Source organism: Toxotes jaculatrix, chromosome 7 (assembly GCF_017976425.1).
Source record: "Toxotes jaculatrix isolate fToxJac2 chromosome 7, fToxJac2.pri, whole genome shotgun sequence".
Lineage (NCBI taxonomy): Eukaryota > Metazoa > Chordata > Actinopteri > Toxotidae > Toxotes > Toxotes jaculatrix.
The window spans coordinates 10,364,232-10,508,410 of NC_054400.1; the positions used below are offsets into that span (position 1 = coordinate 10,364,232).

Here is a 144,179-nt window from a genome sequence, read left to right on the forward strand (position 1 = left end):
CACATTTCTGTAACACTCTTTAGTGACTAACTTTAGAAAGATATTACACACACACACACACACACACACACACACACACACACACACACACACACACACACACACACACACACACACACACACACACACACACACACACACACACACACACACACACACACACACACACACACACACACACACACACACACACACACACACAGCGACATTCAAGTTTGAATACCCATGGTACCCATACACCTACTTGAAAGGTGTGTGGTATGGCCACATAATGATCACACATGCTTGGAGCCCCAGGTTTTAATTACAGGCTTCCACAGGCAGACAAGAACCGCCACTTCTAATCAGAATCAATACACAGAGACAAATAGGCACTCATCCACACACTGTCACTGATACTTTACTGCCACAAAAGCCTGCCCACAATCAGAATGACAGGTAACTGCCAAAGCATGGGAAAGGAAGGACGTATTTAAAGTATTCTTAAAACAAGAACTTTACACAGGTATAATGATGTTAGACAAAAAAAAAATAATAAAAAATGTAACTTGTCATTGTTTTGTGATCAGGAACTCATGCAAATGGGCTGTTTTAGCTCACACAAAGCCTCCTATAGATTTTGGTGACAATGAGAAATATCTGATGTTTTGTTGCCTGACGTGTGTCTGAAGTCTCAGTGAGATTAACTTAGATGACGCTACTCATGAAGCACAGTTTGAGGAGACATGAGGAAATGGCTGCAGAAGTCAGAGGGCAAGACACAACAGGCATGTGGGAAAAAAACTGCACATCTGCATCGATTAACACGGACGGACAAACAGACTCCAAATAAGTAGCACTGAGAACATTAAACACTGTCAAGGGCAAACTATGGATGAAGTTCAGTCTGTAGAGTTATCAACAAATAAAATTTGGGTCCAAGTCAACTGCACTGACTCAACAGGACAGTCATATTAATACACTGTATTTTCCCTCAGATTAAAGCAAGCTACTTTTCATTTAAATTAAATGTTTTAATTTAAATGCTAATGTTTTAGCAAAACACATGCAAACTTATTATTTAACTTTGCTTTCCATTTGTAGAAAATATTTCACAATCCTAAGATCAAGTTGGGAAATGCAGTGACAATTACATCAAGTTTTAGAAAAAGGAACATGCTGCTGTGTAATTATAATCTTTGGAGGGGGAAACTAATCCAATGAAGAATGCAAGTTATAGATTGGAACTAATCCTCCCATTTTCCTCTGTCATCCATTCTATGGGATAATTAACACAAAGCCTCGTCGATAGTCTACCTGTGGCTCGTATCGGTCTCCTAAGGACTACACAGGTAGAGGTAGAATGGAAGAATAAAGATGAATGGCTGAGTCCCTTGGATTAATAGTGCTGGTGAGGAAGAAAAGGCAGGGCGGGAAGTGGAGCTGGGTGTAGAATCCTTAATCGTCTCTTTGCACTCTAGAAGCCACTCAAGTGACCAGTCACCAGAAGTACATTTATTCTTGAGCACTTCAGACAAATGGGTCGATGCTGGGCACTGTTGCCTTTGTTTTCTTGTCCCTTGGCAAGAAAAAGCAGTTTGCAGGGAAACTTATGGGAGAAGTTGTCAGTCTGTGGAAAAGTTTACTAGATTTATTCGCTTTGGAGAAACTGTGGTTACTGAGCAGAACAGCTGGTACAACAGCTACAGATGTAACCATTAAAAAAACTCTCCCACTTGTTTATCACTGCAACATTTGCTGACTGCTGCAACATTTACAGAATTCACTGAGAGAAATGAGGTGCAGGGAGAAAGCAATATTGGGTTTTTGATTTAACAGAAGCCATAATAAATGCTTGATAATGGCTGCTCCTAGTATTAGTAAAGGGAAACTCCACCAGGAAAGTACCATGATGTTGTCAGATGGTATTATTTCTAAAAGACAGACATAATACAACTTTATAAAGTGAATGTGGCACACAGTGTAATGGTGCTATAGGAGAAATTCAACCAGGAAGCTCCCCTCACCCAGTACTTGTCATATGCACATAATGTTCTCTTTTCTTCAGTTACTAGCCACACTAGTACCATGGCTTCAAAAAGTGTTGGTTGGTCCGCACACCACTGTGGTCCTGAGTGAAATATCTCAGCAACTCTTAGATGAATTGCCATGAATGGTCCCAAGAAAATGTATACTAATAACTTTGATGTTCCTCTGAATTCTCCGCTAGCGCTGCCATGAGATTTATAGTATAAAATGCAAGGTTTTGACAGGTATTGAATGAACCGCTAAGAAATATAGTAATGTACAGGCATTAACGTCCCCCACAAAATAAACTGTTATCTCTTATCTCTTTAACTGTTTTTGTAGCACCAGCATTAAGATCAAAACTTTAATTTGTCTTATAACCAATTATGTGCAAACAAATGAAATTCCTGCTAAACATCTGCATGTTAGCAATGCTGACATTTCCTTGTTTCCCCATTACCAGGCAATTCATTACCCTCTGTCTCTCTAGTTACTCCTGTGCCTTGTGTTTTCTTTCAATTAGTGCAATTACTTCTCTGTGGCTTCTCCCTGTTACATAAACAACCATTTTCCTCCTCTGAGGCCACTCCCAAATTGATCATAGCATGTAGATCAAATGTAGAGCATGCACACCCAACAGTATATACTTACCATGTTACTGATGAGAGGCGCCATTTCTACTTACCTACCAATCAACATTTAGGTCCTCAATGCTGAATTGTCCGGGGTCAAGTCAGTTGAGGTTTGTGTCCGTGCCACAGTGGTCGGATCTGCCTGAAATAAAACACACTCTAAATATCTGGACAGCAAATAACATACTTTCAGAAACAATATCAAGGACTCAGTTGGGATTGGTGATTTCATTTACACTTATCTTTAAATCAAATTAGTAATGGAAATACACAGGCTAATATTATGCCTGATTACTGCATTTTATTGAAGGCTTTGGAAAAAGCAACAAGGATTATTTCCCATCAAAACATAAACAAACTTATAACCCAAAAACATCCCTCTACTGCATGTTGTGTTCAAAACTTTTTAATTGCTGTCATTAATAGAGTACGAGTACAGAAATCTTCTACTGTTAAACTAGTTAAGAAATTAACATAATAGTAAGAAAGATCTTCTTGAGTCTCAATGATAGGTAAGGCTGAAATCATAAGGCTGTAATTCTGACTGCTACTCAACTCTATCACAGTGTCAAAGGAACTAGTGTCAGGATTATCTCCTTCTCAGGGAGATTGACCAACCTAATGAACCACATTAATCCATAAGCTTCAGAAGAACCGATTATAAAGGCAGGGTGTAGGCTCATTTTCTTTACCCCCACTTTAAACCCACAGTAAAAATAGAACGTAAAGTAAACCCAAAGTAAATAACATCTTTTACTTTTCTCTATATGAGTTTCAAATCAAAACAAATATATTTTTTTAGAACATATTCAGCTTCTGCATGAATCAGATGCTCATGCCACTTCATTCACCTATTAAAGTGCCAATTTGAAGTAATTTCTTACTTTGTAAAAGAAGTTTCCAAAACTTCCAAATAATCAATTGTTCTGAGAAAACCTAAGAGGAAAAGTGGTTCTTCTGTCAAATCAAGTCTATCAAAGCTTCATCTCCAAGTCATCAAAAATCTGTAAAATCAGAAAAGATGGCAGGGCAGCAGGACAGCTACACACAACGTTCTCTAAAAGTGACATATTTTGACTCATAAAGTCACAGTGGCTCACAATGTGACTTTTTAACAGCCACTAAAGTCAGAATTCATTAAATGAAACACTGAAGACACAACCTAAGAGCATGTTTTGTTTACAGTCAGTTTTTCTGTTGTACAAGATAGCACTGAGACATGATAAATGGCAACAATTCAAGATGAGGGTCTTAATGCTGCACTGCTCCAAGGCCTTCGACAACTGTGTTTAAGTACAATGATGTGTGAAGATGTACCATTGAAGAAAAGATGAAAAAAATGTGAAACAGTTTTTGGTTATTAAAGTGCTCCGACACACCATCAATTAGCAGCAGTATGTATATACATATAAATGTGGTTCAGCACTCTTACAAATCAACCATTTAAAAATCACCCATTTTACAGTCAGGAAACATTCCCTCTAACCCAACTCAAAATGAAAGAAAAACACTTTCGAGTTCTCTCAGTAGTTACTTCAACTTGACCTCTGGTTATGACAAAACTATTTTTTTTTTTTTTTTTTTTTTTTAAATGGAAGAGAAATTAACACGATGTAAAAACAAACTAAAAAGTAACATATTGTCATGCAGAATATCATCAATACTTTACATACATACAAAATTACATTTCTGTTTTTTTTCTCTCTCTCTTTTAAGAATAGATTCTGTAAACACTGTTTTAGGTCCTTCGGGTTTGTTTCATCCACATTTAGATTCGATTTCACTTTATTGTCATTGTGCAGAGTACAGGTACAAAGCCAATGAAACGTAGTCTGCTACAATCTGTTTCTCCATAGAAAATAGTCTGAGACTCCTGCACTGGCACCTGCAGATGATTTTTGCTATATACTCCTCAACTCCCCCAACATTTATACTATTCCTCCAAAGTTCTACCCATTCCACCTTAAAACCACAGAAAGAGAAGAAACTAGAAGAAATGAGTGGAAGCTCTAGAGTGGTGATGTTTTACGTGGGTGTTTTAAAAATGTCACGGTACTTTGACATTTTTAAGCACTCACATAAACCCCATCTTGATAAAAAGAGTTGTAAAGGAATCCAGATAATAGAGAAAGGGACAAAGGGTGTTAGCTGAGGACAGTTGACAAGGCTAGGTCTGAATATAGATAAGGCATAGCACAGGTAGAGGCTGGGAAGGTCTGGATTAGGATTCCTCACGTTGGGCAGATTGTTAGCCTTTCCAGTACATTTTCAAAAATGGGGGGAGAGGGTAGAATTAGGCAAAGATGTTTGTGTAAGGTAGTAAAGGATTGTAGAAATGATTCAGAGGCCTTGGAGGAACTCCTGGAGCTGCCTGACCAGCTCTGTATCCACAGTCTCCATCAGGACCCCGAAGCCCTGGTCCCCCATCAGGGCCTGCTGCGCCTTCAGCTTCTCATAGACAAACTGCTGGAGAGAAACGCTGTGCACCGGATCCTCCAGGGCCAACTGTAGTGGGACAAAGAAAATGGAGAGTGGGAAAAATGACAGGATGTTGCCTGAGGAAGTGTCTCAAAGTCAGCTCTGGGGGCGAAAAGCCATGGGTTGCAATTTTCTGACAGAAAATGAGATGCACATATACTCTGGTGCACCGTTACACAGAATTCAGAGTTTTCAACTCATCATCAAAAATCATTCGTGGTATTGCACACTGAATTCCAAGTGAAATAAACTTTTTTTCAACAGTCTAAATAAAACACATCTCACTGAAATTCTGCAAATCCTATGCAGGCATCATTTCTCTTTCAGTCTCCTCCCCTGAGTAAATAGACGGCGGTTGAATTTTTGGCAGAAAATAAAAAATGCATTCTTCTTGGAAATGTCTGCACTGTTGTAGCAAATCTGGATTTGGGGATTTCCTTTTTTCTCATTCTTCCTAATAGAATTGCTCAAGCTCACTCAAGGTGGAACATTTTGCAGAGGGATTCAAGTGTGGTTTGGGCTTTCACGTTATTGTTCTGTGGACATTCCAGCTTTGATTTTGTATGTGGCAAAAACTCGGATGTGTTCTCTCACTCTCTTCACAATACTTCACAGGCTGGATACTACACTCAGCTTTTACCAAAACCTAGCACTTTTCATTACAACTGAAAAGTTCTTTTTGCTGCTCTCAGTCTTTCACACCTTTTTCTTGTAAACTCTGGCCTTGAGTCAACAAGACTTTTTTCAAAGAGAGATTCCCCTCAGGCGAATCTAACCATCCAGGCTAGCTCTGCACTGCACTGACTGTTGTCACTCAGAGCTGACGTGAGGATGAGCCGATACTTACAAAACTCTAATTTTTGGGTGGATTACTCTTTCTATTCACGGTCAATTAATGACTTTCTTTTGAAGAGAGTCTACATGTTACTCAACATATTTGGTCACTGTGTCGGTATGGAAGCACTTATAGTGCATCTGTGTACTTCATGGCCTATGAATGTGCAAAGCCCGTAGATCTTTATGATTGTTTGATTTCTACCTTTAATCTGGAGCAAAACCTACACATTGCATTTCCATTATGAAGGGTTCTTGGCGTTGCACAGTACAAACAGCAGATACAGAGATAAACCCCAGCCCTATACACGAAGTATATGACAGGAACAAACAGATAAAGCCATGTCCACACAGAGGGACTCTAAAGCTGAGCAACAATAAAGACATTTATGTATTTATTTATTTATTTTACCAGTAACAGCCGCAGCCCTGAGTTCATTTTAAAAACGAAACTTAATTATATAACTACTATAACAGGACTGCTTGGAGAAAAGGTAAAATCCACAAATTATTCTTAATTCTTTCAGTTCCTTCCGAGAGTGGCAAATGTCCAAGTCTGATGTATGCATCTAACACAAAACCTGCGCTAGAGACAATGCTTCAACATACACAGCTGTTGCCATTCTTTTTATACAGAAGACAGCGCTGGAAAAGCAATCCTAGACAACAGAGTAAAGAAGCAAGACAAAGTTGGACGGCTGACCAGAACCGACACACTACTGTGGGCAAGCACAATGTCATTTATTTTGTGCGGAGTGAAACAAGAGCAGAGGCAACCACAAGAGCATGGAAAAGTTTGCAAGCCTGCACACAATATTTGCAAATAAATTACAGAGTTAGTATTGCAAACACTATTCCACAATCAAAACTTACCTATATAAAAGTTCTGGCCAACTTTTTTTTTGTTTTTTGAAATATTACATTCTATATTGTGTAAATACACTCGGATTTGTCAGTGTGTGTATTTGTGAACCTGTGTACCTGTAGCTTGATTCTTGCTCTCTCAGATTTACTTTGATTTCCCCACAGATTAATTATTGTTATTATGTGATGTTGCTTGACCCTCCTCCCCCAACCCTTTGAAAGAAGGTCAGCATAGTTGAACAACAGAAACACAAAAAAAAAAATAAAGGAAAGAAAGGGGGAAAAAAAAGCAAAAAAAAACAAAACAAAAAAAAAACAACTTTGGGTCCTTTGAGAAGCCGAATATTGTAATAACAACTCTTGGTCTCTTGCCAATCACTGGAAAGAATACTTGTCATGCTAATTAGTTCTTTGTCATTACAGTGCAATCAAACTAGAGAAGAGTGGCTGTTGGAGAGTGGCTTAATGGAAAAGCTGTCATCTAACCTGCATAATTACCTACAGCACAAGAACCTGCTGGAGTTGTGTGTGTGTCTGTGTAAGACGTTATCCTCTTTTTCCTTGTGTGTATGTGCGCCTGTGGAACCATAGCAAAAGAAACTCTATTGTGTGTGAGCTTGGAGCCAAATATCAAGGCCTTTGCAAACATTTTTAATGATTATGATCCTCTTAAATATCTAATCTAACCGGGGAAACCATTAATGACAATAAGTCTGCATAGATCCCAATAAATATCAGATCTTACAGATAAAATGTGCAATGCTTCAGCAACAATGCATCCAATTAAAGGGTACTGTGCATATCATATATACTGAATGGCCTTCTACGCAATGCCAGAGAAACAAAGTATTAAAACTAAGATATAAAAAAAGTTTGTGCATGAAAGAGCACCTCTGAGAACGTTTGAAGAAGTACTGTAAATTGAAAAGGATAATGCAGCAGATGAAAACAGTCAAATTGAGAGAAAAAGCAGAATGTAAACAGGGTGTTATGAGTAGACATGAGCTTAAAGGCGAGATAAAGAACAGTATGCCGAGGACACCTGCTGTGCTGAGACTCTGCACCCAAATCAGAACAGATACAAATCAATCTGAGTGAAGTTACCAGTAAAAACAATAAGCATGATTCACTGTCATCCCCGGGGAAGAACGGAGATGACAAGAAGAGGAGAAAAAACAAAGGAGGCACGAGGCGAGTAGAGGTGAGGATGTGATTACGAGGGAGAGAAGAAACATGAGTAGGAGAGTTAGGGAAGTGGCAACAAGGATACGCAAAGATAACGAGAGAAAGGAGTATTGTCGTGCAAGAAAAGAGGTTACCAGGAACTTGTATGATGACGTTGTAGCAGAGAACACCATAAAGAAAGCGAGTGATGCAACGGAGATGATGTGGGACGTGGAGAGAGTGAGCAATCGCAGCTGTACCTCATTGTTCAAGACAGAGAGGAGGAGGAGGAGGAAAGAGAGGAGTGGGCAACATAAGAGGAGGCAGAGAGAAATGAAGAGAGACAGGTGAAATGACAGTGCCTGTGAAAGCCCTCATCTCTAAAGTAATCCCCAGACTACTGCTGCCCTTTTCCAAAGCAAACAAAGTAAAGAGTCCCATGTCATTATTGTAAAAACATCAGTGCGGTATAAATTGGCCAGCGCCAGAATTTTCAAACATCTCCCACTACAGCACACACATTTAGTACACACGCACACGTGTGCGAGCAACAAACAAACAGTATGTTTACTGCCCAAAGCTCTGAGTGACAGGCCCACACAAAGGCGAACACAGGGGAATTCAAAACCAGCTACATGTCACTACTGCAGCATTAGGAAATCTGGGATTAACCAGCAGCTACAATTTCACTAGTAATCAATTTACAGAATTAACACAAATAGGTCTCTATTAAGAATCTATTACCTCTCAAACCTTCTCTTTTTTTTTTTAATTTCCACTCCTCTCTCCTCCTCTCTTCATTTCTCTCACAATCATTCTTTCCCCACAACAGACTGCTCCATTCAGTGGAAAAGAATGTTTGCACTCTAGCGGAGGACATTAAAGGAAACTAAGTCAGACAAGCGATTGCTAACTGGAGTTTATGATGCAACAACCTGTTCTTTTCTAGCTCTTATCTAATATCCCGCGGTGCATCATGTCTAATTCTAAACACACAAATACAGTAGAGCGAGCATGAGTTTGTGTGTGTGTGTGTGTGTATGAAAGCACATACACTGGCACCAGCGTGATGTAATGAGCTGCGGGGCTGTATGATGTATTTAAGTGTAAACCAAGAACAGTATTGTGTAAGGGGATGCGGACAGCGTGTGGTTCAGTGGATAACACTGCAGGCAGATGTTAATTTTATCAGCTAATTTATGACACATCATTCACAGGCCTCGCCAGCCAGTCGCCTTCGGCATCACTGACTAGACTCGCAAGCTGCTCTCAAGTGGTCAAATCTGACTCAAAGGATCATGTTGTCTACAACAAGTGATTCTTCATACTCGATTTAATCGTACCCTGCTGATGTAAAGGACAATAAATCCCAAGTGCTGTTTAAAAATGCAAAGGATTTTTCAATGAAACAGCAGTATAATCTGTTTAAAGGTTTACTTTTATGAATTGTATGTTACCATCCAAAAGGTGAATGTATTATGTGTAAAACATTTTTTATTATTATTATTTTTTATGATCTAAATATTAATGTTTAAATGAGTGATCAAAGAGAAAGTTAGAGACAACAGAAGGTTGTCTTCTTAACTTTACTGCCATACAGACCCAACTGAGTGGGCAGATATATAGACACAGTTGGTTACTAAACCTGTTAAAACTTCTTTAAGTCCCCTTCTGCTCTCTGTTCACAACAGAATCATTCCCATTTACGTATTTCTTCTGTTTCTGTTGTCAGACAATGGAACGAGGAAGAAGTGGTCCAGTGACATAACTGCGGTTTAAATGTCATCCCCAAGCTGCTGTGCCATGCTGGTAGCTAAATCAATCATTATTTTATAATCACAGCATAATCGGTCAAGCTACTGACTGCTCATCAAATCTATATTTGATGAGTTGACTGTGCCATTGTCTGACAAAGGCAACATGGATAGAGGCTGATGACAACAGATACGCAATTCATCGGCATTTAAAGTGTTGCCTACATCATATTTAATATTTCCACAACTTGTGGCACTGTTAACATATTAGAACCAGTCAATTTGGATGTAATTTGACCGGTTCTAATAATGTTTCAAAGAGCCACATCAGAGGTGTCCAGGAATTCAGTTTATGTCTTGTAAATGGTGGACTTGTCTCTCTCACAAACAAATCGATTAATCAATAGCCTAAATGACTGACACTGTGACCTATAAAACTTGCCGTTGTCACACATGGATACCCTGGTTACCATGGTGTCTGCGCAGCCATTTCTCCAGTATTACTTCACACAGAGCAGATACTGGGTCATGCTGGGCTTTTCTCCAGCTCTTCTCCTGAGGCATGAGGTGGATCTTATTATTTAACTGTCTCAGACAGTTGCTGTAAGGTTAATGTGGTGCATAGCACAGTTTTCACACCTACAACTGCACCAGCTTTACCTCATGCTGAATAAATATTTGTCTGGGATGGCTTTTTCTAGGCTGAATGGCAGGTAAGTGCAAGAATAATTTCACACATTTTTCTTTAGTTGTTTAGTTTTAGTTTTCATAATAAAATTTCAATTACACTGAATGTTGTTCATTACTATTTCAGTTTATTTGAGGATACAGTGCCATGCCATTGCTACTGATAAATGTTTTACATTCATGAACTCTTAGAGACCCAGCCCACCTTGCTAATTTGACCGTGGCTCAGGTTGAGGGTGGGAAGAGCTTCTGTTACATCTTGATGCTTAGGAATAAAAGCCAATTGAAGTAATTTTCTAATGCCCAAGTACACTTTCCACACGCATCTGTGCTTGTGTATGAAAATGTGTAGAATATCATAACTGATATCAGAACGGTGGAAGCTGAGTCAAGAGCAGCTTGACAAGCCCACATGTATGTAGCTAGCTACAGCTAGTCACCATTCAAAGATCCCAGGGATTATCCACAATGCACATGTGCAAACCCCATGCTTTGTCAAAGAGACAAGGCCACGCCCACCTACAGTGCATGAGAGAAATGATAGATGCAACGGCTGGTAGTTAACCTGGCTTCCAGAGACAACAGACTACTGTGGGATGAACTGAAAGAACAAAAGCAATCTGCATGAGGATAAGGAGCACAGCCAACCTGATGGTGCACAAATCAAATATTGCTGTCAATGCAAAAATACAGGGATAGTAAAGATGAGACCAGTGCAGGCTTGGGGAAAAAGAGATGGAGTGATGATGAGAGGAAAGGATAGAGGGAGAGTGACATGCCCCCTGCTGCGGCTCACCGATAAAGAAGCAATGGTCTTCATGCCTCAGAGTGAGTAGAAGATAAATGAGGGGCAGGATGAGAGAGGGAGACAGATGAGACATGAAGAAAGTGGAAGAGATTTGGCAGTTGCCAAGTGAGCAGATGAAGAGGGGGGAAAATGCAGCAAAGATAGAATAGAATAGAATAGAAAAGTAGGCGAGATATGCTGAGAAGAAAAAAAACTATGACAATGATGATGATTATGATGATGATGTGCACCCACGGCAGTAAAAGTCTGTCCGCTTTTACCCGATGCAAAATGCCCATTAAAATAAACACAGAGTGGTTTACTCTGTGGAACAGGTTTTTCCATCTGTACTGACATTGCCAGGATTGTTTTGAGGTAACCAAACATTTTTGGTGCTCGCAGTTTTTCTGTGACAAGTGTTGTTATGCAAACAACTGATGTGAGGCATCACAATTTCACAACTCCATGCCAGTAGTGTGCAATTCACCCTCTACTCAAAATTTACTTGCAAGCTAAGCATGTCCCTTTGTCTGTGAAATAAGCCTCTTGGTGCTAGCTGGCTTACGTACAGCCTGGGTACATACTGAAAGTGTTTTGTAATAAGATTGTAGGATTCCCGAGGAGTCACATGACGCGGTGAATAAAATGGCTACCTAACCAAATCTTGCATTGTGGTATCTTCTATTGTTATCCCACAGCTACATCAGGAGTCAATATCAAAACAGACTTAATAATTTGCGCTTTGTCTGCTTTCCTGAGAACTGTGAAGCAGGGGACCCAATCGTATTCCATGAAAGGGCTCTACCCAAAATACTAGACATAACTATATTGTCAAGGAGATGGTTTATTGAATGTGGCCACAAAATTGGTGTCCTGATCATGGATGATAGCTGGAACGGATGGACTTTGATTGCAAGATTCATGCTATCAGAGGACAGAAATCATATCCTACGCACATCCCAAGAGGAACGAAATGTCTGATGCACTCAAGGGGTACTCTAGCTGAACAAGATGCCAGCAATCCAAGGAAAGCCAAGGATTTCATTTGAAATGAACTATCCCACGTTACTGAAGATGCCAGTTGACTTTTGCCCAGTTTCTGTTTTTGCTTTTTTATTTCCATGGACATATATGTGAAGGTCTCATTCTCATTCCGTACAGCTTATTCTGTCAGAGAACTCCATTGAACTCCAAAAACGATCAAAAACACGTAATTGAGCCTCACTGCTGCACAGTGTGGCATGCTCCTTTGTCACCATGAGCACAGGCACTGCTGGGAATTTTCAGAGCTGAAAATAATCCTCAACAAATGCACTATTTAACCCTGTTTGGGTTACAATTCAGTAGGAATGAATGGGCTTGGAGGCGAGTGCCAGAGAAAGAGAAAGTGCTGAGAAAGTTGGGAAATACTGAGAGGACAGACTAACGCATTGTTGGTTTTGCTCTATTCATGAGATTTGGTGACAATAAAAGTGTAGGATATTGCCAGCCTTATCCTTTAAATACTCTCTAAAGCCATCAAAACTTCAGTATTTGAGGCAGAGGAGAGGAGAACTTTAGAGGCATAACTGTCTGTGATTATAAATGTCGAAGAATAAAGGATACAAGGGATTGTTTGTATGCGTGTTCGCCAGTATTTATGGAAGAATATGTGAGACTGTAGCTAATTGATATTATGCATGAGAGTGAAAGTCTGTATGCGTGTATGTGTTGGCAGAGCTGCACTGGCCTGGTGGGAATGGGCCTACTGAGTATCTGAGTCTGACATTAATCCTATTTCCTCAGGCTTCTCCTACTCCAACTCCTGCAGATATCAGCTATCTACTGCTGTCCCCACACACTGCTGGCTTGATTGAAGGACACCTACATACTTGTACATAGAGACATATATCTATATCTATTTGTTGAAAAAATAAATGTAAGAATGTATATACAGCCCCGTGTGAGAGCTCACTTACTCTTATATTCCTTGTATTTTAGATGCAAAGAAGAGATCACACAAAGATTCATTAGGGCTGTATGCAAGGATATATGGTCATTTGGCAACGTTTTGGGAGAAGGTTTACGGTATAATGACAGAACTGGAGCCACTGTTAGGTGTTAGGAACTGTTAGGTGGGAGTGACATTAGTAATGTGACTTGTTTATTCACAAGTTAGTAACTCAGGCTTTCAGTTGTAGTCTCCAAGGCCTAACTGAGATAACCATAATGACATAAATAGGCTCATTTCTTCAGACAAGAAGAAGCCACAGAAAACTTTGCATAGCTGCTTTCACAGGCTATGTAGTACTCCCCTTGACTAGTAAACTGAAATAGGTGGTGTCTCCCTTTATAATTAAGCTAAATGACAATAAGCACCATTAACCTCATGACTGCATTACAGCGCTTCTAAATTACCCCAGTTATAACTTAGATTAACATTTATTAGTCCATGATCATTTAAATTATTGCAATTTAAACTACTCTGGCTGCACAAACACATTTTCAGAAAATTTAATTGTTTGTGGAATGGGTTTTTTTCTAGTGGGAGAGAGTGAGATGTGTGTTTTTAGCTATACAGTGAGGTGCTGATGTAAACACCCTGACCAACACAGTGAGGATGTCTAATGGTCTCTAACAAGCTCAATGGCTTAGCGCATCAGGAAATGAGGAAGAACTTTAAATGTGATGCTGGTAATTAACAATTTCTGGGGCCTTATCCCAACACTAAGTACACACTTAACACCCCCTCAGAATGGGAGACAAGAACTGCAAGATTGCCACTGATCCGTGATATACACCATCAGACAGCAACAAGGATGGTGGTCAAGAAACCAAATAATAAAAAAAAAAAGTCGTGATTGCTGTTTTTTTTCCCCACTTCCTTGCAAGTACACTTTCTGATGTACCAAATCATAATTTTTATACTTGTGAAGTTGTATGTAAAAAAAAATAAGACAAAAATACAACCCTTTAAAAGGCAGAAGGATATGTCAGTGACAACACCTATAATTTGTGATTGGCTATACTGAGACACAGGAGAGGCAATCACACAGTTGGAGGCTACAGAACAAAGCTTTACCCTGACAAAATGAAGCAGAGAAAAAAAAATCACCCATGTTTGTCAAAGCACCCAATCTTCCCAACCATGCTCTTTAACAGATGATAGCAGTAATACGAATCAAAGAGCAGGGATTTAACAACGTTTTCTTTGTTGTGGTATTTCAGTATCGACAGCAAACTTTTCAAAAACACTGAAAATGCTGGTGTGGATGAGAAGCATTTCAATGTATAAACAACATTTTGAAATGTTTTCACATTAGTGTGGGCATGGTCCAAATGACAAGGGGGTCCAAAGCTGCACTGACCACATAGAAAATAAACCAAAACAGTGAGAGAACAGTGAGCTGAGAGATAAGGCCATGAACATTTGTTAGTTATAAGATTCAGGAGCAAAAACTGATCAACTGTACAGAAGATAGACAACATTAAATACTCATCAAGAAAGACAAAAGTGAAATTAAAAAAAAGCATAGGACAAGAGAGGTTGGTCATAGCAAAACAAGGACAAGAACAAACACAGACAAACACACCTCCCTCTTCTCTGAGGTTTCATTAGTTCATGGTCTCTTGACTAAGAGGGAGGATTACAACTTGATTGCAGTCATTTCCTCACCAAATGAGGTGGCACAAATTGTAATACCATAATTAGTATTATACCAGAGGGCGTAAATGTTAGAGCCCTCTAGCAGTCTGTCATAAGGATGCATACATACTAAGAGTAGGAGCGCGTGCATGCATGTACATGAACACTGAGTATTGGTGTTGAGATGGACAGCAATGAGGGAGGCTACTAATCCTCACTCTAAGATAAAAAGGAAAGTGCATTTTGATACAAAGTCAAGTGAATATTTGTTGTCCTTTGGCTGTGGAAATGGTTTTTATGCAGTCAATAAACATGTTCCCTGACTGACATTAGTGAACAAGCAGTGACTGCTCAGGCTTGCTGTCCAAACTTCAGAACCTCTCCTTTCTGCTACACAACAAAACACAGAACTATGAATTTTTAATCAAGATGACATGGTCAACTAAAGTAAACCTTGTTTGACTCAATTTGCAGTGCCTAGAGCATATGTGCTATGTGCTTGTTGTTTGTGTTCACATCTTTCCATTAACAATTCCATTTTAAATGCATATGTGCAGCAGTGTATATCCATTAGATGTATGCCAACATATAGTCAATGTGTAGAGTCCTCAGCTCCACGATCTTTGAAACTTCTTACCTTTAAGAAGGTCTTACCTTCTTAAAGGTCTTCTAGTTTTGTTGGCTTCAAATCAAATCAAATCAAATCAAATTCCATTAAAATAAGTTTTGAGGATAAGGGTTAAGGAACCTATAGGGTGATCATGACTGTCTGTAATGAATAAAGGCTCTAAATCATTTTATGCCAATTTAAAACAACTTTTTTTGATGCAAACATCCACAGTACTCTAGTACTCTACTATTTGGCTGAGTGACTTGCTGTGACTCTTGCAACTGCGGCCTTGAGCGACAAGACGGGTCAAACAGTGATATGCAACATTCTGTCTGAAATCTGCTGTGCCATCTGGCCATCTGGCAGGCACTGAAGGACCAATTTCTGCTTTTGTAAGATGGGACTCAGGAGTGGAAGAATACAGTTAGTGATTTTTGGAGTTTGGAATATCTAGTCACAATGAGGGGATGCAGAGAAAAAAGACAGCAAGAGTATCATAACTATGAAGGAATAATTTCAATTCTGTGTATGTATATAAGTGTAATAATGTAATTTGTGATACACCGTGACAACCATCTGTGTGCTAAATTGATTACTAGACTAAATCGCTTCAATTTATTACCTAACCTAGGTAATAAATCGCTTCAATTTATTACCTAGGTTATTTTGAGATTTGCAAACATAGAGCATCTCTTAGCTTTGGTTAAGCTAAGCTAAATTTAATGCATGTGTCATTAATCTACTTCAACTAAGACCGAGACAAGTGCAAAGTGGTAGCTGTAGGTGCAGGGACATTGTGGGCATCACCAAGTGCACCTGCTATTTGGTTCATAAAGGTGCGGCAGCACAAAGTGGGAAGAAAAAGGGCTAACAAGGCAAAATATAAAATAGCTGTTGTGCTGATTAATAAATTCACTCTTAGGCAGTCACATCGCTGATTTCTTTGCTCTGAAACAGCTGCTCCAATCACACTGACGCATGACGACAACTGCTCAACACATGGAAAGAGGCTTTCCCAGAACATCACACTGTTGTCTGGATGGTGCAGAATGGAACTATCAGAACATATAGCAACTAAAAAATTAAAGATGTTGATGAAACCATTTATATGACCCCATCAATCAAATGCTATTTCAGTTTTATTTCTAATCTATCCTATGTCATAAACACTCACGTCATACCATAATGTGACATAGCAGCATTTTCACCGCAATGGATTTCAAGGAGAAAAACATGAAATGCTACTTTTGGCTAAAAAGAAAGTTGGGAGGAAGGCAATGACACACAGGATTGATGAGCTGTTGAAATCCAACATCTCCCACTTAACAACAGAGCACTGAGTCATAACATAACTGGTTTCCTTTGCATGTGATTTAATAAAGGTAAACACTGCCACTGGTGGTGCCCAGTTGTACAGCTTTCAGAATACAGAATCTGCAACTGAATAACTTGAATAACTGAGTAACATTCTTTTTGAAGACTAAATTATGCAGTGCCTTTCATTTCATTAATCAGTATCAAAATAAGAATGTGCCATGACATGTGGTGCATATAAAGTTCAACCAAATCATGAACAATCAAGAGGCTGCTTTGTTGTTTTATTAAATGAACACTTAATACCATTTGAAAATACTGAAAATCTAAGCTTTACAGGTATCATCAGTGAATAAAGTACCCCTCAAACAGATCTCTCTAGAAATGTTCTTCATAAAGGCTCATGACTCTATGGAAAAGCGTAAGAACCACAGAGTCTTTAAGGTTCATGACTGGGGGATACTGATTTGCTTTGATTTGGCTATTGAGACAATAGGTGCTGTCTGTTCCCCTCACTTTAGTTGCATGTGGAAAGCTTCCTTGTCTCCCGTTCCAATGCGCAGGTGTACCATTCATATACTGCAGCACACAAAAAGCTATCTGTGCCTATTCATGATTTATGACTTTAAGTATTGAACATAAGAGAAGAGCCATAAATGATCAATTATGAATGAAGTCAAGATGACGATATCTCGAGGGACTGAATGCTCATGGCAAAAAGAATGAATCAATTTTCACTAAAAGGTGACGTTGACTTCCAATCTTAAAGGCACCTTGTGGAGTTTGTGACCACCAGTAGCGCTGTGGAGCAGTGTTTTAATGTGTGGTTCCCCTATTTGTTTCTGCCAGTTTCACACTATTCTAATGTTGGTGGCACTCAATGTGTTTGTTAGACATAAATGATACAGTGCACATAATATGTTATTTAACATAACTTTCTTGCATAACTTCTCTGCAAGTCTCAAGCAATGGGTTGGAATCTTGAAAATTGGTCGCAACTTGTTTTCCTGACAGCAACACCAGCAGGGTTTGCTTTCTCTGATTTGAATCAGTAGTTGCATTTTGAAAATTCTTAAAGTTTTTATAAACCTTAACAGTGACAAAATAAATAAGAATACATATTTAAGGGAGATTTTTAGATCAATTCAGTTTTGTTATTGTTTAAACAAATAGAGACAGGTTCATTATTGCAGATCAAGAAACAACATTAGTATTCAAGTGGTGCTGTCAGACCACTTCCCTTCCTTTGACAATACCACTCAGATATCTTCTTTCTTATTCTGCCTGCTCATTTCTCAGGAGACAATCTTGTATTTGTCAGGTATATATATAGATGAAATGGCTTAGTCATTACTTGACAGTGCACAGAGAAACTCTCTCTGCAACAAACTATCTTTTGGTACAACTGTTCTTTAAGAGGTAATACAATTCCATGAGCCAGTCCTAGTAAAATGTGAACAAGTGGTGCATAGCCTAAGCTGTGGGCTTTTTTAGGTCCCTTACAGGTCAGAGATATCTTGCACTGATGACTCCACGATACTGGTGAACAAACACTTTGTTTTTGTCTGTGCCAGACAAAGAATATGTGCAAGATATACGCACCTCTTGCCAAATCCTGATGCAGACTGAGAAATACCCTGAACAAATTAATGTGCCTGTTTTTATGAATGAGAATTAGAAGAGAAAACATTTACAAAAAAAACCCATCAGCCTGAGGATGTTGTTGCTTTGTGACATGTTATCTTTAAAGCTGAACTTTAAATTCTGGTACCCTGCAAAATATTCAATAAGAATTTGCTATATTGGGCTGGACACCTCATACTCTGCAAGCTCTCTGGTTTAACGGCATCTGTTGTGCAGCTGCCAGCCTTACACTTGCTGCTCATTATTAAGAAAATGATATTAATGGACCAGTTAACTCCCCAGCTTCACCCATAATGGGAGAATGATTTTGAAAACAGCATCATCAAGAGTAGGCATGTGTGGAATCCCTCATCAGACAATACTGTTGAACTGCCAGCAATATGCCGGTGGCTGATGTACAGCAGATTAACATTTGCTCTCAGTCAGTCGAGGTTAATGCCAATAAGTCAGTCATTTTGTCACTTGTCTGACAAACCCTGAATTTGAGTGAACAGGATGAAGGGTGAGAAAAAGTAGACAGCAGTGTGAATCACACTAATTTTTCAGCTCCCCAAGCTAACAATCAAAATCACAGAGATTAGTTGTAATGAGCCACATGCAGAATGAATAAGTGCCACACTGGTAATTAAGATGTATTAGGATCAATTTAACAACTGTGAATTGTCAGACCAAAGATCGATTATTCTCATTACTTGAATCAAACTAATTAACTCCCAATAAATCCGAAGAGCTGACAGGTGACAGTACTAAATGCACGTTTCACATTACCATCTGATCTGCACAGCTGCAACATTCACATAAAGACTGGTGAAGACATAAGTGGACACAATGTCTGTGGTGCATGCGCTATGTTTCATTATCTGACTGCTCTCTAAAACAGAAGGCACCAAGAAGCAGCTTAATCAGTTATGGCATTTATTTTGGCTGTTCAGACCTGTGCTAAACTTGACGATGGGCCAGACTATGCATGAGGTCACCATTCTGCTTGACATTGGGTGACTCCAGTGCTGACTGGTGTAATCAGCCAAAATCATTAAAATCATCTGTGTGGGTTTACCACGGGTGTGGTAGGTGGTGTATACATAGGTGTATTTGGTAAAATAGCATAGCTTACTGAGACACTTGTGAAAAAGCTCGATATCACTGTGAAACAGCTGAAAACACTGCAACAAAATTGTCATCTTAATAACTGACACACAGGCTAGAAGAACTTCAAAGTAATATGCTCTGTCTCTGATTAACCCTGCTAGCACGCTTTCCCTCCGTACTTAATTTTTGGTTAATTGCAACATATGTGCAATCATGCCACACTCTAAGAGCCTACAACTCGCAGTACTCCAAGGGACAAATGGCTGTAAAACTGAGAAGTGCGACAGAGATGGAAACCAATTATGATATCTCTGTATGCCTTAGGCAGCACAAAGGAGAATCTTTATATCTTGTGCTGCAAAATAACACTGTCAGACAGGTCTGTTATTCAACACAACCAAATTATGCTGACATTGATGGTCTGCTTGAGACTAGGAGCAATAATAAAGAAAGAACGGCAAGTCTTCATTACTTATGCTTTGTGTGGCCCAGAGTGAATTGATAACACACTGAAACTCATTTCCTATGAATATATACCTCTAAAGGACCTCTGGAGTCAGTCAGATTGTTCATTAAAATGAAATAATGAAAAATGGTTGAATGGCAAAAACTATGTCATGATTAATCTGTAATTCATCAAGCTTCAGAAACATTTTTGGTTCACTCTGAGCAATGACAGCTACCGGCTAATAATGTAATACATATCATTTTCTATCATTCCTTTATTAAACATCAAAGCATGTACATTTAATGGGATTGCCATTTAAGAGAACTAAATCAGGCTTATTACTAATCTACACAAAACAATGAAAACGAAAGGACAATTTCATGACTAATTAATAAGTGCTGGAAAAATGTTTTTCATTTACTCTGAGCAATAACAGCTGTGGGGCAACAATGTAATAGGTATAATTCTTTATCTTCCTCTTCTCAAAAGTGCACATTTAATGGGATGCCCTTTCCAAGCCATTCCATCAGAAAAAGTTTTACCGGAGAAGGTCTCCTAATTGGAATTTTTACTTAAGTCCCATTTGGATTACAGGGCCAAGTGGCTGACAAAATATTTGTCATGCTCCATACTCTGCTTAGATTTTATCAATTCTGGTTCTGATTCTTGTCAAAACCTAGTTCAAATTCGTGTTAATACTGTAAGAAAAGAAAGTAAATTGCATTAAAAGCATATTTTTGCATATATTCTGCACATTTAGGCTTCAGTAAACAGTTATTCATATCATAACTCATTATGCATTTTGCTTTTCTTTATCATAAAAAAAAGGCAAAATAAAGAAAAATGTTAAGCTGTATATTTTCTGTCCTGCGTTTGAGTTTGACACCCTAACATCAATCACAGAAAACAGAAAGAGCTCTAAAGCATCTTGAGATTTCTCTTAGCAACAATCATTTGACTCTCTATTACCTACACACACACACTCACTCTCCTTTTTATTATTCTATTACTGTTTAATGAGTTTATAGTCCGAGCTGCTGTCAACTTCTCCTGTTGTGAGAATCACCCTATCTATATAGTTTTCTTTTCTTAAATTCAAAATTAGCATGATCGCCTTTAGTTCTGAAGACAACTGCTCTAACTGTGAGCCTGACGACCATTGTGTTATCATATGTACTCACTATTACCAATACCAATCGCAGACAGACAGACAGACAGACAGACAGACACACTGAAAGCTGACTCATTAGCCTAATAGCCTGGAACAAAAAGCTCATCAGTTACACATCCTGAGCAAATGCTATAAATGACTAAATCAAGCACTGTGTTCAAATAAATCAAAACTATATTAAACAATAAACAGAGTACACAAAACAGGACTTGGGAGGGTGTCTTCACCTGGGTTGCCTCAAAAAAGCTGTGACATAATTAATCATGAGAAGTAATGAGGGATCGTCAAGACGTGGCACGATAGAGTGAGAGCTTAACTTCTTAGGGAAAAGAAGTTCATATCTGGTCTTGTCATTAGGCCAGTGGAACGGAAAAGAGGAAATAATGGAAACAGAAAGGGATTACAATAAAATAAAGAAAGGAGACCTCTTGGTCTCCTCAATACATTTGGAACATTTGTGGATTTTCTCATGCAAATAAAATAATAATTTTCCCTTCTTTTCATTATTTTCTCTTCTTCCAGGTCAGCCAACTTTCCTTTAAACGTTCTTGTGCACCTTTATATCTGCGCTTTTCTGACTCCTGTGTAATTGTCTTGTTACAGTTGGCCTAAATATTTTTGACATGACAGCACCAGGGTGAGTACCATCAAGACTTTTCAAGATGGGATAAGATACAGCATCCCCATTCTTCAATCAGTACGATCGAGCGAGTAAGGTCACGGCAAAAGGTGATGAAGACTCTCTGTAGTCTGCACATGTGAGTGACAGTGATGTGCATAGTTTGGCACCTTGCAGTGTTCTGAAGAGATGTATTTACTTCTAGTCGTGTAAGAGAAGAGAAGCATTCATTGATTCTGTTAGTCAGTACTGAAGTCCATTTTGTGGAAGTGTCACTGAACATATCCACAATAGACTGGCCTAGTTTTCTGTTAGTTTTAAAGTTTTCTGTTAGTTTTAAAGTTAAAGTAGCTATGGGTCACAATAACACTGAACGGATAACTCTTTAACTGTGCATGCCACTGCATTAACACAGTCCTTTTCTTAATAACTGCTACTGATGTGCCCTTGAGAAAGTGACTTGATCCCTACACACTGAATCATATATAGTACAAGGGTTGTTTATTAGTGTCGTCTGTATGGATGGAAATTCAGCCTAGTGGTATCACTGACACTTTTATGGCCACCACAGTGCAGTGGAGGTAAATGGAATTCGTTTGTGGTGCTCAAAGGATTAAAGAATGATGGTAAAAACTCTCAGCAGCAAAGTGTCTTTCTAGAAACATCGTCCTGGTCACACAGGATAATCCACATATCTACAAAAGTCTAAGCAGAGTGGAACATTGTATTTGGAATGACATGATGCTTATGAGTTTTGAAAAATGTAATTTTTCAGTGCTTTGTGCACTACAAACAAAATTCCAGTTTCCTGCATCATGACAAGTAGTTTTGAAGGCCAATATCTCAATACAAGTTCAAAAAGCACAACCTAAAACTATCTGCATGGCTTCTGAACATACTAATACAGCTGTGAGGGACACTACTGGATGTTTGTCACAGATAATTGCTTGTTTCAAATCTCCCCATTCAATCAGCTCAGGCCTGACTTCTATCTTACACAAAAACATAAACCACAATGCAGTACAATAGTTTGTATTTTGGCCCATGATTCAATACATGGTATCACATCTGGCCTCTATCACTATTCAATGATAAGGTTTAGCAACCCGCCCCTTCATTATACGCCAGTTTCTCCTACACAATTGTGTTTAATAGGGCACCTTTGTCTATTTTTTTTCAGTTTTTTGTTGGAGTCTAATCAGTCATTGGCGACTACTCACACAAATGCAGCACAATAACCCGCATGTGTGTTGTGCATGTACATTAGTGTGTAGTAAAAGGAAAAAAGAATACGCTCAAGTGGGTGTGTGCCACCACAGCACAACAGACAGAGCCCACGTCATTAGTACTCAGTGTAGAAAGGCTTTGATGTTGCCTATCCCTCTTCTTGTTTGATGGTGCTGACCTTGTAGATGAAGCACAAGAATCAAATGATGCATTATGTACCGAGGCCCAAACACAGCATCAGTTAGCCTAGTCTAGTTGCCTGGAACACTCAGATCAAAGTGAGGGACTCTTACAAATCCCAGACAAGATAGAGTGAAACAGTCGACAGCTTCCAAAACTCAAAACACCCCCCCCCCCCCCCTCTCTCTCTCTTCACAAGCAGAAAAACAAGGCAAGTCACATTTAGGGACAAATCAGAAGACGGCAGCAGTGGTGAGGCAGCCTCTCCTCCCACAGGGATTATAAATCTTAGAGGTGCAGCCATGAAAGCAACTTCTGAATGAAATGATAGATGGAGAGGAACAGTGAGGTGTGCAGGACATCTTAAAGAGAACCAAACTAAAATATTTACAGTTGGCCATTTAGAATGTTGCATTTTCCTTCATTCTGGGTTTATCAAATATCAAACTCAACAGTATATGTATCTGTGATTTGCATTTATGTCTCAAATTAAAAAGAAAAAAAAATCATGAAGTTCAACATAAGTTTTTAGAACAATAACTGAATGTTTCATAGGTCAATTCAATTTTATTTATATAGCGCCTTCCACAATCAAAATTGTCTCAAAGCACTTTACAGAGACCCAGAGCCTGACCCCAGAGCAAGCACTTAAGGTGACAGTGGCAAGGAAAAACTCCCTTTTAACAGGAAGAAACCTTGAGCAGAACCTGGCTCAGATGGGGGACCCTCCTGCCGATGGCCGGGCTGGGTGAAAGGAGGAAAAGGCGGAAGATAGGACAGCTACGAATGGAGGAGAGGGGAAGAAGGACATGCAGCATAATACAGACAATGGACAATGTTAGAGGGTCAGCATTTAAAAAGAATACGCCTGTCCAGAGCTGCAGCACACACAAACTATGGAGATAATAAATACAAAACCAATATCATTAAGAGTGTCTGACTGACTTACATTTACAATAATGAAGCTGCACTGATAAACATGTAACTAAAATATTCTATGTATTTTCCAAACACTTAACCATTTCCTAAGTGACAAGTCTATGTAATCAGTGTAGCCAATATTATGTCAAAAATTAGTATCATTACTTCCATGGACACAATCAACAGTGGTGCATGGTAACAAATGCTCACACATAGACAAACACACATCAGTCTTGAAAAGTGCTAGAAGACACACTGATCCCAGAAGAATTCAACAGGCTTTCAAAGTTAGCACTTAGCAGACATTTCCTCCTTTTCCCATTCTTTCTATTTTCTTCCATTGACTGCACCAGCAACAATAGCTAAATGACCTTGTCACAAAAGGATGTTTTGCCTTATACATCTTATTTTATAAGAACTTTGATAATATCTTTTAGTTGATTTAGAGGTTTCGCTTGGATTCCAAATGATCTCAGGGACATCTCATATCGCACAGTGAAGCCTTTTAAGAGTCAAAGACTCATTAAAATGTATGAGGAGCTTATTGGGTACTATGTACAAATGCCAGAAGAATGACATAACAGAGTCCTCCAGACATTTTTACAGACATGTGTGGATTATTAGACATCCACATTATCAAATACACACATACTTTGAGCATTTTGTTTGGTCATGTACACATATTTTAACATGATAACAGATTCTGGTATGATGTTAATACATCCGGTTATAAAAAAAATAATCATTTTGTGTGTAAAAACAGTTTTTTCTGTTCAGAATTAGCTTGTATCTGTCTGCTTGGATTGGAAATTTTAGTTCAACCAAAGTCTGTGGCCCCCTCAATAACTGTGACGAAATAGGCAAGACTCTAGGGTCATATGTCAGTATAAAAAGCAGAACACTGGCTGACCAAAGCCAGTGTTTGTGCCTCTCAAACAAAGTTGCTGGTAGATATAGCAGGTGCCTTACATGAAGGAGATTTATTCCTCTTCAGTGGTAGTAAATAAAGATATTAGGCTGCTGATACGTGTGCTATATTCAGACCTTAACAAGACATTTAGGGCTGACAAACAGTAACACCAACTGCGAGAAACAGCATGGCTATAGCTATTTATTGACAATCCCCCAAGGACACACACACCGGGAGAGCCGCTAGCCGGGTTACAACAGAGGTACCCACACAACTACTCTCTCAAAGTGCCAAACTGTGCTTCTAGTGACTGTCATAAGCTCCACCAGACTGCCTGTCTTTCCAGCAGAGACACAGAGAGTCTGATGGCTGGTTAGCTCTGACTACCAGCTGTACGTCGCTGTCCATGTGTTTCCACAACTCCATCATCACATACTGGCAACAAGGGCACACCTCCTACAGTCCATCGCTCCCTCACTTCTCTGCTGCATTTTTTAAAATTTTTTTTAAATAAGGTATGATGGAGGGGTCTCGCAGAATTTGAGGATGTTGCTACCCTCTAAGTACAGAGCTGTCAACAGTTTCATTTAGCTTTAACTTTGTGATATATGACTCACTGATAATTTGTCACCACTACCAGAATGCCAACTTACTAACAAATACAGTGAATGTCAGTTTTGACCCCCAGGCCACTTATTGTTTTAATTAAATTATGTCTAGTGTGACATTTCCATACTTAAACGTGACCTAACTGGTCCCATTTTGTAAAGATAAATGAACTGCACTTTGAAACTGAGTTCTAAGTAAATTACAAGAACTGGGGAATCAATTTTGTTAAAACAGCACATTTATAGAATGAATTAATCAAAATTAAAAGGGGAATACCATGTTTTAGGGGTAAAGACGTAGACCACAAACCACAATGTTCCTGGTTCAAATACAGTTGGGGCCCATCTCTCTCTCTCTCACTTATTTCCCCTCAGCTCAACTATCACTAAATACTAAATCCACTTAGTTTCTAACAGTCAACAAAAGCAACTTCTTTTTCTTGAAAGTCTACTTTGATTTCTGGATACAAAGCACATACATATGCAGTATACTTTGTTCACAGATGTGAATGTTTGAAGTCATAGCCTTTCAAAGCTTTGTCATGGATGTGTGGACATCCAACCATGTTTCAGTTTGTTACAGAGTTGTGAGCCATAGTACAGTCACTGTCCTGTTAAAAGCAAAGTATCTGTCACAGTGTCTTGTGAGGGTCGAACAAGGTAAAATGCCAATGAGGGAAAAGGTCCCAGGGGTCAAGCTGGATTTACAAGGCAAACAAAAATCGCACATACTGCATAACAACACCACGATAAAAGAGATTTTATAGGAACTGTAAATCAGAGACAGAGTGGTGAGGAAAACACTGGAGTGACCTGTGACTAAGGTAAATTCTCCTTTTTCCCCGTATTCACTCATCTTTTATGCAGGAATGCAGGTGCCCCAAAGGAAGCAGCAAATCTATTTCAACGAGACAAAACAGCACAATCATACAAATATCACCCGCAGGCAGAGAGACTGATTAGACTGCTTGATGAGCGGAGGCGCACAAGTAGAAAGTGAGGAAGTATGATAAGGGGAGATGAAGGGAAAAAAAGGCAGGAGGGGAAACACCAGAAAGCAAGGGAAAGGTGGCAAGGATGAATATGTTATTATACTGGAAGTTGTGTGTACATGTATAGAGTTCAGTTTTATTTTGTGTGTGAGACTGCAATTTTAGCAGATTTTTTTTTTCTGTACATAACAATCGCTTTCGATAAGGATCCACTAATTTTGGTGCCCAAGATCTGTATTAAACTGGCAATTTCACAGTCAAACAACAGACTTGTCAGTGCTCTGGGGTGCAAAAACTATGTACTGGCAATTCTTTTTCTAAACAACCTTAAACAGTAATGCAATTTCTTGTTACCTATTGGCCAAAATACAAACCATTATGGATGGATCTGCAATAAGCTAATATAGGCTCACATATCAGATATGTAATGGTCTTGTCAGACTAAATATTACATTTGTTCTCTCTCCCTAAAAGTACCTTTAATGTTCATGGAATTACAACCAGTAAGTAAGTAAGTACTGCACAGTGTAGTTTATTATTCACATGCTCTTCATATAAAGGGAAAACCCAAATACCATAAGTCTCTGTGGGGGAACTGTGACTATGCACAAACCTGACTGGAAGAGGAGGAGGAGAGAGCACAGTCTCAGTCAGGGACTTTGGTTCTAAGACCTGTGCGGTGTACAGAGGTGAGTCCAACTGTATCTATTTGGTATTGCTTCACCTCCTTCACTACCTCAAGTTCCGTCATCCCCAGAGACGTGACATTTCACGTATCAAGTGCCAGTTTTCATAGCTGGGCCTCCTGATTTTACCTGCTGCCTGACTGGCAATGCACCAGATCCCTACACCTAACTCTGCAGATGGTGGACATACATGGCAGCTTCTGATGAAAGCTGGCTACACCAAGCTGAGTGCCACTAAGTGCAAGTGCTCCTAAAACATAATTAAGCAACGTGGATGTGATTGCTTTAAATTTATTCATCACATACGATGCATTGCCAGTCCACTGTCTGAATAAATTAATCAAAGTGAGGCACTGATGCATAAACAAGACAGTTCGAGGTTACTATTTATTATGAAAAGTCTCTCACTAGCTCTTTCAGACTGGCACAAACATACACATTTCCATGCACATGAATGCTTTTACACAAATTTTCACCCTCCTGCCAAGGACAGAAACCAAAGAAAGCCAAACTGGAGTCAATAAATGTCACGGGTCTCCTTATTCTTCTTCCTCAAACTCAAAACCGTCTCACGTGGGCACACCTGTCACTTGTTCACATGAATTCATGCACGTCCCCAAGCACACACACCCACACGCATTAAGACGCCAAGAGAGGTGCGACATTAAGTCTCCACTTCTCTATTCCCTGGAGCAAAAAGTCAGGGCCTGGGCTTAGGTGATAAGTACAGTGGGATACCACCCAGCAAATACACACATGCTCACACAAAGGAAAAAGAAGAAAAAAAAAAAGTCATACCAAGTCACACTAGGAAATAAATACTACTGCTTTCTTCTGTCAAATCCCAAGGACATCTAATTTGTACATAAATTTAATTTTGCTCAGGCTTTCATGCGGAGTAGACCACACGCACAGAGAGATGCCAGAATCATAATTAAACAATATTTTTACAGTGTGAGTGTTACAATTTCTGAGTTTCCACAGTGTGTCATTGAGTTCAAAGGAATGCATCCTCATACAGAACGCACGCACGCACATACATACATACATGCATGCATCACTGTACTGTTTAATTGGTATACATTCTCCACCTAGAGGCCATTTATGGGTACTCGACAACATCCATGCTTACTTAAAGTGATTCGCAGCATGCTACTATGACACATGGGCTGAACTTACATGGCTTTCTGCCTGAAAAAGTGCAGCAGCTATTGAAGCGGACTGAGAGGTGGCTCTGAATTGGCACTCGGCTAATGAGTGTATGAAGTGACCACCTTTCTCTGTGATAAAGAAATACATTTTCTCTGAGCTCTAAATTTTGTGGCTTTAATCTTGCATGATAAACAATGGTGCAAAACGGATATCAAAAGGGGATAAAGGCAGAATTTTTTATCATCAGACAACATGGAGAAAGACACTTCAGTAAAATGAACAGAAGACATTATATTATTGAAACCATTTGTCAAAAATCTGAAATGAGAGCAGCACAAGATGATAAAAATATTTTAGTGACCGGAAAAATAGAACTGTACTGTGCGTACAGTAGTTCTTGTCTGACTTACCAGTTTCTTCCTCTTGTCCTGCTCAGTTGGTGGCTCCTCATCATCACTTAGCTTGGGCTCCTCAAAATGGCTCATCAGCATGCAGCTGCAAACACAATAATATTCAACTCAATATTAATAAGCACACATAATCCTGCACAGTAGGAGACAATTTCAGAACAGGCAGCATGCACAGACAAAGGCACACAAGCCCTCTGGCACTTCTGTACACAGCTCTGGCTGCTATTCATATTGGTTCATCTGCATGCTGAGAGAATTACAAGAGACACCTTTGTGCTCAGTCCAAAGTCTGTGCATGGTCTTTTATTTCCTTTGTTCTTGTTACTAAAGACTTGATTGTCACGTTTTCTTACTTTGATATGCAGCATTTGATAACTCGTGATTACAAATCCTAACGCAATGCAAGCAATGCAACAATTTTTTATTTTTTTTAATGAACGAGGCCCCACATTTATGAATGGCAGCAGAGTTGCCATGAGATGGTTGGGGTGTATGGTGGGCGTACAAAGCACGCAACTGTCACACCAGAAACAGGATTTTCCATCCAGAGTCCTGTCAGTGGTTAGTTTTAGGCATCAAAAGTCCTTTGCTTAAGGTGATGGAAAAATTTTTGTTAAATGTAAATAAACACGTGTTTGAAATCATAGCGGCCTTGTACAATTCAGTACAATACAAATCTCATTTGAACTTTTAATTAGTAGAAGTATCAGTAGTCAAGTGGAAAGGGACTGAATGTCTTCAGAAACACTAAAGTCCCATGCTGCATTGCCAAATGGCATCTTATTTTACTGAATTTATACATGGCAGTGATGAATTTTATTCTTATTTCACACCATGCAAGAACAATTCCGAACCACTTATGACGGCAGAGGAACAAAAGGAAAGTCAGTTTTAATTTTAAACTTTACTTATATTCTCAGTACAGACAGGAAGATTAGAATACCCACTGCTACCTGTCTCAGTTGATTGCATTTACAAACAGCGGAAAAAAAACTCTGAGGAAACAAATATCCACAAATGTTTTTGTCAATTTTGAAGCAAAACAGGGATTCGAAACAATTCAACACATCACTGGCAAATAAAAAAACACTTATGCTAACCTTTCTTCACAACTTTGCAGTTCAGTTCACACTGTCACATTTTAGGAAGGTGCAGAGCATTCTTGACAGCAGGGAGAAGAGGTGATTGCACGCAGGTTAACATCTACTAAAAAATAAGTACCATTCGAGCCAGAGGGGAGAGTGATGGGGAAGAGCAGATTCAAAGTCAAAGGGGGACTGTGTTAGTGTCTCTGTAGTGAGCTGGTGTTTTCTGGGCCATTTCACAGGCCATTATTTTTCTAGAGAAATGCATCCTGTCCCACGCCACTGCTCTGCCTCTTTCAGCACATGATCCAAGAGTGACTACTTTTATGTCATTATTTTTAAATTCCTTCTTAAGAGTTTTTGATAAATTCCAGCTTCAGCAGCGCATCTACAACTGAACTGCTTCAAGTACTTTCAAAACAAATATTTCAGCTGTCTTTATTCATCATGCACGAGCTTTGTCAAAATTACACACCTCATTCACAGAAGGATTGGAAGGTTTGGATTGTAATCATTTAGAAGATTTTATGCATTTGTTTTTCTTTCTCTCATGCATACTTACTCTTTGAACGTGCCTGTTTCGGGATCCTCTGTCATCACATCATGCAGTGCCTCGACGCAGATGTTGATGATGCCACAGAACTTGTCCTGGATCACACTGACAACACACAGATGACACAGATTCATTACACATGAGATCATGAATTCACCAGCTGTGTGTCTGTGTGCGTTTGAATGAGACAGTGATATAGAGATAGGTGGGGATTTGTCCAAAGACAAAAATGACGAAAAGACAAAAGCAACAGACCAGGATTAAATTCTTACAGTGAAAGTGATAAAAATGACTGTCAGAAAAAAAACACATGGCCATCCAGAGAAGAGGGTATCTGTGCCATCTATCAACTCATATCACCTCATCCATGTCCAGATGCTCTGTTTTTAAGCATCTCTCCCTTACCATTTCACCTTTGGCGTTTGGAATAAATATTTCTTCTCTTTTCCTTATGTGCACACTTGGTAGGAACATTTTACTACTGCAAAGTTCGGAAAGAGAGAGAGGGTAATCAAAAGAGCGCAAACAATGATGTGGGTAACCGTGCATTGAAAACATTCCTCTGCTTTTATGATCCTACAAAAACATGCTGCCATTGCACGGATCGTTCAATTATGATGAGGGTGATTTTCCCACTGTAAAGGCAGTTTTATTGTCTCAAAGAAAATATTCAAGTGTTAAAAATAAAAATCACTGAGGCTTATTGTTTTTAAACACAGTCTCTAATTTCTTTTCCCTGTTGCCACTATGGTGATTTTTTTTCCAGAGACAGAGTATTGTAGAACCTTGGCATGCCTCCTAAACCTCAGATCTTTAAAATATGCTGGTTCAAAACACCCACCACCCAAGCTCTGAGACAAGCAGGAGTCATTGATGAATTATTTGAGTCATTCTTTAAGCACTGGAAAGGATGCGGGTTTTCCCATGTCAATAGGAATAAAAAGCAGGGAGGTAAAAGAATACAGAGACACAGAAAGTGTGTATGTGTGTGTGTATGGGCACTGATGCATCAAAGGTTCTGTCAGTTCAAGTACTTGGCTAGGTAGACTTCAGGCCATGCTGCATTAAGTTCACTGAGCATGAAGTCTGACACAAAAAATGGGAAATCAGTGCATGACAGACACATACCCAGCCAGTAAACATAGACATGCCTCTTCTTTCTTATGTGTGGGAGTCTTTTCCATGTATACCACCCAAGTATATTCTCATATTGCAGATATTGCCATCAAGACTGAAATAATGTGAAAGCTGAGCTACAGCAATAGGGGATCCATCTAGCCAGCATATGGATTTGCAACACAATCCTATTTTCTACACTGGTGTGTGAGAAGATTTGTGTTTCTCCAACCAGCTCCAAATTTACAGGTGCACATACACACTCGCACTTACAAGTATATATGAATACCAGCATATAAGACATAGAAGACAGGTAAAAAAAATAAAATAATAATAATAATAATAATAATAATAATGAATATATATATATATATATATATATATACATATACATATACATATACATATATACACACATATATATATATATATTTTTTTTTTAAGGCTAATAAATTAATTAGAATATTATAATACTACTACCTCGCTACTGATGTTCTAGGAGCGTAAAATACATCACTGAACACCTCTGCCCCTAATTTCCTAATAATAGTTTCAAATCGACAGCCGGAGCAACAACTGGATGCAGGCGTCATATTAAAGATCCCTTATCACACGTTAAAACATGTCTGTCAATTCTAATTCTGTTCAGCCTAGCACCTCTCCAGTGATTATTTTCTAATGGCTGATGGTGCTTCGTGCCTGCCATTCAAATCAGTCAAAGTGGAAACCTGATCTGAAAGCTGATGTGCAAAAACAAACTAGACGCAGCTGCAGAGTCCTCATCAGAATCAAGTGTCTCAGTATCGTCCTCACTCCACAAACAAAAGGAGGCTGTAGGGAGGCACGGGACAGTAACCACAGAAGGCTGCACCCAAAATGAAATTTTCAGTATGAATTTCTGGCCTCCAGCATGTTAATTCAAAACAGAGTGCCGAATGTTTTTCAGAACATATTTTTTTCATCATAATGCATTCAGATTTTCTTTTTGTGTTCCGTGGCAATTACAGTTTAACACTCTACGGCAAAATCTTTCCTCCTTATAGAAGCAGTGGCACATTGCTTTAATAGTTCCCCTTGACACTTCTTTCTCGTGGTTATTTTTTTCTTAAAGAAGCTTGTTGCAAATGGGTTTCAAATAAGCTTCACTGATTACATTTGATGCCGGTGAGTGTCACTGATTCTAGATCATTAGGTTAGACTCTGAACAGTTAAAGCGCTTTGGCGATGTAAGTGGCGAGCGCATGACTCCAGGGCTGAAGGTGGCGGAGAAGTTCTTCAATTTTGCTACATCTGCTGCATTAGTAAATTGCAGCCACGGGGTATTCAATTCATATCAAAGCTACTAACTAAATGGGGGGATATTCTAATGACAGTACTGACCAATGACCCTTACAGACAAAAGAAAAGATTAAGAATGCAAAAAATAGAGAAAGGTTTGAATTAGTAGTGATAATTGATTTACAACTGCATGCAAAAATAGAAATGCCCACGTGTGTGTGTGTGTGTGTGTGCATGTACAAGTTACAGCCAGGTGTACTCCAACTCCAATGTTTATTATTAATTATTATTAATTAATTATTATTAATTAATTATGACTCATGTTTAAGGTCTCCTAGTGCTACAAAAAAAATCAACAATTCAACAAAGCAGATTAATTGTTTTAATCAAATGTAATAACTAATCAAAAGTACTGGCAGTCTATGCAGGAGGAATATTTGATTCCTCACATGATGTACCAACTTTGAGATAAAACTGTTATAAGTATGATTAGACAAAATGCGCTCACAGTTGATCCAGGCAATAAAAATGAGCATATTGATTTATTAAGGTCCTTGTTCTTGTTGAGTATTGGCTTTTCTTAACAGAGGCTTTGCAATCAAAAAGCAAACAGTAATGATGAACCAGTACTGCAAAAAAAAACAAACAAACAAAAAAAAAGCTTAAAAAAAAGGCTGAACAAGAGGTGCTGATGACTAAAGCAGTCTTCTGTGAAAATGACCTCATGGCAATGCATGTTAAATACAAAATGACACATTCCAGTGCCCTTAGACTGCACAAAAGTTAGTGCTACTTGGATTCAGTCTTTCCAAAGTTTAGGTTACAGAAGGACAAGCAGGACACTGATGCATTCAAGGAATGGAACTAATCCCAAATAGTAAGAAAAGTAGTGGACAGAATCAATAAAAACAAGTTCTGAAAGCAGAAAAAAGTAATATCTGTCATAGGCTTAAAGCAGTTTAAACTTGATGAACAACAATGCAGCTGTATGAAGACGGAAAGTAAGCTACTGAACATTGATAATGGTGTTCTAATGTAATTATATTCCAACTAATGTCCACAGTTCTTGGACAATCTATCTACTATTCAAATGAAGCAGACAACTTCATGGTTTATAAAAGAAAGCTGATTTCTCCCATGTGATACTCTTGACTGGTCTCTCCAGCAAACCAGCACTGAGTAATAAGAAATGCCTTACTGAATACTTCCCTGTTGTATGCATCACAAGCCCAGCAGCAGTTTCACAGCAGTCTAGTGGTGCCTTTTCCCTTTGTGCCTCGAAGCAAATTCCAAGTGGTGTGTTCTACAGTGCAACTGTATAAACTGAGTGCATAAAACAGGAGACATTTTCTCTTCTAGACATCAAGATTAAAGAGAAAAAGATATTTAATGTTGTTACTAGATATTTAAGAGCATTACTGTTGCCACTAGTATTCAAATTTTGTTCCATTTCTAAATATTGAATATGAATCAGGAACTTTCTAGGAACTGTGCACAGCTGGTCCAAAAACTAGGGAGACAAAATTGTGGTCCAAAGAATGACATATGAATTAACAGTAACAAATTTATACGATACCAAACAACACTGCCCGAGTGCAAAACATCTGGTTGACACGTGAGCAATAACTCCTTTTTTTATACTCTTAATGACCAGAAAAGTCTTGGTCATTGAATTCCCATTGATCCTTCCATTGTTCAGATAACATTATGTTTTCTTGTGACAACAGGGAAGAAAACTTTGATAAGGAATATTTCATAAACCAATATGAATATCCCACCTACACATCGGTGTATGTTAAAATAATAATAAGTTACATAAAACCAGTTTTATGTAATAAGTTTTTGGTACTAAATGATTGAGTTAAAAAAAAAAAAAGTTGAAGTCCCAATTTTTTCAACAATGCATTTCATTGCAAAATTATATGTGTCATTAGGGTGAAAAATATATACTTATCTGCTAAAGGATGTAGATGTATTGCTCAATACCAGTAAAACACAGGGATTAAAGGTTACCCACGACTTTAACTTCAAGTGAGATACTTTGCTAAATCTTATTGAAAAACAAAACGACTATTAGATCATATTAAGGGCAACTACGTACAAGATGTGGGCCTCTTCCAATTTTAGCTATGACTGTATGTGAGAAAGTTGATTTGTCATGCAGCACTTAACCAGCCAGGGCTGTCATAATCAATTGCTGTTCCAGACCAAGGACGGGGGCGTAACAAAGGATTTCATGCCTGTCTATATCTATGATTACCATATCTGGAATGCAGAATAGCAAAGCTTCCCAAAATCTTGATAAAAACATGCACCACAATACAGTCAGATGGGACATCACAAGTAAAGTTTATCATTAGAACCCACAGTGACTCCTTTGAACAACTTCAAGAGAAGTTTAACTTAGAAAATGAAACGAGAAAACTCTTTTGATGGCAAGTGAAGAGAAGGAACAGCTTTTTTTTTTTTTTTTTAAATGCATGGGACTTCGCCTGCCTGCACACCTGCCACACTTAGATGCTGATGACAGCTTAATGTGTACTTACTCGGGCAAGAAAAGAATTTTCCGTATCATACACTAAATTCAATATTTCATCTCTCAATTATAACAAGCAGGTTGAACTTAAGTAACTTGATTGCACGGCCTAAGTAACAATAACTCAAATTGAATTATAGATTTTATCTGTACACCACCACCACCACCATCATCATCATCTTGTGCAAATGCATAGGGTACACAGTTGCCTCTTCATTGACATGGTAAAAGATGTTAGCTCAGATTAGTGATGGGTGGTTAACCCGCTGGTCATGTGGGTTTGGTGGGCCGGGTCAAAAAGTAACAAAGCAGCATTCTGACTACATTACAATTACAATTACAATTCGCTTCTGTGAACAGTGTGATCAGAGCACATTTTGGGGCAGTGGATGTGGCTTCTGTTATCCCTCACAGGCAGACCATCTGCACTGAAGCGTAACAGATTTTTAGACAGACAGCTTCAAAATGAGCACATACGGCACTGACATGTCACTTGGACACAGAAGACTGGAAACTGCAGAATCGAGTGATTTCCACTTTAGAGTTTGACACAACAATAAAGAAACCTGCCACAAACATACATGAACAAATCATCCAGGAAGTTTCAGAAGCTGTCATATCAGCTGAAGGCCTGTCAAAAGTTGTGTTTGTAATTGATCATGGTCCCAATATCAAAGCAGAGCTGAAGAACTAATTGTGGGTGTTGTGTTTGGCGCATGTGAACAATACCATCCTGAAGGTTACATTTGAGGAAAGGGATGTGCCTGACCAGATAGTTAGGTGCAAAAACCTGGTCGCGTACTTAGAAATACGTACGTACGTAGAAATCTGGTAGCACGCTCAGCCTTCTGCATGCCGTTCTACAAGAAAGGGAGTCTAGATGGCAGCAAGGCAGTGATGCTGCACTCCACTGCCATTGCAACATGGGAAGATAATGGACATATAAGGGTTAAAGTTGGCAGTTTGCGGATCGGGCTCAGGTAGTTGATCTATGCATTTTTTTTTTTTAAATTTGGGCAGTGCGAACTGGCTCTCATAACAGGTTGCGTGGGTGCTGGTATTATAAAAACCCTGACACATACATTGCTGGCCCAGCTGGTCTTGCCTGTCAGTACCATAATCCACTAAAATTCAGCTAGTTGCGGTCAAAATTTGTGGTCCCACAAACATTCAAATAATCACACACACAGGGAACAAGTGGAGGCACATAACTCACAGATGTAAGCACTCACAAGTATGGAGAGATACCTCATGCTGTTGGTAAAACCTGATAACTGACAGATTCAAGTCCTAAATCTCATTGAATGTCTCTCATCATAGACTAAGGCATCAAGTCCAGGAAGAGAGGTGTTATGGTAAACATAAACTCATAGAATATGTTTGTACATAAAAGTGTCTAGAGGTGCCCCACATGATGTTGTCTCTCTTACAACACACTATACCTCCTGTATATGCCAATGTATGCCAATGTGCATTTAAAGTACATCTAAGCTGTACTACTGTGACATATTACACCCATATGGTATTAAGGCAACCCTGGTTAAGCTGTTGGTTTTATGTAGCATGCTATGGCTGTATGGAAAAAAGTCTCACAAACCACACACAGAAAGATAATACCAACAGCTATAGCCTATAAAGGTAAACAAGGGATGAATAAAATAATTTGTCAAGTATGTCTCTTCACATTCTCCTTATGTGCCCCTATGTTAGCTGGGCTGACAGGGTGGATGATATCCACTTTTCACCAGCTCAAAGCCCCATCTGCGCATAAATGAATAATAAAGGTTTCTCACCTGTTGTCAGATGGTAGAAGGGAAAGTAGAGCCAGCGACGACAGCTTCCTCCTCTCAGGCTGAGTTATGTTGTCCATGCGGTCGACCCACATCTCTATCACACCGCCCAACAACTGGTCCATCTGATGAGGGGAGAGAAGGTTGAAGGAAGAGAAGTGGACAAGACAGATTACATAAACATTGTTTGACAACTCAAGACACAGAATACAGATTTTATTTTAATGGCAGAATGGTTCTGCCAATGCCAGAAAAGCCAGAAAAACTGACCATCCCTGCTTGTTCTGTCATTTACCTCCCTGCCTTGTCCTCTATCATCAAAAAAGAACACTTTGGAATGACAGAGAGACATTTCAGAGAGACAGCTCTTGGCCTTTAATTTATTTAGATTAAGGCAGCAATGTCGAAATAAAAGGCAAAATTAATTTTGCTCTGGGTCACAAAAAACAACAGTACCGGAGTTTTACAGTGAAGAGAGGCGACTCTAAACTTTCAGGCTCGAAAATGTTACCATTTGCAATTCCTTGGCTCATTACTTCCAGCCTCGTTCAGAATGATTCCCTTTTAACAGGCACTTTGTAGTTATGTCTCTCAGAGACATTCAAAGAGACTGTGCTGAGAGGACAGAAATGAAGGGCAGACACTGAGCCTCACCTCCTGGCTGCACTCGGAGGCCATTTGAGTGAGCAAAGAAGAGAAGAAACTGGAGTTCTGGAGGAGGACACGGCCCATGATGCCGAGGTAGGTGGACATCACCACGGGATATCTCTGTACAACACGCACACGCACACACACACACACGCAAAGTGAATGCACAATCACATGCGGATGCAGAAACATATCAATGCACAAATGCTTTTACATAAAGCACAGGTCATTAAGCATGATAAGGGGAAAAGGGATAGGCCCACTGACACAGCAGAATCCTGTAAAGTCAAACAATGACCTTTATCAGAGTTGATCAATGAATGCCACTATAATGTATAGTCGCCATAAGAATTAATTTTATCTGACACAGAAGGACACGCTGGAAGAACGCATAGGAGCCGGAACAGTCTCATTTTAAGTAAGTATTTTAATGTTTAATAAGGTTAAATATTTAAACATTCAGTAAAAGGGGATGGAAAATGCGTAAAAATGCACCATTGGTTTATAGGTTTGTCCTTTTATTTTATATAATCTCAGTCCAGATATGTGCAAAACGTAAAGGTAAGACTTACCTCACCGTCCACAATACCTCTGAAGACAGCTGGCAGCAGGGGCTGGAACATGTGGGCTCCCAGTATGGGGCTAACCTTTAAAGCTATCTCAACCACCTGCAGAGACACAGAGAGGAGGATGAGGGACAAAACTCAAGAGACGGGAGTAAGAAACAGTAGCAAGAAAAAGAAAACTAGAGGAACAGACAAGCAGAACTTGAGCTGAAAAGAGAGGGAAAAAAGTGAGTAAAAAAAAAAAAAAAAGGCCAGTAAGGGTCAAACACAGAATGATGAAGTGTGGGAGGACATATGAAGGCAAGGCAAGCTTCTTTTAAGAGAGATTAAAAAAAAGAGTGCAGAAAATCCTTTTAATTGAGGGTCTGACCTAAAATATGTGGCATGCGAGGTTAGTCCCTTACGTTTTAGAAATGTGAATGAGCTCTCTCAAGTATTAAAGCTGCAATAAAAAATAGACGAACTAAAAATAGAGATGGTTTGAAACCAGCAACAGAAAACAAAGCCACAGTATGAGTTAAGAAAATCTTCAGAATAAAAGATACAGTTACAGAACTGGTGTTGTATGCATGTCTGTGTTAATAGATACAGTTGCGTACGTAGACAGATTTTAGCTTTTACCCAGGCTGTTTTAGAGAGGTTAAGCAACATTTGCTTGATTTGATGTTGAGAAAAACACCTGAGAAAGGACCTTTCTCTCCTCATTAGGCTTCACAAATTTAGACTAAAACATAAATCCAGACCACACCTACGTGATGATATAACACTGTAACATTATATCATTTGTAACATAACACATGACATTTTCGCAAACTAAAACCTCAAATGAGAATATTTAACTCAAAGGTCAGCAACCAAACCCGAGGCACAGAGACAGACAGTGAGAGGCTCGTATCTGTCTCTGTAAGGATGCATGCACATGAACTTTTCAAAGAAACGCACACTGATTACTCTGATCCCTCTGTTCTGAGTGTGTCAACATGCGGTGAGCTATTGTGTGTTCACGTTGTGCAGGCTGACAGGTTTATTGTCTGCGGGCTCTCCTCTCCTCAGAACAAAGGATTAGCAGGAGCCAGATGTGCAGTAATGCCACTGTGGTTTTCTAAGCTGATGCTCTATGGTCTCATGGCTATTCTGTGTACATATACAGCCGTCTGTAAAGACAAGACATGCTAAAGCACACATGTATGCTGACATGTACACACATCCTGCACGCACCAAGCATAAGTCAAAAAGTACCCCAAGATGAGAGAAATGACAACTCATGCCCATTTTAACCTGTCGTGTACCACACCTAATGACACAATGACACATGCAGAACGCGCCCATGGTGTGTTGGTTTAATGTTAATTGCATCTTGATGAAAGCAAAATAAAATTGACAGTAATGAAGAAAAAAAATCATAATCACAGTCAATTATCTTTTAGGGAAAAAAGCTCCTAACATCCTGGGGCTAGGTTTCATTTTGAAACTGAACATGGTTAATCACAGAAAGGCACTAGAACTAAAACCAGAGAAACTCCACTTAAGAAACACTCTAACATCCAGCAAGACCAAGGCTGATACCAGTATTCAGACAATTTTCACTTAATAATGTACATTTATCTGAGCAGTCTTGGTGCTGTTATATGGTCAGGTGCCAGATTGGAAATGCTGAACAGAAATAGCTTATCTAAATAACTGTGATTTAGGGCAGTACCTTGAGGACTTGGACTTGTCCCTCATTCGTGATGTCTTTCAGCAGATCACAGAAGGATCGACACAATGATTCTGCATAGTTCTGCAAAAACACAAATATATACATATGGAGGTTATACTGTATATAATGCTATGTGCACTGGTGCCTTTGTCTCTTTATATTTCAGTGTTTTACTTGGTATGAAGCATGTCTGAGTGTCTCACCTGCAGGAACTCTGTGGCAGACAAGTACATGTAGGCATTAACAATCTGAAAGCAGGTGCGCAGGTTCTCGGAGCTCAACTCTGAAACAGAGCATCAGATGTTACACTTTAACAAATTGGACAAAAGGGCTTAATTGACTGACGCAGACAGGAAGAGAGGAAACAGGCAAAGGGGGGAGGGGGAGAAAGGCACTTGATGATAAATGATCCAGCCGGACCAGATTGTTTAGTCATCTAACACACTGGGACTGCACTGCATACTGGACGGCTCACTGAGAGTCATTAAATCATTAAACACACGTTTCACTTTGGGGAAATGTTCAGTGTTTACAGGGTGTGGTTAAAGATTGAAGAATATTATTAATTCCATCCACTGTGACTTAAAGCTTAAAAAAAAATACCACAGGAGAAGTCCATGGAATGGAAGACTACTTTTAACAAGCACTATTTCCATTGATCTTTAATATTAGTGCAGCACATGCTACACTTTGACAAAGAGGCACCTCAAACCAATAAAATAATAAAAAAAACAAATTCAAGGAAAATAGCTCCTAGACTTTTAAGATGAACAGATGAGAGGATAAGCTAAAGGGATGCGTACAACTATATCGATGTTACAAGAAGCTAAACTAGAAGAAATACTCTCATGTCCATGAAAATGCCATCAAGGACACAAGTCGTTTCTTTATTCCATAATATGTGCCTGTGATGTTTTATTAAAACAAGCATTTGAGTTCATCTAGTTTCTTTCAGCTCTATCATGCTGAAAGAAAATTCAACCAACAAAAAAGAAAACAGAGGAAAAAATTGCTGGATGAACTTTTCTAACCGAGATATCCATGATGCAACGAATGAACATAGCAGCTACAGCTTTGTATGCCTGCAAAAAAAGTTCAAGTGACTGCTCATCTGCCAGCAATAATGAGGGAGGCTGTGAGGATCTATTAACAAGAACTGCATCTAAATTATTAAGCACACTGTTGCCTCTGAAACATCATTATCTCAGGATTAAATATTTTCTGCTCTGTCTCTGATGTTTGTCTGACCTTTGCTGTCTAAGTCCATATTAAAAGAAAGAGTGAAAGCTCATAGATGAGTGCTGGGTAACATGCAGATTTGCTGTATATACACTGTATGTGTAGTATTTATTTTTTTCACATTTTTGTGTGTTACAGGCTTTAAAAACCCTAAAAACGCGTGTTCATTTCTATTTAACACCAGCAGGAGCAAAAAGGTTATGACTCATTCAAACGGGATTAATGAAAAGAAGAACAATGGCTGCTGTAAAGGAGCAACAAAAGAAATTGTTGTCACCATAAAATAGGAGATATGTTCTAATGATCCCAGCATTTACAACCTCAAAAACAATTCACTCTGAAAATGTTGACCCATCAGGAATTTTGGACAGATATGGTAATGCTTTGAGAAAGACAAGGGTAAAGCTATCAAAACATAACATTTTGGGCAATTTACAGGTAATTATACACTGGAGATGCGAGTGCAAAAACCTGGCTTTTGGCCTTTAAGTGTGTGTACATGCTTGAGTCCGAAACCAATGCAGTACCATTACTCTAACCGTTAACATGTTAATGCAATGTTTGTATATCCCTTTAAGACCAACTATATATATAACTATATATAAGACCATATTTTTAAAATATATTGATGAACATTAGGCCAAAGTCAATAATTTACAATAAAAACCACAGGTTTAAAATCACAAACTGTTATTTCAAATCACAACACAAATTGTCAATCACAAATAATTTTTAGCTCTTCTGTTTTCATCTCCTCAGAAGATGAAAATTAAAGTTTTCTGTGAACGTTAACAATTCTGTCAAGTTTTTCAGAAAATCCTCAGGTTTTCAGAGGCGGTTTTCAAACAATGCTTTGGTTTTACAATAGACTTAATGGGTTAACGGCATTTTGATCCACGGATAAGAGAGAGAAGAATGAAAAGGGAAAAGGAAGAGTAGCTAAGGGGACAAGTAAAGTGTTAAATGAACAATAACTAATCAAACGGCACAGCTACCATATAACACAGTAGGATGTAAGTTTGACGGTGCTATAAGCTGGCAGGGTAACAGACCTTATTGCCTTGAATAGCCTTTGCGTGGCACTTGGAAAAATATGTGCAGACACAAACACTTCAACAATAAACACAGACAGGTGAGAGGTGAGGAAGAAAAGAGCGGGGCCTGAGAACAAACAGTTCCTCAAAAACGTGGACAGAGAGGAACCAAAACCCTCACCCACACCTGCATGCCGACACAATCGCTCCCAAACAGTCAGTCACCCGCACAGTATCTACACATACTGCAGATACATGCAGACTAACATCTGCATGAATTGTTTGAAAGTAACGCAGACTGACAGGGTAGCTGACTCCAACACCTCGAATAATTGTTTACTTCATACAAGTTGACAGGGTAGCTCATTCTAACGTCCAGAATAGCAGTTACTTTACTGCACGCACAAAAGGGCTAGATAGAGATATATAAATGTTTACATACAGTGTATGAGACATTATTTAATGCAGGGTTAAAATTCTGAATATCTGATCGTGTATAACTTTTTATTTGGGTCTTAATGAAGGTTCAGTAATTCTTTTGGCAATAACTGTCTTGGTAGTTATAGAGGTCCAGCCTGACCACGCTGGCTTATAAAGGTGATATTAATGTTGATGTATGCAGTATGTTTTCTCTAGCCATCTGCCGGTCACAGTAAGGTAATAAAGATAATGTATGCCGCCATCTGTTATCAGTGCAGGTACACAATGTATTCCAGGAGCCTATTTAGTCAGCACATCAGCCTACATGAATATTCAACACTACAAACATAGTATGGAGCAACATTATACTAAACACATGCAGTGTGCAGGCAAGTTACGTGTGCACAGATGAAGAGAAGACAATGACTGATTTCAAAACCAAATACAGATATAGATATATACAATACAAATATAGACCATCTTGCGATAGGATCACTCCAGCCAACATGTTGACATTCCAACCCATGAGTACTCATTACAATTACTATTACATGGGTAGTCAGTACTCATGAGTCGTATCACGCCCATCTTCGAAACTTGTAACGTTTCGTGACGGCATCTTGCAGGGTGGTGATGCTATTATGGTGACAAAATCAGTCCACAGAGACAGAGAAGATATGCAAACAACTGCTAAAGTACTCAACACCACCTGTGTGGTAATTCCTGCTGCAGTTGGTGTCTCCGGGACCACATTTTGCCATGATGACTGACACACACACACACACACACACACACACACACACACACACACAGATCTGCTGTTTCCACATTCAGCTGTGCAGTATGCTGTAGCATGGGCACTAAAATGTTGAGCATCATTAGGAAACAGAGAAAAGACGACAGCTCCACTACAACAAGTGCTTTCCTGTGGTCAGGACAGGCCATTCATTTTTCCAAAGAATAAAGCAAAGGCAACAGATTGTTTAACAGTGGGTGAACAAGGACACACAGTGTCATCAGACAAGGAGGGCATGACAGGTCCGCAGTACTGCAGAGGAAGCGAATGAATGATCATGGTTCTTCACTGTATCTGTAGACACTGCAATGGCTCCTAATGAATGCCAAAAAGGTAAATATGCAACCAAAGAAAAACACACATTCACATACAGAGTCATTGTAAGCTCATAAGTTGAAGACGGCTGGAGGATGAGTACTGTCCGTTCACACTATGATGAGAACCTGCCACGATCCACACTGTGTAACTGGAACAAATTGAGAGTCTACAAGTAGAAGAGGCCTTAAACCACTAGTGGCCTCCAACTGGTGGCACATACCTGAACAGCTCTCACAGCAACCCTCCAGCAACAGCTGACCAGCATCTCATATCACTGCTTTGAGCTGAGATGCCAACAGTAATGAAGAGTAACCTTGGGGTGGTAGAAAACCTCAGACTATTAGTGACTGGTACTGTGATATGAAGAAGAGAATTTATCTGTTATATACCATACTGCATCACCTAGTCACTTTAAGAAAATATGGCTCTACCACCATGAATCTTTCCCAAGAGGATAAAGGAAATAGTTGCATGTGTATGATAGTTATAGTAAGAATAAGAGAAATAAATAAACAAACTTTTATTTTGGTTGATTGGTTTGTCTCAGTTGGCAATCTATGTGCTACAGGGCTGGTGCTGCCCTAGTTTTGGGAGTCTTGTGTGTATAATTTCACTTGATTCCTCACCTGGATTTTTTCATGATTTACATCCTTTTTTTGTGCATTTTCTACCCTTTTTCTAACTTTGTATCTATTTTTGCCTTCTACAAATGATAGTGCAGGCATCCATCTTTAATATAGTAGAATATAATGGTTTATCTACTGGAAAATTAAATTGGAAAACATATGACCTTTAATCCAACCAAGAAAGTTTACTTGATTTCTGTGTATATTTAAAAAGGATGATCAGCCATTTATGATATGCAAAAGTAATTAATTGTCCAATTAGCAAGAAATATAAGGAGTCTGTACCCTTGATATATACCACAAAGAAATCAAGATTCTCTCTCTCCCTCAAACACACACACACATAGCGCAAAACACTAATTTGCACAAACAGACAAACACATGGACAAACACATACTAATTTCACAGACTGACCCCAAAAGTAAGTGAGTAAGTTTCTCAGAGATTAAGCACAATGGGAATTCTTAGAATTTCATGAGATGGAGTACACATTCCTAATGAGTCAAAAACTCAAGGGTTTACCATGTTTGACAGGCTAGCTGCAGACCACAGAAATCTTGCTGTTGCCCTCTCTGAGTGGCAAGTACACATCTCAACAAGTACAGTATATTAGACCAGAGGAAGTTATTTGATTAACAACTGTTAATCAAGTGAAGAATTATACACTTCAGAGACTCAAGTACTCAACCTTTGGTCAAAGCTTCATAGTTCATGTTAGTTCATAATTAAAAAGTCATCAAAAGTGCACATCGTAACAAAATGTATTCCATTTCTATTTATGCAAATATAACCTCCAGGCAGCCAGTGTGACTCTAATGCAAACATGGATCGGAGAACACACTGTTCTGTGCCTGTAGAAATACTGTCATCCATTTTATCACATCTGAGCAAGGCAAGATGATTACACTCAAAACTACTTAATCTTCTATCTGCAAGTGAAGTTACACATGCTCTACTTGTTTTTATTACAAAGGCAAAACGGGAGGTAAATATGTGCTTTTGGCAGCTTTCTGATCTGCCACCCACAATGTTACCACCACAGCCACTGTCATTACTTGCCTTGCTGATAAGCTGTGCACATACTGTAGCAATATCCTCTGAAGGAGAGTTTTGTATGAATATCAATACAAGAAGAGAGAGAAGTACAAGTATTCATACATTAATAAGGGGAGGAAAAAATGAATTGAATTCTCATTCTGGGCTGGAGGTGGGTCAGGCAGCTCAGAGCACTGAGCCCTGGACTTGATAAGACTTTCATCATCGCCACCCTCTGCTATTGCAAATGAACCTGAGGCACCCCAAGTGTCCATGTATGAATACAAACAGCCTGTCAAAATAACACTTTTTTTTTTCAGTGTCACACTATTACAACAGGGACAACAGGAAGGTGGATTTTAAAAAGATTTTAAAAACTCTAACATAATGCAATGATACCAGTTTTGTTATGACCTCAATTGTGCTCAATTTTTATTGAGACTGTTAGAGACGTGTTAATTTAAGGTGAATTTTGAGGCTTTAGTTGCATTCGGATGGAACTGAATTGTATTGAAATGTATTCTTATGTTTTGTTTTTCAATGCATGTAAATGCCCACGGACAAAATATAACTCCTTTATGAATATTTGTCAAAAACAGAATAGGCTGTTTTGCCAAACCAATACTATACCAGCAATTACATTTTCACAAGTGTGGACACAATCACCCCCTCCACACACAAACATACACACACACACACCTTCATTCGCCATAATCAAATAGCCACAAAAACAGCTGCTAAAGCACTGATTAAGCTTTAGTCAGTACATCCTTCATAGCCCTGGGCATATGCTGCACAATCCGCTTCGGTTATCAACATTAACAGGAAAATGAGCCTCACATCTGACTGTGATAACGGCCTCTGAAGTGCATCTAATGATTGTTGGGGACACTGCTAAAATTTTGGTCATCTCCCAATCCAATTTTAGCTTTACAGTACGTGATTGGGTTGGCAATGTCATTCAAGCCAGCCAACTACGCAAAGCTTGAAGTCAGTAAAGCCCCAGGTTGGAGGTTAAGCAGTCATAAAATGCATAAAACTAAATGAAAAACGGGCTATTCTCATTTTCATTTATTTTTAATTTAAGATCTGAAAATGAAGAAAAGTGGACAACCCCTAGAGGTCTCTAGAGGTAAGTAAAACCATGTTTTATTGTAGAGTGCTTATGATAGCTTGCTGCACTCTGTAAAGACTTTCTTCAGAGTAAAGAAGGATTGCGGCAGCCCTACAGAGACAGCTTACTTTGCCAGGTTTTACTATACACAAAGGAAAAACATGAAAAACAACATGACCAGCAGAAGCCTCAGCCACAGTTGCAAGATGAGAAGAAGAAGTCGAGCACCAACTCCCATTGGTGCTCGACTGGGTAAGTCTTGGATGAGTAATCATGCTTGAGCGAAGCGAGAAAAGCTCAGCAAGGGATTCAATGAAGTGGCAAAAATCAACTTTACTAGAAGACGCTCATGTATGAAATGACAGCAATGATGAGGAAGCAGAAAACTCCCAGTACTGTGTCCAGGAAAAATCTAAAACATCTCACTTTAGTTGATGCAATAGCTCAAGGTTGAACAGGGCAATTTACTCTTAAGAGATTTAGACTGTACAAAAAAGAATAATGATCATGGATCACTATAATATTAACCTTGAAGAACAATGCCAAAAGATGAACATACAGAATTAAAATAAACTGCTACATATATATGCTGTCATCGCAGATCAAATCTCTTCCATTTCTGGATAAAATATGTCCAATGTCTCTGGGAGCTGTAATCAAAGTCATTAGTTCTAGTTGAGAAGCCTGTAATAAAAAGGTTGTCCTCTGATGGGGATGTCCAGATTGATCCATGGAGCACATTAGCTGGGCAGTTAACTGTGAGACTCATGCTTTCACATGAAAAAGATGAGGCCGAAACCTTTTTCAATATAGTATCATTGATCTTGTGGGGATGGTCTGACGTGTCTCTGGCTGCACCAGTAATTGCTGACTGATGGGATGTTAATTAAGCTATGTTTTGCACTGCCCAATTTTGTTCCGTTATTACTTTAAAGCCACTTCAGCAAGGTCACGTTGCAACTGTCTATCCTAATTTATTTATCTTAAAATGCAGAGAGGCAGGCAATTACTTCAGAAACGATTTGGCAAAAATTAATTACTCGCTATTATGATAATCGATCAGTCATTTATCAAGCAAAATTTCCCAAAATGTCCTGGCTCCCTCTTCTTAAATGTGAAGATTTACTTTTTAAAGTTTTATATCATTGCAAACCAATTATCTTTGGAATTTGGACTGCTGGTCAGACAAGTATTTGAAGACATTGTGGACTTCCACAACTGTTAAGGGCATATTCCAAAATCTTACAGATAATACCATTAATCAGCTGATTGGGGAAAGAAAGAAAGAAAGAAAGAAAGAAAGAAAGAAATATATATATATATATATATATATATATATATATATATATATATATATATAATGAAAATAATTTTTAGCTGCAGCTAAATGAGAGATTAGCTTTTTTCCTAATCTCTCGTTTTCCAAGAATACAGCGTCAAATTTTAGTTAGAAGCTGCCATATTCTCCTGTTGTTGAATTTATTTGGCGTTGCCCTTTACTATAAATCAAACTCGGTATTTCTTCCATCTGTTTCAGAATGAAGCCCTGTAGCAGTTCAGTAGTCATAATGCCTTCATTTCCATCCAAGGTGTTCACTGTAAAACAGCAGTAAGAGTTGAGTTTCTCGCCAATCAGAAAAATAGCAAAGTAAAAAAAAACAGTGACATGGAAATGAATGGATACTTTCAATCTATCACTTGTTCACATTAACTGGTATAATGCCAAGCAAAAAAAAAAGAAAAAGAAAAAAACATCCCTGCTTACTCACATCATCACTGGTCAGAACACCACACACAGCTGAAATGTGTCCTAGTTCAGAGAGTGGTGGCAGTGATACAAAGCGTAGTGTTAGTCTCACAATTTCGCCAAGGCAAGAGTCTTGACATTCTAATTAGGGAATTTGCTGCTCCAGTTTTGCAATGATGGAGCGAGGCTCTTTATCAGGGAGGCCAGGCCACATACCTGGCAAGCTGTGACACCATACCAAGCCAGAGTCTCTCAATGGCACACATCCCTCCACTGCTCTCCATGGACTAAATAAATGAAGCACCGGATGTTCTGGTGAAAACCAGCCAAAGATGATGACTGACCAAAGTTTGATAAAAAAAAAAAAAAAAAAAGGCAGACTAAAAGAAAAAGAAAGCCAACTTAATTTCCACTATGAAAAATTTCATGTAAATAAATGCATGCGTGTTGAATGTAAAATATTCCTCTACTTATTTTTGTGTTCACGGTGTTAAAAGGACAAACGTTTTTAAAACTGTGTACTAATTTGTTCTGACCTGTGACTATACCTCTGAGCTATCATCTTTCATCACAGCAGCTTTGAATTTTCCCTCTAAGACTTGCACTGACAACCTAATTCCATTTAATGTGATTAATGTGCTTTTAATGTGCTAATGTAACCTTAAGAAAAAATGTTTTTCACAGTAAGAGAGACAGAGAGACAGGGAGAGGGAACAATGAGTGGTGAGAGTACTAAGTGCTGACAAGTGGTTGTAATTTTAGAGTCATGTGGACTGGGTTATTCCATTAATTAATGTAGCAGCAAACACAGCCTGTTAACAACAAAAATAGCTGCACACCTGCACGTGTTACCAGCTATACATGTTACAAAGTTGAAAACATTTACTGATGGAAAAGGAATATGTTAAAATAAGGCATAATAATAATAATAAAAAGGAGCTATTATGAAAAGCAAAAACATGCCACCACACTCCTATAAAGCTTCTTTTGAGAGGAGAACAAGGGTTTGGATTCCTTCAAGTCCTGCTGTTACAGGAGTAACTAAAGATGTGATGGTGCAAATGTGAAGAACAGAGGTGCAACACAGAGGAGGGGGGAAAACAGCCTGAGCTCTTATTCACAGAGGTTCAAAGATTTTTCTTGAAGTTCCAAAATATCTACTAAGTGGATTCTGTGTTCAGATTGCTTTCTCAACCACTGTTTGGGAGGCCAAGAATGAACTTTGAAAATCAACTTTTAAGCTATTAAGAAAATAAAACAAAAACAAATAGTTTGCTATCTACAATTCCATTACAACTGGGCAAATTCCATTTGCTGATCATGTGATATGACTGAAAGCTAAAGAAGCGCTTCTAAATGGAGCTTGTGGCTTCTCAGTTCTGATACAACTTTTATCAATCAGGCAGTTAATGGTGTGTCGACTACAACCACAGACTAAAAGGCGTTAAGGAGCTTAAACCTATTCTAGACACAGTAGCACATTTAAATAGGAGAACATGGCAGGTTTGTATAGCTGACATTGGCAAACAGTATTACATTAAGTAAGCATGATGGAAGTGCAGCATCAGAGCATGTTGTGTATACATAGTGCCTGAGATGTTCAAGCACCGGAAGGTACTGCAGTGAAAATTGCTTGAACTGAGCTCACATCTTTCTCATGAATACACAAATGTGACTTGCACAGAAAAGCAGAATGCTTGGGAAAGGGACAAAATACCTCCACAATGTATTTTCCTATCGTTTTACTTTTTGTACTACGCTAATGGAATCCTGTTAGCTTGTACCTGGAGAGGTGTGAAAGCTTTTTCCTTTTCTTTGCTTTAATGTGTCTGTCATAGCCAGAGAAAAGCAGCACTCATCTCCACTGAACCAAATATTGAAAAACGGAAGGAATGTGACAAGTCTCCGTAGTAAACACAGAAAATGATAATAATAGTAAGCAAAATCAGGTCACAAAATGAGCCTATTTCTATGATGTTATGTAGACCAAGATGGATGTGGGCACAGCAGGATATCTTCTAATGGGAGCGCAATATTTTGAATGTTGCCAGGTTTGATGAGAGAGAATTGTTGTTTATTCTTAAAGTCTGATAGTTGTACCACTGTTGTTTGATCACTGAGAAAAAAAAAAAAGATCATAAGGTCCTGCATATTAGACATAGTACAACAACAAAGCCCTAATTTGAGCCCATATCTGTTGGGTTGCATATCAGGAAGATCTGAAGTAAAAGGTCCAGACAAATGAGTACATACCTGCAGGTAAACCTATGAGCTCATTACAGTGCCATCATTACTTACATATACTCATACAACCTTAAACTGAACTCATCTTTTCTATAAATCTTTCAATCCTGGTATCTATGCTTTCACCTCCATCTGTCAACCTCTAACCCTGCATCATGTTATCTGTCTAGGTAATGCCGTCTTTCGTTTCCCTCCATCCAGCCTTTCATTTTCTCCGTTCTTAAGTCTCACACCTTCTTGCCACTTTTACATTCCTTCTCCCCTGCTTTAGTCCATCATTAAAGGCACTTACACCAGTGATATGGCAGCCAATCACTGGGCACTAATTACATGACCGATCTTCTACAATCATGCTAAGGCAATGACGTTCTCGCAGTCCAACTATCAGACTTCTATAATTGTATACATGTTATTTTTCTTATTTGTCAGCTTACTTGATCTCTGTTCTAACCTGGTTCATCTCCCTTGTTTGTTAGAAACAGATGAATGCTCCAGATCATGAGTACAACTAATGCTTCAGCATTAGTGGAGTCGCAGTGTGACAACCCCTTGCCACATACAAATTGAATTTAAAAAGCACAGTATTGCTTTTAACTTTGTCAGTTCTAGGCTTTTGTATGCTTTTGTGCAAAAGCTTCTTGACTGAAGTAGTTGTTTTTGTAACCTTCCAGCTCCGTCTGTGTAATTGTCTGCGATTGGTATAAAATTTAAAATGACTGGTTGTGATGCTTTGTTAAAAAGAAAAAATAAAAGCTTTCCCTTTTCTGCTTTAGTTCATTGCCTTCATTTTCCTTTTTTGTTCAGTACTAGATAAGGGTAAAAAGGGTCTCTCTTATCTTTCCATCCATCCATGTCCAAATTCTTCAGAGCACAACTCCAATGTATAACCTTTCTTTTTATGTCACTTCTTCATTAATTTTTCTGCATCACTTCTTAAATCATTCATTTTCATCCACCACCTCCTTGTTATGTTTCAACAATCTCTCCATTTTCTTGATCCTTTTTAAATCCTTCCTCCTTCACTTTATCCATCCGTGACTGTTTTCCTGAGTCCTTTGCTCTTCTGTGTCCCATGGATTCCCCATCCACGCTATAAATGATCAAATGCTCCAGTAAGCCAATCAAGCTACATTCGTGTTCATATTAGTCTGACTCACTCGTTACGTGCAGAAGCACCAAATCAATACAGTTCCTCATCACACTGAAGACACACACACATTCACCTCTACACACTACAGCAAGTGACGTGTCCCAATGCTCCAGGCCTGTGATAAATCATCCAGCCGGTTCCATTCAATCTGCCACCTCTCACAGCTGCCTACAGACCCAAAGAAGTGCCCCTGATACCTTGAGGCTACTGCAAATCCTCAACTGTGATCTCTGCAGTCTACAATAGCCCAAAGTGAAAAAAACTATAAAAATTAAGCCCATGTCCATAGATTGCATCAACTTTCTTTCCTCACTCTCTCAGGTTCTCTGTGATTTAAAAGTATTTGATCATATGGTGCCGGTTTGTTCTTCCAGATTGCGCAGTTTTGTTTTTTTCATCTCAGACTGTTTTGATGTGAAATGTTTTCTGTCTCTCTCTTCTGTGCCACACACACAGTCAAACACATACCCCTCTTATAAAGGAAGCCATAATTTGAACTCATGCTAATCAAACCATCCAAAATGCATCATAGTTGCATCATTCTTGATGTTAGCGTGATACCCTCCTTCTCTACGAGTAATCCAATTTATATGTTAACGCAAAATGCCATTAAGTATGGGAAGAGAAAAAAAAAATCTAAACTCATTTGCATACGCATCACACACACACAGAGGTACAAATACACACACATACCCAGGATAGGCCAGCAAACAAAGAAATTTCATTGAGCTCACCCAACAAAGCTGACATGTTCTGGAAAATTCTGAGCAGCTCCGGCGTGATGGCTGGGCTGTTCTCCAAAGTCACCAACCTGCATGATGAGAGGGAGAGAAGGAGGAGAGCAGGCAGAGAGGTAAGTCAAAAGAAAGAGAAAGAGAGGGAGTGCAAAGGAGAGAATAAAACAGAAAATTGGGAAGTTGTGAAAAAAGGGTGCAGAAGACATAGATTAGAGGTGGCAAAAGAAGATGGGAAGGGAAATACAGCGGGACAAATTACAGAGACAGAAAGAAGAAGAGAACATGGGCATCACAAAAGTGGAAAAAAATACATGGTGAAGTGGGTGTAAAAGAAAAAATGAAAACGAAGGAGGCAGAGGAAAGCAACGTCAGTGGTTTGCTCTGTGTGAAGACAAGTCTAACAAAAAACCATGTTACATAAATTGCTTGATTAATCAGTGACACAGTGGCGAGAGTTTTACATATTTTACATATAAAGTAAGGCAAATTCAATTAAGGAGGATTCTGGCTATTGGAGAGACTTACTGAGAGGTTTTAAGTTAGACAGGTTCATGTAACTTATAAAATGCTTTTGATATTTTTAAAAAACATTTTGCATTAATGCTTATAGCAAGCACTCGGTGATTGGTGGATTTCACCTGCAAGAAATCAAGATGCTGGGACATGAATAACTGATCTGCATGCTCCACATACTAACAGGAAAGACAAGATATACAGATACTAAGAGGGGACGCAGAAAGAGGAAATTATTTAAATATTTAGGGCACAGCTGTTTATCAGACAGGATAAAAGACCGGACAGAGACATAAGACTGTGGCTTTGTGCTAGTAGCGCACACAGCATGCTGAACAGTGCAGCTCTCCACAGGGATAGACAGAAAAGAGAGATTAAGAGGGGAGTTACAAAAGCAAAGAGACGATTGGACTGGGACAAAAGGTACTCCCAGCAAATTCTATCCTACTGAACCAAACCTTTTTGTGGGTGCTGTGCAAATGCAAAAGTGAGCATACCGTTTTGCAGCAGATTCTTGAGATAGCTTTAATGTGGAATGTTCCCAAAACAATAACATTCAGCCAAAATAGTGAGCCACAAAATTTATCAGGAGCTTCATCCTTCAGCTAGAGTGGTTGTCTTTGTGCCATGTTCGGCCTACTTACCACTACTTATCTGCAAAGTGTTTGCATTTGGTTCCCATGTATGTACTCAACATGAGTCAGTAAATTAGGCCGATGAGTAATATGACTAAAATGGACTCAAGACTGAGTTGAGTGACAGAGTAAAGGGGGTAAGGGAAAGAGCTACAGACAGCTACAGTCAAAGTATGCACATGTAGGTGTATATGCAAGTGCGCTTTGAAGTGCAATGGAGTAAATGAGATTACTAAGTGCTTCATAAACATCTGCCTTAGGGAGTTTTTTTTCTATAATTCATGAATGCTAGTGTACCGTATGTGCAAGTGTGTCCATACCAAAGCTCCAGTCCATCCTCCAGCAAATACACGTGTGGTGGCTGGGAAACATCAGTGCTCAGCTGGATGACAGGAAGAAGGAAAGGGTACAGGTTCTTACTCTCTGCCCCCAGGCCCTGTGAGAACACACAAATGCAGATTGTCAGTGCCTTGTTTAGGAAAACCTGACAGAGAATGCAAACAAGGGTCTTGAAGACCATACTTTATGTGCTTTAACCTAATGATCATCTGAGCAGAGTGGAGCAGGATAGTTGTATAGAAAAGTTCAAAATACCACTGCTCACCCTTTCCCAGCAATGCACATTTTGTCAGAGCACACTGTCCTCACACTCCAAAACTGCTGCAAGAGGATACCTTGTTCTTAAAGTAAATAAGATGCCAGCACACTAGAGGCCATGTGCAACTACTCCAACTTTCAATAACAAGAAGGTGTCATAAATAGTGTCTTTTTGTACTCAAAGGACTTAATGTTTGGTTGAAAAATATTTGCCTTCACGTGTAAGAGTTGTTACAGGAATTTTTATGTTCATTTTACAGCCTACGGTGAGGGGCCATTTACTTCGATTGGTTGAGAGAAAGCTTGGGTCTCACTGCAGGAACTAACTCACTGTCCATTTATTAGTCATTGGACATTTTAATGGCATTTTAGGTGGCATGGGGTTAACTAGCAAATGACAGAATTTTCCTTTGGGAAAAATTCCTCCTGAAGGTCTAATGCAAAAACCACTTGAACATGCATAAATGTGTGCCTATACTGTGAGATAAAGAAGGGGAATGAGCAATTGAGCAGTGTGTCATCTTGACCTTGACCACCACAGTTTAAACTACGCTAAGCTGTTAAAAAAGCAGTGCCTCTTAATTTAAATATTGCTGCTCCTCTCCATATGTTAGTTCTCAATATATTCTCGAATGTCCTGGATCAACCACAATGATTGAATTCCCATGAAAGAAAGTGTGCTTAGTTTAGACTATACTTCATAAAAGGCAAAGCATAACTTACCCTTGAGCAAAACTGTCAGTATAGTTTCTGACAACACAGGCAAACGCAAGTACAAACATTAAAAAAGGCTTGAATACACACATTTTTTTAAATCTACAAAATACTTTCACACACACATGAACACCAGCACTTAAAGTTACCAACCGTAACACCGACAACCATGTTTCGTCTAGCTTATGAATTATGCCCTCTGAAATATTCTCCCCTTGAAACATCACTCCCATCTTCTTCACACATACCCTCAGACTCTTGTCCGTCGATGAAAACTGTCTGACACCATGCCCTTTCAAAGCACCCCATCACTTCGAGTTTTGCTCAACCACTTATATATTTGCAGAAAACACTCACAAGAGTGAGAGGGCGGGAGAGGGTAATGAGGACAAGGTGCTGGTTGTGTGTGTGGTAGTATTGGAGGAGTTAATCTTTCTGAAGGCACAGAAGATCCAAAGTGTATGTTTCAGAACTGTCAACATTGTTTCACTGATGGAATGACATTAATTTGGTCTTAATATGCTCCCTCCTGCATCTATGTGGGAGTGAAAGAGAGAGGAAGCCAAGCTCAATTCCCACTTGGCATGACCCTGTCTCCCCATCACAAGCAACAAGTAACTAGTCTCTGGCAGGAAAAAATCATTTTCGAAGCTTGAAAATAAGCAAGCCAATATTCTGGCTCTTATGAGCTTAAGAGTTGACTTAATGCTGCCTGATCATTCACTGGCGTGACCGGTTTATGTCAGTCTCAGATGGACTAAAGTCAAATTGTCAAAATACATATTCAGCAGAGTCTCCACCCTGCTGTGAGGTCAGTGCCCTGCTGTTACCCAGGACAATGAGCATTTAGCGGTACATGAGGTCTGTCCAAGTGTTGCTAAGTTTGTAGTAAAATCACAAAAAGAACAAGAAAAATACAGTGAAGTTTGAGTTTGTGCTTGGTTCTCTTTGTTCTTTTGTTCTCACCTACTTCTAGGTCTTGCATATTTTACTCCAACTTTTTAAACTAGATACCAGTGCTCATTTGTGTGTAGAGTGGGCTGATAAGTCAAGATCACACCTAAACAAATACATACATGAGGTATAGCTACTGCTTTGTAGTTCACTGCATGCACACTGTCAGAAAATACAGTACAACAAATCTGAACCAAGAAGTAAGTGGAATTCAAGTAAAACAAGCTTACTTTTTTCTTTCCTTAACATCAGCATTATATTGTAAAGCATATATTAAAATCTCAATTAGTATGTGGCAACGCAGCTGACTGATCCAAACCCCCTCAGCTGCACACCCTCAGCGCTTCATGCAGATTTCCATATGTGTGCTTGTGTTATTCTCTCAAAGTGACTGTGTCTATCACTGAAAGTTTCATTTCCTACTGAGAAGTAAGGGAGAAGCAGCCACACAGGGGTCCAAATCTTGCTGCAGGCTGCTTCAGTGCTGTGGGGAATGGAGCGCCTGTCTCACACTGTTTTCTTCGAAACTTCAGTTAGTTGTAAACCTGACTAATATTGAGGTAAATGATTAAAATTAAAATATTAGACAAGTTGCCCCCAAAACACAGCTGAATCTTCACATAGCACCTGAGGACCTGAGGGCAAAAAAAGGGCGAAAAATTCTGAGGAGTTTTTTGACATGTGTTTTAATATGATGTTTTTATCCATATGGTGATTCTCAGAATATCAAGCAGGAAAGACCGACATGTTCCCTTATCGAGCCAAGTTAAAATTTCTGGCAGGTGAGGGAAAGGTAAAAAATAAAAACAAGAAATTGGTGTCAGAAAAACCCAGCTGTTTTGGGGAAATGCATCTGACCCAGGTCTCCCTTGCAGACATTTTGGAACTCAGCATCATGTGGCCAGACAAGTAAAACAACATTTAGTGCCAGATCCACTGAACAGTACCACCTGTCACACTGTGGAACAAAGCATTTCCACTAAAAATAAACAGTGAACATAATAAACTTTAAATGAAAGGAGCTATCTAACCCAGAAAACCATTGTTTAAGTTAAACCTCAGTATCATTCTTGCCAACAGCTTTTGTTGCTGTTTTGCTTATTTTAATTCCAGTAATTTATGGGCTCCTTTCCTGTGATCCTGAGAGGAACACAAGAGCTGGATCGCTGGAAAAGCAAAGTGAGCCAGCCAAATTTGTGCTGTGGATCAAAACATGAAAGTAATGCATTTGGTAAGGCAGCTGATTCAGGCAGTAATCTTCTATTGGACTGTAATGTATGAAAAGACCGATAAACATCTAGGCTTGAGCTGCTCAACAGTGTTCTTGTGAAGTCTAGTAAATTAAAGCTTAACAGTGTGAACCCTACACAGGTGACTAGAAAGGCAAAAAAGGAGTGCTGCAGTAGCCTAATGGTAAAGGTGCATACTACATAATCACCACGTCCACGGTTTGACTTCCTGCCAGTGCTGCCATACCCCTCCCTGTCCCTCACCTTTCCTCTCTGTATCTTGACTACAAACAAAACAAAGGAACAAAAAAAAAAAAAAAACATGGAAACAAACACTGGAAGCTGAAGATGCACCATACCTGTACCAGGTGGATGAGTGTAGTGAGTATGGCACATCGAAGCATGTTGTGTTCTTCTGACTGCTTCCAGAGCAGGGGTAGGTACTGAACCAGACAGCCTACATATGGCCGGATCTGAAGCAGAAGAAAAGTAAATGGCAAAAAGGAGGCAAAGCACATAATACTCTTCAATTCAACTGGCATCTTCTACTAACTCCTACGCAACTTATGTTATGAGTCTACTGTGGATGATGGATGAATTAGAAGTCTCATTTGGGAGCGAGGAAAGAAACAATGTTGATCTCTGATTTGTTGCTGTCTCTGCAAAACAGTATGTCTATTCATCAGATACCTAAAAATAGGACTGCATATTATATTCTCCTCTCTTTTCTGAGCTCTATATTACTTAAACTTCTTTATTTTTCTTTTATATCAAGTTATTTTGTTCTGAACACTAGAAAAATTTGGATCCCTTCACTCTCCTTCTTCTGTGAAATTGGAAAATATGATGGCTCACTGTGTAATTTAGGTGCAGTTGCTGTGCAGTCAGCCAAACATCCGAGTATGGTACTGAACTATGGACTTCAAAAATTTTTCTGCCATTTTCTTGCACTGACTTTTGCTAACTCCTCGTACTCACTACAACAGCTATGTGGCCAAGACCCCACGCTGGGATACTTTTGTTCAATTACACCTTTAGAAGGAACTGGCTAGGAGTAGTGGGAACACTAAAAACAAAACACAACATACTGCTGGGAAGGGATAGAAGAAAAAGGGTGAAAAAAGACCCACAAACCAGCAGAGAAAGGAGCGAAATCTCATCATATCTGTCATCATGTTCATTTCAACTCAAGTTGCACTCATGGTTTCATTGCCTAGTTTTCTCAGCTGCTGCCACTCTTTGTGGGTTCAAAATCCCTTGTGAGAAGGGTTAGAATATTAATGGGACTTCCACTGACGCTAGAAGTTGAGCCAGGGCCAATGACTGGGGACGACTTAACCAGACTGACAGCTCGCAAGGATGAAAGCCATTTCTGTGACCGATTTAAGTCAAGGGATCGTTTAAGGGAAGGTGCTTAGAATGGATCTGAAAAGAGCCTGAGGGGGTCAAGAGGAAGGTCAATTTTTTAAGGGTTGGGAGTTAAGTGGATTAGAACGACTTATTGGATCCTGAGAAAAAAATAAAATCCGTATGGCCACAAAAGCACTGCAGTGGCAGAGGGGAGACTGTATCATCATGGTAAATGAAAGCAGACATCAGAACAAGGGCTGCCTGAGGCTTATGATTTACAAAGAGTCAAGAATTGGACTTCACAAATACCAGTGTCTCAGGATGTGAAAAATCATTAATGTCTAGCTATCGCTGAGGACAGATGGTTATTTTACCATGGTGGTCTGAGGCTAGTACAGGGTGATAGATGTTTTGTATCTGAGTTATAATGTTTTTTAACAGCTTCACATGTCCCCTGCAGAGTCTGAGTCAATGACTACAATTTGTGTGGCGCTATTCTTCAAAAAGCAGCAGCAGAATATATCTCCTCAGCTGTCTAACACAAGGGCTCCTTCAAAGACTTTTAGAGTTTAGCTCAAGTTCACTTTACATACTGTAACTGGTAATGGTAAAGAAATGAGTAAGGAAAATATGCATAATACGCGATCTACATTTCAAACACTGCTTTGAAATCTCACCTGGATGTTTACTCTCTCGATGACACAGGAGATGACATGGAGCACCTGCATTTTGGTGTCACACTCTGTCACCTGCTGCAACAACTGGAAGAGCAGTCCAAAGATAGACTCGAGGTACTACGAAGAGAGACAGCAAAGTTTACATGTTTAAAAAAAAAAAAGGGAAATGGATTATTGGGGAACTTTGATTTCACCTTCAAAGCATCATTCAAAGCTTCATTTCAACAGAAGTGAGATATGTACTCACTGGGAGGAACTGTTCTGTCCGAAACTCAAAGTCATCGACAGGTGGCCATGAGTTAAGGATGAAATCAAATAGCTTAGGGTGGGTATGTTAGCAGATCCTAACATATCCATTAAAACACTGTTCATTTGCTTTGGCATAACTAAGGACCGATAAAGCTTGTGTGTTGTTAGATGCATTGAAGCTTAAATAACAAACATAATAAGCATGATCAACTCATTTGTTAGAAAAATGATTCCCCATCTGAAAAATATTACACGTTTGGGAAGGATATTGAGCTTCAGGGTTGTGGCTGTCTCAATCCGCACCTATGAGGAAAAAAAAAAAGGATAAACATATGACACATTATTTTGAAAAGCATTTTAGAAACTAGGCATCACACTTTTACTCCCTTATTGAATGAATGAACAGAAGAAGACTGCGCACACACACACACACACACACAGCAATATAAGCAAACAAAAAAAACATGATTATATTTTCCTTTAATGGCAGCCTCTGAAAGACCACAATAACAAAATCTCACTATAACAAAAGCTTTTCATAATGTAACACTCTGGGAGAGTGTGTTCCTGCAGCAAGTTAGCTAAATACAGGCTGTCTATTGTTATAAAAGGAAGTGGCCCATTCACTCTTATAGACTCTTGAGGTGTAATCTGGCAGTAGGAGAGTGATGGAGGTGGAAACGTCCACCGGGGAGAAAGTGATCAGATGGAGGAGGGGAGATTAAAGAAGGAAAACGAGTGAAGGGGGAGGTGAGGGACTGAGAACTCAATTACAGTCGCACCTTGTTCTCAACAATTTCACAACACATTTAAAGTACAAAAGGCACAACTCTCTCTGGGTGGATAAGTGAGGGTGTGCGTGTGTGTGTGAGTCTGTCTGTGAGCAGTGCTGCAGACAAAAGTCATCGGCACTATCTGTAAGAGGTCTTTGCAAGCCTTAGTCCAAGTACATTCCAGTGTATTTCACCTATCCTTTAATTCCAAATGCTACTATTGTTACATACAATATTATTAGTCTTTAGGTGCTATGACCCATTTCTTGGTCTTTCAAAGTTTAAATTTTTGTTTAAGCTTGAAACAGGATTCAAGTCCAGGAGCCTTCTTTGAGGTATTCTGTCATATGGTAATTTGGATGACTAACTGTAGAAAAACTGTGTTTCCTACTGTCCTGATTACATATGTATATCATATAGAATACCACAAAAAAATAAATAAATCATGAATCCTTGTTTTCTCAATGTGCATATTTTCACATCTATTAAATAGGGCAAACCCTAGATGATTATTATATTATTTTGGGTGACAGCATACATTTGAAGGAAGAAAATGTCTTTGTTAAATATTTTATTTTTCAGTTGATAAACAATTTATATATTCATATGTGTGCTTGAGTCTCTTATAACACACAAACCATCTCCACTGAAGTGGTCGGAGTTTCTCTTCTCATGCTCTATGCTTTTTCGCTTTTAATGCCAGTCAGTTCATTTCAAAAGGTAAGTCAGCTTTCAGGAAGTTACTTGTTTGTGTCTGTATTGTCACCACTGCAAAAGATCAGCAGCAAAATTACAGCTTTCAGCTTTAAACTACATGACTACTTTTATGAGTAAATGTGTTTGTGTTTACGAAGCATTCAAAACAAAACAGAAATTCAAACAGATTCTAGAAGCTGCCGTGATACTATCTGTCTAAAACAAGCAATAATACTGCAATAACCTTCATTTAACACGGTTTTGTCAAAGGAGTGCATGTCATCAATATTAAACACTTACAACAACGGCATCAACTTGCCCTTGTAGTGACTCAATTACGAAATCTGGAGACCAAACATAAAAATACAGCTACTTTTTCATGGAGTGCAGCATGAAATCGAGTCATTAAAAACAGATCTGACACATTTACATGGATGAAATTATTTGCATAATCCGTACATAATGATGTTTAAATTTGTGTAACTCTTTTATATTGAACACTTAACCGTTAATGTGGTCTCAAAAATGCAGAGACAAAGTTTCACCCCTATCTATCAGAAGAGCAGCATGGGAGAAACATGCCAGTTCATTCAGACAGATATGAAAGATTCTTTTATGTCATGGTGAATGACATCCTATGTTCATATTATAATGACAGTAGAATGTACTTTCAAGGTATAAAATACTTAAAGTTAATCATAGCTGGATTTAGAGGTGTACAAACTTCTGTCCTGTGTCTGCAAGATCATAAAATGCTGCATAAATTAACAAGCCACAAAAAGAGTATGTTGATGAACGAGGCCCATCGGCAGTCATCAGCAATGGCCTTGTTGGCAATTCAAACACTAATGAAAGAAACAGCATTTCAGTTCTACAACAAAATGTAGAAGATAATAGATTGCGTGATGAAATGTTCAGATGGGTCTCATAAACACGCACACGCACACGCACACGCACACGCACACACACACACACACACACAGCCTGACAATGACTCAATCAAAACATTTATTTCACATTATTTTTCATCCTTAACTGTCTTTGAGGGATCCTAAAAAAAAAAGCAAACAGCGGGTTCGAACTAAATTTAAAAGTGACTGAAAGTTTAATCAGTGAAGATTACACTGAACTAGCCAAATCTCTACAAGCCAAAGAAAAGCTTCAGCTTGGCAACAGCTCAGTGAAAAGCAACACCTGATCCCAAGAAAGTGATAGTTCAGAAAATTACAAACTGATGTACAAAGCTATGTCCAGCCCAACTGTATGAACATTAAGTGCACACACTCTTTATTCAGGAAAATAATTCATCCAGTGCTCCACTGGTGTAAACTACTGGTAGTTACTACGTGGACTTTAGATAAATTTAGTATGTATGGTATCGTCTAAAGCAGCCCAAGAGTCGGTCAAAGTTTCACTGTGGCCTCAACCACACAAGAAAAAAAAAAGGCAATAAACAGGTATTATCCTGAAATTAGAATTGGAGCAGATAAACAAAAGTAATTTGCGCAAATTATTGCTACAGCTGGTTTATCACTAAAATCACTGGAAATAGAGAGCCATCTCATAAGCTATTTTGTGAAGAGGAAGAAATAATTAATGATAAGTGTTTTGGGTTTATTTGTCTGCCTCAGATGATTTAACTACAAAATTAATCATTTTACACTCTTAATAAGACACTGAAGTCAAATATTTAGGTTTTGGGAAAAAGCTACCTGACATAAATTGGGTATGTGAGACAAATTCTGATCTTGAGAAAAGTCCATTATAATTCACTCCATTTTTGTGTTTGCTAAGCTCTCTCCTTGCTGTCAGGACGTAATCTTCCTTTCCATTTATAATTTGTGGTTCAAAACCGATGTCAGTCAGGATAGTGCATTTTCTGTCCAGTAACCAAAAACGTGATAGGATTATGATTATGAGGCACAAATCCATATTTAAAATGCATCAGAGCCTTTCCTGGAGTCGAGGAAAAGTGAGCAGAAATGGGACAAACTGTTGACTAAAATGTTGCAGCTTGATGTCGTCAAAGCTGGCTTAACAGCAGGTTATAGAAAACATTATAGCTATTTGTACCTCAAGAGGTGATTTCGAGTCACTGTATTGTCCAGTCTGTCCTCAGTCCAACATGAGAGGATGAACTAATAACTATGAGCAGGATATAAACCTGATGTAGTTGCTCTCCTTTGCATTCCTCGACCTCTCCTGGCTCGTCCTCTACTCCTGCCACCACTATATCTTGCCTGTGTCTGACCAGGCAGATTGGGTTATTAGTCATCAGTCTAACAATTACTGAAGAAAACAAACTACCAGTTACATAATCAGATTGCAAGGTAAACCTGTGTGGAAAACTGTATTCCTCAATCCATGCAGGTTTGGCAACAAGTCAACAACTGCCCTATGCTGAGGGAGCAGAGAGGAGGAACCAGAAAGTGCATTGCCTTATTTCTTAGGACAGGAGTGGACACCCCAACTTTCTGGTAAAATGCTGCCCCCTTGTATTATGAATTTGACAGTTGGCCAACTCACTCTATAGTTTTTCCAACAGGGCTACATTAATGGAGATACCATTATTTCAGCCAGCCTACTCCAGTTTCTCTCATTTAAAAAATGCCTCATAAGATAAAAAAAAGAAAAGCCTGAAGCAAAAGATGAAGCATGGTCATAGGAGCAAATCAATAAGCCTCCCTTGTCGATTACTCCTTTCAATGAAGTACAGAAACTGAAGTATCAGAGATGTAACTGTTATCGTGAGTGATTCACTCTCCATCTGAACAAGGACCGCAGAATAGCAATAAATATTGATAACCAATTGGACTGATTGATAAAGGGCAATTTTCTCCATTAGTCCATTAAAAGTTTATGATCAATGTTTAACTCTGACCAAGAGGCTCTAATTGTCCCAGAAATTATTGATCAGGAACCACACCATGATTGGTGAGCTGGTCAGTAATGTAACAGCAAGCTTGTTCGAAGTAAGAGACTGCAAGAGCAATCGGTTCCCTCCCAAACCTTCAAGCAATTTCCAGTGTGTAGTTTTAGATAATATACTGTGTGCCCTGAATCAAAATTTCTATATTAAAACTATGTAAAATCCACAAAAAATGCATTTCTTTGAATAACCTCCATATACATTTGGCTTCGCTTGGGAATAAAATAAATGAGATGGAAAACCTGACAATGAATACTACTGGCTACATTTAAATGCCTCCAATAATCACACGACAAAATAAAGAGTAAATCATGTCCTAGTAAGTCATGTCCTATGTGACATGTATGCTCAGGACAGAATAACTTGATGATGAGCAATTAAATGTGGAATGCATGGGAAGATAAATGGCTGAATGTATATATGAACACATACACAAGTTTAATTCCAGTTTGCAGCTGCTTGCTAATCATTTTTACAATACAGCCCAAATAATGAAATCAGGAGAGATGTGACCTGCCTCGGTTAATTGGTATCCATAGTAACAGGTGGCATCAGGTCCCATGGCAATGTATTGCTGGCTGTGAGCACAAAAGTAGGATGCTACAGACCTGTCTATAGTGTTTTACATCCTTAGTGTGATCATGTGTGCTTCAGTACCCTTCATTTAATTTAAAAACACCCAAAATGGATGATACATCATACATGTCATAACTGGTGGCAAAATTAATTTCATAGCGCTGTATAAATGTTACTGAGATTCTGCTTCTTCCTGTCACGTTAGTATTTATCAGAACATTGTGTTGGTGTGGATATTAATTTATGTGTATAATTAAACTTTATATATTATAATCTTAATTCCATTACTGCAACCAAGATGAATTCTAATAAACACACCTCAAACAAAGTATGAGAAAGCAAGTAGTAATTAGTCAGACTGAACCCTGTTATTAATAAGGGTGGACTGCTAATGGTGTGATTAAAAGATAAAGATAGAATTTAGTTGGTCCGTAACTAAGTTTGGGTTTGTTTGCAGAAAGTTGGCAACATAATAGCTGCGGTTCCATGCCGTTAAGCTGAGAACTGTGTTTGTGTAGCTGATTGTGCACTTTTACTAACAGCCCATTTCAGTCATTGCTAATCCAGCACTTTGTGAGGAAGCTGGTGCTTTACCAACAAAGGAAAAATAAAAAATAAGACTATGTCTGTAGTTGCCTTACCACCAAGTCGGGATCCTGCATGAGGCTCAGGATGACCTCATACAGTAAAGGCCGGAGGTCAGATTTGAACTTGACAGAGATCCACTGTCCTATTAGCCAGATGACTCGTCGGCGAATCAACTTGTACCTGGAGAAGAGGTGAGAGGAGAGACATTAAGTTCTGGTTGCAGGGAGACTTCTCTGCATTTCTACACTCTTCAACTATATCATAATTTGGAAAAATGAGCCAGCTGGATCTAATCTTATCTCCACAATGGAAGTACAGTACTTATGGATCCATTAGAAAGAACTGGGACAGCTATTCAAATGACGAAATAGGTGCTGTCGTTGCTTATGGCTCGTCCTGAAATGTCTTTTATCAGTGGTTTATGTATGGCGAAGACTGCTGTATTATTTGTCCTCTGAGGGCAAGAACCACATCACTGTCCGTCATGCATATCCCACTCCAAGGCTATGTCTAATTTAGCCCACGCTCTGGTTGAGCACATTTCAGTGTGCAGGTGTATGTCACCAGAAAAGAGGGAAGTAGAGACAGTGGCACTACTAGACAGGATACTGGAGACCACAATGAAGTGATCCTTTACACTTAAAACTGGCTCAAAACCATGGCCCAAGGGACAAATTGAGAAAAAAAAACAACTAGATGAAGAAAGGGTTTGTAATCCCGAGTATATTGTGTTTGTATTTGTTCAAATGAGTACCAGTAAGCAAAGGACAGAAAGCCTTAGGGACACTGACACCAATGTCTAAAGACTAAGCCTGGTTAGAAAACAAGAATGATCAAAAAGTCTCTGGGGCTAAGTAGTGCGTGATATGAATTAAAATGCCCTACGTTGCACGTCCCAAATGTGAGGCACTGAATGTTGGGAGCTGATGGTTTTTCAACAGTTGTCGGGCAGGCAAGAAGTGTCCCTTTGCGTCTGCCCTTGATTGTATCTGAGGCAGAAATTGTGTCTGAGGATCGCCTTGACAGAAATGAGCGGATGGGGGGATGAAGGAATGGAGAGATGAGAGGATAAAGGATAGGGGGATGACACTCTTGTTGGCTTCTTGTCAAATATCCACAGGGAGCCAGAGACCAAAGTCTGGGCCACTAGCCAGAAGATACTAAACAACAGCATGACTCAGGCCTTGGAGTTGGCAAACAATACTGTGTGCATGAGTATGTGTGTGTGTGTGTGTGTGTGTATGTGCATGGGCATAGAAGAAAAGAGAGCTCCTTGTATGAATAAGCACATTTTTATTTTTGTCAAGTGAAAATTGGTTTAATGGACTTCCAAATATATTTCAAATAAATATTTGCCAAAAGCATTCTGAAGACTAAAACGCAGCCTGAAAGTTACCATCACTAACAACATTAAGCTAAATGCCACTTGGACTTGATTTCTCATCATCTTAAAAGCACAAGATGGCACTTAGACACTCCTGGGCTAAACTGCTCAGAAGCAGTGGAGCATGCAAGGAGAATAAACTAGCAACCAATTACTTTTAAAAAGCAAACAAAGGCAACCAGACCAATCTGATTTTGTATGTGCTTTTTGTGGAGGCAGTAGCATATGGGATGGTTTCACCACAATAAGAGCAGATAAAGCAGTGCCAGTGGACAACGGCCATGGGCACATTCCCAGAGCTCTCTCTATAGCCAGGTTCCAAACAACAGCTTGGCACCAAAATACTCTGATAGCAAGTCTGTGGCACCAAGAGTAAATAATCAAATTACAGATGATTTTCCTGTTGTCACACTAACACTCATACAAGGTAAATCTTGGACAGAGACGCATTATGATGTATTGTTTAAGACGACAAATTAAAAAGAAAAGTCACAGGTTCTTTTTCAACACGGTGCATAAGATAACCTTTGGCAAATATGTTTAAGTGCTTATGCAAGTTCAGACTTGAGAGTACACAAAACAAATCCCCACAATCGTCTGCATCATTTCTGACAACATCATAATCCATATGCTGATTATTATTTATTCATGGCATCTGTTGAAGTGACTAAAAGATTAGTGTTCTGTCTCTCAACTCTGCATACAATATAAGAGTGTATTGCATGTCTGCTGCTTCAGCTGCGGAGACTACAGCTGCTAGTGTTTATTATTAGTGCTGCTGGCAAAGTGGAAGAAAAGAATGGAAAGGCAGATGGACAAGCAAATGTCAGTATACTCACTGGGACTCAAAGTCTATTTGCTTAATGGTGTCAGCACCAGGTGAAAGACAGTGTGAGTCACAATGGGAACAGACAGAAGAGAAGCAGAAGTCAGCAGAGTTGCTCTAAAACTCGTATCAAGAGGGAACCTCCAAAAATGCAGACCTCACACTGGTAATATTTACGTTCAGGCAACAAAGCATTAGGTCATGAACCATAACCCCAAAACCTACCTGAGTGAACATGGCAAACTCAATTATGTTTGGAGCATAAAGACAACAAAAATCCCTCCATAGTGGCAAATACAAGAAATAAGGGAGAATTAAGTAAAAGAGAACCAACTGACATAATTTTACACCATCTACTGGTAGCCCAGGAGAGGGACTGACTTTTCAAACAAAACTCCACACAAAAGGTCAAGCCACAAAAGGCAATGTCAAAATGCCAAAGTGTTGCCAGAGCCTGACAGTAGAATTATGGAACACACTCTGTATCTTTAACTGTATGTGCCTGGGTGACACAAAAAGCTCCTTCTGGCTATTCTGAGATGTCAGTGTGAGTGGTATTAAGGAAGTGTGTGGCTGTGTCCAAGTACAAGTCACATGTTCATTGCGCGTATGCGTGAGAGTGTGTGTGTGTGTGTGTGTGTGTGCGTGTGTGCGTGCATGTACATGCAAGTGCTCAAAGATGACATGCTGTCATCTCTGTGTTCTCAGACATGATGACTCATCACAGGTATGACACCTGTTCTGGCTGAAAGAAAGGAGAAAAAGACTGACAGCAAGTCAAAATCTATGTGTGTGTGCTGACAAATGTGCAAGTATGACTGTGCATATGGTATGTGTTTGTGTAGTCATCATGCCAAAAAGTGACAAGCAGCTTTCTTCGTTTTAAGAAGGCTTACCAGTGGCCTGAGGCTCAGACACAGGTGTAAGTCACACACAATAGTTCTGCTGACAGATATGATTATTCGTATTTAGACTCTTACTGATCCATTTTTGTGTGATATAGACAGACTAACACAGGTTTCAAACTTAAATCTGTGATTTGCCTCCATGACATTCATTACACTAATGGAACAAATAAACTCATTATCTCACTTACACTGTGGCCACTTTCCAACAAAATGTCATTTGCCCTGAAATTAAGTTTTACTTGTTCGGTGACTTATTTGGCACATTTAAATATTTTTGATCTCACTTTTTAACATCATGAAAAATAGTTCATGAGTAACACAGCGCTTTCACCCATGGAAACCGCTCTCTCCCCTTCGCTGTGTCACATACGCAAATACACATACTCAAAGGCAATTACTACTTAGCCGTCCAACGCCGTTTCTTTTTCTCTCTCACACTCCTACCTCTGACTTCTCCTTATCGCTTTATTATCTGTGCAGTTTTTGGTCACGTTCCCTCTCTCCTCTCCTCTGCAGCTACGCCTCAGATCCACAAGCGACCAGTTTCACCACAGTTAGCTATTTTTAAAGTCCTTTCCTCCTACTACTGTTGGATGATTTGGACGTCAAGATTCGAGCAAATATAAAACACGTTTGTAAATATATTTGTGCAGTTTTCAAGCACACTTTAAACACTTTGCTCCACATCTGGTAAATAAGCACATTAGTCTATCTCCAATGTCTCACAGGTTTTCTGAAAAAGAGGTTTGCGTGGGGAAGGATGGCCTACGGGTCCAATAAAATCCATGACAGACGGATCTGCTTTCTTTCATTTTCTCCCGAGAGCTGCAGGAAAGCATGGACATTGTGATGCACATTTGCAAGCTCTATAGTATAGTAGTAGTAATATCTCTGCAACCCTGGAACTACATTACTGAATTGTTTTAATTATCATTAAGGCATCGTCTGGCTCCATGTGAAAATAAGTGAGCACCTGCATCACCAAACATCATGACAAAATGTCCCCAGAAACAAAATCGAGGAGTAAGATCAGAATCAATAAAACCTAAATGATACCCTACCCTAAGGAAATAGCATGGTAACTGACACAGACAAACTGAGCTGGGAGGCAAGCAGAAAATCTTGCAGGTGTGGGAGCAGGTGGGTGCAGACTTCTAGCCCAAACCCCAGAGTCTGTCAAGGACAACATTGATTTAGCTGCTCTGATGACACTGGTTTCTCCATAGAAACAGACTTTACTTTTAGCTCATCGTTTTTTTGTTGTTTTTTTTTTAATAAATTGTATCTCTCTTGCTTTGCATTTTTATTGTTAATCTTTAGTATTTTACTGTTCTTTGTGATATGGATCAAGGTCCAAATGAGCAAGCTGTATTAAATTCTCCAACAGCCAATACCCAGAGGGCCAAGGAAAACAGGCAGCAGTACAGCATGATCTGGGAATGCTCTGGTAACACCGACAAATGTGCATCAGGCAAGTGTGTCGACCAGAAAATCTGCTTTGGATGTGGCTTCTGGCAGATGCCACTATAGGTATTGTCCTTCTGATTCTCCTGAGATACTGCCAAGCTTAGAAAATATTTCAGGCATACTATTTTCACAGGGCTACAAAATTAAATCAGATCAGGGTACATTGGAAGTAACTTTAGACCTAGACGAAATGTACAGTGGGATCCCAAAGGCAAAGACCACACTGAAAATCTACAATATTTTCATGCTAGCCTAGAAATAATCAGAAAGTTTGAGAATTCAAATAATTCACACAAAAGGTAATGTGTAAAATAGAGAGAGATAGTAGAAGAGGAAACATTTAAGATTCTGCACTATTTCTAAGTCATCAATCAGTCTGATTGCTGGATTTGTCTATTCATCAGTGGCTTGTTCAAGTAACTCAACTTGCAGCCAGTGTTCACCTGCTATAAATAAGGCTACACCTCAAGTTTCAAGCAGATCATTGCTAAACCAGATCAGCTGTATCCAAAGCATAATCAGGCCAAAATGGCCAAATCATCAGATCATCAGTCCAACATGCTTTGTTCCCTGAGGGACTGAAAAGCAACTTCATCACTGATAAAGAACACAAGACTCCAAATACTAAGATATTCTGAAATTCATGTAAAGCTGAAATTATCATTTGCAATGAAAAAAACAGCATTACATTTGAAACAAAATCACAATAGAAATATCTTGACTAGTGGTCTAAGACTTTTGGACCTCACTGTATACCTTTAAAGTGGAGCGGACAGGGGTTGAATGAAAACATATACTAACGGTTAAAACCTCTGGAGTCTGAAAAATGTGTGTGTGTGTGTGTGTGTGTGTGTGAACACAGTAAGTGCTAACCTGTTTGGAGAACAGCAATGCAATTACTTCAACAAAACGTCTACAGTTCCCAAGACAAAACACAAAATTGTTAATATAAAGTAAACAGACTGGACAAACAATCCATGAATTCAATTCAACTCTCCCAACATGGGACGAAATCGAAAAAAAACGAGAATTCAGCAAACACAAAGAGAATAAATACATAGCATAAACGCATTTACATAAACCTTATAAATTGCAACCTAGCAGCCAGGGTGGACTATGTGAGGAAACCAAAACTAACAATCATCAAGCAAGACATGTCATCTTTTCTTTTGTTTGCTTGTGTTTGTACACTCAATGACTAGAAAAATATAAATCGTACCTGAGCAACAGTTGTGGGGCTTCTCTGAATGTACCAGAGCAAAAAGAATACTTGAACTAAATAGAAATAAGTCAGGTGGCAAAGACCACTACAAGGAATCACAAGTCTACAATATAACACTTAATGACCAGGTCCTCATAATTCCCCAGTACCGATCCAAATGAACACCTTTGGGGTGAACTTGAAAGCAACATCAGTAAAAAGGAACATCCACCAATAAACCTTAGGCAGTTGTGCAAAGAACTGGTGTGTGCATGGTTAACTCTGATATCAAGGTACTACAGGTCCCCATGTTGAGTCACTGCCACAAAGTGTGACAGTTCTTTCCAACATGGGCCACAGTATGGAACAGGGATTTGTAATTTTCTGGTTGCTGAGTATATATACTGTATTTACAATGTGTAATTCAGTTCCGTAGCATATGAAATAAAACTGCTGTGTATGGACTGCAACATGAGGAAGAACAATGGGGTGTTCAAGTGGTCTGACCATGTGAAAAAAAGACGCTGCTTTATAAATAATATTTAAGAGGTAAAAGAGGGGGAAAGGTGGAAGAAGCTGTGGGCTGGGAGCGAGGGGTCACTGGTAAATTTGGCTACTTGGAGATGGTGCATTTTACATATAGTGATTTAACTGTGAAACAACTGACACTAAAAGCCCTGGCAATAATCTGCTACACTGCCCTCTTATTGTGTTCCTATCCCAGACAGCGAGCAACCATGTAAGAATTCTCTATGTGACAGCTTCATAAACTTGACCTGTGTTTTTTCCCCCTATATGCCCAAGGAAGAATGTATATTCTTGTAACTAATATATTCCACTGGGAGTTTAGAAGGAGATACTGAATTGTGACAGGATGTAAAACATGATGACATACTGACAGCATGAAGATACATTCACTTAGGCAGAGGTGCAGGCACGCAAGTACATATTCACATGCACACACACACACAACACAAGCCTCTGGCTTCTATAGGAAAAGAAACTCCTTTCAGTGAGGGAGTTCATCAAACATGTCCCTGCTTTAATATCCATGCTAGATCTACAGCCTCCCCAAAAAAGAGTGCGGGAACATCTAAAATCTGACAACAACGCAGCCTGATGCAGCTCCCCAGAACACAAAAATCAGTGGGAGTTGAAAAGTTTATCTGCTCTCACTGGCTTTACTAAAAAAAAATAAAAATCCTCTTAGCACAAAGTATTATCCTCATGCTGTTTTAAAAACACATTATTAGGCAGTTAAAGGATAAGGACAGAGTTATCTTTTCATTATTAACAATATCACTGAGGAGACTAAAACTAACAATGAGAGTATCCTGCAAAACAACTATTCACTATGTAGCCACAGGCTGATATCAATTATGTCCTGAGCTAGACAACTGAATTGGGTGACATTCCTTCATTGTCATCAACACATCCAGTGTATTTTATTTTAAAACATCTGTTAGTTTCTCTCTATTGTTTTCATCTGTTACTGGGAGAGCAGAGTTAATAAATGTGCACATGCATTCGTGTTAGTGTGTGTGCAGACGAGGCAAAAAAGAGCAACAGAGGTGGTGTCTGGCAGCATCCCTGTGAGATTTGCTCATTTGTATTTATTTCTCAGGTGACATTGCTAGCCATTTCACCGTGCAAAATAATCAAGTAAAACTTTTAATAACAAAAAGCATATGAAGTTCACCTTAGTGTTGAGGTAAACTGACGTTAAAAAAATATTAAAACAAAAAAAAAAAGAACAAAGAAATGAGGACCCAGGTAAAAGTGTAGGGGCTATTCACACCTGCACTGTGTGGGAACAGAGCCACAGTGACATCAGCTCGCCTGCACTCCAACGTCAGCACCAACCTGAGTGGCTGACCTTTTGAGTGCTGCAGGCTTTTTATTTTGATCGTCTTGGGGTCTCTGTGCGCAGGGCACTTCTTTGTTCTTCATATCACTCACACCACCTCGCCTATGGCCACTCTCCATCTTTGCCATCACATTTTAAATGCATTAATCTATCACCTTGCTGTTTATTGTTAGCGCAGCTGTCTGTCTGTCTGTCTGTCTGTCGACCCATGATCAGGTTCCTTCTCAGTTTGTACTATTGTTTTTTTTTTTTGTTGTTTTGTTTTATTAATCTGAGTGATGATGATGTGGCAAGCTTGGCTGCTGCTTGTAGAGTGCTTGTGTGAATAAAAGAAGCAGTTGTTAATGTGACCGTGACAGACATTGACTCCAAGCACCAGTTGGCTACTTATGAGTCTCTTGGCATGCATTGACTGTGCTGCTGACTGTAATCAATAGCTGGACAGAGGTTAATAGTCAATTAGCTTGAGTTACACTGAAAGGAATGTTAACTATGCAATGTCAGATGCCAGTACTCTCTGAAAGTGAGTTCACACTCAGTCAAACAAACACCAATATGAACAGAACTCCCAAGTTGCTTCATTTATAATGCAAAGTCACCAAAGACTCTGCATTATAAGCTTCACAAGCTATTTATTTTGATTTAAGTGTCAAGTGATCACATTCCCATACTGTTGAGCAGCTGTTTCTTGAGTAAATGTTTTGTTATTCTTATTTACTGTATGCACTTTGTGTTATACATTAAATCTAAAAAATCATGACAAAAGCAAAAGATATAAATATGCTCAGAAAAATGAGTGACAGTATCAAAAGACATGCATCACTACCAACGCAGTACCTGTGATGGCTGACTTGCAGCTCTCCAAGAAGCTGGTTTTTGAACCACTGGTCAAAGTCCACGTTGTCAAACAGTTCATAGGCTGCCAGTCCAACTGCATTGTATACTGCAAATGAAACAACCACAGTCAGAAATCAATATAGTTTAGTCACAATATTAAAAATTAGCTGCAGAGGAATTTCCTTTCCTTTTAAAAAGTAATTAGTGCATTTTGTTACTGCAAGATGTTATGTAAGAGTTCTATTCTTTTTTTTTTTTTTGCAGTGCATCATTTATCAGGTTTTACTTCAGTGTTTAAAATGTGATTGTTTCTTGAGGGTGCCACTTCTTTGAAATTAGGCTCCAGGTTCAATAAACCAGTGACAGACTTGCAATAAGCTAAATGGAATCTGCTGTAATACTGTCCGGCAAAATAATCATTGCCAACATAAAACAATATAAAAGCAATTTTAGCTACAGTATTTTGTTGGCAAGTATATCGGGAATAGGAACAAAATTAAAAGGAGCTCTTCTGGCAGAAATTGGCGTAATAGTGACAAAAATGTTGAGGGGACACTAAAAAAAACAACAGAAAAAAACAAATAAAAGATAAAATTAGAAAAAGACGAGAGCATGAGAACAATAAATATAGATAATACAAACGAAGAAAAGCCATACAACTGGAAGAGATGTTTATTGTTACTTTTTATATTTCAACTTTAAAAATAATGAATTTTGAAATGGCAAAAAGAAAATGTGAGGAGGAAAGAGAAAAGACGGAGAAGAGAGAAGATTTAACAGAGAGAAACTGAAACTTTTTCCATTACTCTAATTCTTTGGTATTATGCAAGGCTGGCACTGGGCAAGGGTACATTGTGATCTACAGTATGTCTGTGTAAGTGTGTGATTGTTTGTATGACAGAGAGAGGGAAAAAGAGAGACAAGCCAAAGCAGAGGAAAAAAAAGGAAATATTTAAAACAATATAGATGTCCCTCAGCAGAGTGATCCATAAACTTATGGAGCAGCTAAATGCCTCACAAATATATATTTTCTTATTTTTCATAACAAAAACATGGATAGATGGAGGGACAGGCAGGAAAAGGGGATAGTCCACAGGTACAAAAAGAGTAATGTGCATTTTTCTTTTGCTTTCCTTCTGCCTTGGAGGGAAGACTGAAAAGGCAGCTAACAGATCTGTAGAGAGTAGATCCTCAATATTCTTAATTGTTTTTTAGTACTTTGATTATCACATCAATTATTATTGTTGTTTATGTAGTCCTATATTTGTGGTATAAAGTATAATTATTTCCTCGTCTGTAGCACTGCTATATTATTCTGGCTTCCCACAATTAGGTCTCTGTAAGTTTTCAATTATGTTTTTCGTGGTCCAAAAAGGTCTAAACCCAGAGGGCTGAGGGTTTACTAAAATATACTTGCTCAGTTCTAATGTAAAACACTTCTGAAATAGGAGGCTAATGTTGCTGCCAGTGCAGCAATGAAATGTCATATGTGGTACAGATACAAGGGATACAAAAATCTGTACACACCTCATGGATGTCTGCAGCAAATAAAAATTAAAAACACTGCTACAGCAGTGGTTTATACTTGGTTGAATGCCAGTTAGCAGCATTTATCAGCTATAAAAAGAGCCTAAGCAGGTGGTCATGGTTTTGTTGCAAATATGGTTGCTCTGTAGCACTATTACATATACCAAATATCTTTGTAGCACATAGGATGGACTAATGTGAGTGTTCCAGTCTTCCGCTCACTGACACAAGCTCAGGCATATAATGTTGAGTTGGGAAAAAGGTCTTAGTCTATAATTGCATTAGCACTATTATAATTATTGGCTTATTTATTTACTTGTAAAAAAAATCAACACCTGCGGTTATTAAATGCCCCATTTGGCTCTTCAACCAGCTTCAGCTCAGCCGCAAATTATCTGCCATTTCTGCTGCTACCACAGCACAGCTTGATCATCCAGTGATGTCTGCTGTTTTATCAACACTGTCAACAGACTGCTGAGATCTCTACAGGCATCCAGATTTAACAGATGCCCTCTAAGAAGGCAATCCCCACTGTCTGTGATTTAGTTGTGTATGCCATAAAACCATAAAAGCCAGCCCCGAACTGACAAAAAGTTGTAAATACTGAAAGGAGGAAGAGAGAAGGGAAGGGCAATAGAAAGAGAGGGGGGGGGGGGGGGGGGGGGGCATAAGAGATTAAGTAACATAAAGCAGTATAATACCAACGGATCAAATTATAATATGCAACCAAAAAGTGGAATCTACAGGCACAACTAACATTTTTGTATGATTTTATTCAAACATTATATCTGGGCTGAAAATGATTTTTTGCATCCTATACCTCTCTTTATTCAAATCTATATCTCAGTTTACTATGCACACCCTCTCCATCTGTTTGAACTGTTTGAACGGTCAGAAAATTTCAACAGAGCAAATATGACATTCTTCAGATTTTGCGTTGAAGTTATGATGGTAAAGTCAGCATAATCAGAGTCTTTTGAGTCCAAATCAGTCATTTAATGCACCTGGCATGATGGACGATAGCCATTACTGAACTAGCACGCATAGATGATGCCTTTGACTCACCTGCATCCTTCATTAGCAGCTGGACAGGGTCTTCCACACTGGTTGGGCCTGCAAGAACATATACATATACTGGATGTAATTGCAGCGACAAGGCAGGCACAGCATTTGTAAGGTAAATGATCTAATAATGTACAACATCTTTCAATGATAACAGAAGATCTGTAGGATTTAATGGAGCTAATGACAACATCCCACACAGGTGCACCTTAAAGAGGCATGAGCTCCACTATATCGGTCTTGTCTCAATCATTTTACTGGTCTGTTCGCTCCTGTTCTATAACTCCTTGTGGTGTACTCAGGTCTCCAGATCAATAGCTGCCTCCCTTCAACCATAGAATCACCCAATCTGGTGTCTTCCTTGCTCCAGCGAAACCCATTTCCCTCTCTGTCACTTTAAAACGAAAGCAGCTTGGGAGACAGGCCGGAAGCAGATTCTGTCATCTGTACATTTAAGCAATGGCGCAGCTAATTCAGCCCCAGAACAACACTACATGCCACTACCATCAGGAGACCAGTGGTAGTGTGCTGTGTGCGTGTTTCCAAGTAGATGTATGTAACTGACTGACTAGAGAGCTGATACTGGTTGTAATGGTGGAGGTTGTCACCAAGGGAACCTGAAGGTGCTATCAGGGCAGTATATTGCATGTTACACATACCGTGACTGCTACGTAACATGAGCAAACCTACGTGCTCTGCGGCTTTCTGATATATGAAATATGTATCTCTTACTCTGAAGCAACAAGGCTGCATTTCATGACGGGAAATGGGGTCTGAGATCTGATCTGCCCACTTTGTTTCACAAGGAATGTATACAGCATAGTATGTGCAAGGTAGGGCAATTTCATCTGTACAGCATCTTTCAAAACACAGTTGTATTATGAAAAAACATTAAAAATTCTCAAGATAAAAAATACAAAGACCTCTCAGTACAACAATAAAATCCACCTGCACCACAAACAGCCTCCAAAGCTAGACAGCTCCAACAGCAACTGAACTTTATAGCCTTTATGAACATTGGATTTATTGCAGACCTGTAATGGACAGAATTTTAGTTTATGCTAGGGGTACCTAATGAACTGGCAACTGAGTACATGTTGTCCTTGCATTGAGAGAATGTTAAAGGGTTTGCTGAAAGGGGAGCAGACTGTGCTTTTGGTATGTAATAATATTAGAATTGACATTTAACTGACCCTGGAGATTCTGAACCATTTCCAGAAGCACCGGCGTCAGGGTCTGGCTGTAGTTGTGGAAGATATCCAGGAACAATACTTCTGTACAAGGCTAAATAAAGGAACAGAGCAGTGGAGACAAAAAGAAAGACAGTTAATTGGCAGAATAGACGTTACACACATGCTGCCATTGTAAGCGGAAGTCATCACAATCATTCTTTTTTCTCCCAGTATTGCAGCTCTCCCCATTCTTCAGCAGCCACCTGTGGTTTTGTTGGGCACTCAGTGGTGGCGAGGGGGGAAAATATCACACAAATAAGTGACGTCAGTGCATACCCTCTACAAACACAAAGAAAATTTTAAACAAAGAGGCATGACAAACACACACACACACACACACACACAAACATGAGCTCCCAGTTCAACAAAAAGTCAATGCAACACTATCATTTCTATGTTTGTGTGTCTGTGTTCAAACAGAGAAATGTCTGTCTACCAGCCTTTACTTTATTGATTTTAGGAATTACAAAAAGGATCAATATCAAATAAAGGTGTAAGAAATCTGACAACATGGGCTGAGCCAATTCATGAACGCAGGCTGTGCGCTACAGTATATGTGCATGTGTCTTTGACATCTCACAGCATGAATAACCTTTCTGCCTTGTTGGCAAAAGGTCAGAGGTTAGATCGCACTTCTGAAAAGTCAATCCGGTTGATGAGATCAGGACAAACACAAAACCCTTGTTTAGATGGAAAAATATAGATAGGTGGTAATATTGATAGGGGAAGGTCATCTATAATCAGCCGTTGGAATTGGTGACCATGGAAGGAACAGATGGACAGTGACATTTGATCCAAGAACCATTCAGAGCATGACAATGTGCTGATGTGTGAATCAAGAGTTATACAAATACAAGCAGGGATGTTTGTGTATTCAGACGCTATGTTGGTACCAAATATAAGCTAATATTAACCTCTGTAACCCCTCTCTGTTTAGATCCACAGAGATCTTGACATTTATCTTAATAAACTTCCCACCTCAATAACTGTGATCTTTTCTACATTATAAACTCCATTCATATTATGAACTGAGTTTAAAAAAAAAAAAAAAAAAAAAAAGCAACAGGCTCTTGTGCTAAAACAGTATGTTAATGAAAACTCTTAGGACACTCTTAAATTTAAAATTTAATCACATTTAATTAGGCAGCTGATGTTTATGTCTTCAAAAGAGTTTGTCAGTTTATGTATTTTAACAAAAACACTGTAACACTGACCTATCAAAAAGGACCACTGATTAAATAAAAAAAAGAACAGTTCATCATTTTCTACTGAAAATTCGAAACTCTGAAGTAGTTAGCCAACTTAAAAAAAAAAAAAAAAAACTCTAATGCTGCATTTCTCCTGCTGCAGTGTGCTTTAAATGAATAAGAACTTTTAGTACATGACCTTGAGGTCCAATGAAAGAATGCTTTCGTGTACTTCAAAGAAACAGCAGCATGCAAGTTTGTCATCTGAAGTGATAAAATTAAGTAGAACGAGGCTCAACACAGAGCGGGAAGGGAAGAGAAATGAGGGGTAGACAGAAAAAAAAATAAGTGGATAAGAAATGATGTCATGACTCCAAAAAAACAGCTGAAGATAAGCCTCTGCCAACTAACTAGACACAGCCACAGAGACAAGCCATAAAGCCCCGGGGACCACTAACTGTTTTATGATGCTGTAATGATACAATCTGCTCAGTGTCACCGCATAAAACACTGCTTTGAATTTTTTGAAAATATAGCATAAGCTGAAACATATTTGTGACAATTAATATTATAGCAATTACAGTGAAATTAAATCTGCTGTTATGGTTCCTTTAATCTACATTTTTATGATTTTGAGGATGGATGCTTTTTTGTTTTTGTCATACAAAAGTTAAACTTTAGTGTTCTCAAACTAGACATTCAGTTTTGCCCAGAAACAGGTTTAGTATCTTTTCAAAACGTCCTCTTCAAGCTGGGGGTGCCAGAGTGTTGTCGATGTTGTATTTCTTGTGTGATTGGTTGAATGTTTATTTTTCCTGTTTTGATAGCAGGCCTGTTGAGCTACAGCCATACATAAAAGAAGAACTATGTGTACACCCATCATCACTGGGCACTTACGAACATATAAGTCCTTGACATCCTGCGGCCTCTACAATACAAACACGGAGGATTTCTTTCTGTCTCCCTATTGTTACAAAATACCAGGATCTTTTGTGTGTGTGTGTGTGTGTGTTTGTATGTATATGTACAATTGTGTCTTTACTTACCCGTAGACTGTATTTCCAAGAGTCGCCACCTGTTTCTTCAACAGCTGGAAAAATGATGAAAAATGGTTGTCATTAGGAAATGCTGGTCTTGAGTTTATGGCTGATGCTGTACATCTTGTGTAAGAAGAGCATGTACAAATGTATTTTTACACAAGTGTGTGTGATTCTGTCTGACTGCAAATCTGAATAAAATCTGGGTGCAATACTGAGCAACGAAATTGGGCCCTTGTGGTCTCGGCTTTATGAAGTATTGTACCCGAGAGGTCAGTGCCATTACATCTAGCTTGCGAAGGCAGTGGGCAGCAAGAAAAATAAAATCTGTTACAAAGATCTCAACCAGGTCTTTATCTTGTATTCTATTTAATTGAGCTCTTTTCCACGTCGGCATTTCATAAAACATGTAGTATTGCTGTTCAATTACTTCAAAATACCAAATCCTTAACAGTACTAATGTAAAGCTGTCTGCACATTATCACATACAAATCACTTTTCAATACAACTTTACTACTATTTGAATACTACACGAATATGTGCATACAAGAAGAAATAAGTTCTGCTGAAGTCTGCATCCAAAGCCACACTGCCGACTTCATGAATTGTAGACCTGGCTAACCCTCACTGTTCTGGACTTCCAGAGAAGATGCCTGTTAACACGGCCGGCCTGCAAGTCCAGATAAGCCCAGACATTTGGATTCAGCCTGTTTATCTGGGGATGTGCTATTACCAAAGCTCTCAGGGTCCTCTTCCCACATTGCCAGCTCTTCCTCTGTGAGAAGGAAGTAGTGTGAGACGAGCCGGCGTCCAATCTCTGTCAGTGTAGGGTGTGTGAAGAATGCGGTCTTGATCTTGTGAGCCTCCAGACTCTCTGGTTTGCTGTCTGAGGGAGGGACAAGGTAGGGAGAGGAGGGACAGTGAAAGAAAAGGAAAAAAAGAAGGTAAAAAATTATATTTTTCAGTTTCTACATGTACTTACCTAAATTATGCACACATTGCAGCAATCAGTGTACAGAATATCTAAATCCAAAAATAGACTGCATCTTCAAATAGCTTAATTTCAGACAAATGCCTCTGTTACAAACTTTAAACAAACTAGCAAAAGGAGCATTTTAAGTAATCTTCAAATGTGAGTCATCTGCTCTGGTCTACAAGCTAACTTTAAAATTACTCAACATTTTACTATAATTTGTAGTAAAAAAATACCTCTGCTCTGCAGCTCATCTTGATTTTCAGTGAAAATGTAGATGATTTAGGAATCTTCATTTTAACAGCCAATAAACATTAAGCATTATAGTGCATTATAGCTACTGATATCCCGTTCTAACACTGTGCTGGCAGAAAGCATGGGTCCAATAAATAAGTCAGATGGCTGCTCAGAACTAAGATGTGTCAGTCAAGGCTCAATCTATGAAACCTTGCTTGTCAAAATACTTTGTTTTCCTGTTTGAAAATAGGAAAAAGAAAGCAAACTCGAAGTCGGACTTAGCACTTTCAGACAATCGAGTGAAACCAAGAACCAAAAAACTCAACTGTGTCAACTAACAACTGCTTAGGAGAAAGATCTTCAGTGAGATACAACAAAAACTTTACTAGCTGTTACAACAAAGACTGAGTGCTATGCTCCACAGCTAATGAAGCACTAGAGGCCTCTGACAGCTTGAAATAAACATGAGCCATGGTACAGTCACGTTGATGATATTACAGTGTTGTGATTTCAAAACACTGTCAGCGATAAGGCTTTGAAGAGCTTGTTGCGTTTTCCTTTGGTCTCGAAATCATGGACCTAAAATTCAGATTAGATTATTGGGCTTTCATTTCAATTTTCCTTCCCCTCATCCATGTCTGCACTTTGTATTATCACTTCATTCATCCTTTATTCTCCGCCCTTCCTGCTCCCTTCTTTCCCAAAGTGCTCATATCCTACCATCAATGTTCTTGGCAGGTTTGTAGGCATCGTTCTTTACAATCATCTTGATGAGGTTCATGCACTGAACAATGAAGCGTTCAAAGGTCACTCCCTCCCCTGCAGGTGTAAACACGTAGCTGACGGCAAATTCCAGGGAACGTTGGATTAGGGGTATGAATGCACACGGATGGTACTCCAGGAAGTCTAACAACTACACAGAAGGGAGGAAAGAAAATTGTTGAAGAGGGCAAACAAAGGGAGCGAAAAAGGGAGAAAGATCAAAATTTGTTCGCCTGCAAAATCCTTAAATGCAAAATATGCAACCTATTCATTATTAATGAAAGACATTTCTCTTTTTTTTCATTTATGCATATTTAAGTCAACTCACAACTTTAGTGTACAATATGATCGTCTTCTCCAGCTTTTCTCTGCATGTGCTATCTGGACCAACCTGTCGACCTGAAAAATAGAACAACCACACAACTCTGTTACTAAGCAACAGTATACTTAATAACATACAACATCCTCAGGCAATTATCATAAATTGGCAAAGAAGTACTGAGTTATTTAATTTAAATCCTAGTAATTCAGTTTGTCAATAATGTGATATAATAGACTGTAATTGTAATAATAAGGTGATATATTGTTCTACCCTGTATACAAAAACCATTAAATCTTCTTTTATATTGATAATGTCAGTGCAATTAATTATAATTACGTATTGATTGAAAAGTGGATCCTGGCTAAAACATAGTCACAATGTGTTTTTTATGACCATAAATAGATTGAGCAACTTTTGAAGAATAATCCTTTATTGTGACCTCTGCATTTAACCCATCCATAAGGACCATCCATAAGGAGCAGTGAGCACACACACCCAGAGCAGTGGGTGGGTGTGCAATGCCCGGGGAATAGTTTTTGAATGCAAAGGATTTAATCGTCTAATCGTCTCCTGATTCCAGCTTCATATCGAGCACACAGATATGAAACTATTCCTTTAACAATAAAGAAAAAATGCCCCACTATTCACATAATGGCCTTGATAGAGTAGTGTTTGGGTCTTTAGAAACACTTTACTTCCAAAAGGAAAAAAAAAATCACGGCTGATTTGTCTGAGGGTTCATGTGTTAACTGTGTTTTAAGATGGATGCTGACAGAAACTGTCAGAATAGCAGCATGATTGTGTTGAAAATGTTCCTCTTCTGAAGTATTCAGCCTATGCTTTTATTAAAAAAAAAAAAAAAAGGGTACACTGCATGAAGCCCACATAGAGAATGTCTGCATCAATTGTTGATAATGAGATTTTAAAGTGACTCACAATTAATTCAGAGTAAACCTTTTCAGTATGACATGGGGCATTAGATGAGAAATTATCTTAATAGGTGTCTGATCTTGTCTGTTCAATACAGTCATGAGCAACCCTCTGTAAAAGGGTAGAAAAAAATGAATGTGTAAGAGCAGAGAAACAAAATGTTCAAAAGCCTGGGAGATTAACTTAACTTGACTTCATGGCTTGATTAAATACAACAAACTTCTCCTTTTTCTTTAAGGTCAAAGGTCCACTCCACCCTGCGGTCTAGTGAGAGTCCCATGGGCCCCATTACAAGCTTTGGGATATATGATAAAGGACAGTAATAAAAGAATTCAAAAATGACCATGAACATGACTCGTTCCCTCTGATGTAAATTTTGGCTCCATAAAACCACTCATGATGCTAGACCCAATAAAGATGTCCCATGTAGTTTACTTCCTTGTCAACCTCATTGATGAAAACAGCAGAGACAATAACAGTCACTGGCATTCCTCCAGTCACTTGTGAAGAGCCAGGGTCATTGTTTCCTCTCCCCTTATACACACATTCCTTTTTTTCAGCAACAACTGATCTATAGTGACACAGGACTGTTTGTGAAAAATTCAATGACTCAAAGATTGCCTCATCTTGCTTCCTTCAGATTTTGCACAGATAAGGCATTATGTAGATCAAAACGCATTGCACTTTATTGACTTTGTGTCCACACCACTGTTTCCTTGTCTGCGGGTGTGTGACAGCTGGTAATGTAAGCAGATGCTGTGTAAAGTATTCAAAGTCAAAAGGTCAGAGGTTTGAACCAAGCTAAGAAAATTCATAGAAAGAAACAGATAAAGAAAATTAAGGCTGAAAATAAAGAACAAACACTGACACTAACGTGTATTCATTATGTCTGACAGATATGTAGCCTAGCAAAAAAAAAAAAAAGTTTTCAACAATGTAGTGACTGCAAGAAATAGACAGGTGACCTCAGTTGGAGGACAAACATCTAACAGGGGGAGCCAGACATCTGAATGGACCACAAAGACTGTCCCAAAAACACCAGTTTATATAGCTGACCTTATCAGGCTGCGTAGAGCTGATATTTCTCCCCAGCTCGGCTGTGAGCTGCCATGCCGTTTCCCCTATCTGCCCAGCCCAAATACCAACAGGACCCTGTCCCTGTCTCCATTGCCATCAGCAAAGTAAATATTGGAAGTGATAGTAGTGGCTAATATCTCAAATTATATATTTGCTAACATCTGCCACTATGGCAGCTCATGGAGCTGTGCCTGAGATTTATCTAACCGACTGGATGTTGTTATGATAAATCTGTGTGGAAAAGAAGAAAGGATCATTGACAGTGAGATCAGTGGGAGTGAGCAAACATAGCTGCCAGTGAACTGGGTGGCGACCACTCAAAGGGTGTCATTCATTGGGTGGTTTCTCCCCAGGACCTTTTGAGAGAGTTTAGCGAGTGAATTAGTGACAGGAAGCAGCAATGAACAAAGAGTGAACCAGAGAAATGAAAATTCATTTGCTAAATGGTCTCTACCATTTCTGAGTTTGTGTTTTAAATGTAAAAAACTAAATAAATTTAAAATTAAATAAAATAAATAATGTTCCTTCGAGACCAGAGAATAAAACTGATAAAACTTTTGGGACAGGGAGACACGTATGAGTGAGGGCATGACACAGTAATGATTATTTCATTTTTTGACAGCTTTATTGTTTAGATTTTATGTTCACACCTATTAGTGCAGGATGAGGTCAACATCAAAGACTTTCCAGCAAGACACATTTCATGGTGTCTTTCACCTACTCTCTCAAGATCTTAAATTGCAAAGACTGTAATTCCTTTAGTCAGACCCATATTTTTAAATAATAATACAGTGTGCATAAGTCTTCAGTTTTCTAATAGTTTACAAGAGAAATCCTTAATTAAAAACTGAACTAGTTAGGACAACTCAGCCTGAATTTTTAATTTGGCACCAACATTATGCTGTGCTATTATGAGACCTAGACCTTGAGTATCATGAAGTAGCTTAAATTTTTAAGTAGGTGCCTTCTGCATGAATTAGATCAAGCGCCAGTAAGTGAGTTTGTTTTCTAAAGAGAGAAGCAAAGGATCGGAGATTCAGGACAGAGGAAGAGACAAGTACTCACAGCATTCCAAGAACTGTTTTAGCCTTTCAAACACTGCATTCAGGAAACCCTGAAAAAGGAAGAGATGAAAAGAGGGTGAGATAAAGTTTAATCTGTATGACATTTTTGCAGTTGAATCACTCATGATTGCTTCATCAGTATTGCCCAGAAGCAGACATATTAACAAGGGAATAACTTTAGGATCTGTGTGTTGTGTATGTGCGTGGGCACACTTGCCTCTGTATTCAGGAGTATAAATAAAAGTGCCAGCTACACAGTATGAAAGAGAATCAATTTTCTGAAGCCTGGTGTAGCTGTGGCTTAGAATGGGAAATTAGATGATAGATGGAGATGCAATTTGTTTAGTTCTGCATTAATGTTCAGTCATGAGGTCAACAGCAGTGTCATTAATCACACAACCAGCCAACACAGTCCAGTCGGCAACTATAGCTCCTAACAGAGTTAGTGAAGAAGGAGAGGGTCAAAAGAGGAGGACAGAAGAGAGGGTGGGAGGGTGATGGAGAACACAGTTCGTGGCAGACATTTGTTAAGCTAATGGTGGGAAGTTTAGAAGAAAAGAGGGAGGTACGGTGAATGAAATAAAAGAGGAGAAAAATATCTAAATAGAGCATGCGGGAAATTAGAAAGGACTAATGCAATAAGAAGCACAAAATACACGTTTTCAGCTGAATCAGTCATGATGAAAAATGACATTTGACAACTAAGGAGGAAAAGGCATGAGGCCCAAAGCCCTGCCAAGGAAAATACATAAGGATGTAGTGAAAAGTAAATGAATGTCAGCAAACTGGACAGAGATGATAAAAAGATGGAAAAATTTAGACACAATGGTGGGTGTCAGCAGCAATGTGAAAAGTATTTTGTAAATGGAGATGAGTGTCAACAGAACAAGTAAGTTCAATCTGAGAACAGATCTAAGGGAAGAGTAGTGGGTGCAAATTTAAGACTAAAAATGGGTGAATGTTTTAGCTGTTTGTGGTTACATGAAAGTGCACTGACCTGCACAGGTTTAAAAGGTTGTGTTAGATTGTTTAGTACAATGGTTCACCTGAATGTGCCTTTTATAATCTATAATTTTCTTCTGAGGTGACGCAAAGATGCTTGTCAACTCCTGGATGCTGCAAAGTCACCCACTTACTGAGTGCATGAACATATCTCTAGAAAATAAAATGAACCAAGTGATTTTTGTCTCCAATGAGCACAACCCACTGAGTTGTCTATCCTGACCTCCCTCCCATGGTGTCTGTTTGACAATCGAGCCATGAAGGTAAGCAGTCATTCAACTGCGAAATATGTTTTAAAATTCAACCCTGTGGCAGCCTGTGTGAAAACTGACAATGTCTTAGTGTCAGCGTTTGACAAGTCACTGCTGTTCTCCAGTGGCGCTGTCACTGTGCTGATTAGAAAATAAACCTTTTCTGTCCAGAATGCTCGGGTCATGTGTAAAAAGACTCAATATAAAATAGTTCCTTACAGGAGACCCAAGTGTGAATGCCACAAGCCACTGCCACAGGGCTGTGGCACACTAAGTGGAGTTTAAAGAAGTGGCGCCAACAAAGACAGATGGCTGCTTTGCTTCAAACTTGAATTTGAACACACTGTAGATTACAGCCAATAACATAGACATAAAGACACAAACGTGTCGTGAGAGAGGATATAAGTAGTTGTTTTCAAAATAACATCACAGAGAGACAAACCAAAACTAACAAGCCAACAATTTTCATTCTGCTGTGAATGTGATAACAGTCTTGACATACACTTGGAATACAACTTGAGAATATGTCTTCCAAAAACTTGAAACTGGCACTGACAAGGGCAAACTACAGGGGCAAACTAGACCAAACTGGATTTTCCAAACATTACAGAAGCAACCTGTGAAGCTCAGTAGATGTGAGAGAAGGAAATTGTTTTGATAGTGCATTTTTAGATTTTTGTTTACCAAAATATACTAGATTACGTGATGCTGAAAGTGTTAGTTTTACATATTCACATGGCAAGCCACTTCACCATAAAAAAAAACATTCAGTGTAAAATATAGGTTGTCACATCCAGGTTGAAATCTGTACACATGTTATGATTACATACAAACACATCAAATCAGGGGAAAGACACAAGAACATCCTCTTTATGCAACACCAAAAAAGCAGAAAGGCATCCTGAACTGAAAATCTTTCAATTTCAGTAAAAAACAACAAAAAAAAACAACTTGCTTTTCCTGAGGCTATAGGACTCCACTGCACATAGATGTACAGAGATAACAGGAATGAAAACAAAACATCTGAAGTAAAAATCACTCAGATCAGCGACTAACTGGATGTTGACACATGATGTCTATTTATCTGTTTCTATACAGCAGCCAAAGAGACAAGAGAAAGTCACAATCTTAGCCTTGTTAAATGATTATACCACTTACTGTTATAGGTAATGAAATAAATTTAAAAAGAAAACCTTATTTAATTCTAAAATTTTACAGGGTATAGCCATGAACTGACTGTCGGGAAAGGAAACAGATTCACTGTAAGCATATTTCTATGTTAACTCACCATCAGCTGAATAATACAAAGGATGAAAAATGGTATTGACAATCATAAGCAGGAAGTAGCGAGTGAGTTCTCCCTCCCTTAGATATTAAGAGCATCTACATCAAAACATGAAATATTAACTCTCAACCATTACGTCTGCTCACTGAGCTGGAATAACCAGCCACAGCTCAAGGCAACTGACATTTTAATGTGGGTATTTCAACCATTATCCAACCTTCAGCCCGCAAGCTAAAAGTTGTCTCATTAGTGGAATAATAGGGCACAGAATTCTTTCTGTCATTAAATGCCCTTCCCATCTCCCAGTTGACAGAGAACAAAAAAAATCAAATAAACCAATAAAAGAAATCAGAACAAATACTACAATAGAGAGAGAGAGAGAGAGAGAGAGAGAGAGAGAGAGAGAGAGAGAGAAAGAGAGAGAGAGAGAGAGAGAGAGAGAGAGAGAGGGAGAACAGCAGCAACTTGCTGAGCAGGCTCATGATGTTAACAATGTGTTGACCTTCTGCGACTAAATCTCAAGGCTTCAAAATTGTCTTTTTGAAGCCAAAAAGACAATTTTGATGTCTTTTTGAAAAACCACTTCTTTTCATTAATCAATTGTTGTGTTTTTAATTGATCAATTCAGTCTATAAATGTCAACAATGAAATGATACATTATGCCAAGCAATGGTTTTGAACAAATTTTGTTCAAACAAGAAAAAAAAACCTGATCAATTTTACAGTGGTATGAAACTGAAAAAGTAGGCAAATACTATTAACTTGGAACCATGTGTTAAGCATTTTTACTTAAATGAGGTAGCAACTGATGATTCAAACAGTTTTTTCTGTTGTTAGTTAGGAGTGGTAATCTTTGGGTAGATTGCTGCTTGAATTTGCCTTGTTTCCATTTGTCTCAGAGCCACATTGTTCACAGTGCTGAAGTCTTCAGGTATTTTTAAATAAAAACTCATGCATGTGCTTTTTATTTGCACACGTCAGTCAACAGTGAATTCAATCAATACATTAATCAAGACCAGCTAGCTTAACTGCCCACATCTCATTCTTCAGCAGATTCAAAATGTGAGTATGGCAGAATAACATAGTCCACTGCAGTATCACCCTGAAAGGCATGCCCCTGAAGGCTACACAGTTGAGTCTGAGCTTTCTCCTTGTAGATAATTTAATCCTAAATGTATCTGAGCCTTTGATAAAGACTGAGCTGTCTGAATGGATTTTTCCCACTCCGTAAAACAGTTAGCAGCATCACATAATAGCACTGTGCGCTCGAGACACACAGCTGTAGATACAGATTGCACAGGCAAAGGTGCAACAGTGCTGCCTATTTTCAAAATCCAACTCTACCCCACAGATTTCTACACTGACAAGTACAAGTGTAAGTATATGTTTCTCTTAATTAAAATAAAAGAATAAAGAGTACTTAAAGTGAGGCTTTCAAAGTCACTCCAGCTCTTAACTTATCAGTAATAATAATAATAATAATAATTTTTTTTAAATAATTTCTTTCTAAAACATTTCCAGGTATTTATCTTTCATCAAACCTTGACTGACAAAACAGGAAGCACTCACAATGCAGCTGGAGTTCAAAGGAATTGGACGTGTTGTGCAAATGCTTCCATTAACTCTGAGCCATGGGAGATCCAAAACCCTACCCACACTCACGTTTAAGATTTTTTTTTTAACCAGAAAGATTTAGACTAAATTGAATTAACAGTTTCATGGATTTGGACTTTCTTCACACTGGGAGTGGGAGAAGAGCTCATACAGAACTCTTGACTCTTTGAACCGAGACAAGGCTTAAGGCACTTTCAATCATCACAGCCATCCACATTTTGCACACTGTGATTGGAGTCATTTTCAACTCAAAACACCAAAAGAAAAATATCAGCTCTTCCAAAATATAAGCGCTTCTATAGCAGCCACAGCTGAAATAGCTCACCATCACTTCCATATTCTGTTGTGGCTCTTGAAATCCGTGGACAGTCAACTTGCGAAGCACTGAAAGGGGCAGACAGAAAAAAAAAATTTTACAGTAATGTCACTAATTGCAAATTGACTTAAAATGATCTCTAATTAATTACTGTTTCACAAAGTATCAGCACATATGAATGTTTCCACAAGTTCACAACTTGTGGAAGTTTTTGTCAACAGGTGGGATCATGTGCCAGAAATCACATTATGCAATATGTGTCCAGTTATTAAAGGCCATGATTTACTTACCATTTTGTATAAATAAATCACTGCACGTCTTTGCATGAGAATGCAGTTGCACTGCGCGTGTTGTCTGTATGGGCATGTGTGAGTTTGCGTGTGTACAAATGTTGCTACCTTTAAGAGAGAGCAGTGTCCTCTCCAGGGAGCTGAGTGCTGCAGCCTCATCTCTGGCATATATCTGTTGGAGGAAGCAGTCGGTGTGATGGCTCCACAGGGAGCAGGCAAAGCTGTAGATGCCCGACGCCAGCTGCCAACACACACATAAACAGTACAGTCAATCGCACACCGATAAAATTATTCTGGATCAGTGTTCACAATCAGCAACAGTTAGGCATTTGAAGTCATTCAGGTGAATACGTGAAGATAATCACAAACATATCTGCACACCAGATGGAGATGGAAATTGCACCTATAACAGCAAAGACTCAGACCAGTCACACTGATGCTGATGCAAATACAAAAGCAATTACACATACACATACACACGGAGCAAAGAGGAACCTCTGAGTCACAGGTCTAATTTAGCTCTGAATGAACTTCCTATTACAGTCACTGCCATAACATTATTTGGGCCCAAACCAATTAATTTTTTTCAACAAAGGCATTCTCATGTAGAGGCAAAACAAGATCATCAAAGGTAGACAAAACTACTCTCAGTCCCATCAGCTGTGTAGTATATAGCCTGGCCCAGCAGCTCAGAAAATACAATAAGTCTGCCACTGCACAGTAATGAGTTTTGTGTTCATGAAAAGAATAAACAGAACAGAAGAGAGGTAAACATTACATCTCAGTAACTATTTAGACGTTTAAAAAAATGTTTGCTACTTAATTAAGGAAAACACCCACATGAAAATTAGCCTGTGAAAATTTTCAATGATAACACGACAAATTTCCAAGAAGGGAGCTGAACAAATCAACAGAAACTGCTATGGGTTACCACGGATGTGTCAAGTAAGAACCAGGGGTTAGGTTGTTGACGTATGCCTGCTGAAAGAGAAATCCCTGCTTTGACAGCACAGCATACGCCTTGATAGATTCTTTACAGAAAACTGCAAGGCTGGCAGGTTTCTTCTTTGGAAAGATTTCTCTTGAGCTTGACACTTTCCATTTCTCAGAATTCCTCATTCCCCAGACTAATCCAACGCATGGAATCTAAAAGTGATGCACCAAGTTTAGGAAACAATCTGTGTGTGTGTGTGTGTGTCTCCAAATGAAATAAATATATTACATAACTGTCGAGTGCCACAGTCATATCATATAATGATTAAAGGAAGGTACCCGGAAAAATCATAATCATGATCAAACCAGACTGTAATTATATCTCAGCTAACACAAGTTTCTTTAAATAACCTATAAAGCATATTTTTCCTAATATTTAAAAATATGTTTCAAAGAGCTTATACAGAATATATGGACATAAATTAGTCTAATCTGACCTGTAAACCTTTTTTTTCCACACAAACGAGAAAGAAGTGATCAGCATGGCTGAAAGTGCAGCTTCTCGAAGCTTGATGCAATGTACTGAGCTGGACCAGAGTGGGACTCTTATCATGACGCCAGGTGGAACACTGCACTGAAAAGGATTATGAAACAGCACAAGAACTGAAAAAGTAGCCCTCACGACAAACTACTGGAGTCTCCTGACAACAGATTACATCACCAATAAAAAGCAGCTTCATAACAGTGCCCTGACAGCTTCAATCTAAGACTAATAACTACGTCGATTAAGTCTCCAATTTCATATTTTGTGCTACAGTATATAAAAGAGGCTTGCCAGACAGAGGAAAGTGACTGGTTATTTAGCTGGCAGCTGGTGATTGGGGAACCATCTCAATTCCAATTAATGAGTTTAGTGAATTGTTGCTGGATCATTCAAGAGAGAATTCTGATGCATCTAAGAATCAATTATTTTTCCCCCCATGTGGTGTCTTTTTTTTTGTTGTTTGGAAACTTCCACAGTTGCAAGACCTCCGTTCATCTGTATGTATGCATGCGTCTGCCCCTTTTTACCGCTGCAGACAGAGAAAACAGAGAGGCAAATTTCAATAAAAACAAACAATTTCCTTCATCTTCACGCTGATTCCCTATTCCAGCAGGGAGAACTCACAAACCACAGCCATCCAAGTGCAGTTCATTTCATTTGACAGTCTGTTTACGAACACCCATCCTCTGAGATATTGCCCCCCTTTTGCTATTCAAAAGTACAAAGCCAGACACTGGTTATCACCTGCCCCATTCCTCTCTTAACTTATTGCCTGTTTGAGACTCACAAAAAGCAAACAAGCTCAACACAATATGCGGTGTGCTTGTTTTGAACAGTAGCAGAACCACTAAAACGTTCATATCTTCAGATATAACTTAACTTGTTAAGTGAAATATCGCCTTTTTAGAGGAAACATTCTGCATTACATCATTACTAGGACATGTAAGCTGGGTGCTAAGGAAGTAATGCAAACGAGAGAAAAAAGACTGGGATGTCTGGGTCAATGATTCATAAATACTGCTGTGTTATGAGAGCAATGTACTATTCTGAGTGGCAAAAATAAAAAAATAAAAAAATCTATCCAAAGTCACAAACATATCTCTTTTTTGTGAGTGTGTGTTTGTGTCTGTCTGTGGAAGTGTTTATATTTTACTGTTGACAGCAAAAATGTATTGAGTTATATCTCTCTCTTTTCTGTTAAATTCAGTTGAGTAACAAAAATGCGAGTGTATTACATTGTACCTGCCTAACATATGACCCACTGGCCTCTGGGAAGCACAGGATATACAGCATGTGCACTGGATGAATAACAGACATCAACCAGCCTTTTTGCAATTCAGCTTGATACACCTGCTTTGAGATCTATTCTAATATGTATGTCCTTGAGTTACAGCCATTTTGATATGTCATCTTCTATGCTACTGCTCAGGGCAATGTCATCCACAGCTGAACTGTAAGATTGAGACTGTACAATCATCCTGCTTCGTGGCAACAGTCTAATACCTGAGTCTAATACTCAACAATATAGTTTTCAATTGAACTGCACTATGAAACACTGCAATTCAGACATGGCCTATTTAGCAATGTGAGGCTTTTCTCAAATACTGACTCATTTTCAAAATAAATAAACAATTATTATTTGCTCTTTGCTCACATTTAGTCTCCACTTTTTTGTCATATTATGAGAGGAAAAGTATATTGTTAGGAATGTGCAAATTTGTGATGTAATTTTTTTTCTTCAATGTTATCCGTTTTTACAATTAAAAAATTAGCAGGCACTGAGCCTTTCTCCTTCATCCAATTCTCTCCTCACTTTACTAACTCACATTGCTAAAAGTTAGAAAACCAGAAATCACTTCTAAAAGTGTCCCAATTCCACCCTCCTCCTCTTTGAATACAGTCTCAGCTTTATCTTTACACCAGTTTCTTCATTACTCCATAACTTCTACTTATGTGATCCCTCCTCCTGTCATCAGCCCCTGGTTACTTCAATCACTTCTTCTCCTGCACACCCACACTCTGCTTCTTTATCATCCCCACTTTCCTTTTTTCCTCTACTATCTGTTTAGAATTGTGTCAGGCGAAGTTGAAGAGTTCACAGCCAAAACCTCAGCAAGTGGGCCAGGAAAACAAAGAGCTACTTAATATGTCGCTGTCAGTGCATCATCTCCCATGATGCAGTCAACATGCTCTACCAACTGTTTTAGCTGGGACTAAGGACTTAAGAGAAGTGCAAACACTCAAGTACAAAAAGACACACTCAAACACCCACGCACACATAACAGTGCTTATGCACACATTATGTCCATACTAAATAGAGTTAGAAAAAAAAAACAGTGTACACATAGAGGGTAAAAGAGAGGGCTTAGAAATTAAGAGTTACTTAGCAGTCCAGAGCAGACCCTGTTATATCAGAATTTTTTCAATTCATTTCTATGAATAAATGGCAAAGGTAACATCCAGGAAACCAGTGACTGATCACTTTGTCCTTTCAAAAAACACAAATAAGTACAACCAACTATAAATGCCTGAATGCCTGACGGTTTTCTTAGGTAATGAAAACAATGGTCATGAGGGGTTACAATGAGTTTTTCCTGCTACTGTTCAGCCCATGATTGAACAAGTGAAGTGAAGAGGACCCATAGTCAGACTTCAAAAAAAACAAACACTGACTCAAGGGGTGAGGCATGCCATTGGAACTGAAATTAACTTTGTTGCATTGTCTTGTTCACAATGTGCGGTGTGCGCACACACTGTCCACCAAGTCCGCTAAGTCGTGACAGGGGAGAGAGAGCGAGCACTGCATGGGCCATTTAGCGTCAAAGTGCATCATTTAAAACTGCACTGTTTAATGGGGCTTGGACTGCCTTTGTTCCTTGTATTGCCTAAGGGCACACATTTTGGCATAGAGCATGCCTCTGCACAACATCCAACTATTTGGTCTCAGTCACTGCCTCTGATGTCCACTGGTCTGTCTCTGTCACTCTCTTTCTCCCTCTGTTGGTCTGTTTGATCTTCTTATTCCCCTGAACCCCTTCTCTTCACAACTGTCGTTCTGCTTAAGTCTTATGTTCTTTAAAACCACAGATGGCAAAAAAAGAAGAATTTGCTCTGATTTGAAAGAAACATTAACTCACACAAACAGACCTCCCTCTAACACAATCTCTCTTACACACACAACCAGCAACACAGACAAATCTATTCCCAAACCCATCAATCATGCTCGAGTCATACATGAAAAAAGACACGCATGCATGCACGGAGAATGTGGCTGCTATAAGTCTTGTATTTGAAATGTCTCTTACAGTAGCTGAACAGCATCTCCTACAGGAAAAACATGAAACTGAAAAACCTGCAAGATAATCTCACTTTCCATATATTCATACTCAAAAGGTTTTGTGGAAAAAAAGCGTAACAGAAAAAAGAAACATGATAAAGTCAGAGGGCCACACACAAAGACAAACTCCAAAAGCAGCAAAGTTCAAAAGACAGTTAAAGTTTTATTTTTCTTTACTTGTTGTTTTTACTTATGTTCAGCTGTACACAGCTGCTACATAAAGTGAGGAGGACAAAAATGCATACTGAATAACCAAGAATGACAAACAATAAGATAAAAAAAAATAAGGCTGTAAAGATGTTAAGCTGAGAGTGGCAACAAAACAACTAGCAAATAGCTAAAGCTGTCGACTTACATCCTGGAAGAGCCTCCTGTCTTGCGCCAGACGTTTGGACGCTAGGGTTTTGGTGACATGATAGAAGGTTAGCAGAGCTCTGTGCTGCTGCAGGCCATCCTGACCCTTCACGGACTCAAGCAGAATGGGGATGAGCTCTGGCCATTGCCTGGGGCAATCCAGACGGGCCACCTTGGCTATCAGTACTGCAATCTGGGTCGCTATCTGTTGGAAAAACAAAGAGGAAAAAAATGACCAGAGGCAAAGCATAACACAGCAGAAGGTGGTTATGCCAAAGGAAACTCGATGGGTATTCTACTACATCTATAACATTCTGAATCACTTAACAGTGCAATTCCATTTTAATGTTTCATTTAAGATGAGTAGTTTGAACATATAAGACACAAAATATATTTAACTATCAGGCAATACAGTGTAAATACTATACTATGTCTCTCTCTACCATGGCTTCACTTGTCATTATATTTCTTGACACAACACTAAGTGCACTAAGCTGAAATGCACATGATTGTCCTTGGCCTGGATGACCAGCAAGGACGTTGCTGGACACAGAGCTGCATCCATGTCTGCCAAGTCTTTGATAAACCATCTCTAACTCCATCCCAAAGAACTTTAACAGCCGGACAGATCCATAGAGAGTGCACTAGGGTGCTTACGTCCCCACAAATAATGCCAGCATAAGCTGAAGTGGGTGAGATCGATCTTTTTAAGTCTAGAGGGAGTGAATCTTGCACATCTGGACAGTGATAGAGAGTGCCTCCAAATACTGTCCCTCATACTGGGTGAGTGAGATACCCAGGTCTAGCTCCTATCTTTTCTCTGCCTAATTATTACTATCGGGGAAAGAAAGGAGAAGCTTGTTTATGCCTGAAACCACTCTGCTCTCATCTACAAGTATTTTTAGGCTGTTATCCAGATGTTCATAGCAGCATGTATAGGTACACTTTGAGGTTATTTTTACAATATCAGCTTTTTAGCAGGAAATTATAGAGAAAAGAGGATTCATTCAGGTTGAATTTTGCGATCATTTCACAGCAAAGCACCCCACAACATGATACTGCCACCCTTGTGCATCACAGTTTGGATGGTGGACTTTGGCTCGCAAGCCTCACCCTTTTTCCTCCAAACATAGCAATGGTCAGTATGGCCAAAAAGTTAAAAACATTTTTTTCATCAGACCAGAGGACATTTCTGTTAAAGGTAAGATCTGTGTCTCCCTGTGCAGTTTCAAACTATAGTTTTCCTTTTTAGATGTCAATATTGGAGCAGTGGCTTCTTCCTTGCTGAGAAGTGTTTCAGGTTATGTTGATATAGGACTTGTTTTACTGTGAATACAGATACTTTTGTACCTGTTTCTTCCGGCATCTTCACAAGGGCCTTTGCTGTTGTTGTGGGTATAGATTTGCACTTTTCTCACCAAAAAACTTTCATCTCTAGGAGACAGGACATGTCTCCTTCCTGGGTGGTGTGACAGCTACTTGGTACCATGGTGTTTACTTGCATACTATTGTTTGTACAGATGAATGTGGTGACTTCAGGGTTTTGGAAATTGTTTCCAAGGATGAACAAGATTTGTAGAGGACTGCCAGTTTTTTTTCTGAGGGCTTGGCTAAGTTAAATAATCTATCTATAAACAACTATTGGAAAAATGAATTGTGTCAGGCAGTAGAGTAGATGCCCTAACCAACTCACCAAAACCACAGTTTGCTAACATGAAATCTGTGGAGTGTAATGACTTCAGCCCAAGTGTATTTAAGCTTCCTTAGCTGTATGTTGCCAGTATTACAGCAGCAATTGCAACTCACTTTTAGTTCTTTTGATCCAATTATCATTTCACTGTTCTACCCACAATCAGTTACAAACAAGAGAATGAGAATTTATTGTACTGTCTATAGAATGCATGCTTTGATAAACACACTGATATGCCTGCTCAACACCTTTAACAAGCTCATTTAACTAAGTAATAAAAATCAGTAAGCATGCAAATTTAATTTCCAAGTATCAATAAGTCATTATGTTTTCTAAGAAAGCCAGGTGAGTTTGCAAAATTTGCTTGGGTAATTCAACTTCTGTCAGTTGTCAAGACACTGTAACATCCACACTCACACACACGGACATACACAACCTCTTCTGGACTTTTGATTCGACAAGGAGAGATTCTGACTAGAGAGACATATGGTCTTTAAATGGCAGCATTTGCTTGCCATATGGAACCTATCAGTCCTGATATTGGAGGGCTGTCCCTCAGGGACATACAAGCTGTATAAACCAGGATGGATGGCCACCATTCAGGGGCACCTCCCATGTCCCCTCGGACAGATGTATTACACTCTGCTTGATTCCTGAATCGTTTGTTCTCCTTAGAGCTAGAAAATAAACGGCTTATCATGAAACTTCCTGACCCTTGAATAAAGTCCCCATATGCACTGCATGCATCAGTGTCTTTAATCATCCTTTCAAATCTTTTTATTTTATTGTATTACATTTCTTTGCTTTTAGTGCTGAAGCTTTTTTTGTTGCATTTGGCAAATGATATCATTTATATAGAGCATATTACCCATTGGAAAAAAACCAGTACATCTACATATTAAATTGAACACTTTCCAATCACTAAATCCTGATTAAATCATTTTTAAATTTGGTTTCATTCATGTCATGCAAGCTGAGACTAAACAATGTCACTCCAATGCCTTTCCAGGCTGATAGAGTTAAGGGAAAATGCTAAATTTGTCCTGTAAGAAACCATGGGCCTTACATCTGAAATATACAACTGCTGATGTATTTGAAGAGACCTTCTTTGTCCAAGAAGGTCAGTACTCTGCGTCAGTACTCTGACACACAAGGCAGCAGGGATTGTAAAACAGGATGGTGATGCCGCTGTGTTCCAACACGCACACTGAAAACTCACATTACACAAAACACACTACTTCGCTACACATGATTGGGGTTCTGAATGTGATGTTTAAAATAGCCTTATTAATGCCAGCTTTGGGTACCACACTTTTATTACTTTACTAATGGAAATTCTCCCCTCCTACAGAAACATAGTTTGTCTATGGTACACTGCAGTACATTTAGTACCATAACTATTGTCTTCCTCTGGGGACTAATGGGAGTACAGTAATTTTGTCTACATTATTGCTTTTTAATGTCCTAAAAACAAGAATAAAATCTGCTATTTTAACTTTCCCCTTTGTTCGTGATCAGATGTTTTTGTTTAGATGGAACAGTTGGTCTGATCTAACTAATTCTTGATGCTATCCGAAAAATCAAAACAGTTTTAATGTCAACAGTTGGTTGAAATAATGAGAACAACTGGGCGTCTGAAGGTTCACCCGCTCCTCTCACTTCACTCCTTGAATACACAAGGAGCCAATGTTGAAAACAAAATCTGGTGAAAGTCTGCTTGAATAAATTACAGAAGGAAACCGAAAACCGTCATTCAATACAGCTGGACATCAGTACAGGTTTAATTATAGTGGAGTGGACTTACATGTTTAAGCCAAATTACTGTAATTATGTAGCACTCGACGTTCTCTATACTATAACAAACTTTAGATTTTTTATGTGTTCTTTCTACTTTCCAAGTAATCACTGAAGTGTGTGAACAAACAGCAGAGGCATCATGTGCAACATTGTGTTCAGGTTATTGTTGTATTTATGGCAATGAGGTGCTGATTTGTTGCATGCTGTGCACACTATGAAGCCCTTCAAGACAAACTACTGATTTTGGGCTAAGTAAACAAATCTGATTTGACAACATAATGTAATTTCAGCAACAACTGCACATCTAGCACTCATTATGCTGGATAGCCCATTTCATCAAATTTATTTGCCTAAAATGGTTTTAAAATATGGTTTTATTAAAAAAAAGTAAATGGAATGGAAACAGATTTTTCTTTTTTAATTTGTCATATTGAATCCCATTTTTTGCCACTAACCTGATTGACAGGCTCGTTGAAGTTTGTGATGAGACCAGCACGTAATGACGTCTTCTCTTCCTCTGATAACGCACTGTGAACAAACCGACAAAAAAGATGTTCAGAGGAAGTAAGGACTGAAGGAAAGACGAAAGCGAGAAGAGAGACAGAGACAAGATTTGAACTTAATACAGACAAACTAACACATACACAGAACACACTAAAACTTTGCCAAAACTTCTGCAGAGTTAGCGCAGTTTCTGCATGTGTGCACCTCATGGAGCTGCTTTATTGAATAACACAAAGAGAGATGGCGAGAGATAAGAACGTGACAAACAGAAATGTGGGGATGCAAGAAGATACGTGCACATTTTTTACAAAAAAAAAACCAGGGCCAAAATTTAAACCCAGGACCTTCTTGCTGAAGGCGAGAGAGTTAACCGCTGATCCACCATGTCGATTTATGACAACAGGGTGCCAGCTGCCCTGGCACTGCTGAATGCAGCTCACATCCTCAGTGACTCCTTACAGTGCCATTTCAAATTCCAGACCACAAACTTTAATATGGTGAAGATATGAATATGATATCAATCTGCCAAGTTGTTACTGGATCAATTAAATCCCTCTGTAACATGCTATAATGCAGGACCTGCCAGCTGGCTGATTTAATTAGTAAGCTTAGGATAAACCCCCTGCTCTTCTCCAGCTCACATCTTGTAGTCTGCAACATGAGTTTTTACAAACAGAGCAGGGGGTATGTGCAAAATAGCAACAGTGTGAATCTGTACATAAAAACAATGTTTCACAAAATTTATAATTTATACTGTCTATTTCAACAGCTGCTGAAGCCAAACATGGGTGAGTGTTTGATGTGAAGAAGAGTGAGGAATGAATCACGCTGTAACCTTGGGCAAGGAGAGAGGAGATATGGGTGGAAAACAAATTACCAGGGGGGAGAGTGTGAATTAGTGAAATAAGATTTACTGCACACATACATTTTGGGAATGGCAGAGTGAGGCAAGCTGTAAAGAAATATGGGGTGAAAGATTAAAAGATATATTAACATAAGCAAGTGTGTGCTTGAGCCTTGCTCTGTGTTTGTTAGAACAAGGGGCTAAAGAATCTGAAGGGACCAGCTAGTTGTGTTGATGCCTTTAAACATTTTTTATTAGAATGTTTTATGGTCATTTGGTTTATTTAACAATTTGTGTTCATGTATTACAATATTTTACTTCCTCTTGCCTCTTTTATTTGTTACTGTTTTTTAATCTATTTTACTGTGCTTTTCTGTTGGTTTTTAATCTGTTTTTAAATACTTCAGTGTTTTTTATTAGGATATTTCTATCTCTCATGTGCATTAGTTTCACTGTTTACATTTGTACTGCTTTAGTAAAGGCTTGTTTGAGAGGTGCTAAACAAACAAAAATTTAGTGACTGGCTGGTACCGTTGTTCATACGTGGATTATTATTAATATAAATTCCATCCTCATAACTCAGGCATTATGGACAAAGGGCAGCACTGGGATGTCATTAATAAAAAGGAATGAGAGGTTTTTTTTTTCCAAGTTATGAAAAAGCAGTTGACCTTTTTTCACAGCAGACCTTTGGACTCGTCACAGCAGGAAAAGTGCAAGTAGAACTAATAACATTAATGATGGCTTCATTACACTCAAGTGATCCAGTAAGCCATGCCAGTGGTATGCTGGCATATATTCTTTTTTTTCCAGTTATGCAAGTGCTTTTTCAGCTGTCATATCAAAAGTTCTATTTAGTCAGTATCACCTACTAGTCTTCAACTGTTTTCTCCCTGTTTTACAATTAAAAACCCTTTAAAAATAATTGAAAGACCAAAGTGAAGGGCTTGCTGTTTGAGCCCTCGCATTTTCCAGCACTGTTGCATAAATTACTAAAGCATCTGCACAAGGTATATCTTAAAGTCCAGCTTACAGTCCAGCTGAAATCACATTTAGTCATTTCTTTTAATAGACAAATACAAAAAAAAAAAAAAACAAATGTTAATGGTGTTTTAAATATTTAAAAGAAGTAAAAACATCTTTAGGGAAATATCAGAAATGCTCCTTTTCATCTGAGCCACTGTCTCAGCCATGTCAGTGTCTGTGTTTGATTGACAGCAGCTGTCAGACTGCCATAATGTTGATGTGACAAGCATTGGAAGCAAGAGACAAAGTAAACAAACTTGCACTGTAGCCTACATGACATGGACATGGGTGTTTGTCAGTGGTTATGAAGAGTGAGGACCACATCAGAAACTAACCAGACTAAAGTGACTTTAGTAGGTATCTTTATGTGGTGTTTAATGTGCTGCAGCAGAGCAGCTAATTAGCTACCTAACAGATATTAGCAGTGCATTTTTCCCCACTGAATGTTTGTTTGGTCACTTGTTCAACAAGCTAAGGTGCAGGACAAGACAAGTGTTCATGTTTGCATATAAGAGGGAAACTTTAGTAGGAAAGTTAATGTGGGGTGTTGTTCAATGTCTGCATCTCTCGTGTTGTTACTGCTTTATGCAAAGATTTGATTAGATGTAGGGATCCTGCAGCGATTGGCTGTTGGGATCCTTTCAATAATGTTGTCAGTCACTTATAGTAACAATCTGAGCTTATCAGTCGAAAAAACAAACAGTTTTAGTGGACGCAATCTGAGCTGCCCCAGAGGATTACACTGCAGCCATTTCGCGGTTGCCAGGTTTACACTTCTTGATCAATAGTGGACAGACTGCAAAGATTTTTATCCCTATCAATCATTCACACTCAAACACACAGGAAAATAAGGCCCAGGTCCAAAACTCCTGAAGTTATCCTTTAAGATCACTGTAAATCAGTTTAAGTATCACTGTAAACTGAGCATCTTTGGGTTTTGGATCGTTGGTCAAACTAAAAAAAGACCTATGAGGCTGTCATCTTGGACTCTTAGAAACTGGGATGGATATTTCTCTCTATTTTCAGACACTATATAAACTAATCAATTATTCAAGAAAAGATTGATTGATAACGAAAGTAATCATTACTGTAAATCACCATAATTACAGAGTAAAAATGCCATGTAATGCTGCCCATGTTTTGTATAGTAACATCACATTCATTGTGCTGTCCCATGCAGTATCCAACTCGTAGATTAATGGCAGTGGTCCAAAGTTAATCACATAAATAACCCAAGAACAAAAACCCTTTGCACAGCACTCTAGCAAATGAAATTCAGTTTACTGAACTACTGACAAGAGTAAAACAACTTTGGTAATAGGAGAAAACTTTAGAAAGAAAGAAGAAAATAGATATAAAATATCTATAGATATAATCTGAAGAACCCAAAGAATGGCCACAGAGTGCTGAGGCAGAATTGATTACCTCCAGCCAGCCACTGTCCTGCAAATTTAAGAGCAAGTGTTCAGTTCAAATCTAACAAAAGCCAACTAGTCAGGTGCCCAAAGACAGATCGTAGGCTTCGAATACTCAAAGCCGATCTATACCAGACAAAGGAGGCACAAAAGAATAAACTATAAAATCAGAGCACAATGATATGAATAATCAGGATGGACGGTAAAAAAAGAGAAAAAGAAAAGCTGTGAAAAGTGGTAGAGACAGAACTGCAGACGCATGATATAACTGGTAAAAGAAAAGACAATGGAAAAATGAACACAATGAGGAATGGAGACAAAACAGCAAAATGCAACTACAAATCTGTGACAAAAAAAAGATCTGAAAAGAATGACTAAAGCCACAAAAAGAGGCAGAGAGATTAAGACTGATGAATAGAGACAGAGGAAGAGTGAATGAGAAAAAGAATGAGAGAATAAAGACAAGCAAGCGAGGAGAGAAGAAGAAAACGCCTAACAAGGAAAAGTGATAGAAAAGGCAAGCAGAAATAGGGAGAAAGAGAGACAAGCAGGCACTTACTGAGGCGCTACTCTCCTCCAGTATCTGTCAATGCCATTTTTGAAGTACAGCACAGCCAACCACCTGACGTTCACATCCAGCATGTGGTTATTGAAGATATTCTGTGAACAAAAATAATACATATATGGTTAGCTAACATTGTTTTGTTACCTCAAATGGGTAATACGAGACAATTTAAGGACTGACTCCATTTAATGATGTGTGACAGCTCAGGCTACCCCAGAAAAAAAGAGAAACTATAACCACACTAAAGAATAATGGCACAGACATGATGCCATCATGCCACACTTTAAGGGCCTACTCCATTAAAATACAAGGAACGCTGACGTTAAAGTTGTACACACTAATGTGGTTTTATTTCTTATAAGTGGAAAGATTTCTGAGCTGCAAAATGCTTCCATAACCCTAGAAAATCTGGCTGAGTACTGTCACACAGTGTTCTCAAAGTCATTCTCCTATTCACTGCAGAGGCAGGAGTTCCATAAAGAGTGGCACAGTAATATCAGAGATTGGAATCTTGGCTCTCATATTTTTAGGTTTAGGGGAAAACAAACTTCAGTTAAAAGGAAAAGGGCTTTAAGTTTTATTCTTGTGACAGTAAAAATATAAGACATCTCTCTGCTGTATCAAGGGAATTAAAGTCCATCAGCAGAGCAGCAGAGTGTAACTATTTACTTGAATATGCAAGTAAAAATCTGTCCACTGCCACTAAACTTTTATTAGATGCATCAGTGTGACTGGAATTTATCTGGCTGAAATTTAATTTACTGATACTGTCCCTCCTGTACCATCTCTGTAGTGAGGTACAGAGACATAATTCTCCTGAACTAAATGAGAAAGGGCACATTCTGCACCTTGGCTTAATTGCTTTGGACCATGGACCTGGATTGCTGGCAGCCACACAAAATGAAGCATAAACCTAATTTTGACAAGAACATTTTCTGAAATGTCAAAGCATCCCTGACTCCAGAGACAACACTAAACAAGGTGATCTATGACACGAGTTTGAGACAACTGCGCCCCCCCAAACATCCCTGTCAACACATTCTTAGTAACGACAAGAAATACTGATAGTGCAACACAAATTATTATTAATGGATTTTGTAACTCCTATTATTATTTCTTGTTTTTCTTCTATCGGAGAGAAAATCATGCACTACGTTGCCATGGAGACAGCGAGTTAACGGTGGGCTACAACTTGATACTTGTATTTTTAGCCTGTATTTGTTTATTTTGGCAAATTGGAACCGTTTAAAGTATGCCAATTTTGCTAACAGCAGCTCCTGTTTGCAATGTACCAATTAATGTACAGACAATGATCTCTGGATTAATTTAAGAGCAAATAAAACTTTAAAATATGATGATTCTCAGGAAAGTTCTGTGGTTATATTTTCTGCAATTTCTACAGGGATTTATGGAAGTTTATTGGGACATAATGATATCCTTGGCAAGTATACATCACACTGAATCTAAAATATGTGTATTATGTCTGTGATTTAATTGAGTTACAACTTTTGGAAAGAGTACAATTCTTTGGCATATGTTGATGCAATCGAGCACCAAGGGTTTTTAGTACCTTAATTCCCTCCATGAGCTATGTCCTACAGCAACTGCAGCAGCCAAAACTACTGAGCATGTCAACAAGCAAGCCAAACTATAATAACTCTTAGTTTGTTTTTCAGAACTCTGGCATGTGCCCGTCCCTTTCACCTCACACAGTATATTTACCTGCAGTAAAGATGTATAGGAGAACTCATATTCACCCGTTGTGTTTCTGTGTTAACAGATCAAATGGAATCTCTTCACTGATACATAACTTAGCCTACAAGTCACCTTTTAAAACACGCATAGCCTCATATAATATGTATTTTAAATTGTTGATACTGTGTAAAAATTATGTGAGTAGCCAGAAGTCTGACAAATGAAATGTTAGACAAGCTTTCATTGGGTTCGTGAAAATGTGTCTTCAAAGATCTCTTTTGACTTAAACAGGACCTCTCCTTTCCACAATGTATTCATGACAAAAATACAGAAAATAATACAGATCTTTGTGCCAAGCTAGGCAGAAAGCATCCTGGGCCAATTTCTCTACTGAATGCACAGAGATGAAACTGACATCCATTTTATCACTTAAACCCAGGTGAGATCTTAAAAAAACAAATTCCCTAATATGTCTGAGTACTCATTTATGGATCAAAATAAGGTTTGTGGTGAATACACACCAAAAGTAAAGCGCTGGTCAGGGCAGAGGAGATGACCGAACATGAAGCTCTGCTGAATTATTTTATTGTTCCGCTCGTTTTTCAACCACCCTTGGACTCCCACATTGAAAAAGACCAAGTGTGGTTAAAATAGCTGTGAATAAATTTTAATATAACTATTCAGTGCAGATTTGAGTACTCCTTCAACCCAAATCAGTCCTCGGTTGGCTACCCTACACTGCCTTCTTTCTCCCTGTGTCACTACCTCTCATAATCATGTGATTTGCAACTGTGATTACAGTTATTGTGTAAAACTGCCAGGACGAATAGTAATACATGAACAGAATATATAACCACTCAATCTGCTATTGTGATGCAAAACATCCCCATCCTTTTAATAACTAATCTAAGACAAAACACTCCACTATTGCAGTTTCAGTTCTGAGTTACCTGAAAGCTCAGAACTTACTTTTTTTTTTTATTACTTTATTGATCCCTCCTGGAGAAATTACTCTCTGCATTTTACCCACACCAAGTGAACGAAACACACAAGCACACAAGGGGGATGCGTAGTGAGGCACCCGGGGAGCTGGGGTGGATCGGTGCCTTGCTCAGGGGCACCACAGCCATGGTCGCAGAGGAGGCGCGTCTCCTTCACCACCACCTTATCCATTTTTTTGAGCTTGGTCGAGGGATCAAACCCACGACCCTCCGATCTCAGGCCAGTCCAAAGTCCAAAGCCACACTCTTAACTTGCTGCGCCACGGCTGCCCCACTTAAAAACTAAGGGGCATAAGAAATTAACACAAACCCAACAACACCCTGCTTTCTGCAAGATACACCACATTCATTAACATTTTGATTTATTAAAGGTTTAATAATTTTCACTGCAGCAGGATTATTCCAATAATTTGATATCATCCCTCACCAGAAGAACTGAGTAGAAGCCTGGCTGGGTCTCCCACTGTCGGAGCTGCTCTTCCGCAGGCTTCAGCACAGCTGTGTCCTGACTGGTAGCTTGGGTTAAGGCCTGCAGCACCACTGAACTGGCACTGTCCATATCCATAGCTGGATATATCTGCAGGAGAATATGAGAGAGGAATGGGTAGAGGAAGAAACAGGCAAAAGAAGAATTTCATTGCTCTTGCGAAAAGTTCTCCTTAAGTAAAAAAAAATAATCATAAAAAACTTTTAAATAGTTTCACCATAGAGGAAAAATAGAATAATAAAACATCAACTGAAAGCTGAGGGGGTCAAATTACATCTACAAAAAAAATGTAAGAACAAGGAATCTTCTTTTTTGCTTTGTCTGGCTTTATCCCTTTCTCCCCCATTTTATTACAGATCAAGCAGCACTGAAATCACTGTCAACCATTGTGAGAAAGACACAAATCCTTCTGAATAAAGAAAAGCACACCTGATAGAAACACTGGCAGTCATCTCTACCACACAAAGAGCTGTTCTATGTCCCAGATAGTATTCAAGCACCCCAGCTTCACAGGTCCAAAGGTGTTTTTCAGTTTCAAAGGCAGTACCTGAGTCAGTACCTCAGTTGCCCCTGTGCCTCAAAAAAAAAGGGGATTCTCAGATAGAATAATAAACAGCTGCCTAAGCAGACCTACTTTAGGATTATGAATCATTCATGAGGTCATATCTCAACATTTCCAGAGGTGTTTGTCAATAATAGGATAACTGATGAGAAAAAAATAACATGGTTGTTTAACCCCCCCACCCCACAAAAACTATTCTTCAGCTCTGAATAGATTCCCAATAGTTTCAGAGAATATCTCTGAGGAGCAAGAGATAAATAATTTAGAACTACAAAAACAAAATACATTATTTGGGTCTCTCAGTTAATTATGCCAAGAAACTATAGTCAGGAAGCACGTTTAGAAGCAGTTCATTCCACATACCAAAACACACCTTTCCACAAACCAGCCAGATTATCTTAGTCAACAATTAAGTCTATCAAGGAAAAAGACTGTCTGGAGAAACTGTCATCTGTGAGACCAGCAGATAGTGAGGTGAAAGTGAGCTATTACTGATATGTTTTACTAAGAATGCTGAAAACGTTGAGCAAGGCTGCCATCTACAGTCCAGAAACAAATATTCAGCACCATGATCCACTGTGTGCTTCTTTAACTGCATGTGAATTTCAGCCATATTCGCACAAGAATACAGCAGGAGTGCTTTGGCCGCACCTGTTGTCACACTGCAGAGACTGATCCATGAATTATTAATTCAGTAACAAATCTATTGGGAAGACTCTGTGAAGGTTTTTTCTGTTTTAATGGTGTGATTGTAGCAAGTGTAGAACCAGTAAACTCTTAATGAGATTAATGAAAAACATTTATGTCTCTGGCAGATTCACACAATTCTTTCTATGAGAAAGCCTCTAGAGGGATAATTTGCAATGTAACAAAACATGAGATAAAAAAATGTCGGCCTGCAAACGATAATATCCATCTAAACATCATATCTCACATGGATAGGAACTGATGCCAGTTTTAAGAAACCCGAATATGTTTGCCAGAGTACTTAGAAGCCAAGATACTGTGGCATGTAAAGGCCTACTCCAAGTTTCTGAAACATGAATGCCATGTGTGCAGATGCATAAACAATAAAACTGGAGTTACATATAAATCTGATTGAGAGAGGTATAAGTGTGGCAGAGACCAGACAGCCAGACCAAACTAGGCTTATTCTCAACCACTGAGTTAAGAAATGACAAAAAGAAGTTTAATGTGGAGGAGTCAAAGACATGCCTGTTATGTCACATGATCAGAACCCTGATTCTATCTATATCTAGCTTTGTTCCTGAGCAAAAGATTTCACTGGCAGATATAACAAAAACCTGGATAGGCATCACATAGGAGTCTGTCTTCCTTCTGCCTTATCGTGCTTTGTTTCTTTCTATTCCCACTTAGTTCTGTTGATTTTTTATATCACATTGACAAGTATTAAAGTGTTTCTACCTTGTAGTATAAACTTTGTAATAGCTCTGTAATAGCAGCAGTCGCTATTAATTTCATAAAAACAAATTGAGATTATTATGGCACAAAGGTTTGGGTGGAATTTAGACAGGCTTTCTCATTCCCCAGCATGTGCAGAACATCAAATGCATGTTTAAGAGGTCAGATACACTTGCAAAATTCCACAAAATAAACTATAGGGCATTGCATTTTTTTTTACTCAAAGCAACTCTCCTAACACAGATTCTGCAGAACAGCTTTGTATATCTCCATTCTCAGCTCGGCACTTAAATACGGTCAGTTATTACTGGTGCTGCTTCTTTAGCTGTCCAGTAGATCTGGAACATCATAGGCCTCTTACACTGCAGACATTTTGACTTGTCATGGTAGGAGAAGTACACGTGTTTCTAATAACATAAACAATGATTCCGTTCTGTTGAAGTGCCCCAGTAAGACTTGACAGTGAGCCAGCATGCACAGTGCCAGCACCCTGAAAACAGAGCAGCTAAACAGAATCCAGCCAACGTCACTTTCAGTATTTACACCTATGCTGCTTTACTATTATGACATATACGATGTCCTCTGTGAAAAAGGCCTGTTCACTATTTTAGTTTAGACTGTGTTGTGTAATGTCAAGCGCAACATGTCGCATCTGAGCACCTCTCACTCCCCTTTTATACCGTACTTCGATCAGGCGAGAAATGTATACACTCACCACGTGCTAAAAATTCACAAGACGATACTTGATTGTTGACGGTCTGTTGTGACAGTGTGCGAATATGCAACCTGTGTGATAGGTAGCTTGCTAACATACGGGGTAACACGGACAATTTTGTGTTATGGTTGTGTCTTAGCTACACCTGAACGAACCTGTCAAGTCAACGTTGCGTGCTGGGGGTCTCACCCGACGTTAGCCAGCCCATGTCTTGTGTTTTGCAAACGCCATGGCCTTTGCTGCTAACACAAGCTAGTTGTCATATTCTGGGTGAACAAGTAAGCTAGCGGCAGCATAACTTTATCATATAACGGACGCGAAACGCCGATAGCGTTAGCTGCACCAACTAAAACGTTATCTGCGATAGGGCTTACAGATTTGACTAAAGCTAAGTTATGCCTGGCCCCTATAACATTATACACCTGGCTGCGTTATTGGGTGTCTATCACAGGACAGAAATTGTGTTATAATGACTTTAATATCGTGACAATATCACATCTACTAAGTAACCTGTCCATGAAGCAGGTTAGTTTGCTTCTGAAGTGCACATAGCCAAAACAAACTTAATGGTAAGGGGTCAGAGTAAGGCAGCAACAGCACCGTTATTCTTAAGACCATTTAGATTCACAATTCAGTTTCGTTAGCTCTGAAGAATTCGCAGTATCGTTTTAGTGGCCCCCTCTGCGTGTCATCTGTTACTAAAATACGACAACCGCCCATTCACTAATGGAAATGGGCGAGTTCACAAATCGTACAAAGCCAAAACACCAAAGCTAACTTTTGACTAGCTAGCAAGCTAAACTTAACAAACGCGAAACCAAGGGCCGACAACGTCACTGATGTCAAAGAACGCCTTTCTTCTGGTAATCAAGCAAAAGACAAATGTGAAACTGGACTTACCTAAAAGGCTGACGGCACAAAAGCAGAATCTATACTTGTAACAGTGATTGCTAAAGCACTGCCAGTGGTAATGTAATGAGAGTTGGAAACACGCTTGGAGGAATGGCGCGAGCAACACGACAGGCGCGCCCTGATGACGTAGTCTACGTATCGCGCAGCCGCAGATTAACGTGAAACAAGGGGCGCTACTGAGAGCTGATTAAAAAGAAGTTACAGGTTTTTTATACGGTCTATGGTTTCAGGGCATAACTTTATCTTCAACAAGAAATGCATGCGCTAGACTTTACCTTTCGGAAAGGAAGAAATTATAAACTGTCTCAATGCGTTCTTTAAGCTATCAGGGCTCAGTCACTACATTAAAAAAAAATCTGTCAAATTTTTAACCCTTCATTTCAGTTGTTAAAAATATCCCATCGCAATTAGGTCGGTAGTTTTACCTAATGCCTTAGAGTGAATGGGAATGATTGAAAATGGGATGCAGTGATTCGTGATTTAAAACGAATGTGGGGCAGAGGCATAAAGTGGCATAAAGCTATACGCGGTAAGTGTATAGATGCCGTGCAGACTACAATTTAAACGAGCAAGTTTTGATCGTCTAATCGTTTGTGTAGAGAATGAGATCTAGATCTAATAAAATGTAAATTAGTTACATTTACATTTTACCAGACTACATTTTGTACTAAGCATTCAGCCAGATACTGAAATTCCTAATTATTTCTAAGAAATCATGTTTCACATGGAACCTCATGAGCTAAAAAGCTTCATGATTGGATCTAAAATCTGTGTGTGTGTTTGCATGCAAGTCAGAGGTAGAGTGAGTCTGTTGTTCTTGAAATGGGAGTGTCCTCTGGCAGGGTAAATCCCTCTTTCTGTCACTCTTTACTTTTAGTGAATCACTGAACTAAAAACCTTCTCTCAGAGCAGACACAAGCCCGGAGAGGTTTAAAGCCAAACTTTATTGTGCCTAACAAGCATGGATTCAGTGGAACTGTTTTTCATTTCACTTGGTGCTGCAGTTGTTGTCTACTATGGAGTGAAACTGCTGCTTTTCAGTAGGATGCTTTTTCCGAAACTGTGGTTTCCACTGTCAAAGACATTTTTCACCTCTATGGGAGAGTGGGCAGGTGAGCTTTTTGTGCATGCCAGTGCACATGTGTGTGCTGTATGGCAGACCTGTAGCAGGCCAAACTGAAAATGAATGCTGAGACTTTGGTTTGAGATTTTAGCCACCTTAATAACTAAAGTTTTTTGTGATAAAACACTGTAACTATGACGTCATAGAAGTACATTAATGTCTATGATATATATATGAAAGTACACGTGTCGGAATATGCCTGTACATGAAAGAGTCACTGGCACTCATGAAAAACTACATGAAAAAATATTAGCTTGCTGTAATGAGTTCACTGTCGGATCGCAAGAAACAAAACAGTAAATGAAAGAGTTTCTAGTTCTAGACTTGTTCAGACGTTGCACCATTACACAAGATCACTCTTGTGCAATGTTTGAACTTATAGAGGCAAGTTTTGACTTTCCTTTAGAAAGAAATCAAACCAGTGGAGCAGCTGCTTACATTTGATGTCAAGGTTTTTCTTTAATATAACAGAGCATTATTCTGAGTTTATCTGCAAAATGTTATTAATGTCCACTGTGTTTATGGTTGAATTGTATTAATTGTATGACTAGGGTGTCAAACTAGTGGCAAAGACACTTAGAGCACAATATTGATGACAACACAAACTGCCCTGCTTTCCTTGAACATTTTACAATACAGTGCCATCAGTGTAACAGGGGATTAAGGATGATAAGATGGTGCAGGAGATCTGATCTGTAACCTTCCGATAAATTTGAAAATAGCCCCAGTGTGTTTCAACCTTAGTACAACTGTCAGCTCTTGCTTGCCCCTTAGACCGTTTCCCAGTAATTACCACGAAACATTCCTCTGCAGGTCCCAGAGCCGTCTCATCAACTTACGGGATTTCCTTTGGCATCTTATAAAGAGGTTATTCAGTCTCCCACAGTGCAAAAAGAAGCCTCGTAAAAACACAGAATACTGGGCAGATCTATCTTTTCTTTCCAAAGTCCATTCCAGCACAGAAAAAAAGCAGCCATCAGAACAGTATGTTCTGGGCTGCAGAAACCCGTCCCTCTGCACTCATTTCTGTCCTGACTATTTGAAACAACATTTGCATGAGTTTGTGTCTCCTTCACACTTGTTTCCTTTCAGTTTCAAGTGTGTCAGTGCCTTTGGTTGAATGGCATGTGTATTTGAGAACAGGACATAGGTGCTTGTGTCAGGAAAATTAATTTAGACATGGTATTCATAATGATTTTTAATCAATATATTATTCTTAAGATCCACAGATTACTACAGCTGGAATATTTACTTCAAGTAAATATTTCAAGGTAGAAATTGCTGTAATTATGATTTTATTAATACATATACTTATCAGTACTGATAGTGCTTATCAATAATGATACTTAATGATAATGATAATTCTGTAAAACATATTTTGAATGCAGCAATAGCCCCAGCCATTTACTTTGTTTTACTTGTGAAGTGAGGTAGTAACCATTGAACCAGATTAAAGGTGTCCAATGGCCCAAATGTTTCTCTCCTCAGCGACGTCTTCCAGCTTTTCCTCGGGGACAGTGAGATATGTAATCCTTCCATTGTGTTATGGGTGTGCAAGGAGATCTCTTCCCACATTCACATGCCCCCCACACCCTTTTTCAAGTTTCTTTTAAAGTCAGTCAGACAGAAACATTCAAACCTCAGTTTTTAACTAGTCGACGGGGTTGATGTTAGTTAACTAATTAGCATCATTTCCTCTGCCACCTTTAGATTTCAAATCTAGACATGTATTTTAGAGGTGTGGAATCTCGTGAAACTTAATGTCGCGAAAGTGAGGAGAGGGCAGTGTGCCCAGAGCTGATGATTGTCTTATAGAGAACCATATCATGTTTCAGGCTTTCAGAGAAAAAAACAATGAAGGAAGCAAAAATATCCTGTTGTTTTGCTCTTATGAATTCAGTACACAGCAAAACTTGAATAAAGTTCTCACATATCGAGAATTGATTTCATAATTCTCGATATGTGAGAATTTTATAAAAGTTTCGGCGCATAGAGCTTTGTCAACTGATGCTGTTTTTATTACTCTCAGAAACAAAGGAGTACTCACTCATTTGTTTGGAGCATTCAGTTTGTGCATTCAGCTGAACACGTGAAAATGGGCCAAAAGTGCTTGCATCAATTCAGTTATTAGGCAGTCTCACAACATCCGCTGTCTAACTCCCTTGTCGACAGCAGTTTAGGTCAATGCATCCCATCCCACTCAAAGTCCTCTTGGCTTTCCTTGAATCTTAAATTTCCAACATGGACCAAGCCCAGTTAAATATGGACTCCTGACACTCCATGTCTGAAAATAGTGAAAGAATAAGAGCCTGTGACCTTTGTAATCAGGGTTGGGAGGAGACGGGAAAGTAGTGAGCACACAGAAACAAGAAGTTCCCATTTGTTCTCAGCAAGTTCTTTATCAGAAGTGGGGAACACATTGTATTAGTACAGTCTGTTAGGACAGGATGGGTTGGGTATAGTGTAAACAAATACAAACACGATTGTCTTCCTCTGTCCAGCAGCGCAGGAAGGGAGATTAGGTTGTGCAGCTCTGATTCACAGTGCCCCTAGTGTTTACTACAAGAAACTACAAGATAAAATGAGAAGTGCTGGAATTCATTCATAACACTGATCCCTGCATCCCTGTTTCAGTGGTGACTGGTGCTTCAGAAGGCATAGGAAGAGCATACACATTTGCAGTAAGTGATTGTTTAAATACAGTAGCACAGCTTGTGTTTGCATGTATGAAAACTATTTCTCTACTTAAAACTGAAGTATGGAACACCCTAAGTGAATGCATTTTGAAATGTGAAACACCTGCTACATATGATAACATTTTATGTGTAATCAAGTCTTTAAATCCATTATAATTTTCAAACACGTGCAACAAAGATTCCATCTGAAGTTCTTTCCTGTCCAACTCCAATATTTGCAAATTTTTGTCTTTGGCAACTTGTTCATTTTCATTTCTCCTCCTGTCTCTTAGCTGGCTGAGCAAGGAATGAGTGTGGTCATCATGAGTAGAACCAAAGCAACGCTGGACCAGGTAGCCAAGGAAATAGGTAAAAATCTACATTTACCTGTTTCATTGTATCTGATATTTAAAAGTGGATCAGATCTACATATGTGCTGTTTGTTATCTGTAAGAGTACAGAATGTGCAAGATATTTCTGAACCCACTATTTCATTCTTCACAGGTGATAAGACAGGACAGAGGGTGAAAGTGATAGTAACAGACTTCACAAAGGAAAATGTCTTCAGTGAAATTGAGGATCAACTTAAGGATCTCAACATCGGGGTTTTAGGTTGCACTTTTTTGTTTTCTTCCATGTAATGTTTAAAACATTAATTGCCTCCTCACACATCATATGCAAGAAAACAGTCATCATTTAGGATAGTAATAGCTGCTGATTTCCGCATAAAATTGGATCTTCTTTTTTCTTTACCACAGTCAATAATGTAGGCATACTGCCCAGCTACATCCCCTGCAAATTCCTTGAGTCTGCAGAGCTGGATCAGGTCAGTGGTGCCTCAGCAGTTATACTTTAAGGTGACTTGTGGACTTTTCTTGTAAACAAAAAGTTATGTAACATACATTCAGTGTTACTCTGCAAAATGTATTGTGTGTGTGCTTGTGCTCTAACAAGTGTGTTGAATGCATTTCCTTCCCCTTAAAAGACTTGCAAAGACCATTTTTTCAGTATTTTAAATCCAGCATTGCATGCAGGATTTGGCTTGTTTCTGCCACCTGCATCAGTGGAATAGTGTGAAACCACTGGCAGGAATATATATTACGTCACCCATATGTATAATAAGATCAAATCTAATTTATGTACAGAGCTCATTTAAAACAACCAGAGTTTATCAGGGTGCTGTACAGTAAAATAACATAGAAATAAATACAATAGCTTGACATGATAAGAGCCCAAAAAGAAACAAAACCAGAAGAGATGTGCACATACATGCACGTCCTCATTTTTCATAACCACTTAGCTACAGATTGTTTCTATTTGCACTGTTTGCATTGTAATGTATTTTGCATTACCAGTAAATACATGTAAGCAGTAGTAAGTTTCACATCAGATCTCCTCACCCAACCATTTATCCTCAGAGGGTCTCACAGTCCTCTCTTCCTTAAGTGTATCCAACACCTCGCATTTTCTGTCCCTTTAGTATCAATTAGCATAGCTTACTTGGGACCTATTTTTATTTGTTCTTTCAGACAATTACAAAGGTGATAAACTGCAATGTGAAAACTATGGTCAAGGTAAGAGTTTGTCTTTTGTACATCATAAAGTCTGAGTCACAGGTGAGGTTCAAAAGCTCTTGACTGGGAACAAAACAAAGAATCCAGTACACTGTTTATCCTTTATACACAATGTTTCAGTCCTCAGACCTTCATCAGGCCATGTTCATGTAGATAATAGTTCATGGAGTCTGATGAAGGTCTGAGAACCGAAATGTTTTTAATAGTACAAGTACAAGTGATGGACAGTGTGCAGGATTCTCTGTTTTCTTCCCAAACAAATGAACTTTGACAACCCTCTTAACATATTTTCTTTTTTCACCAGATGTGCAAAATAATCCTTCCAGGCATGGAGAACAGGTTTTTTACCCATGTTTTCTTCATTAGATGTAATAAGTAATACCATAAAAACATACAATGCTGAATGAACATTGAGTTTCTGGATACCAATGTAAGTCCAGAATTGTTTTTTATTTTTGCCTCTACAAGGGGAAAAGGTGTTATTGTGAATATTTCATCTGGAGTTGCCTCTATTCCATTCCCCCTGTACACCCTATATGCTGCATCTAAGGTAAGTACGGCATCACCATTACACCTGTAGTCTTCCTAAATCATGTTGTATAATCACTCATGCTCTAATGTAAGTTCTTGTAGGTGTTTGTGGAAAGATTTTCTCAAGGTCTTCAAGCTGAATACAAAGATAAAGGGATTATTATACAGGTATTATACCATCATTTGCTTCTTATTGAGACTCAGCCTGAGGGTCTTTATATCAAAGAAAGAGGGAACAACTTGTTATTTAAACTTTAAAGTGATTTTTTTCCTCATATCTTGAAAATCTTGTCACGACTTTCTTTTACTCATTATTCTTTGTTTTCTCAGGCAGTAGCTCCATTTGGGGTCTCCACTCGGATGGCATCTTACCAAAAAACCAACATAGTGACTCTGTCACCAGAAGACTTTGTAAAAAGCTCCCTGCAGTACCTCAAAGCTGGAGACAAAACAAATGGCAGTGTCTATCACATAATCATGGTAAGGCTTACTTACAAACATCTGATAATGCCTAATCCTGCCTACTAACATGGCAGGAGACTGATTTGTCCTTGTGATCATGGATGTGTCTGTATGGATGTGGACACACAGGGCTGGTTACTGCAGTCTATGCCTCTCAAAGTTCTCTATGCGGAGTCTGTGCTTAACAACCTACAAGACTATGTCAAGAAGATAGCAGCGCAGAAGGCATCTCTCTCTGCATCAAGTGCAACTCTTCAAAATGGTAGAAATAAATAAACAGGAGGACAAAGCCAAAGTTTGGCTCAAAATTTCCCTCATTGTAAACAGAATTATAATAATCGGACTAGTGTTGACGAATCTATCTTTTCTGTTTCTCATTTAAACATAGTGATGAACGGTGTAACTTGTGAAAGTATGATCATCAGGTAATGTAGGATGAAACAGTATTTTATGTATGCAGCTTTTGGGCAAACCAGCTTCAGGAAAGCACACTTATGAATGATTTTCAGTGTTTAATATTTTGAAAGATCACTAAGTCTGTTTATTGTGAAACTTAAATTTATTACCCGTCAGAGACATCAAGCCTTCAAAAGGGCAGAGTTCCACAACATGTGAAAGTTTCCCGCAGAGTTAACATTAATGACCTCTTATTTTAATGTGTTGCTTCTTCACCCCTGTGTGTACTTTACATTGTACCCTGCATGCATTTCATTTAATGTATTTCAATGTAAATGTCACATTCTGTAGGAAATATGAGTTATACTGTACTTGTAGTTGCTGATGAATTGATGGTGAATGCTGATTTGACTTTTTTTCATGTTTAGACAGGAATGTTAATGAAATAAACTATATAATGGTTTCATACTGTGTTTACATTAATATTAACATTAATTCTGATATCTCTAAATAACTGAAATGAAAAGTTTGTCCTTGGATTTAAACAAATGTGGCTAATCATTGATGCTGACAGGTATGTGCGTGTGTGTGCGCCCAGTTCCCCATAGTCATAAATCTATGTAGAGGATGATGAGTGATAATGAGTCTGGCACCTTATCTGCTGAACTGTCCGGTTCTGTTAGTAACCCCCACACACATCATGTTGTAAGACATTTGAACACGCGCATGCACACACGCACACACACAAATGCACCTGTAACTGTCATTAGCATCCTCCTTTCCCCTCTGAGATGGAGAAAACATTTGATCAGATGAATACACCACCAGACGACTTAGCTATGGTGTCAGTCACTGCCCTGATCTCCACAAAACCAGTTGGGGGTGGAAGAGAATGGATGAGCTTCTACCTGGTTCCTGAGAAACGAGAACACACAGGAGACCTGGTTTTGATAGCCTGCTGCTCACAGGATGATGTACAGTGTTTAAAGCATACGCAAATGTCCCCTCATCTGTGCATGCACATTTGCAAAAGCAGACACACACAACCATTTGAATTAGTATGTGCTACTGAGATGTCTGACCTGAAAGAGTCACTAATCACGGGGTGACCAGGCTGTTTAGACAGCCGTGATGAATGATCCTTCCCATGAGAGATAATGCAGGGAAAAGGGAAATTAGCTTGAGAAAGAGAGAGAGAAGGGAGGTCAGAGTGACCCTGAGCTTAGATAATCCATGCCTGGCCAGACTGTTTGAAAAAGGCAAACAATAAGCCGTCTTCACATGAGAGTAAAACTCTTAATTTGTCTCATCTGATGATTACCGAGAGGGTTAGAGAACTTTTGCAACAGAGTGTGTAACTGAAACACATGTGAAAAGATAAAGCATGATCAAAACCTCACTACTTCAACATTTAATATTGAGCTGCCTGGTTAGCACAGTTGGTAGAGCACAAGACTCAATCTCTTGGGGTCGTGGGGTTTGAGCCCCACTCCAGGTGGCACCATACCGTGGACTCTGGTGGTCACTGATACTGCCAGGACATATTCTTCTGATGTGCCTTTATTGTACCAAGCATCAGCAACAACAAAAGAATAACTAGGAAATTATTCAAACTACATAATCCATTAAAATTTAGAGATAAAATGTTGTGATTTCATGTCATTTTCAAAGTGGATGCAACATGGATGGAAACATCGGCAACTTATTGGTATGGTTGTGAAATGATCTGAAAAAGCAGCTCATGTAAATAAGCAAACTGATGGCAAAGACACTAGTGTTATCTGACTGTGTTCCCCTTACTAAATTCTCAAGGTGGTCCCAAACTAAACTACTTGCTCATCTGAAACACAAAGTTTGAGCCATCTCTCTTAATGTCAGCTATGATCTCTGGGGCAAAGGGGCAGCAATTTGGTGTACGCAGATAACTTAAATATTGTGTATAAAATGTAGTATTGTCAAGTCAAGTCAGTTTTATTGATTTTTATTACTGTTAAACAACTTCTATCTGTATATCACCTTAAATGACAAATTTTATCAGAGGGCTACATTCTTTATACAACGTGCAAAACCTTTATTCTTAGACCACTGGAAAACCTAAACACTTTGTATGATATAATCTAAAAACAATGTTTATGAGGATTTATTAAAATATATTCATTTACATAAAGCACAGTTACAGTGTCATACACTCATCATGTTTTTTCCTAAAAGAAATACTGAAATCATTTTGGTGACTCTACTTGGTGACCCTCTAGTGTGGCCACTAGAGGGCACAAAATGCAAAGCTTTCACAATGCCTTCTCATTCCTGTAATATTGATCTGCTGCAGGCAGAACTCTCTCACACACACACAATTTAAGATTCAAGATTAAAAAGGTTTATTGTCATCTGCACAGTACAAAACAGCTGTTCACACTATGCAATGATATTCTTTTTTGCCACTCTCCCTTAATACATCGCAATAAAAACAGGAGATCTTACAAAAGTAAAAGAAATAGCAGCTAAATATGCATAGAAACTGACTCACAGAAACTTTAAACTGACTGAGGGTCAGGTTATTTCTTATTGATGATGTAATCTTATATCTTACCTAAGAACCTGACACATTGACAATATTCCCGTAGAGCACATGGGATATCTGTTGTTGCCATGTTCCACTGAACATAGTGGAACTACAGCAAACTCGGGAGAAATATTATTGCACAAACCTGCTTTTAAAAAGCAATGTTAGAAAGAAAAAGAATCAGTGTGGTACAAATTTCAAAATTAAGTTACAAATCATCAAAATGTTTTCTTGTCAAACATGTTTTTTGAAGTATTGTTAAACTGCAAGTTTAGTTTGATGTAATCTCACTACTGTCCAACACTGGGACTTTCCAGGAGGTGGGCTGAGCAGTGTGTGTGTGTCACCTGCAGCTGAAATCAAAAGTTGTTTACCCTGGTTCCTCAAGTGCTGGGACTTTCCTCACCTGAGGTGCTCTGCAATTCAGTGGTGCAAACACATTACGACACCTTTTAATTTACTGTTTTCAAAGTCTCTCAAACATCAAATGAGATTCTCGGAGTTGATGTGTCAATATTACTACTTTCATAATAGCAGGTTAAAGCTGGCCAAGGTAGTTCTCTTCCTTTTCAGACCGTTAATGTGGGAGAGCTTCTGCTCTGCATTTGAAGAATAATGGCTTTACCATCAGTGGGATCATATTTTAGCACAAATATTAAGTGAAAGTGGCTTCAACATGTCTAACACCTCCAGCAGATGAGGGATTCATTAAGGACGGGGTCAATGGAAAGTCATTGTTTTCATTTCAGTGGATGACTATTGCTCGTGTGGGTGGTCAGGGCTTGGAGGACAGTATCTGTGCAGGTTTTGTGTGTGTGTGTGTCTTTGAGCAGGGGAAAGAAAAGGAGAGAGGTGCTGTCTTTGAGGATGCTCCCTGTGTGATTCCTCTCTCCTCCTTGGACGCTGCTTGCTTGTTGTTTCAGTAAACAGAAAGGTCCAAAGATGATCCAAGACAAGCACACAGCCACCGCAGCCCACCCAGGAGCCAAGGTCAGGACCACTAACCTGCGGACACATACACATACTCACACACTAAACCCACCTCACAAATAATTTTCCAGGTTGAACCAGGAGTTTTAGTTTAAGACTGGAACTCATTCACCTTGGTGCTTGGAAAAAGTAGAACATGGCAATTGTTGAATCAAGATAGCCATTTTGCTCAACACTGAATTATGACTGAATTACGTTGAACTCCCAATAAAAACATTTGAGTGAATTATTGGAAAGATGTTGCCCAATAGCCAATTACATACACTACACATTTTGACTCCATATTTCCTTGGCATTCTTTCCGAGTGTTTTCCATCTCCTGAATCTGCTGTGCCTGTCAGTGAGACACCCCAGCATAAATATTTGAATATTTACACTAGCTGAAATATTTCTGTGGCATAATTACCACCTTGTCTCTCAAACTATGTTGCTGAGCACACAGAGATTCGTTCTCACAGAGGATTTTTAGGGGAGTAAAAATACCTACCACTTCTCTCCTATCCAGGATGGAGGTCTTTGAAACTCAAGAAGATAATTCCAACCCTTCATCTTCTCCAAAAGAGTAGGCTGTCAGGAACGGGCTGCACTGTCAGCAAGGGAAAGCAAACAAGATGAAGGAAGAGGGACAGAGGAACACAGGATAAAAGAGAATAAAAAGGGATGAGAAAGGGAGAAAAAAATGGAAGAGTTTCAGAGAGAGGTGGATTGAAAAGGGGAAAAGAAAAGGCCAGTGACTTCTCTGACGGCCCCAGTGCTCACATATGGCTAGGCTTTGCTTGTATAGCCTCACTTCAAGGCGAAGGGCCTTGCAAACATAAACAGTAGAGAGGCTGCAGCTGGAGCGGGGAGGCAGCCGCTTGCTTACTGAGACTTCTCTACACTAAACAATGGATCAAGTGACGCACAAGCCTTTGGCAGTGCAACAGAGACCCAGGCGGGTAAGAAAAGCCTTTCTTCTTTACGTTTATATCTCAGCTCTCTCAATATTTACCCCATGGGAAAACACACAATTTTCCATTCCTTTTGTTCTGAAAGGAGCAAAAGAGTAGACCTCCCTCCATCTCTGTCTCTCCCACCTTCAAGACAGGACAGGGTAGGGGAGGACAAGTGTCTTTTGTGCAAAATTTGAAAATAAGACACAGGTATTTTCAACAACTGTACAACTCTGTCTAGAATCTCAGTACTTACCCGTTGCTGGAGCTCCATACAGGTGTTGGGAGTGAATAGATTTAAGCTTAGTTTTGCACAGCCTCTCCTTCAGTACAATTCAACGATATTCACACGCACTGCCTATTTCTAGCAGTGTTGAGGAGAAGAAAAGAAAATGAGGATTAGTCTCTCTTACTGAGTGTGTTACAGCAAAAGAAAGTTAATTTGTATGAGTGTGTGTGTGTGTGCTCGCATCTGTGGTATATCTCTTTTATGATGCGGCACAATGGGGAACGGAAGGGCCCAGGAGCCAGTGAATTAACCCAAATTACAGCTAACGGTTGCCTGGGTAACTGGATAGGAATGAGGGGCGAATGGTGTGTAATTTCCTAATGAACGGGGGGGTGGGGGGGTGTTCTTTTTCACATTTAGAGACCTCCTCAGCCTGTTACCGTAACAACAAGAGGACTCTGCCCCCCCATGTACTTGTTTGCTTGCTGAGTCACCTAAACTTTTTTTTTTTTTAATAGGCCGTAGATACAAACTATTTATCCTGTTCCCTTATAAACACCTATGATGGTCACTTAAATACATTAAATACATTCAATGATAGTTTACGATATTACAGTTGACCTTTGTGTTTCCCAACATGTTTCTTGAACTTTAAAGTCCCTGACAAGTAATTTTCTAAATCAGCTCCTTTTGGCTTAGTTAGAAAGGTGATTTGAATTAGAATGTGATGACAATGGCGGGGTTGTATGGCTCCTGTTGATCAAGCAGCATTAAACCACACCCACACAGTCTTGATGAAGTAGCTTAGCCAATTTTTTTGAGCGTTTAACTCTCAAAGTCACAGTGAGGTTTAATCGTCCTCCGTAATGTGACCGAGTTTTCCAGTGATACAGAATATGTGCACACTGAAGAGGGTCTAGTCACAAGATGGATTTAAATCAAATCCTTCAGGTGTGATTAGATTGCTCAATCGAGGACATAGCTTGGAAGATGCAGAGCACAATAAGGAGCTGTGGCCTACAACCACACCTCCCTCACCCATGTTGTTAGGTCAGGCAGAGGAGGAGAAAGGGGATATTAATAAATTAGATCTCAACCATGCTCTTTTGAAAATAAAAACAAAGTTTGCCAACTGAGATCCTGAGAAACACACACCTCAGACCCACAGTATCACTCCCACCTACTGCAAACCACAAGCTGTTAAGTGCAGTTTTACATGACAGCCAGGGTTAGCTAACACTCAGTGTTATAGATAAATACTTTAGATTTGAAGCCAAATTTTCAGATGTGCTGAATGCTTTTGCACAAGAGCTAGTTCTTAATCAGTGACAATTTACAGACCTTCATAACTCATTGGAGAGTCAATGTATGGAAACCTGAGCCTGGAGGCCCAGGTCAGCATGGGTCAACACTCATTCACAGCTTTTTACTAATCAAATCAAACTAGGTGTCACAGTGACTTCTGCAAACAAACATACAGAGCCAGGGCTGTCCCTCTGACGCTGTCTGACTGTCCTTTTTTTTTTTAACAGACTCACATACACTCAGGTTATAGTGGCAGGAAACATAAACAGACTTCTCACTCTTGACACAAAGAGACAAGACACTAATGGGAGACCTGGAAAAACACAATCTCATTGGTGGTATTTTACATCACTCCTAGGTGTGGGAATTTGCACCACACAGCATGTAATAAAATAAAATACAATCATCAGACTGACTTGAGACATTGTCACTGATCACTCATGGTGGTTGTACGTCTCACTCCAGATCCTTGGCAGAATCCTGTAGTTAGCGTTAAGGATAAGAGAGCTTTGTTTGCCATTGAGCCATGTTAGTTGGCCTCCATTAGCCTCCAACCACCATCAGTCAATTGGTGAGCCTTTCTATTGTCAGTAAAATGCTAAGCCCCTCTGCTATCTCACTTGAACCAGACTATGCTCACAAAAAGACAGATAGGGATCTGCAAATCTCAGAAAGAGAAAAGCAGAAAGAGAAAGAGAGGGAAGGGTTTGGGCTTGGGATAAAAGAAAGGGCTTTTTATTCTCCTCTGTCTGTGATTTGAACAGGTGTGACAGATGTATGGCCTCAGTAGGCCTGTGTGCGTGTGTGTAGATACTCATGATCTACCACCCACAAGGTCTACATGCATAAGCACACACACATACTATTTACCAAGCTGCATGTTCTGTTGAGGCACGTAGCCCTTTCTCTTGTTTATTGATAGCTATCAGCACTTTCTCATTTCTGCTAAAGAAAATACAACACTTACACAGAGCAGCTCTCTTTGGGCCTCTGTTTACTTCAGTGCAGCAGCTGAAAGGGGTCAAACACTGCTGTGGGGTTCAGCACACGCATGCGCACTCACAAACACACACAAAAGTTTTTTGATTTTTTCGGGGTGGTGTGTTAGTATAGAACTGTTTGATACACACATCAACTAACAGTGTGAGAGGTTGGATGAAGTGTGGGTGTGAATACTTTCTGTAGTGGTACTCGCCACCCCTCCTCTCCCAGCTCCCCTGTCTTCAACTGCTTATTGTTATTTCACTAATAGCGCAGCAGCTTCCACTCTGAGGGCCATTTGAGGTGCAACTGAGCAGAGCCACAGACTATCAGATTACTGTGCAGAGAAACCACACCAGCTACACAATATGCACACTCTCAGGGGGGGTGGGAGGCAGTGAGGGGTTCAGAGTGGCAGAGATGTAACAGCCATTAAAGAGTTTTAAGTGATATCTCTTCAGGGCCACCAACAGTTCTGGGGTGGTAGTCTTTGTATCGGATTACGATAATGGCTAATGCCTAGATTGGGCTGGTTTTCTCTGTCAAATCATCCACTTAACATCATACCAGGTGCAGCAACATTTTGAACACCGATACTGATCTTAACATTTTCATAGAACACGAGCTGAAAAAAGCTGTTGATTGACAGACAATAAATGTGCAACTACTATGACAACTTATTAATGGTTTAAGTAATTTTTCAATCAAAGGATCTAATATTTCCAGCTTCCCAAATGTGAGAATTTAGTGCATTATCTTCTCTTACATTATTGCAAACCAAATATCTTTGGCTTTTGAACTTTTGGTCGGGGGGAAAAAGCAATTTGATGACATTTTTTTGGCTGTGGAAATTGGTGATGTACATTTTTCACAATATTCTGACTTCTTATAGCCCAGTTGATTCATGGATAATAAAAATAATGCAAATACCCAAATACACAAATTTACTACTGTGATTTTTTTTTTGTCTCAATTTTTAACTTTTATAGATGCATAAATGTCTCTGTGATGACAAATTTGTGCTCCTCCTGGTTTTGTGCGTTAAGTCAAAAATGCAGAAATAAAGCAGCAGATGAGGTAAGTGAGGAAGTTTAAATTAATCAAGGGATTATCACCCTGTTTATTCTGGCCAAGAGTCAACATTATGTTTGTAACTCACTAATTCATTGGAAACTGGATATTAAAAAAAGTATATAAGATATAAAAAGACATTTTAAAAAATGTACAAATGCACTTTTAACATTATAAAATGTGTCGAGAAAATCTGATCTGTTTAGTCTTGTTTTAAAAATTCTCCCTTAGAACTTAAAAATTAATAAACATTTTTAATACAATCTAAAATGTTTCTTCTTATTTCTTCCACAGGAACTTCTCATTAGTCTTCCAGAGACTCTTGCTCTCCTCCTTTACAGACCTACTTTTAGCAGATAAGTTAGTGTTGACACAAACTCTCTGCACTTCTGCCAGGTCTGTTAACCTGTTGATACTCTCCTCATTAGCCTCATTGAGGATGTCCCAGAAGTCTTTGCGACCACCCTTTGATGCCTGCACTGGTGTAGTTGGTGTATGTGAGCTTGGAGAGGAGAGAGAGTCTAAAAGGCCTGTCGAACTAGAATCAGTATTGAGAGGGACTCTGGATGGAGAAGATGTTGTGAGAGTTGTGCTTTCTGACACTGAGACTGTAGGGGGTGTTTTGGGGGTGCTCTTCTGCTGTGGACTCCTGGTTTTGGGTTTTAACAAATCATCAAGGATTGAGGTGTCTCCTATCAGATCTGTTAGGAAAGAGCAGTTAATTGAGGTAGAGGGGGCTTCTTGAGGAGGGAAATGGGTCTGAGAATTTTCTCTTTGCCCTTGAAAAGTTTCTCTAGTCCTGGAGGACAATTTCTGCTCTTGCCCCCTTTCCTGTGCTGTGGGTTTGGATAACATGGTGGACCTGCCATGGCTGAGGTCCGGAGAAGAAGGGGTATCTCTGTCTGTGTGGTTCAGGAAAGCAGCAGCCTTCCCAGACCCCAGACCACTGCTGCTGGCCCGATCCACGCCAAGACCACCACCAGCTCCGTGGGTTCCAGAACTAGAAACACTACCCCTCTTTGTCCTCCTGTGTCTTCTGGCACTGCAGACTGTCTCCTCCTGCTCCCCTGACTCTGGGCTTGGAACACTATTTAAAGGTTCTAGAACATTCTTTTGTGAGCTCTGGGGTTCCAGAACATCATTTAGAGGGGCTTTAGAGTTTGTCTGGGGCTCTGGAACATCATTTTGTAGGATTCCAGACTTTTTCTGTGGCACAGAAACATTTTCTTGTGCGATTTCAGGTTTAGCTTTGGGTTCCCGATTCTTCTGAATGTATTTAGGCTTTTTCGTGGCTTTTGGAGCATCCTTTTGTGGGTTTCTGGTCTCTGTGTGAGATTTTGTGGCAGCTGTTTTGGTGGATGTGGAAGAAGTAGTGGCTGAAGTGGAGGAGGCATGTGCTGAATCAGACTGTGGGAAGTTGTTTGTGATTGTATTAGCCAGGTCAGGGTGGTTCAGTGAAGTGTAATACTGTCGTAGCCAGGCCAGTCTCTGGGTTGAGTTTCTCCTCAAAATTTCCACTACAAACTGATGAACTGAGGGAAATTTGAATTTTTCCGCCATCTCCTCCAGGTGCTGCCTACACACAAGCATACAAAGAACACAAAGACAGAAATCAGAGTGAAAAATTATCCATGCCCAAAAAATGAGTTAGACAATGAAGATATTTTGCGGGTCTGTCAAGCCCAGTCTAAGATGAACAGTTCTCCATGTATTCAGGCTCATATCCAGGAAGCCAATGAGGTGTTTTTCCGGAGCTCCTAGGCAGTCATTAAAACTCTGGTCTAACCAGATTCGGGGACAGAAATACTTCAAAGTCAGTGGTGGTACAGCAGCATTATGATGGCGTTATTACCATTTGTGGATTTAAACCATTAAATAGCAAGGTTAATTGAGGGGAAATCAATATAACTAGTGTGTATTTTCACTTCCTGGTGAGCCCCTGGGCAGAGATAGAGACTTCCTCTAGGGGAGTGAGACTGGAGCCACAAAGGTGTATGTGTGTCGGTATATGAGCGCTTGGAAAGGCAGGGGGCGGAGGTGATGCAGCAGGACAGAGATGTGCATTTGAGCACTGTGTGTCTGAATGTGTGTGTAAATGCTTGTTAGGACGTGTGTGTGTGTATATATATCAGTGTGGGTTTGGAAGCCCTCAGGCGATCATTTTTGGTTAGTCTCAGGAGGGCTGTGGTTGTGGAAGGGAAAACTGCCTGAACATAACTGAGTAATCTTCAGCATGATGCTGGGAAATAGGTGGAAGGGAAAGCTCAGAGGTGGTCTCTCGCTAAACACGCACGCACATACACAATTCCTGAGGCCCAGGTGGGGGCGCTCAACACTATATCTGTGGTGAGTTTTGGCCTACTTCCCTACACTGCCAGGAATTTCTCCCTTCTTCCCTTCCCTCCCCACTTCTCCACATTTTACACCCCCACCCACCTTGCTTCTTTCATCCACTTGCCTCCTTTATTAACACCCAAATCTTTCTCATCTTTCTCATCCTCTATTGTTCAAGGCTCATCTTTTTCTCCGCTTTTTCTTCTTATATCTCATCTTCCTTTATATACTTCCTCATTGCATTTTTGCTTCATCCTAGCTGCTATTGTCTCCATCCATTTCTCTTCACATCACCTCCTCTAACACCTTTTCAGTACCTGCGTGTGGCCAGTGGAGTCTCTCCAATGATGAAGGTGGTGTGTCTGGTGTGGTGCACAATCTTGCTGGTGAAGGTGACTGGATGGTCCATGCTGGGCTTCTTCTGCCTTACAACGGCAGGGCAGGGCTGACTGTCTGCTGGGCTTGCTGGCAGGCTCTGGTACAATCAAATGAGAGTTTTATGTAATTGATCCTATTACTTGTCATCACTGCAGGGCCACAGTGCTGGATTAAAGCTGTGGCAGATAGAACCACAATATTACATGTCTGAAGAATCACTGAACTGGGCCGGTGTTACGCGGTGGTATGTACCTCCGGGGTGCCTAGAAGGTGATTGGCTGGGAGCTGAGAGTACATCTTGCGTTCAAACACGTCTCGTACAGCAGCTCTGCTGATCAGCTCCTCTGCTTTGCTCCCACCCACCACGCCCTGGTTAGAGTGGGTATGCACCACCTCCTGTATGTCCCCTTTGAACAGAAATATACAACATCAATTTTGAAACTGAGTTCATTAAAGCTATTGACATATTAAAATGGATATTGCATCTTACCTAACACACTATCGATTGTTCCATCCTTCCCTTTGGATGCTGGAGATGTCTGACTTTTCATTCTTGCCAGCGAAATAGATTTGGCCATCCCTGTGGTTCTCTCTGTCCTGTTTGTTGTTGCAGATCTTTGCCCATCTTTTTGCATGTCAACTCTAGATCTTTCTGTCTGTGGAGATGTGAAGTGACATCCTGAAGATCTTCTTTTCTTAACAGGAGTGTGTTCATCCTCGGAAGATGTGCATGTCTCTATGGCTTCGGTGTATTTGGATCTGCTCTTGTTCCTTACACTAGTTGTCTGCTTCTTTCTGTTACGGTCTAGAGTTTGTCTCCCTCTGTCTTGACCACCACCATGTGAATCTAACATGCCCTTCCTGGGCCCTGAGTTTGCCTCTAGGTCCAAATCCTCAGATTCATCTGAGTAACGCTCAAAGCAGTGCACTGTGGGAACTGTAGCTTTGGGCTTGCTAGGTTTTTTGTCTGGTGAGGAGTTATCATCACTCTCCCCGTCAACTGTAATTTTCTTATTTGTCCATCCTTTCATACCCTGTCTCTTTCTTACAGCATCATCACTGTCTTTCAGCGGAGAAACCCTCTCCTGCCTCCCCACAGCTCCATTCCTTCTGTCTTCCCTGTCTGAACCTCTGGAGATGTCCCAGGTTTTCGTTCCTGATTTTAGGAGACAGACTGCACCGTTCCCTGTATTGGACCTCTTGTAAATGCCAGAGGAGGTACACTCATTCTTTCCTAATTTTCCATGATCCTCATCATCTGTGTCAGAGAAGCTTTCTTCGATAGCTGGACTACTGTCCCCTTCAGCTAACTCTGGTCCTTCTTTGACCATTTCAAGGAATCTGGAAAAACCATGCTGGAGGAGACTCATTCGACCAGTGGCAGCATTCCCGCCCCTGTTGCCTTCCACTGCACTGGGGTTTGAGGCATTCCTCTTAAACCTCTGCTCATCCTCGTCCTCTTCACTCCCACTGCTGAAGTCCAGCACCCCCCTAGGGACTTTTGATGCATCTGTGTTCTCCTTGGCTGGTTCATCCCTCGGTACAAGGCCCTCTGAAGGTGGAGAATCTCCAGGTTCCTTAAATAAAACAGATGAAACAAACAGCTAAAGAAATGTGGGGTCATGCTGGCATAGAAAGTGGTACAAGGTGGGTAGTACGAGAACCAAAAACTGATATGTAAAATGTAAAGCCTTAGCTACAAAATTGTACCAAATAGCTACAAATTTTTCACTTCCCTTGTTCATGCCATCTTTCAGTGGACCAGCCCATGTGACATTTCATTGAGTAATACAAAGCAGATGTTTGCAACAATAAATCATACTAAACATCAAGCGACACATGCCCTCCATCATGATGTAATATGATGAAAAAGAGGTCATAACATTTCCTGGAGTTATATGAATGGGCTTTTATGGGAGAAGCCACCAACAGTGAGTCTAATTTCACAAAATTTGCCAACTAGATGACTCTTCCCTAATTCTGCAGTGCTCGTGTGTGCTTGCACCCCTCAAGCCTCTTTCTGTGCGTGTTAAGGCACCCCAGTGTACTATGCATTTTTGCAAGAATCTGAATGGCCTCAGTGTGCTCCACAGCACAGGCCTGGCTGGGAACAGAATGATAAGGGGTATCACTGTGTAAATAAATAGCTGAAAGGAGATGATAGACTTCAGTGTGGTCTGCCCCTTCTATTAGGACAAGCAAGTGATTATGTCCAGCTGTTTCACACAGCATTGGCGAGAAAGCGAGAGGCACACAAAGAGAACCTGATCCTTCCAGAAAATACAAAGAATTTAGTGTAAAAAATGTTTTCTGTGAAGCCAAGGCCTTAAGGTAGTATTCCACCCGAAATCTACTGCACTAATTTTTTTTAAGAGTATTAAATACTTATGTCCAGAGTGCTTGGATGGTAGCTGTAAAAGGTTTGTAGTTCTCGCACTTACAAAGAACAGGAGGCAGGGTGACTACACGATCCTGACAAGACTGATATTGGAGGGAGGGGGTATCACTTTCTCCATGTTTTTCCTTTAAAAGTAACACAAATTATCTCATTTCCTCAGTCGGAGCTGTTACTTCTCATAAACAGTGTATATCTCATTTCTGAATAAACCCCCTAAAAGCATTAGGAAGATGATAAGACAAAGAAGAATTGAAGGAAATGCTAAATGAGAGTTAGTTGAGATTTTGTCAGCTGGTTGACTGACAGACAAGAAGGTCCCTTTTCGAGGTATCCCCTCTTTCACATGGGAATGGGAGGATGAGAGGGCTGCCTGGGAAAGAAGACATTGAGGGATGGGAAAGATGAGTGCCCTGTGTTCTGGGTCTCTGAGAACGGCAGAGTTACTCACGCTAACTCCTTTCCTGTCCTCCTCCTCTTCGCCTGTGTGTGTTCTGGTTGTCATTACACCGGCCTCCACTTGTCCTTCTCGCTGGAGGAGACAAACATTTATTAAACCAAAGCATTTCACAGTACGACATTAGTTCAGAGTTGTTACAATTATCAGACCTTGCTATCTTTCAGTTTTATGAGTCGTCTTCAGGTACCTCTACCTCTTATATTAAACCAAAAGCACTTAAAGTTTAAGGTTCCTATTACTACTCTTGCAATCGTATAAGAGAACAGAATAGGAATAATGTAATTTTTTTGTTAGCTTTGTGAGACCTATGTAGTGTCAGTGGAAATATGAGTCAGTGGGATGAAGTGAGCTGAGGCAGTGCGCTACAGCAGAACACATCATCGGTTAAACTGTAGTAGTGGTAGTAGTAGGCGTGTGAGCTATCTAACCTTTAGTATGTTCCGTGTGAGACATGTCCCTTGGGTCTGCAGCCTGAAGAGATTATTGATCCCAAACAGCTCCCCCTTATGGACTCCATGCCCCTGTACTGCTTCAAAATATCGCCGGGAGCTCTCCCTGCCAACAACTGAGCACTGCAATTGCTGGAACAAAAAAAAAAGAATCAGCAGCATATAGATTTTTTTTTATAACTCTAACTGAGCTAAACTTTCTGTTGAAAACAAAATCATCTTGTGCAAAATTTTTGTTAAATGCTAGCATGTGGAATCATCCCTAGGTGTGAGGAAATGAAAGAGCTGGTGATTGGTGTCTAAATATAGCAGATTTAACAAAGACAACTTAAGACAGACTTAAACAGACTCATACATTTATTACTGTATATTACGTTCATAACTCCTACATCATTTCCCCCTGCAGCAGAGGTAGTAAAGCAGATTATCTCTGATTATCTCTGTCTACATTATAATTATGTGGCCATAACTGTCCGGTACCTGTTTGTAAACTTGTCTGAGGTAGATAACCTCCTCTACAGTCCCCAATGAGATCAGCCTGAGAACAGTCACATCCCTGCACTGGCCGATACGATATGCCCTGAGGAAACACACACACACATACACAGAGACATGCACACATGTATATCAAGCATAAAAACTTATGCAGTTGTACAAAACATTTACGCTACATCAGTCAGCACAGAATACTACAAAGTCACTGAATTCCACTGAGGCTACAACAAAATACCATGATAAAGTAAAACATCTGCAGCTCAAACAGAGTGCAAAAGTGTAAAGTCTGTCCAGATGGGGCCTGCTGTTTACCTGTCAATTGCCTGGAGGTCATTTGCTGGGTTCCAGGTGGGGTCAAATAGCACTACCACATTGGCCCCTACAAAGTTAAGACCAAGACCACCTGCCCTGATAGAACAAAGAATCAGTTATCAGAGTCAAAGTTTGACACACATGTTGAAATAGAAATAACTGTTGCACACACCGTATTAAATATTCCCATACTTCTATAGCTTTAAGATTTTAATTTTAGGCAAAAGCAGCACAAACAGCCTAATACGTAAATATGAAATATAAGAAAACACTACTTCTCTATCTAATTTTTATAATTCCACTAACATGGTGGAAATCAGGCACACGTTGATGTTAGAGGAGCTGTTGAATTCTTTGACAATCTGGACTCTCTCTTTGGATTTGGTGGTTCCGTCCAACCTGCTGTAGTCCAGCCCCTCTGCCATGCAGTAGCTCTCCAGCACATCTAACAGCTGGCAGGTTCAAAACACATCAGTTATAAAGGGTTAAAATCACATTAACTTATGTGTAAACACTGATAGTGTCAGACTCGTACTCATCACCAGGGTGAAGAGTGTGTATGAGAGATAAAATGCAGATGCCAGAACAGCAAATGTAATAAAAAGTAATATCCCCAGGGATGTATATTTATAGATATACTATAAGGGTAATACTGAATCTTGCCATATATGTACTCTGACTCCCAAAAAAGCAAAACATAGGCCATGAAAATATGAACCCATAGCATCCACAAATGTTATCATACTGTCTCAGGTGACAGCAACCATTAGACTCTGCAGAGTCTAATTATCTTTAAAAGTCTAATTGCCCAAGGCTTACCTATTAATCTATGTCATGAGAAAACCACGTCTCCTGCTATTTTTTCTGTAAACAAGTAATCTGCTCTAACAGCAGTCGCAATTAAGAGTGTGTGTTCAAGCCTGTTACTGTCTGGAAAGGCTGAATGGATGTGACAGGCGCAAGGCTCTAAAAACCAACGAGCACGCTCCAAGTCTGACACCGTCTAAAATCTCTGTTGGATTACGTGACTGTGAGCATCAAATCATTTTGGAAACAGGAAATTACATTACAGGAAAACATCTTGGTCTGCTGTTCATCCAACTCTCACACAACGTATCTCCACAATCACATGAGCAAAGTGACTGACGTACAAAAATTCAATGTTCCATGATTTCCATATGCACAAAACACACACAAAAACAGCTCTCACCTTGGTTGAGAGAGAGAAAAGAAGTACTTTGTCTCTCTTTTGCAGATAATATTTGAGCAGCTTCTGCAAAGCCTGAAAGGAATGGACAGATGTTGACTCACACTGAAACAGCCCATAATGAGAAGGTGACAGAGTAAACCTGTTTTCCTAAATTTTACCTTCATTTTCCCACTATACACTGGGTCTGACAACGCCTCAAATGCTTCATCTTTGCATCTTTGCACAAAGTCTGGAAACTTTTGGAATACCTTCTGACAAATGGCACCCACATACTTTTCCTGGAAGAAACAAATTAGTCGTGTTAGTGAAACAAATACAGAAAATGTGGTATGATCTTACGGGGTCTGGAGAATTTGTCCAGGAGATAGCTGTTTTCCACCTGTTTCTTGCTGGTTCCTGCAGTGGACTGAAGCAGTGCAACATGGTTGGCAACCTTCCTCAAAATGGCCAAGTAACTGAAGTACAGTGCTTTCATTTGAACACCTTCAGAGCTTTTCTGCAAGAGAAAAAATGTTACTATTTAAAGGGGACCAGTCCTTCATTTTTTTCAACCACATATATTTGAGATTTATTCAAAAGAATAATTTAAGGGTTCCTCGTTGCATTTTTAGGACCTATGAATAAATTGGGGAGTTGTAGAAGGCTCTAATGCTGTGTTTTGAATTTGTACTGTAGCGCACACTGTATTAAAAGAACTATACATAAGTACAACAACATTACCCACTTCATGTAAAAACCTTAACAGAGAGAAAACTAATTATCTGCACAGCTTGAGAACGCTATGGGTAAGTGGGAAAATATATTTTGTGTGATTTGATCATTTAAGGGGGGGGGGCAGGATCACACACAAATTCCATGAAACTTTAAATGAGAATCTGTAGAAAACAGCTCAACCCTTAGAATCAAGTTTCATCCACTACATTTCACGGCACAAAAGGGCACATGATGGTAAAAGCGGTGAACTAACTTCATAGCAGCAGCTTCTACGGGTGCATCCGCTCTGACAGTCACATTTCTCTGAAGACCTGAGCAGTAACTTCACATCTTCGGTATCCAGCACCGTCTGATAGACAGTTTTCTGAAAGTCTGTCAAAGAGCAATACACCACCTGGGGCAAAACACAACACAGCATTTCTTTGAGGGATGCTTTGAGACACCATAGACCTTCATCTCAATGTGATAATAACCGTGAGTCTGGTTTGACTTAACCAATCTTACTCTGTCATTCTTCTTAGGTAGTTGTTCTTTGATGAGAGCTTTAGTTCGTCTGAGGAACCAACGTGAAATCCTCCTCACCAGGGCTTTGACAGTCTTCCTGCCTGTAGCTAGGGCACGTTTGGTTGCACTGTGCCTCTGCCCTTGTTCTATTGGATCTGAAAACTTGTTCTTGAAATGTCCTAAGGTGCCAAGACAACCAGGTATGGCCCTAAATAGAATACAAAATACACAATATGAAAGCTAATAGCAGTTATTTTCAGCAACATGTTTCAGCAAACTGTAATCACATCGCATCCACTATAAGAAACAAAATGACTGAAATGCAAACGTCAAATGTGTTGTAATACAAAAGTCTTTGAAAATACCAGTCCATGACACACCACAGCTCCTCAAGGTTGTTCTGTAAGATGGTGCCAGTGAGACCAATTCGGATCTGATGGAAATGTAAGTGCAAAGTTAGCATTAAAAGCTTGGTCCAAATGCAAAGCTAAGCGTATTAATTTTTTGCAGGTTATGCTTTTCAATAGAGCAGAAACTTTTTAAAGACAAACACTAGTTACTACCAGTAACACACTGATATAATAACACAGGCATAAAGTTTTCTGACCTTACATTTCAGCTCCTTCATGGCCTGAGTGATCTGAGAGCTTGGATTCTTTATCTTGTGGGCCTCATCCACAATCACAGCAGACCAGTCTATGCTGCAGGGAGAGCACAGGCATATTTTTATTCAAAGTCCTTACATAGCAGAAAAATAAATAGTTACAAAAATTGATTTATCACGTTAAAAAAACAAATAAAACGCAAGTATACAGAAAACGTATCCTTTATGGCCTATGTTGCTTGTGTTGAGCATGGTTCCTACTTATTAAACTGTTCCAGACAAAGGCGCAGAGTCTCGTAGGTGGTGAGAGCAATTTCAACGCGTCCCTTCTTAATGCGAGCCAGCTCCTCCTCTTTCCTCAGCCCATGGACAACCACACACCGGAAATGACCCCATGTGTGCAGTTCATCTTTCCAGTTATAGAGCACTGACAGTGGGGCCACAATGAGAAACACCTAGACCAGATCACAGAAACATCAAAATAATGCTTACTTACTTTACACTATTGCTGCACTTGACTGAACAATCCTGACATTTGGAAAAAAGCTTGTTCTTTCACCAAAAGAGTTTTTTTTTTATGATTCATAACACTTCTTAATGTATGTAGCATATTTCAATACTCACTTTGTTGGGTTTAATTTGCTTGGAGGGGATCTGACTCTGCAGAAACTGGGGCCTGTTGTTCTTGATGTCCTCCCATGTGCCTGTCTTGTGCAACACCGCAGCAAGAAAACCAATGACCTAACATGAGATCAAAGAGGTGAGGACAACAAAAGCAAGAGAGCTATGTGAAGAAGTGCTGCATACATTTGGACAAATCTGAAAATAGTTTTGCAGTTAATTTACTTCTTACCTGTACAGTTTTTCCAAGGCCCATGTCATCCCCCAGGATGCAACCACTGGAACGGATGTAACTGTTAAAAATGAACCTGATTCCTTCCCTCTGGTAATCCCTCAGGTATCGGTTGATAGTGTAAGGGACTCTGTCTCCATCAACATCACTTAGCTCTAATGGGACACATAGCCTGGGGTCTGTGATGTTGCTGGGAAACGCTGGTTTCTCCTGGGTGAAATGATTCAGGTCTGGTCTCATGAGTTTTGAGACAGGTATGGCTTCCTCCTCCTCTTCTACCTCGTCTTCTGCATCTTTGTTATGGTCACTAAATATCACCCATGCTGTGGCATCATTACTATGAGGGGTGGAGGTCAATCTCTGGATGGTGGCTTCTTGCAGGGCACCATATTTTGGGTTCAGAGCTAGACAGCTGTCACCTTTATGCCACATTTCTGTGAAATTATGTTGATATTGTATTAATTTACACTGCTTTGCGAAAAACAATTTCTTCTGAATATAACAATACTACCCAAATTTGATTTTGGATTTGATATAATTGAGAGCAAGGATGTTACAAAATCACCACAATTTAAAAGACAGTGTGTAAAGAAATAATCATTACAGGTGGGGATTCATGGACATTTACACTCCATTAGACTCCAATAATATATCAGTTAATTCCGTATTATACAGTAATTTGTCCCACCGATCAAATAAATCTCATCATTCAATACTATAAATCACTTAACAGTAGATTAACGTTAACGCCAATGGAGGTAGGAGATGTGAGCTTGCTGCAGAGGCTTAAAATATCGTCACGGGTTTGAAAACTGTGACCAAAAGAGATGTAGAAATAAGTAAAAACATGCCTAACAAACCTTTTTCAGAAGTTGAAGCCATCAGGACCAGGATGCATTTTAAGTATCCTCTGATCTATTTCCTGTGGAGGAAAAGTCACTGTAGCTTGTTAGCTAGCTTGATTAGCTTAGCTTTCATTTACACAGAGGAAAACGCTACTGATAGAAAAGGACAGAAAACGGGGCTCTTGTAAGTCATATCATCCTGAGTAAGTCGCTCGTACTTTGTCCTCCGGTTATGTTCAGTTATCTGGCAAAAAAAAGTCACAGACAGACACAGCACTACAGCAGCAGCAGCTCCACTGCAACTTGCTGAATGTTTATCTATTTCCGCAGCGAGTTCCGCACTTTCCAAATATTTCACCGAGTTCAAATAAATTTAAAAAACGGCATGCTACAAATTACAAATCACTTTAAGAAATATATTTTTAAGCAATAGATGTTCTCATTGTTCGATTGTTTTTTTTTTCTAACAAATTTCACTGTCGAATTTATTTGATCGAAAATGCTGAATAGAATATAAATTATCTTTCCATTAAACGAAACGAAAGAATTTTCAATGAGCTAATAACCGTTGAGCAGCAGTTAGTGTGAAATAATTGCACTAACATTATCTTCGGTGCTATGATAAAGTTGTAAAATTGTAAAACCCTAAATACAAATAAACAGTGTCTTAATATATGCTCTTCGTACCTGTATATATACATGTTAACTGTGGAATTTGCCTTGAATACAATTTTTTGTGTTTTATTCAACTTTTGTACACTCTTGGTGCTTCCGGTCAAAAGTGACCGGTCATTAGAATTGAATGGTGGAGACTACAATTAGTGTAACTGAGCTCAGGTACATCCTCATTTGTCAGATGGACACATGCATGCACGCGCCCACACACACCTTGGGTTCCTTGGCAACCACTATGGGAACCTTTGCCCAGTAGAGTCTCTCTACTATGCGCCCTGTATGGCTTGACACACACACACACACAAAGCTTGTTTTGGCAAACTACTTACCCTGTTGATTTACATATATCTGCTAAAAATGGATTAAACTTATATGTCTCCTTGCTTTATGACTTAAGTTTCAGATTTCATCAGAGTTGGAAGCCCTCTGACTACTTCCAACAGTACATCGCTGAGAGGTTATTTGAGTGTTCAGACATTCTTGGGCATTCTGCTAAGTTTAAATTCTGGGCTTTGGCACCATGTTTAACTACCTTGGTTATAGACTGAATAGTTTGAATGAATTGTTTGATGAAAATATTTACATCCAGTAACTGCCAGATGTAACTAACCATTAGCTTGCTAAACATTAGCATGCGAGTGAGGAGTACAAGGCGCGCTGCCTTGTACAGCCATACAATACGCTACCATGCCCCCCCCCCCCCCCCCCCCAAATTTTTCTTTGCAGAGTATGTTGGTTTGTTGCGTTTTTTAGGTGTTTTGAGAGTTATTAGTGTTGATAACGTATTTTTGGAGAATCAGTGTAGATAGAGCCTAGGCCTCGGCTGGGGGCGTGGCTGAAAAACATTGAGAGAAAGAGATGTTCCTTGTAAATGGTAGCGATGCAGAATGCCCAGGCCTCAGTTGGGAGCGTGACTGAAAAGCCCTGAGATAAAGGGATGTTCCTTCTAAATAGTAGTGATGCAGAATGCCCAGGCCTCGGCTGGGGGCGTGGTGGAAAAGGCCTGTAAAAGCCCGCCCCCCTCCTCTGTCGCGGTGCTGCCTTTTGTACAGAACCCATCAGGCCATGGGGGCCTGTAAAAGCCCGCCCCCCTCCTCTGTCGCGGTGCTGCCTTTTGTACAGTCCCCCTCCTGTAAGCTAAACTAACCCCTCTCCTCTGAGCTGGGCTGGCTCCCCACCCACACAGCCATCCCCTTGGCCCGCGGTTTTATACATGTACATATGCACAGTACTTCTTCGCAGAGTAGGTCGGCTTGTTGCGGTTGTTGCGGTTGTTAGGTGTTAGTAGTAGTAGTAGTAGTAGTAGTTTTGATAGTGTATTTTTGGCCCACGGGGGCCTGTAAAAGCCCGCCCCCCTCCTCTGTCGCGGTGCTGCCTTTTGTACAGTCCCCCATCAGGCCACGGGGGCCCGTAAAAGCCAGCCCCCATCCTCTGTCGCGGTGCTGCCTTTTGTACAGTCCCCCTCCTGTAAGCTGGACTGGCTCTCCATCCACGCAGCCATCCCCTTGGCCCGCCGTTTTATACATGTACATATTCACAGGGGGCTGGGATCACAGGAGGAGGGTGATTGCAGGGTGTCATGGGTTGTCTGAGATATGTAAATTTTACAGAAACTCAAAGAGAAAAGGGGGATGCATTAGACATTATCAGTGCTGAGCCTGGTTACAGAACACCTGCTACTGAATAAGCCATTTATCTCTGCCAGGAAACCTTATTTCTAGAATAAATACTTCAGTGGGTGGTGAACTTATAACAAAGCCAGCACATCCTCATCTAATCTTTTGTGTTTAGTATGTACCATCCACCCTGAACAGTATGTAAAAGCCCTTCCCCCTCCTCTGTCATGGTGCTGCCTTTTGTACAGTCCCCCATCAGGCCACGGGGGCTTGTAAAAACTCGCCCCTCTCCTCTGAGCTGGGCTGGCTCTCCACCCACGCAGCCATCCCCTTGGCCCGCGGTTTTATACATGTACATATTCACAGGGGGCTGGGATCACAGGAGGAGGGTGATTGCAGGGTGTCATGGGTTGTCTGAGATATGTAAATTTTACAGAATCTCAAAGAGAAAAGGGGGATGCATTAGACATTATCAGTGCTGAGCCTGGTTACACAACACCTGCTACTGAATAAGCCATTTATCTCTGCCAGGAAACCTTATTTCTAGAATAAATACTTCAGTTGGTGGGTGAACTTATAACAAAGCCAGCACATCCTCATCTAATCTTTTGTGTTTAGTATGTACCATCCACCCTGAACAGTATGTAAAAGCCCTTCCCCCTCCTCTGTCATGGAGCTGCTTTTTGTACAGTCCCCCATCAGACCTCGGGGGCCTGCAAAAACTCACCCCTCTCCTCTGAGCTGGGCTGGCTCCCCACCCACACAGCCATCCCCTTGGCCCGCGGTTTTATACATGTACATATGCACAGTACTTCTTTGCAGAGTAGGTCGGCTTGTTGCAGTTGTTAGGTGTTAGTAGTAGTAGTAGTGTTGATAGTGGATTTTTGGACAATCAGTGTACATAGAGCAATAGATATATAATATATAAATTAGGAAGATAGATAGATAGATAGATAGATAGATATAGATAGAGAGTTATATAGATATATAGCCCTATGGGGTTTTTTTTCCAAGGCTGGGGAAATAGTTTGTGAAAGAAGAAACCAATTGAGTCAAAAAAACTGTAGAAAAACTGTTATTTCTTAATAAAAACAAACAGTTACACAAGCACATCCACTGCCCTGTTCTTCCATTTGGGGGCTGAACACCCAGTATTCAACATCTTTTAAGCTATGGACTCTTTAGACTTGTTTTAGGATAGCTTACAATTCATAACACAGAATATCAGGCCAAGTATATCGCTGTTTCCTACGGCATTCGGATGTGTCAAATAATATAGCCTATGTATTCAATATATATATATTTTATATTCGTATTGTATTATGTCTGCTTGAAACCATACAGACAAGTAAGTGTACTCGAACAAGAATGTAGATGCCGAATCAAATGCCAAACAATTCATGAACCAATACATGACACATCTTCATTGCATTTCGTTGTACTACGCCACCATGCCCCCAGGGTCACGGGGCGCTGCCTTGTACAGCCATACAATACGCCGCCACCATGCCCCCAGGGTCACGGGGCGCTGCCTTGTACAGCCATACAATACGCCGCCACCATGCCCCCAGGGTCACGGGGCGCTGCCTTGTACAGCCATACAATACGCCGCCACCATGCCCCCAGGGTCACGGGGCGCTGCCTTGTACAGCCATACAATACGCCGCCACCATGCCCCCAGGGTCACGGGGCGCTGCCTTGTACAGCCATACAATACGCCGCCACCATGCCCCCAGGGTCACGGGGCGCTGCCTTGTACAGCCATACAATACGCCGCCACCATGCCCCCAGGGTCACGGGGCGCTGCCTTGTACAGCCATACAATACGCCGCCACCATGCCCCCAGGGTCACGGGGCGCTGCCTTGTACAGCCATACAATACGCCGCCACCATGCCCCCAGGGTCACGGGGCGCTGCCTTGTACAGCCATACAATACGCCGCCACCATGCCCCCCCCCCGAATTTTTCTTTGCAGAGTATGTTGGTTTGTTGCGTTTTTTAGGTGTTTTGAGAGTTAGTAGTGTTGATAGCGTATTTTTTATGAGAATCAGTGTAGCGTGGCTGAAAAACCCTGAGAGAAAGAGATGTTCCTTGTAAATGGTAGCAATGCAGAATGCCCAGGCCTCAGTTGGGGGCGTGGCTGAAAAGCCATGAGATAAAGGGATGTTCCTTGTAAATGGTAGTGATGCAGAATGCCCAGGCCTCGGCTGGGGGCGTGGCGGAAAAGGCCTGTAAAAGCCCGCCCCCCTCCTCTGTTGTGGTGCTGCCTTTTGTACAGTCCCCCATCAGGCCACGGGGGCCCGTAAAAGCCCGCCCCCCTCCTCTGTCGCGGTGCTGCCTTTTGTACAGTCCCCCATCAGGCCACGGGGGCCCGTAAAAGCCTGCTCCCCTCCTCTGTCACGGTGCTGCCTTTTGTACAGTCCCCCTCCTGTAAGCTGGACTGGCTCTCCATCCACGCAGCCATCCCCTTGGCCCGCGGTTTTATACATGTACATATTCACAGGGGGCTGGGATCACAGGAGGAGGGTGATTGCAGGGTGTCATGGGTTGTCTGAGATATGTAAATTTTACAGAATCTCAAAGAGAAAAGGGGGCTGCATTAGACATTATCAGTGCTGAGCCTGGTTACACAACACCTGCTACTGAATAAGCCATTTATCTCTGCCAGGAAACCTTATTTCTAGAATAAATACTTCAGTTGGTGGGTGAACTTATAACAAAGCCAGCACATCCTCATCTAATCTTTTGTGTTTAGTATGTACCATCCACCCTGAACAGTATGTAAAAGCCCTTCCCCCTCCTCTGTCGTGGTGCTGCCTTTTGTACAGTCCCCCATCAGGCCACAGGGGCCTTCAAAAAGTCACCCCTCTCCTCTCAGCTGGGCTGGCTCCCCACCCACGCAGCCATCCCCTTGGCCCACGGTTTTATACATGTACATATTCACAGGGGGCTGGGATCACAGGAGGAGGGTGATTGCAGGGTGTCATGGGTTGTCTGAGATATGTAAATTTTACAGAATCTCAAAGAGAAAAGGGGGATGCATTAAACATTATCAGTGCTGAGCCTGGTTACACAACACCTGCTACTGAGTAGGCCATTTATCTCTGCCAGGAAACCTTATTTCTAGAATAAATACTTCAGTTGGTGGGTGAACTTATAACAAAGCCAGCACATCCTCATCTAATCTTTTGTGTTTAGTATGTGCCATCCACCCTGAACAGTATGTAATAGCCCTTCCCCCTCCTCTGTCGTGGTGCTGCCTTTTGTACAGTCCCCCATCAGACCTCGGGGGCCTGCAAAAACTCACCCCTCTCCTCTGAGCTGGGCTGGCTCCCCACCCACACAGCCATCCCCTTGGCCCGCGGTTTTATACATGTACATATGCACAGTACTTCTTTGCAGAGTAGGTCGGCTTGTTGCAGTTGTTAGGTGTTAGTAGTAGTAGTAGTGTTGATAGTGTATTTTTGGACAATCAGTGTACATAGAGCAATAGATATATAATATATAAATTAGGAAGATAGATAGATAGATAGATAGATATAGATAGAGAGTTATATAGATATATAGCCCTATGGGGTTTTTTTTCCAAGGCTGGGGAAATAGTTTGTGAAAGAAGAAACCAATTGAGTCAAAAAAACTGTAGAGAAACTGTTATTTCTTAATAAAAACAAACAGTTACACAAGCACATCCACTGCCCTGTTCTTCCATTTGGGGGCTGAACACCCAGTATTCAACATCTTTTAAGCTATGGACTCTTTAGACTTGTTTTAGGATAGCTTACAATTCATAACACAGAACATCAGGCCAAGTATATCACTGTTTCCTACGGCATTCGGATGTGTCAAATAATATAGCCTATGTATTCAATATATATATATTTTATATTCGTATTGTATTATGTCTGCTTGAAACCATACAGACAAGTAAGTTTACTCGAACAAGAATGTAGATGCCGAATCAAATGCCAAACAATCCATGAACCAATACATGACACATCTTCATTGCATTTCGTTGTACTACGCCACCATGCCCCCAGGGTCACGGGGCGCTGCCTTGTACAGCCATACAATACGCCACCATGCCCCCAGGGTCACGGGGCGCTGCCTTGTACAGCCATACAATACGCCACCATGCCCCCAGGGTCACGGGGCGCTGCCTTGTACAGCCATACAATACGCCACCATGCCCCCAGGGTCACGGGGCGCTGCCTTGTACAGCCATACAATACGCCACCATGCCCCCAGGGTCACGGGGCGCTGCCTTGTACAGCCATACAATACGCCACCATGCCCCCAGGGTCACGGGGCGCTGCCTTGTACAGCCATACAATACGCCACCATGCCCCCAGGGTCACGGGGCGCTGCCTTGTACAGCCATACAATACGCCACCATGCCCCCAGGGTCACGGGGCGCTGCCTTGTACAGCCATACAATACGCCACCATGCCCCCAGGGTCACGGGGCGCTGCCTTGTACAGCCATACAATACGCCACCATGCCCCCAGGGTCACGGGGCGCTGCCTTGTACAGCCATACAATACGCCACCATGCCCCCAGGGTCACGGGGCGCTGCCTTGTACAGCCATACAATACGCCACCATGCCCCCAGGGTCACGGGGCGCTGCCTTGTACAGCCATACAATACGCCACCATGCCCCCAGGGTCACGGGGCGCTGCCTTGTACAGCCATACAATACGCCACCATGCCCCCAGGGTCACGGGGCGCTGCCTTGTACAGCCATACAATACGCCACCATGCCCCCAGGGTCACGGGGCGCTGCCTTGTACAGCCATACAATACGCCACCATGCCCCCAGGGTCACGGGGCGCTGCCTTGTACAGCCATACAATACGCCACCATGCCCCCAGGGTCACGGGGCGCTGCCTTGTACAGCCATACAATACGCCACCATGCCCCCAGGGTCACGGGGCGCTGCCTTGTACAGCCATACAATACGCCACCATGCCCCCAGGGTCACGGGGCGCTGCCTTGTACAGCCATACAATACGCCACCATGCCCCCAGGGTCACGGGGCGCTGCCTTGTACAGCCATACAATACGCCACCATGCCCCCAGGGTCACGGGGCGCTGCCTTGTACAGCCATACAATACGCCACCATGCCCCCAGGGTCACGGGGCGCTGCCTTGTACAGCCATACAATACGCCACCATGCCCCCAGGGTCACGGGGCGCTGCCTTGTACAGCCATACAATACGCCACCATGCCCCCAGGGTCACGGGGCGCTGCCTTGTACAGCCATACAATACGCCACCATGCCCCCAGGGTCACGGGGCGCTGCCTTGTACAGCCATACAATACGCCACCATGCCCCCAGGGTCACGGGGCGCTGCCTTGTACAGCCATACAATACGCCACCATGCCCCCAGGGTCACGGGGCGCTGCCTTGTACAGCCATACAATACGCCACCATGCCCCCAGGGTCACGGGGCGCTGCCTTGTACAGCCATACAATACGCCACCATGCCCCCAGGGTCACGGGGCGCTGCCTTGTACAGCCATACAATACGCCACCATGCCCCCAGGGTCACGGGGCGCTGCCTTGTACAGCCATACAATACGCCACCATGCCCCCAGGGTCACGGGGCGCTGCCTTGTACAGCCATACAATACGCCACCATGCCCCCAGGGTCACGGGGCGCTGCCTTGTACAGCCATACAATACGCCACCATGCCCCCAGGGTCACGGGGCGCTGCCTTGTACAGCCATACAATACGCCACCATGCCCCCAGGGTCACGGGGCGCTGCCTTGTACAGCCATACAATACGCCACCATGCCCCCAGGGTCACGGGGCGCTGCCTTGTACAGCCATACAATACGCCACCATGCCCCCAGGGTCACGGGGCGCTGCCTTGTACAGCCATACAATACGCCACCATGCCCCCAGGGTCACGGGGCGCTGCCTTGTACAGCCATACAATACGCCACCATGCCCCCAGGGTCACGGGGCGCTGCCTTGTACAGCCATACAATACGCCACCATGCCCCCAGGGTCA

General features: G+C 39.9%; 3 protein-coding genes across 6 annotated transcripts; 1 reads left to right on the plus strand and 2 right to left on the minus strand.

The window, feature by feature from the left end:
• Nucleotides 1-2,932: 2,932 nt before the first annotated feature.
• Nucleotides 2,933-109,583, minus strand: ipo11 (importin 11). Its single transcript, XM_041042934.1, has 30 exons — nt 109,474-109,583; nt 105,815-105,964; nt 102,686-102,786; nt 98,793-98,865; nt 94,852-95,055; nt 89,791-89,923; nt 89,402-89,460; nt 84,926-84,974; nt 81,860-81,930; nt 81,490-81,682; nt 80,293-80,445; nt 79,569-79,612; nt 77,297-77,387; nt 76,107-76,154; nt 73,515-73,620; nt 65,078-65,204; nt 59,732-59,765; nt 59,461-59,501; nt 59,214-59,330; nt 57,546-57,659; nt 54,013-54,128; nt 52,542-52,618; nt 40,288-40,367; nt 40,085-40,165; nt 38,392-38,487; nt 37,826-37,939; nt 37,175-37,296; nt 30,461-30,556; nt 28,814-28,898; nt 2,933-5,144 (listed from the first exon to the last, which is right to left on the minus strand). Exons 2-30 carry the CDS (start codon nt 105,950-105,952, stop codon nt 4,980-4,982), a joined length of 2,928 nt encoding a protein of 975 aa, XP_040898868.1. The 5' UTR covers nt 105,953-105,964; nt 109,474-109,583; the 3' UTR covers nt 2,933-4,979.
• A 798-nt stretch (nt 109,584-110,381) lies between these two features.
• Nucleotides 110,382-116,706, plus strand: hsd17b3 (hydroxysteroid (17-beta) dehydrogenase 3). 2 transcript variants are annotated; one of them, XM_041043045.1, is made up of 11 exons: nt 110,382-110,597; nt 113,243-113,289; nt 113,577-113,652; nt 113,788-113,895; nt 114,042-114,109; nt 114,813-114,857; nt 115,162-115,196; nt 115,326-115,407; nt 115,491-115,556; nt 115,719-115,868; nt 115,980-116,706. In XM_041043045.1, exons 1-11 carry the CDS (start codon nt 110,447-110,449, stop codon nt 116,124-116,126), a joined length of 975 nt encoding a protein of 324 aa, XP_040898979.1. In that variant the 5' UTR covers nt 110,382-110,446; the 3' UTR covers nt 116,127-116,706. The 2 variants fall into 2 exon arrangements, with proteins under 2 accessions (XP_040898979.1, XP_040898980.1); XM_041043046.1 differs by lacking the exon at nt 113,788-113,895.
• Nucleotides 116,707-122,782: 6,076 nt separating this feature from the next.
• ercc6l2 (excision repair cross-complementation group 6-like 2) lies at nt 122,783-136,132 on the minus strand. 3 transcript variants are annotated; one of them, XM_041042910.1, is made up of 20 exons: nt 135,886-136,132; nt 135,026-135,459; nt 134,797-134,880; nt 134,434-134,627; nt 134,176-134,269; nt 133,934-134,001; nt 133,569-133,776; nt 133,318-133,458; nt 132,730-132,846; nt 132,509-132,628; nt 132,351-132,422; nt 131,447-131,592; nt 131,141-131,236; nt 130,814-130,913; nt 130,313-130,465; nt 129,876-129,956; nt 127,520-128,606; nt 127,282-127,436; nt 126,969-127,126; nt 122,783-125,893 (listed from the first exon to the last, which is right to left on the minus strand). In XM_041042910.1, the coding sequence occupies exons 1-20, from the start codon at nt 135,905-135,907 to the stop codon at nt 124,597-124,599; spliced, it is 4,827 nt and encodes a 1,608-aa protein (XP_040898844.1). In that variant the 5' UTR covers nt 135,908-136,132; the 3' UTR covers nt 122,783-124,596. The 3 variants fall into 3 exon arrangements, with proteins under 3 accessions (XP_040898844.1, XP_040898843.1, XP_040898845.1); XM_041042909.1 differs by having other exon boundaries at nt 134,797-134,913; XM_041042911.1 differs by lacking the exons at nt 134,434-134,627; nt 134,797-134,880; nt 135,026-135,459; nt 135,886-136,132 and having other exon boundaries at nt 134,181-134,192.
• Nucleotides 136,133-144,179: the final 8,047 nt, after the last annotated feature.

What these genes read in the sequence shown, in the direction of transcription:
- ipo11 (XM_041042934.1), bottom strand. Translation starts at nt 105,952, where the DNA reads ATGGATATGGACAGTGCCAGTTCAGTGGTGCTGCAGGCCTTAACCCAA. An exon ending in GCTGCTAATGAAGGATGCAG is followed by an intron (nt 73,621 to 76,106) that starts GTGAGTCAAAGG and finishes TTTCATTTGCAG; the next exon opens with TATACAATGCAGTTGGACTG. An exon ending in CTGCAAGTCAGCCATCACAG is followed by an intron (nt 65,205 to 73,514) that starts GTACTGCGTTGG and finishes CCTCTTCTCCAG; the next exon opens with GTACAAGTTGATTCGCCGAC.
- hsd17b3 (XM_041043045.1), top strand. Translation starts at nt 110,447, where the DNA reads ATGGATTCAGTGGAACTGTTTTTCATTTCACTTGGTGCTGCAGTTGTT. An exon ending in AGTCTGCAGAGCTGGATCAG is followed by an intron (nt 114,110 to 114,812) that starts GTCAGTGGTGCC and finishes TTGTTCTTTCAG; the next exon opens with ACAATTACAAAGGTGATAAA. An exon ending in ATAAAGGGATTATTATACAG is followed by an intron (nt 115,557 to 115,718) that starts GTATTATACCAT and finishes TTGTTTTCTCAG; the next exon opens with GCAGTAGCTCCATTTGGGGT.
- ercc6l2 (XM_041042909.1), bottom strand. Translation starts at nt 135,907, where the DNA reads ATGGCTTCAACTTCTGAAAAAG. An exon ending in AGGACAGGAAAGGAGTTAGC is followed by an intron (nt 128,607 to 129,875) that starts GTGAGTAACTCT and finishes GTTTTATTTAAG; the next exon opens with GAACCTGGAGATTCTCCACC. An exon ending in ACTCCACTGGCCACACGCAG is followed by an intron (nt 125,894 to 126,968) that starts GTACTGAAAAGG and finishes GCTTGTGTGTAG; the next exon opens with GCAGCACCTGGAGGAGATGG.